This window comes from Artibeus jamaicensis, unplaced genomic scaffold (genome assembly GCF_021234435.1).
Source record: "Artibeus jamaicensis isolate MK-2021 breed Jamaican fruit bat unplaced genomic scaffold, CSHL_Jam_final scaffold_1964, whole genome shotgun sequence".
In the NCBI taxonomy this organism is placed as follows: Eukaryota; Metazoa; Chordata; class Mammalia; order Chiroptera; family Phyllostomidae; genus Artibeus; species Artibeus jamaicensis.
The window spans coordinates 28,055,640-28,199,818 of NW_026522030.1; the positions used below are offsets into that span (position 1 = coordinate 28,055,640).

General features: G+C 42.4%; 1 protein-coding gene across 3 annotated transcripts; it reads left to right on the forward strand.

The window, feature by feature from the left end:
* Positions 1 to 33,723: 33,723 nt before the first annotated feature.
* TLE1 (TLE family member 1, transcriptional corepressor) lies at positions 33,724 to 115,201 on the forward strand. 3 transcript variants are annotated; one of them, XM_037130698.2, is made up of 20 exons: positions 33,724 to 33,810; positions 34,562 to 34,662; positions 36,103 to 36,166; positions 36,253 to 36,297; positions 59,989 to 60,051; positions 61,570 to 61,674; positions 74,448 to 74,652; positions 75,387 to 75,403; positions 87,175 to 87,291; positions 89,956 to 90,009; positions 90,500 to 90,652; positions 92,082 to 92,226; positions 93,177 to 93,367; positions 94,856 to 94,932; positions 106,833 to 107,082; positions 108,774 to 109,021; positions 111,826 to 111,973; positions 113,349 to 113,499; positions 114,387 to 114,463; positions 114,605 to 115,200. In XM_037130698.2, exons 1-20 carry the CDS (start codon positions 33,787 to 33,789, stop codon positions 114,710 to 114,712), a joined length of 2,343 nt encoding a protein of 780 aa, XP_036986593.1. In that variant the 5' UTR covers positions 33,724 to 33,786; the 3' UTR covers positions 114,713 to 115,200. The 3 variants fall into 3 exon arrangements, with proteins under 3 accessions (XP_036986593.1, XP_036986594.1, XP_036986592.2); XM_037130699.2 differs by having other exon boundaries at positions 61,570 to 61,644; XM_037130697.2 differs by lacking the exons at positions 33,724 to 33,810; positions 34,562 to 34,662 and adding an exon at positions 35,128 to 35,876 and having other exon boundaries at positions 114,605 to 115,201.
* Positions 115,202 to 144,179: the final 28,978 nt, after the last annotated feature.

A 144,179-nucleotide genomic window follows, 5' to 3' on the forward strand; every position in this document is an offset into this window, starting at 1 on the left:
TTTTCAGACCCAACTTCTCTTCCCAGGAAAGGGAGTGACGATGTCCCTGAACCTCCATACTGGAATGGGTAGGAACAAACCCAGCTGTTTCCTCTTGGCCTTCTAATTTAAAGTCAATATTTTAATAACCTCTTTGACTCTCCAGTTGGTTGCTCTCTGCCACAAATAGACCACTACCAATATGTAATTAAAGAAGAATAACAGAGTTAGAATATAGATTACACAGGTGCTCGCTTACAAATGCAAATGTTGTAGGAGAAGATTAAGCTCTCGAGAGGCTGGAGGTGTGTGTCTCTGTTTATTGCCCTCATAATTCATTAGTGGTCAAAGTAAGGCTGAGATCAATATTCCTGCAGTCATAGGAACGAAAAAAAATGATCAGCACCAAAATAAGATACAAAGATAGTCGCAAAATGTTTCTCCCTACATAGTTAAAAAACCAGTCATTGTCATGAATTTTAAAGCTTAACGGATTTCCTTACCTGTTCTATGTTCAAGAGATGGCACAGCTTAAAGGATCTTAACAAGAACTGCTGTTCTCTAAAAAAGACCATATGCAAAAAAGAGACAGAAAGAGAGGTCACTGTTTTTTTCTCATCTTGGTGGTAAAGAAATGAAAGGAAAGATGCTGTGTGATATGGTAAACACCCCGGAAGGCAATACAGCATATGATGGTCTCACAATAAAGTCAGTCCTCACGTGGCCTTAAAAAGGATGTACAAAGACTTTATTGAGATTCATGCCTAGACCTGTGGTTCCAATGCAGATTCCTGGGCCCCAATAGATAGGATCAAATTGAACAGGACTGTATTTGGACCCAGAAGTTCTGCATTTTTAACAAGCATGGTATGATCCACTCTGAGAAATATCAGAGGGAACTGGTATTGTTTTTATGAATTTAATTACTGTATTATACTTGTATTAGAGTAGTAAATGCACTATATAATAAATTAAACTGTAGATTGGGGTGTCAAACTCATTTTCACCAGGGGCCACATCAGCCTCAAGGTTGCCTTCAAAGGGCTGAATGTAATTTTAGGACTGTATAAATGTTACTCCTTAACGGTTAAGTGAGAGCTCGGCACTGCCGCTGGATAAAAAAAAGGTGCCAAGCTGGATAAAATGAGGTGGAGGGCCAGATTCAGCCTGTGGGCCTTGTGTTTGCCACCTGTGGTGCAGATGGAATAGTACTTAGGAGCTTTTGATGACTGCTCCCCAACCGCAGTCCCATCTCTCCTGAATACTATTTAAAGCATTTCTGCTGTTAGTTCTTCTGGTTATAGACAGCTCCGCCCCCTCCATTCTCTTACTTTTCAGAAATAAATACTACTTTTACCATATGCTCACATTTTAGATACATTAGAATAATTAATATTTGAAATAGTGTAATTGGCCTATTAGGTAAGTAGCAATTTTGTGCAAAATTTGAAATAGTCTAACTCCTGCCAAGAGTAATCAAGAATTGCATTAGCAGGCACTGAGTACGGCAACTGTGTTTATCTGTGTGGCTATGTGGCATGCCACTTTAGCCAGCAATCAGAAGTACAGTGGAACTTGTAATTACACACTCCTTGATAAGGGGAATTAGGATATGACAAGTTCGGTGAGTGGCTCCTTTCCTCTTGCAGCTGGCTCACCTTGGTCATTTCATTAATTTGCACTAAGTTGGTTGTACAGGTTGATGCAATTGAATTTTGGGGGGCCTCACTTAGGAAGCTACAGCAGTTTTACCTGCACCTGCCATCAGTTAAGAGACGCTTGTGAACCATGCTGTTATTGAAATGCACAAGACATCTAGAAGTGATTCAAGTGACTTTTAATTTTTAGAACTATAATTTTAAAATAGCATTTATCCTATAACAAGGTCATCTAAGCTTTCATTCAGTAGGAGAAAAAACACAATTCTGAGAATACATTCTTGTGAAACACAAGTTAATTGTAATAAAACACTAAAGAGGCCACAGGGCCATGTACCATGCTATTAAGTTTGCAGAGAGTAATCTGTAAACTATGAGACATATTTCTGAGAAAATGTAGAAGAGCATTAAAGCAGATAGGACTTCAAGTTTGCAAATATAATTTTATAGCTGGGCATGGATAATGGAATGGGGAAAATGCCACTGACTGCAGGATCATCAGCAACACAGTATGTCCTTACACTACAGAGATTGTTGGTACTTGTGAGATTGTGCCCCACTATCTTACATCTACCTTACATATCTGCCTATGAAAAATCACTCATGAGCTCCACATTCTTTGACTACATGAGATGTTTTAAAAATCATTACTCTTTCTATGTCTTGATTATGAATGGCCTCCAGTTACCACAGATAAAAATTTAGCTCATTTATATTATCTTCTTCCTCCCAAATCCTCCCAGTTTTGGATAGTTATATTGTTCCTTTATTAGATCTCTCACCTTGTTCTTTCTTGAATAACCTCCTCATTCTGCTGGAGTATATATGAGGTGTGTTTGGAAAAAGTCCAACCATGGTTAATATTAACAAGAACAGTTTGTGCCACATCCATGTAACTTGGTAGCCAAAGAGAGTGGAATGGAATGCACATGTGTGAACAGCTTCACTGTACTAGTCAGTGGGGGCAGTAGACACTGTTGAGTGAGCATGTGTACTGTGTGGCTGTTACATGCATAATGACTGAGCAAGCAGAGCAACAAATCTGCAACAAATTTTGCATTAAGCTTGAACATTCCTTCTCAGAAACTATTCAGATGACTTGGAAGGCTGCAGCTATAGGCAACTGGTGATCTGCAGCTTCATTACGACAATGTACCTCCCCATGCATCATAACTAGTGAAGAGTTTTTTGGTGAAACATCAAATCACCCAGGTGACTCAGCCCCTCTACATCCCAGATTTGGCAGCCTGCAACTTCTGGCTTTTCCCAACACTAAAATCACATTTGAAAGAGAAGGGATTTCAGACCATTGATGAAATTCAGGAAAATACAATGGGGCAGCTGATGACGATGGGGAGAACTATGTGAGATCCCAAGGTGCCTACTTTGAAGGGGACTGAGGTGTCATTGTCCTATGTACAATGTTTCCTGTCTCCCCTTCAATAAATGGCTCTATTTTTCATATTACATGACTAGATACCTTCTGGACAGACCTCATATTCTGGTAACTTCTTAAGAATCCTGAGACATAAACTTTCTGACTACTGGTTTATGTAAAATGCCCATATTCTACTCTTACAGATTGATAGCTTGGCCAAATATGAAAATTAGTATCAGTTTCAATTCCCCCAGAATTAAAAAAAAATTATTATCTGCTAGCACTCAAAGATGTTAATGAGAATTTAACATCTCTCTATAGTCATTACTCTATATGGCCTAATTTTTCTCTCTGGAAGCTTTTAGAAAGTTTTATTTATTCTCAGAGTTCCAAATTTTTACCAAGCTGTGTCCAAGTGGGCTATTTTCCCTTTTTAGCAGTTGGCTTTTATGGGGCTCTTTTGGAAAGATGCATCTCCTTTTCTGGGAAATTTTGTTACATAATTTCTCCAGTGATTCCCCTTGTACCATTCCTGTTGTGGATCTCACATTACTTAGCTGTTGGATTTCTTAGGTTGGCTTTTGCATCTCTTCTTTTCTCTCATATCTGCCGTCAGTGGTGGAAAATGCTATTTGTACCTCAATATCTTCACTACTGTCTGTCATCTTCTTTGTCCACATCAGCTGATTAAAATAATAATTATTATTAATATCCATGTCAGCCTGTTTTTACCACTTTGAGTGCCTCATCCAGAGTCATGCCCACCCAACTTTCATTCTAGGTAACATCCTTTCGGAGAGCTGATGCTGAAAATGTCAGGGGATGGAATAAAAAGAAATAGAGAACAAAACTTACTGAAATCCAACTGTAGGTCTTGCTTTCCTCCTCTTCTGCCAGGCTCATCACTTTCTCACAGATAAAATTAAATTGGCATAATTTGTACTTCACAAAATCACGTTGATTACTACTCAGTACCCTGTGCTCTTCTAGGTGGTTGCAAATTGATTGTTTGATGATTTGTTCTTGTATCTTCCCAGGTATCCAAGATAAGCTGAATAGTCTATAATTACTGTGGTTGTGCTTTTCCCAGTTTAAAAAAAAAAAAACACAAAAAGCCCACACACAAGAACACACACTCCATCTGCAAACTCCACTTGTCAGGACCTTCTCCTGTCCAACCCTCCTTTTCTAAAATAAAGGCTGGTGGTCTTGCAATCACATTTGCTGATTCCGGTAAGTGCTCCAGGACACAAGTAATCAGGCCTCACTGATCTGAATGGACTGAGCTTTCCGAAGTGTTCTTCAATCACTTCTCTCACCTTGTTTGCTTTTGTACCCTGAATAAGATAGCATTTAATCTGGTTTAGTTTCCTTATCATTGATGATTAAAAGGAAAAAAAACCACTAAAAACTGTGAAAGCCTCTGCTATTACAGTTATTTGTTAATAACTATAATTAACTTTTGTTAATAACTTTTGTTTAGCAGTACTTGTTAATAGTTTTGTTTTGTTAACAGTTTGTGGTTGTGCTTTGTATTCTATAAATTTTTTCTAGTATCCTTCCTTCCTTCCTTCCTCTCTCCCTCTCTTTATTACACTTCTTATAGTGGAAAAGAGAGGAAAAACACAAGAGGGAAAGAACTACACACAACTTTATGACAGAGATATTGATTAGTCACCAAATACCCACCCCCCGCCGCAAAGTTCCCAGCCTGCTTAGAGTTGGGGCAAGAAACATGTGACCAGTTCTGGTCAGTAGGTACTTAAGAGCCTGTGTTCCCCTTGTCTTCTTTCCTCCTGCCTTGGTGAGCTGGAGGCAATGTTTCAGACGGTGTATCAACAGAATGCAAGTGGACCCCTGAGTCACACATGGAAGGCAGCCGCCCTGGAGAGCTATCAAACCACTCAGAGGACCATGTGTTAAGCCCCTAATATTTTGAGGTTTGTTTTTGCAGCACAATCTACCTTATCTTCACTAACACAGTACCAGTTTCTGGATTAGTTAGATTATGCTAGGTTTTGCCAAGGGAACAAATTAACCTGAAAGCTAAGTGGTTTAACATAACAAAGGTTTGTTTCTTATCTGTGGTATGTGATAGCTAATCTTTAAAGAAAACTGCCAATGACTCTTACCTCCTGGTAGTCTCACCCTTGTTTAGTCACCACCCACCGGGTCTCGGCACTGATTCCATGACTCCTGTACCCAGGAAAATGTCGCAGAGGTGACACTGTGATGGTTCCCAGCCTAAGTCAGGAAATCTTGAAAGCCTCTGCATTTGAAGTCCCTCATGACATAAATCCGGCCATCCTACTGCAAAACGAGGCCATGCACAGCTGCCTAGGGAATGAGACTCCACGTGGAAGAGTGTACTGGCCTGCCAGACCTGAGCAGAGACATCCTTAATTCAATCCCAGTCAAGCTTCCCAGCACCAGCTACCATATAACTACCACCTCATGAAAGCCTAGGTAAGAAGTCCAAGAGAACTGCCCCGTGGAGCCCAGCTGTTATAGAACTGTGAGGTGCAACAATAAATTACTTTAAGCCATTTGTATGGGATGGTTTGTTAGGCAACATCCAATCAGTATTGGTGTTCGGAACCTGGGCTGCACACAGGCATCCTGGAATCACATTGATTGATCCTGGGTCCACCGTCTTGTATCTGCACTACTGGGAGCTTGTGACTTCTTTTATTGTGGGGCCAAGGGCAGAGAGGCCTGAGGGCTGCATACCAACTTCTGAATACGTCTGCCTCTTCCCCCAGTCCACTGGCCAATGAGAAATGTCAGGAAGTGAGTGACGAGCCAGTGAGCATTAAATGTCTCTGCCACAGAGCCTGCAACCTAAAATCTGTCTCCTCCCCCCCCCCCACTAGTATCATAAGGAGGTTTATTCAAGAATCATCTGACTAGTTTCCCAACAGCTGTAAATAGTGCTGTGCAGGACTGGCATAGCTAGCTCACAGGAGCCCACTGAGCACCTCTCCTCCCAATTCTGTATTCTGTGACACCATGTTGGTAGTGTGAAATCAGCTATGGTAGAGATATTTACACCACATAAATTGGTGAGTTACAAGCTAGGGCTTTCCTTGTCCCTGCACCCCTTCCTGGAGTTGGTTGTTAAATATTCACCAGGACCCAATAACAATTATTGAGGCTGCCCCTAGATTCATGTATAATTATTCATTATTATAGGTAGAATTTTAAAAACTCCATCAATAGTCTTATCTTTCTCTCCTATGTTTCAAATAACAGGGTGAATCTATGAATTGAAGATGTTTACACAAACCCAGGTAAACTTTATTAATTTTAAAAAATGACAATTTGATGTTTTCTACATGGAATCAGAATGTCATATTTTCAGTTAACTTCATTTTAGTACAGTATTAGAAATGTTGCTCCAATCTATAGAACATGCCCTATTTTTAGCCAGCATTGGAAAGGCTTCATCCTTCTAGTACTTACCGAATCTAACAACACTACCTTAGCTACTGACTCATTTTGAAGGCTTCGCGGTATCTTTTAAGCTTGAAAGTTTATGCGAGTAAACCTTTTTTTAAAGCCTTCTTGAAAGAGTTAATTCAGCTTCCTGTTCCAGTTCACAATTCTTCCCCTCCTAGCCTTTCCCCTCCAAACACACACAATCAAGAGATAGGCCATCAATAAGGCCCATGCTTCTATTATGGGATATGAAGCAATGACATTTTAAATAGCACCTTGGAGGCCTGAAGGATTTAATATATCTTTCAGTAGTGCCTACTTTACAACTATGGAATATTTTGGACCCTGAAAATCTCGATCATTATTTATTAAAAGCATGAGAAGGGTCCAGTTGCTCATTCACCAAGCAAGAAAGGATATGCTTCCAAATGCCATTTGAAAATAAGATGGCCAGAAATCTTTCGCTATAAACAACATGGGACTTGAATTAATCTATTCCTAATTATATGGTAAAATAGAAATATAAGATGGTTCTGGAATCAAGGAAAAAAGTCATCTTTAAAATGCTGTTTCCTGGGTCGAACCCAGTGAGAGCGCCTATGAGTAAATTTAATGTTCATTAATTCAGAGCAGGAAGAAAAAGACTTCTCATTGTACCCACCAACCAGGGCATTTTTCATCACAATGTTAATAATTCTCTGGGAACTCTGATATCTTTCTGAATTTTAGAGATTAATCCATGTGCTACTCAGGGGCTTGTTTATAAGAGTGACCAATTCCATCTTCTAAAAGTGTCCACATTGACACACATTCCAGCCACGTGTTCTTCTCACATGTGGGGGCATTCCTTCACTGATAGGCAAGGTGCCCTTGAACATGGGTGGGTCTCTAACTGCTTCCACAAATAGGATGACGTGTAAATAAGACCATATGACATTGGAGGCTAGGTCACAAAAGGTGGATATGGCTTCCACCTGGTTCTCTCTACTTGGGACCTGTGCCTTTGGAGCCCTGAGTCATCAGGTGGAAGTCCATCTACCCACGAGGCCACAGTGACAAAGAGATTGCAAAGTGAGAAAGAGATTTCCACGTAGCTCCATCTCTGCCGGGCCCCAGACGAGGTGCTTGAACCTTCTGCAGCCAGATACCAGGCACCTGTGAGTAAGAGTTCAGGCAATTTCAGCCCCTGGCTGCAAACTGCCCCAGCTGGAACCAAGCTGGAGCAGAAATAAACCATCATGTTAAGCCCTGCTCAGTATGCAGATTTGTAAGCAAAATACATGTTTTTATTTTAAGCCACTAAATTTGGGGGTGATATGTCACATAGCCATTATAGCTAGAATAGTGAATATCAGAAGTCCTTCAAGCTAGCATTATCAAAAAAGTCAAGGTGAGAGTAGAGAAGTTGAAGAATATCTGAATATCTTCTGGCACCCCAGAAGAAGAGGCAAAGCTGGGTCTCATGATGGCTTGAACAAGAACAAAATTAGAAACCCAGCAGAAGCCAATTAGCTCATTTGCTACCGGGTCTTTTTTTCTCCTTCTGTCTTTTTCTCCAATCTCACTCCACAGCCCTCATCTCTGTCTCTCAGCACCTCTAATTCCTGTCTCTGCAATCAGAGATTTTATGTGCCCCTGATTTAAAAGACCACACTAGTAGCACCCTTTCATTCCAATGATAAATTCCTGGGTTCCTGGGAGAGAGGATCTTATTGGTTAGCCTTGAGTCAGATGTCTGCTTCTGGCCCAATCAGCCAGCACAGGGCAGGGCCACACGGCTATGGCTGTTACTCCCACCCCCAGCTTCCCGTGGGAATTCCTACAAGGTGGGCTCAGAGGCTTACAAATATGACAGTATGAAAACAATGATCTTTTAACATTTTTATTTATTGATTTGAGAGAGAGAGAGAGAGAAACATCAATCTGTTGTTCCACTTATTTATGCATTCATTGGTTGATTTTTGCATGTGCCCTGACGGAGCTCAAACCCACAACCTTGGAATATTGGGATGACACTCCATCCACCTGAGCTACCTGGCCACCTGGCCAGGAGCTAGGCCTAATACAATTCTTGAATTTTAGAATGCACTTTGGATGTTTTTATCTATATACTACCATGGACCGCCCCCTTTAATTTGCTTGTCATTTTGCTTACAAATATGTTTAGATAAGAGTATACTAACCTCATTTCCATTCCCATCCCATCCTTACCATTATCTGAAAGGGTGATTCTGGATTCTCTACAACAAAGGGATTGGAGCAGATTGATGTGCCCTCCAGTCACTGAACTAGATGATGAATCTTTTATATTTCACTGTTATTTTTTGAGGTCTAACTTCTAATGTGAACTTGACTCTTTGTTTTAATTACCTTTTTGCTGTTAGAGCTTCTGAGTACATGGGCTAACTAGAAATCACAGAGGCACTCAGAGAAACTGAGGATCTCGATGAAGTTCGAATTTTCCCACTATTAAAAAATTCCCCTTTGCTAACTAATCTATTTTGTTAGAAGTCAGGATAAAAGTTACCCCTGGGGGAGGAAGAGGCTGGATGGGGTATCTTAGGTCCTGGTAATGTGTCTCTTGTTCTGGAGGTGGATGCATGAGTTTCTAGTTCATGAAAGATCATGAGGCTGTACACATGCTAGGATGGTATATATAGTTTTCTGTGTGATGTTATCCTTAAAAACATTTCAAAATATTTCACTAATCATAAGACATTGTTCATTTGCCCTGGCTGGTGTGGCTCAGTGGATTGAGTGCCCGCCTGTGAACCAAGGTGTCTCCAGTTCGATTCCCAGTCAGGGCACATGTCTGGGTTGTGGGCTAGGTCCTCAGTACGAGGCACATGAGAGGCAATCATATGTTTAAAAGAAAAAAAGGAAAAAACATTGTTTGAACTAGCTTCACTATATGTTGATCAATCTGAGGAAATATATATATATATATATATATATATATATATATATATACAGAATAGGACAAAAAGGTTTGCAGTTGAAAGTATGCGAAAGTTTCTTTTTATATTTTTATGATTGTATTATTTTCCATATGAACAACTGCAAACATACTTCTACCCCACCCTATAAATATATATGATTTAATGATACAAATGCTATCATCTATAAATATACAGGTGTATGTTAGGGTGGGAAATCCACTGTAACATTTGTTTAGGATGCTACGTAGGTATCATAGCTATACAGCTAACCTCTCATAGAATGTTAGGTTCCTAAAATACTCAATTTGTGGCGCAGTGCAGTGGTAAATGGCTCAGTCAGATGGTCCAGGTTCCCACCCTGCCACGTGTACCTTTGTGACTTTGAGGAAGTTGCTGAAGTTCAGCTTCTTTCTCTGTAACATAGAAATATCAAAAACGCCTATGGGGAGGTGAAGACGGTGAACGGGCAGAGCACTGAGGATTTTTAGGGCAATGAAACTACTCTGTACGATACCATAATTGTGGACACATGCCACTCTCCATCTGTCCATACCCACAGAATTACACCACCAAGAAGGAACCGTAATGTAAACTGAGGATTGTGGGTGATTATGTCAGTGCAGGTTCACCAGTTGTAATCTATGCTCCCCTTTGTGGGGGGGTGTTCATAATGCCGGAGGCTACTGCATGCGTGGGGGGTTGGGTACACGGAAAATCCATGTACCTTCACCTCAATTTTCCTGTGCACCAAACAAGAACAAAACAAACAAACCCACCTCATAGGAATGTTGCAAGAATTAGAAAGAAATAACAAATGTAAAGTCCATGAAACAGGGCCTGGCCCATAATAAGCACTTACTATTACTTTTTCTTATGTTATTATCATGTTATTAATTGTTATTATGATGAAGTAAAAGGAGAAAGCGTCTCCATCCTACCTTTTATTACTCCATCCACTGTACTTCAACAGAACCCACAGCAACTCAGCACACAATAATTCAACATCTCTCTGCCAGGCCAGGAAGAACAGACACTTAAAGCAAATTTCTGGCTGTTCTGAGTCCCTCACAGCAGGGACCCTAGGAGAATTTCTATGCAGGCAGCTTCTCCAAAAGGCTCCGTGGTCCACTGCTCCCCCAGTTCATTTCTGGGTGCAGCTCTCAGTTTTACACGTTAACCCTGAGCCAGTGTGGCCAGGAGCAAACCCTCTGGTTGGGTTTTCCTAGAGGAACCTGGCAAGGTAGGAAGGAGAAGCAGGATGGATTTGCTGCCACCGTGGATTTTGCTGCAGTGGTTCTGTTGTGCTTTGTTTCACCACAGCGCCGCTGGACTTGAGGACACAGCAGCACCCTGTGTGGGCCTTTGTAACACCAGTATCGTGTTAAGTGAGCCCCAGGAAGCAGAACTAAGGAAAACGGCCTAATCAGAACTTCTGTCCTGCGCAGCACCCTTCACAATGAGGTGCCTTTAGGACCACCCAAGCTGAGCAGCTGTGTGGAGGTCATCGTGACCAAGAGATCTGTGGTGGACAGGAGCAAAAGTGACTAGTGACCTCCTTCAGAATTCCGTCACCACCCTCTCCAGTACCTCCCGTTTCACATTTGCTGCAGCAACAGATGAGCTGAGGACCCACGGAAATGGAACTGGTGATAAATGCAAGGGGAACATGGCTTCTCACTAGGCAAGCCCAATTCACTAACAATTGTCAAAAACAAAAATGAAAACAGAACAGAAGCCCAAATCCCTGAAGCAGCTTTTCCATTTATTTCCTGGAGCCCTTCCTGAATGGGCTGCTTCCTGAGACCACCATGATCTATGTTCCTCTTCCATTTCAGACACAGAACTGGGTGCTCACCACAGGGTTGCTCTCCCGCTCTCGGCCAGGCAGGCCTAGGCTAGTGAATGCGAGGAGAGCTGGGGGAAAGAAGGGCCACACCTCAGCAGTGAGCAGTGGTCACTAGCCCCCGTCCAGTGTAGGCAGCCCCACACCCTGCAACCTTGGTGTGTGAGGGAGCTTACCTGCTTGATTATTTTCAGGTGAGATCATCCAGCGCTTAAGGGCTTGGGCTCATTGCCAAATCGCTTGGGTTTGCATCCTGACTCATCCACTTACCTTGTCGTTTAACCCTCTGGTGCGTCAGCTTTCCTATCTGTAAAAAGGCGTGATAATAATATCTACCTTCTGGAGCTGTGGTGAGATTAAATGAATTAATATCTACACAACTCTTAAAAGAGGGCTAGCACATATTAACAATCTAATAAATGTGAGCTATTATGATTAGTTTTAGTCCTTACCTGACAATATGTTCATTGATTTTAGACAGAGAGGAAGGGAGAGAGACAGACAGACATCCATTTGTTGCCTCCTGTACCTGTCCTGAGCAGGGATTGAACCGGCAATTTAGGTATTCACTCTGATAGGGAATTGAACCCACAACATTTTGGTGCACAGAACAATGCTCCAACCAACTGAGTCACCTGGCGAGGGCAGCTACTATTATTATTATCACCTTGGAATATTACCAAATCGTAATTATGATGCGACACCATTAATTTATATTGTCCTCCAGTTGCTAACCGTGAAACAACGTATAGGCAAAGTTCAGTCAGTCCTTTTCTATTTTGTTATCATGTCCAAGATGAAACACCTTGGGCTGACGCAAGTCAGCGATGACAAAAGTGAGGTGCCAGGCTTCTGTTTTGCCTATAATCCTACTTCTAGAAATACCTTCTTCAGGAATTTTCAGACATGCAAGGACAAGGTACCAACACACTCACTGCAATATTATTTACATGGCAAAAAACTGAAGATTATTGCAGCCTACGGGTGCAATAATCTTCGAGTGATTAAATAAATTAGGGCAATCCTGCAAGTAGTATGCAGCCATTCAGGGAGTGCTTTGAAAATTTTTTAATGACTAGGAAATGCTGGTGAAATGAATGTAAGCAGAGAAGCAGGTTTGCAACTCTGTGTACACCAAGATCACATTTGGAAACTATGTACACACATTTGCAGAGAAAACAAAACTAGGGAAATACACCAAGATATTAACAGTGGGGTTGAAGGACTTCACCCATGGATTGTATTTATAGTTCTTAATATTTTTTTGGTGTCTTCATGTTTTTACACATGAGCACAACTTATCTTCATAATCAGGAGAAACATGAAGTCGTGAAACCAAATAGTTCATAAAGAATCTTTCAGAAGACACACAGTGGGCAGACAGGAAGTGAAACCATGTGTCCCTCCGTGCCTAGTTTCTTTTTCAGCCCCAAACAATGCCACATAACAGACACATGTGTTACTGCTCTTCCCTTTGTCTTTGCTTTGGAAGAAACAGCTATAAGAAATCTCTGGTCTGAAAAAGAGAGAGGGAGAGAGATAGAGATGGGGTAGGGGCATTGACTAATACAACCATTTGTTTTCACAACATTGGGTAGAAACATCCTCAGCCCACAGCAAAATGGAAGAGAGGTTTTTTTGGAAGGAGTTTAAAAACAGTCGGTGGTTAAAAGAGAATACTAATGCAAATGGGACGTCACACAAGTCCAAATAGAGAAGTAACAGAGTTCCCAAATTCCCAGACCTCTGCCACAGAACCTTGTTAATAAACCTCCCGCCTGTGTCCCACAGCTAAGGAAAGATTACTGCTAAGAAGAGCCCAGATCGAAAGGGCCTGGAAAGCATCAGAGATTGCTGGTGTAAATTGCAGGCTACCTAATGCCACTCAGGCGGAGGACCTTCCCCATTCAGCTGTGTGCTCACGAAGACAGGGGGCCTTGTGTTGGCCTAGAGGCAAGATTAATCAAATTAGGATTATTTATGATGCAGGAGTGATTTAATAATATTTTTCAAGAACCTGAAGGATTTATGTAGAGGAACTGCTGTTTTAGTAACTAGATCCTTTTGGATGGACTCCAAGATAAACCAGACTTGTCTGGCTTCTGCCCTGGCCCCTCCACCTCCTGCAGTTTCTCTTGGCAAATCTCTCTTCTACTTACTGGAGGGTGATGGCCAAGGAGATGACTTCCTGGCGGCCTTATCTACCCTCGTGCCCACCTCAAAATATTTCCTAGCTTCTCTCTTTGTTCAAATCTCAAAGAATCAAGAGGGGAGGGAAGTAACCTTTATTGAATGCCTTCTACAAGCCATGAGCGGGCAGGTACATTACCTCATTTAATCCCCACAAACACTTTGTGAGGCAGGCATAATTATTCCTATTTTCTTTGTTTAGGGGATAGAGAAAATGTGTTCTTTTAGCAGTTGGTAGGAGAAATCCTCCTGGGGACAGAACTGGGAAAATGCATTGATCAGCCCTTTGGGCTGTATGGGCGGGGGAATATGGGGAATCGTGTGGAGAATTTCTGGGTGGGGGTGTTGGCTTCCTCACTCAGAAAGAAGAGACACAGAAGCAAGAAGAGAGCAGGAGGTTCAGAAAAACACTGTGTGGGGCACAATATGCCCCAGTCTCAAAAGTGTAACTCTTCAAATGGCCTATAAATTTACTAAACTCATGAAATGCTTGCTGAAATAATTTTCTGAATGGGCTTGTTGGTGTAGGGTGAAACAGAAGCCCCACGAGTTTCACCTGAGATGGTAACAGGTGGCTTCCCACACTTGACGTCTGGGTTACATAAAGGATGGGGGATGGATGACTGAGGCTGGGAGAAGTTAATCAGCTTTGCATCCCTGCTGCAGGGATGCATACACCAATCAGGGACAGACTGAACCCAGGGCTGTTTACCTCCAATGTCCATTGTCTTTACTCCGCTCCACATGCTGGACAGCAAGAATGCTTTCTCCCCTCTCTCAGACCAACTTTTCCAGTGGTGTGCTCCATACGATTGTACAATAAACAGCAGTTAAATAGTAGTGACTATTTATTGAGCGCCTACTATATGCCAAGCATTATTGCATCCATCAGCTCAGCAGTCCTCCCCACGGCACTATATTTGAGAGTGTAATTATGTAGATTTCAGAATATGGGAACTGTGGCTTAGAGAAGTTAAGACACTAGCTCAAGATCCTACTACTGTAAGTGGTGAAACCAGCATCTGAACCAGACCACTGTATTTTCTTATCTGATCCCCTCCCACCTCATTCAAGAATGATTCTCCTAATTAATCCATTTAATGAACCCCTTCTCTCCCTGCAGCACCCTGGGCTGTACCCTGAGATGGGACCTGATATGGTTTGTGGAGGTCATGCAACACTGAACACAGAAGATGCTCTGGGGTGCTCAGGTCAAAGTCACTGTCACAGCTGAGACTAACAGTGTAACTGGGAGGGTTGGCCAACCTTTTCTCTAAGGGACCAGAAAGTAAATGTTTTTGGCTTTATGGGCTGTATGCTCTCCAATACCAACTCAACTCTGCTGTTGTAACAAGAAAGCAAACAGGCAAAAATGAATGAGCTCAGCTATGTTCCAATATGACTTTATTTATAGACCCTGAAATTTCAATTTCATATAATTTTTACATGTCACAAAATATTCTTCTTCTTTCAATTTCCCCCCAACTACTTAAGTGACAAAAGCCATTCTTAGTGTGAGAGAGACATAAAACCAGAGGCAGGCTGGATCTGGCCCCTGGCTTTATTGAACCCTCCCTCCTTTGGGGGTCTGCATCCAGCAGGGGCTGCAGCAGGCTGAACAGACTGGGCTGGGCTTTGATCCCTCTTTCCTCTTGCCTATGAAACCACATCGGCTCAGTTCCTGAGCTTCTGTTCTGTTTGCTGCTCTCTCATTAGGAGCTTTACTCCGGTCCTACAGCTTCTCCTACTGCACCACAGAAAAAACAGTTGTCTGCTATACCTGAAAGGAGCAACTGTAAAATAAGACAACACTGCTGTCATTTAGACGACCTGGTGAACTAGTTTGCTGAACTAATAGGAGAGACAAACATTAAGTAAATAATTACACAAAAAATCATGAAGTCCTATCAAATAAAGTTCCTGATACTACAAAGGCCTATAATAGGATGGAATTTACCTACTCAGGGAGATCAGAGATTTCCATAGATGGCTACTCCCTACTCCCAGAGGGAGTAGTCATGGATCTAAATTGCTGAAGAGGAGACTATTTCCTACAGAGAAGGCCCTGGAGCAGAAGGGAGCATGACAAACACAAGACTGAAAGCTTTAGGTAGCTGGAGTGGAGTAAGGATCAGAGGATGAAAGACGGGGCTGAAAAAGACAAATAGGGGCTACTCTACCTAGAGGACTGAGCCCCACTGGAGAAAGTCACATAATCCTGAAAATTGATCAAACCTAACTGTGAGTCTCTGGCTTCATGGAATCATCAGTGGTTCCTACTTGCACATTTATCAGCTAACAAGGATGGACACACTCCTTAGGGATCCAGCCCAGTAATTCATGGAGATGATCTGCTCCAGATAAGCAGGCAACGGTAGTATCTGTGCCCAGCAAAACAGGAGTGGTGGAGACTTCTGCTAAGTATCAGGTTGGTACCGTGTTGGCAAAACATAAGAACAATGGGGAACAGCCCACATGAAAAACACTAGCTGTCAGCCACCCCTCCAGCGAACAGATTCCATCCCTTTTTCACAATCAAAAGGGACAGATAGCTGTAAAAACATACTATGTCCACAGAGGGCTGACAGGGAAACACAAATAAAAATGAGCATATGGGAACTCACAATACATTCCAGGAAAAAAACCAAAACATAAAGTAGTAGGGATAATAAAGGAAACTTTAGAAAATTTATAAATGGAAGCCCTGGACAGGTAGCTTGGTTGGTGTACAGCTGGTTCAATCCTCAGTCAGGGCACATACTAGAACCAACCAATGAATGCATAAATAAAAGAACAACTTGATGTCTCTCTCCCTCCCTGACCCCCACCCTGGCCCCTCCTCTCTCTAAAAAAATCAATACATTACAAAAATGTATAAATGGAGACAATGAGGTCTCTCCACAGAGAGATTCAAGAAGAACCTCTTTTGATGGATTTTGTATCCATCAAAAACTCAAAAGAAGATGTACAACATTTAAATATTGATCATTAATTTAAAAATACTCTAGAGCTTGGATAAAGAATAAAATGAACAAAGCTAAAAGACAAATTAGTGAGCTGAAAGATCAAACTAAGGAATTTCTTCCTAAATGAATTCCAAAACGCAAAACACAAAAGGACAAGAGATACAACGTGACCATCCAGAGGTTCCAGAGGCAGCTGCAGAGGAAGACAGCACAGATAATAAATGGAGAGGATGGTGTGTCAAACAAATAAAAGAAGGTAAAAGAGGAAAATGCCCTAGCACTGAAAAAGCCTTGGTGTAAGACTGCAAGACCCTGCTTAAATGCTAAGCAGAGAAGATGAAAAGCAGTCACACATGAAGCTCCAACTTTAGTGCACATAAAAGTAAAACATCAAAGCATCAATAAAGTGTTCTAAAAAAATAGGAGAAAATAGAAAATATTCCTTATAAAATAATAAGTATTTTTTATATGCACTAAGAGGATGGTAGCTAATAAGAGATTCTCCTTATTCTTTAAAGAAGTTTGGTAAAGCCCTGGCTGGTGTAGCTCAGTGGATTGAGCGCGGGCCTGCGAACCAGACAATCGCGGTTCGATTCCCAGTCAGGGCACATGCCTGGGTTGCAGACCAGTTCCCTGCAGGCCAGTTCCCAGCAGGGGACGCACAAAAGGCAACCATACATTGATGTTTCTCTCCCTCTCTCTTTCCCCTCTAAAAATAAATAAATAAAATATTTTAAAAAAAAAAAAGAAGTTTGGTAAAATATTAGGGGTGAACAAAATAAGAAGGCAGGTAGGGGCCAGCCCATGCAAGATCATGTGACTCTTGTTAGGAAATAACTGTATTTTGCGGTGTATAATGCATGCTTTCTGCCCATATTTTTGAGGAAAAAATAAGGATGTACTTTATATGTGTGTAGTACCTGAAGCACCTTGTATCTGTTCTTGCGTTTTGTAATTATGTTACATAAAATTTCCTATACCATAATATCTTTTAAAAATGCTAAAATTCCTTCATAATACAAAAAAAACCCAAGTATCTAAATATAAATAAATAATTAATTAAATTTAAAAGTTCAAAGGGGCCCTGGCTGGTGCAGCTCAGTGGATTGAGCACAGGCCTGTGAAGCAAAGGGTTGCCGGTTTGATTCCCAGTCAGGGCACATGCCTGGGTTGCAGGCCAGTTCCCCAATAGGGGACACATGAGAGAGGCAACCACGCATTGATATTTCTCTACCACTATTTCTCCTTCCCGTCCCCTCTCTTTAAAAATAAATAAATAAATACTTAAAAAATAAATAAATAAAATAAAATAAAATAAAAGTTCAAAGGAAAGATTTTATTCCTGAAAGTTCAGGCCAAAAACGTGGGTGAGCATTATATACAGCAAAATAGGGCAGGCCTCTGTTTAACTACAGAAGCTGTAGCACAAGTAAATAAGTAGCCTGTTCAAGGCTGTCTAGCTAGTAAAAGATGGAGCTAAAACCTAGCCTGTTTACTTCCAGACAAAACTTCTGCATTCTTTGTTTACTTTGGTTTTATGTTTGCCTAGTGTCTTTATAAATTTCCCTGGAGGGAATTCCAAAATCTCTCAACGAAATTAAGAGGAAATTTTGTCTACGCCTAGGCCCTAAGGCTAGCAAGGCTGGACATCAGCTGAATGACCAGAGTAAACCCATTAGAGGAGCTGTGGTTACCAAGACGGAAGGACAAGCATAGCTGTACTCTATTCTCTTTTCATCTCCGATGTCCCCTTTTATGAGACCGTATTAAATTGTTCTTTATATAATAGAAAAGCTGAGAAATAAACTGTCCTCCCTTTAAGATGCCAAAAAAAAAAATTGTTCTTTACACTCCTTCACGTAATGATCTTCAGATTATTATTGCCAAACTCCTTACACCGATTCTAATGTTCCTTGCGGATCCAGCCCCTCCTTGCCGACCTCTCAGCTCTATCATCACCACTTTATTTGCCTGTCTCCCCTTTGGGAAAATTGGATGATTTGCTGTTCCATGAAAACTACACATCCCCTCTTTAATTCCGAACTATTCCTTCTGCTGGAAGAGCCCATGACTAACCCTGCCCCCTTGTCTGGGTAGCTTCCAGTTCTGCGGGAAGCTTTCCAGGCCTCTTCCCTGCCTAGCCTGAACACTGAGTTCCTCGTATGTACTCACACAGTTCCCTGTGTTAACAGGCTAATACCCTAACTTGCAGTTCATGCAGGTCATCCTCCCCCAGTGGCCTCTGAGCTGGTCAGCTTGGGACAGCTTAACTCCATTTTCCAAATAGAGGTTAACTTGTTTAATTTATTGTTAATCCTCTTGTTTCTGCCTCTTAATTATCCTCGTATTTCTCCTTTAGAGTTCCTAGATGGGCAGTTCTCAAAGTGGTGTCCCTGGTTCAATAGCATCCACATCAGATGGAAATTTGCTAGAAATGCAAATTCTCAAGCCTTCCTCCACCTCTGAAATCAGAAACCCTGGGCTTTGTGGTCCAGGAAAGTGTTTTTAATAAGCCCGCAGGTGATTCCGATATGTCCTGAAGTTGGAGGACCACGGCCGTACAGGAGGTTCCCACTCATAAAACTGGCGATTCCCTAAGGATGGTACTTGGTTATTTTCCATCTGGAGAAGAAAAAGAGTAACTGGGGAAATAACAAAGATTTTATTAGGCTGAACCTTTAGAAAAGGAATGTTCTGACACGACATTTCAAATACAGGACTTGTTCAGAGAGCTTTGAAAACAAGACTGATTTTCCTCTCTCTGGCTTGGGTGTGGTCTTGCCGAAGGGCAGAGATTTGGACAAGATAACCTCACCAGGTGACTTCCAGTGCTCAGGTTACCTGCTTCTAGGATACGTTAGGAAGAAATACAAGTTAGGGAGTAGGTACTGTTGCTAGGGGACTTTGGGCTTTCAACCCCCACCCCATAAAGTGAGTCTTTGCCAGACTACTCATAAAAGAATGACCAGGACCTTTTGAGAATGGTAATTGTGCGTTTTTAAGTCATAAACATGAATCCTTGCTTTGTTTTCAAAGGAACATGTTCTTCATGCAATCTATACAAACTGAATGACAAGTAGGTGAGGTCCAAGATTGGAAAGATAAAAACTTCATTTGTTGATTCTTGGCCTAGAGATGAAACAATGGAACAAAGGAGTAGCTTGTTGTTATAAGCTCTATAAAACACAATAATATTAGTCCTGTAAACAGAAGAAAATAGGAGAGGCTTAATGAGATAAATTACACCAAGTCACTACATTAGGGATTAAAATACTCTGATAAAGCAAACACTAAAAGGTCCAGCAAAAAAGATAAAGAGAAGAATGATAACCTCAGATTTAGAAAACAATGGGTCCTTCTATCTAGGGTGCTGTCTGACAAGAAGAGCTTTCAGAGGCTGCCTAAGCCAACTGTGAGCACCCATAAAAATCCCACTTTTCATCCAAAAAAAAAACCCCACCCTATACTCAAAGCATTATTCTTTTCTTCCCCTTTACATTTGTAAAGCAATTCACTTTGCAATATAAGTCTGGGGAAGGGAATAAAAGCTTTCACAGGTTTCTAACTCTATTTGCATTCTCTCTGGATTTGTTGGCCTGACTTCTAAGTGGAGATCCACAGCTGTTCCGAAGCTCAGGGGAAAACAGCCAACTTACTATTGATTAAGTCTGCCCCTATACCTGTGAGAACAGCAACTTCTTCATGACTGTTTTTGTAAGAACACCGAACAACTGAAGTATATATTCCACGGATTTGTGCTATTTAGACCAATAAAGCTACCAGGTCTTGAGCCAATATTATATATTTATATAGTTCTCTTCATTAAAGTGTACATCTATAACTATGAAGAAACAAAACTTTTTTCAAAACTTAGAATGGCTAAACTTTTACTGGCTCACACTTCCAAAAACTTCTTGGTAATGGGGAGGGGTGCAAGGTTGTCAAAAGCAAGGAAGCATTTAAAAAGCAATAGATAAATAAATAAATAAATAAAAAATAAATAAATAACCAGGCTACTAGGCCCAGCTCCAGGTCAAGAACTGACAGTACTGTGGCTAGAAAGGTCTTTCCCTCTCTGTTTTTCAGGAACACCCTGGGTATCAAAACTGAGCCCAGGTGTTTTCAAAGTGTGAATAACAGGGCTCACAGAAGGAACATTTTAGGCTCTTTTTGCACTGTTAATAAAAATTCCCAGCATTAACATCTTCCACACACAACCAACACCCCCTCCCTACCACCACCATCCCTCTCCCAAGCCATCTTGGCTTCCATACTCAACCTCCAAATATGACGGTAAGAAGAATACTTCATTCCTAAAAAAAAGAATCTCCTAGTTCTAGCCCAGCACAATGGAGAACTTTCCAGTCCACACTGGCTCTAATGCAAGGGTGTCAAACTCATTTTCACTGGGGGCCACACCAGCCCTGCGGTTGCCTTCAAAGGGCCACCACCTGTGTAATGTCTGCTAATGTATTACTACACGAACACAGTGAATGAAAAAGTGAGGTGTGTTTCTGAAGATTTGTTTGAAGACATTCCATAACAGCTGACAGACGGCAAATTCTAGAGATGCCTTCCCATCAGACATGGAAGAAATTCTCACTGAGTGAAATTTAAGAACAAAAAGTGCCATGCTGTCCTCTTCTCTCCTCCTCCAACCCTGGGAGCTCACTGCACTGTTCACTGCACAAACATAGGCTTTGTTCTAGCCTCCTATGTAGAACTTTTCCTTAAATAGTTGCAGTGGGGGAGGGAAGTAATCTTGATATAAAAGCTGGTAGAACTGATCTATGTATACAGAAGCTGAGCATACTTATCATGAATTTATAATCACGAGTTTTTGTTTTAAGCCTGATCTGAGTAGCCAAGACTGTTTACCTGATAGTCTCATTTCTCCTTACTAGAAAAAGCCAGCTCTAGAGAGACAAATATCTTTTTTTCTCATTCCCGCATAAAGATTTCAAATGAAGAAAGACACATGGAAGAGGTCCTAAAGAGTCTCTCAGTAGACAGAGAATTGTTGAATTTAAAGATAATTGAGTTTGACTTCTACCACATATTAGCAACCCACAGCCATTAGGATTCTTATTTAGCTAGGCCTCATCAATTCTCACTAAACCGTGGTCACAGATTTGAGACCTTAGCCATCGCTAATAAAATAGATGATGTGAAAGAAAAGTCTCTGAGAGGAGAGTGGAAGTTCCAGTTCAAAAATAATCCTAGACCAGATCACATTCCTCAAGAGTTCAGTTAATATCTAATTGACTTCCTAATTTCTATATGTGTTTCTCAAGGTCTTTCCAATGTACAACTTCATATTGAATGGGTGAGATGGCATGACATTCAAGAAGAGCATATTTGAGACCTAATTCCATTAACCTTTTGCTGTTTAGCCACCCTTTTTTTTTTCCCCTTATATTATCTAAATGGGCAATTCAGGGCAGTTAGCCACCAAAAATAACTGATGTTGTTCATGATTTCTTTTCATAGACTTCCCTCCCCAAATTGCATCTTTACTTCCAAAGACAAATGTGTACTTGTGTTTTTTCATTAGCATCAAACAGCCTATGAATGGACATGGGGCGGTAGGGCATTTACTAAAGGTCTCAAGGTCCGTGGCTTGGCCTTTCCCTGAGATCCATTTATCCTGCCACAGAGAAACAATCGTGGTGTAGTTTCTGGGCCTGAGTGGTAGGCCATGGCAGAACACACTTTTGGAATCCCACTGCAGTCTACTCTGATTTTCCAGGATGCACAGTAGCTGTGATGGCACTTTCCCAGCTCCTGGAAACCTGAGGCAAAGCTTTCCTCCAGCCCCAAGCAAAACACATAAAGAAAACAAGGTTGTCAGGGCCAACCATTGTGTTAAGTGCTATATTGTGTAATCTCAGCTAATCTCTTTCAGTTCAGGCAACCACCTTGAGGGGCTTGTACTATTACCAGGACTTTATAGGTGAGGAAACTGAGGCCCAGAGAGAAATGATTTGCACAAAGACAGAAATTCCATTCCAGGACCCTTGAGTGGGCCCTGGAGAAAGATGAATGAGGGATGCAATGGGATGTGGGGGATGGAACGGGGTTGCTTGAGAAGGGAGGGGGGGAGGCAGAACACGGACCTCAGAGGACGAAGTGACAAAATAATTATTCAGGAAATTCTCTGAACAGTTCTGAATCCTACTGATCTGGAACTTAGACTGAAACTTTGTTTAAGGCAGGCGTTATAACATTGCAAAAATTAAATGTAAAGGAAAGAACAATCTCTCCTTAACATTACTGAGTAGACTGCTGTTGACATTTTTTGTGAACACGGTTTTGGGGTTAATGACTTCGCATAAACTGGAGGTGTTAATACTCAAATAGAAAATCCCTATAATTGTAATGGTTCATTTTATGTGTCAACCTGACAGGGCTAAGGGATGCTCAGAGAGCTGGTAAAACCTTTTTGGGTGTTTCTGGAGATCAGCATTTGATTTAGAACACTGAGGAAAATCACCCTCACCAATGTGGGTGGGAGTCATCCAATACATTAGGCTCATGCCCCAAATAGAACAAAAAAGGGGAGAAGGGGAAACTCTTTTTGGGTGAACTCTCTTCTTTTCTTGACCTGGGGCATCTAGCTCCTGATTTTCCTGACTTCACACCACTCTGGGACTTATACAAGTGGCGACTTGGACTTGGACTGAATCACACCACTGGCTTTCCTGGTTCTCCAGCTTGTAAGTGGCAGATTGTGAGACTCTGTGGCCTCCATAACCATGTGAGCCAATTCATGTAATAAATGATAAGAAATCTCTCTCTATATGTATCTCCTGTTTATTCTATTTCTCTGGAGAATCCTAATACAACATATAATTTAAAGCAGTGCTTTTAAAGTATGTGTTGCAACCTGTGGATGTGACCTGTGCATGTATATGTAAAAGAGGGCAAGAACTAAACCAAGATCTTAAAAATGTGTTTTTTAGTATGCTTCACAAAGATATTTGAAAGCCATTGATTCTCAGAGGGCTTTGGAGGCTAGACACAAATCCATCCATTTACATTCAACAACTTGAATGTTTCCAAACATATTATCAGGACCCAGAGTATATGTCTACTATTCCCAAGGCATCCCAAACCATTAGTAATCACAGAACTATATATGGTCCCCCGGTTTTTATTTTTTATATTTTTAATGTTATCATCAGTAATGTTATCACCTGGTAAATAAGGACAGTTGCTTTGCTGTCCTAGATGAAATTAAGACTTGCAGTCAGTCTCCCTCAGTCTTCTGCTTTAGTGGGCTACTGAGCCCATCTTTTTTTTTTTCCTTTCTGCACTGCAATTTGGGATATGGATTGGGTACTGCCAGGAAGTATACAAGTGAAGGTGGCAGCATTTCTCTGAGGGCAGACACAATTCTAGAGTCCTGAGAGAGTTGTTAGCTCTGTTTATAGGCAGCAACCTCACCTCAAAAGTACCAAGAGAAATCCTACCAAACTTGTGGGCAAAACACGTATAGGAAAACACATGTTTTCCTATCAGAAGATCAGGGAGGGATGTGATCCAGTGACAGCGGAGTGAGAAATGGCACTGTGAAGGGTAACTTAGTAGTCAGCTCTGGCTCGTGGCTGCTAGGGGGTCTCTGGAGTGCCAGTATGTGCCCCTCTGGGAAAGTGCTGGGCCTCAGATTTCTCGTTGGTAAAACAGCGATGATAACAGTACTTGCCTAATAGAAGTGATGTGAGTCTCAAAGGAGGTACTACCGACAAGTAAAGCACTGAGAACCCTACCTGACACGACAAGTGCTCAATAAGCAAATAGGAATCATGTTTTGCTTGTTTACTCAAAAGGCAAATTCAGGAAACAACAAGGATGAGGATCCTCAGTAAAACTGGTGCAAGACAGAAAAAAATAAAAGATCCCTAATTAACTTAAAAATCTGGTTAACATGCATAATATACATTCAACATTGTAACCATTTTTAACTGTGCAGTTCACAGTTCAGCGTCCAGGACGTTCACATTGTTGTGGTACCACCATCACCACCCATCCACAGGACTCGTTCCGTCTTGCAGAACTGACACTCCGCACCTGCAGGGCAGTAACCACCATTCCTCCTCTCCCCACCCCCCACAACCACGATTCTTTCCCCTTCTATCTCTGAATTTGGCTACTCTAGCTGCCTCACTACAAATGGAATCACCGAGTATTTGCCCTTTTATTTCTTGTTTATTTCACTTAGCATAATGTCCTTGAGGTTTGTCCATGTTGTAATGGGCGAGGGTTTCCTTTCTTTTTAGGGCCCATTGGCTTTTCAACCTATCACCTTTTTTTAATTGTTTTTTTTCTTAATTTTCAGAAATCAAACATGCAGATATGATCATATACCCTCTCTCCGGCAAAGGCAAATAACTTCTATGGAGTTACCTGAAGATCCCTGTCTGTAAAAATGCTAACTTGGCCATGGCTGGTGTGGCACTGTGGACTGAGCACCAGCCTTCGAACTGAAAGGTCACCAAAAGGTCACCGGTTTGATTCCCAGTCAGGGCACTGAGGGCGCAGGCCTGGGTTGCAGACTAGGACCCCAGTTGGGGCTGTGTGAGAGTCACCCTATCTGTGTTTCTCTCACTCCTTTTTAACTTCCCTTCCCCTCTCTCTAAAACTAAATTAAATACAATATTTAAAAAAAAGAAATGCTAATTAGAAAACTAGTTCTCTTAAGAAAGGTATTATTCCTTGAGGCGGGCTGTTTACATTAATCAACATTTCTCTAATACTTGTCATGTTTTGTGTGACACTTTTTCAAGTGTCAATTGCAGTTTGCCAGTTCTGCTGAAGTGTGGAGGCTGCCAATAGGAGAAACCAGAACGGTGACTGTCCCCGCGGGGCTTTTTCTGTCATGGTGAAACATTCACTTTTAACATTTTCATTTTATATAAGCATTGCTTATGTGGGTGGTGGTTGCAAATATTGGGCCCACTGATTAGTCACTGTTTGAAAAGTCCTGGTTTCCCTGTATTTTCATATTTGTCTCTTTAGGGCAAGTTTTTCATTGGAAGTTGTGGATTTAAGCTGTTCACATGCAAACTAGAATCTGTTCATCATTGTCACAAGCAATTTTTCCTTTCAGTAAACAGAATGGTGATAAGAAAAGCAAAAAAAAAAAAAGGACAAATAGCTAACATTAAAGAAAAAAATCATGGATACCACATCCCAACTGTCACCTCTCAGATCATGCCTCGTCACTTTTCTGGACTTTTCTAGAAAACTATTAGCATGTCACAAACATGTGTCTTGGTGATTACAGGCGAGCATAACAGCATCATCCAAGATTCAGTGCTATTTTCATTTCTTTGCAAAATTAACATTTAAAGCTTAGTACATGGAAATAATCTGTTTCAGCCTTATATTTCAAAATATCAAGGAAATTTCCAGATCACACTTATAAATCTCACTCTAGGCTCAAATGATGACAAGGCCAGCAGAACCACTATTTATAATGAGAATTAAGAAATTAAAATAACACTTACTTGCTATTACCTTATTCTTAACATATAAACAGTCCATTTGATAGGATTTCTGGTGATTCTGAGCTCCATGGCCCACAAAATGATGCATTAAAGGATTGCTAATGTAATGCCCTAATTTGTTTAAAGATTTCCATTTTATATTAATTGATAACTAATGGATATTTGAAATTGCAGGAAAAAAGAAACAAAAATAAAACAGTATAAATAATAAAATAATTTAAAGATCTAGAGCAAAAACAGTAGGTAATACTTTGGTTATTAACATGACAGCTTTTTCACGATAAAAAAAATAATGATCAATTTTTTTTGGTACTTTTTAAAACTAGGAAGATTGTAAATCAATCTTTTAACTCTAAAGGGAATTTCCATTTACTATATGAAGAAAAAGATATAGAAAATGGAACTGAAATTATTTTCCCAAACTTCTTATCATGAAACAATTCAAGTATACAGAAAAGTTTAAAGAACAGTAAAATGAGTAGCTGCAGACTTTATCCCTAAATTCTATGACTGTAGTTTTTTTTGCTAAACTTGCTTTCTTTTACTGTACACACACTTCTTATTTGTAGTTGCTGGCATCATTTGAAGTGGTACGTCTTACCACGCATCTTCTCAGAATAACATCCTCCTACAGAAACACAGTATTCTCCTGTCAAAAACATGAGCAATAATTCTGTATTACCTGGGATCCAGTCTGCATTAAAATTGTCCAAGAATATCTTTCATAATTGCTGGGGGTTTTTTGGGACCAAGAGGCAATAAAAATTCACTTATTGCATTTTCATTATGTCTGTTTTTATGGAATTGACCTCCCACTTTTTGCTCCCTCTCCAGCTGACAGTGACTTTTTAAAGAGCCCAGGACAGTTGTCTTGTGGAATGCCCCAACATTCAGAATTTATGTCATTTGACTTGTTCGTCTAGGCCTCAACTTGCCATTCTAGAATCCATGGAGGTATCTGGAATATTTACTTGCCTTCTAGCCCTACCATTCTGTATTTATGTCACTGGACTTGTTTGTCCAGGCCTAGACTTGCTGCCATTCTAGAATCCATGGTGGTATCTGGAATATTTCCTTGACCTCTAGCCCCTTTTCCAACCCTGGAGCTCACCTGCCTTCAACCAAGAACACAAAGAGATCACAGATTAGCTGAACTCAAACTTTAACCCTTCAAAGAAATTGCTGCTTCAGGAAGAAAGCTATTTAAATGGGACTGCCAAATCAAAAGTTTTTAACATAAAAGGAAAGATGTCTCAGTTTAATGTTGATTTCCTAGCAAGTGCAGGGCCAGTAAGGTGGGTCAAGGCATAGAGCAGTAAGGGGCTAACGTCTGCTCTTGTTATGCGAATGTGTAGGCAGGAGCAATAAAGGTGCTTCCTTTAACTACTTTTGTCCTTTGTCTACCAATACCTTTTAGCCTCTTTTGAGGTAAATGCTAAACTGAAAGAATAAAGAAGTATATTATCATAACTTTTATTAGACTTAGAATGAGTTAAGGGGGACGGGCGCCTGGACAGTGGACAGCTAAATTCACTGAGACCCATTATTATGGCCTGAGCTCCAGGCAGTATCTGATTCTCAGCCCCAAATAACTGTCCTTGCTTTTCAAGGGCATCTCTCTAATGGACTTGGAAAATTCTGACAGAAAGGCCCCCTGCTTGACATATTTCAAGAAAAATTAATGAATCTATTCTACTGGTGCGAAAACCCCAAATTAATTAATCTACATTTAACAACAGAGGAGTGTATCATACATATGCAACAGCTGTAAACAGGCTTAGAAAGGGCACCTAAACGCAGAAGAACATGATACGATGGCATTTGTATCTGCGCTTCTATGATAGCTTATAAACACTGGCTATTTTGGCCTGATACCTCTCTAGAAATACAGGCTTAAATAAACAGAAGTTTGACCCAGTAGAGGTGGTGTTCTTCTGCAGGCCAAGTGTATTTAAAAAACGTGATTGGCCAGCCAAGATGTTTATCTGCCTGGTGCCTCAAATTCTCAAACAGTTTATTTGAATGCTGTGTGAATGGTTAATCTCCTACAAGTTTTGGGGCTTTAACAAGGTAAACAAATGGATGGGCTGTGAAAGTAAACACTGCATTTCCTCCCAGGCTCATCCTCCACTGCGAAATTCCACTCCCTCATTCCTTTCACTAGCCCCAGCCCTTTCCTTCTCAAGCTTAGTCTCTTGGACCCCGTTAAAGTACTGAAATTGCAAAGGAGACATTTTTAATTATAAGTACTACAGTAATGAATTCAAGTACACTCATTTATCATAAAGGGCTTTCCCATCTGTCTCTAAAGTATACTTAAAAATGCTGTGTATTTGATAACATTAGCACCAAGCACCTTCCACATGTTAATAATGTTCGGTGTTTCAGATGTTCGCTCCCTCCATCCCCAAAGACAGCATGGTGGCTGTTTCAGAAAGAGTGCATTTATCTCTGTGTTTGGGAGTGCCTGTGTGGTCCCTTCCTAATTTATTTGTACTCCAATCTTCATGGATAGCAACACAATCCCCGTAGGCAAAGGGGAGATTAGGGAACAAGATCGTCTGCTTCTCCCCACCCTGACAGAAAAGAGAAAACAACTTCCCGGAGTCCCACAAGTTCTTCTGGCCACTGTACAAATTGTTCTTGAGCATGGAGGGTTTCCAAAAGCCCTAATTAGCAACTCACAGCAAACATTTCTTTGCATTAGCTAATGATCCGGCTACACTTGTAAGCAAACAGAACCAACATATCTAATCAATGCAGAAAAACCAACTGAATGCCTATTAAACATCTGGATGTAATTTTCTAGTTAGAACAAAATGAAAACATATGCAGGTTCCTTTGATCTGCGTCTTAACGAAAAAATTGTTGATAAAAAAGCATACTGGTCAGTCAATGTGTCATTTTCATAAAGTCTGCTCATTTCTCTTCAAATGTTCCCAGTTTAATTTAGTTGGTTTCCTGCAATCTCTAATTTTACCATATTGTGTGAAACCACAAGAGATTCTTTGGATGTGATTTTATTTGAGGTTTTACTGCTGCATGGATCTGCTACTGATTTTTTTCATCTGTGCTTTCTCCCCTTCACCCCCCTGCCCATCCTGTTCTTTTCTTTGGTAAAGGGGTGGGAAGAAAGGTTATAAAGCAATTGTAGGAAAACTTTTTTCTGGACCCTACATTCTTAGGTTTAAGAAATTCCCAGTTAAAAAAAAAAGTCAAATAAAATGTATACACGATAACTCACAGTTAAAAGAGAAAAATGGTAAAACTGATGTTTTAAAAATTGACACAATTATTTATTTCAAATTTTAAAAATAGATTTAAAAGATGCATAATTTCTATGACTAGCAGCCATAGTTTTTCTTATTGCTACTATACACAGCATCTAGTTTTTATAATTACTTATGCTATCGGTGAGTTAACATTTGATAATCAGCAACAAATAAATGTAAATATACCCATATATGCATTAGTGATAAAATAAACTATATATATATATTTTTTGCAGAGGATAAAAAAGGAAGCTTTTTCGGAGACAAGTTTTTCCTATGAAAGCAGAATACTTAGCATTATTTCATGTAAAAAACATCATCAACATATGAATATGTTAAAGGTAAAGAAGACTGTGTTTAACAGACTTTAAATAGCAGATCAAAATTATAGATTTCATGAGGACTCAAACAGGCTGTAGGCAATCTGCACATATATTATTTATTTAAAACATAAGATTAAAGCTACTTGATTGTTTAAACACCATCATTTGTAATGCAGTTTGATGAGAGTTTTGTAGTATAATTATTACAGCATGACAATCACAGAGAAAGTATGACCTTGAAAGGGGGCCCAGCCTTCTCCCTCTCTCAAGGAGGATGCCTGAGAAAGAAGCCATAGAAAACCCACCATCTTTATGCACACAACTATAGGCCTTCCTTCCCATTTTAAAATAATTTCTCTTTTTTCCCCCCAGTTACTACATTATAAGGAAATCAGAAGGTCTGGTTTCAAACTCTACTAGTCAGAAAGCACTGGTTAAAAGAGAACTTCCAATTTTTACCTATGGTGAACTGGGAAATACAGTGAGCAGACATGTTTGGTTCTAGTAGCTGTACTAGAGAACATTTAAAGACACTGTGTCAGAAAAGATTTTGAAGGGAATGGAAAGTAGGGACTAGAAGTAGCAACACTTTTGCTCCTGTCTCAAAATACAGAGTTTTAATTTCTCTCTTTAAACTTAATTAACCAGACTATGCCAATAAAATCAAAGTCAGACTTAGGTAAGCCAGAGAGAAGTCTCACTGGCCCCAGTTGTTCCCGCACAGACGGGCCTATCTGTGACATCCAACCACTTTCTACAGTGTCCTGGAGCTGATCATGGAATGCACTGAGCACAGCCTGGCACATGTGGCCCAATCACTAGATGAAGATGACAATGCACACAGGTTGCCAAAGAACAAACTTAGTTGCCCATGGATCATATGATTTTAAGAAGTCCTGTATGTGAAACAAGCATGTTCTGGTCATCACCAAATTTAACCAAGAAAAGAAGGGCAGTGCTTCCTTCCTTTGTGTTCTCCACTTTATCAAAATGACTAATGTGACCCCATCCTAATCCTACGTAATAAATTAATAAGAACACCGCAAAGCCACGATGCCAAACTTATTTAAGAATATACCATGGTCTTGGAAAGACATGCTAAAATTGCTCCTTTAATTTTTTTATTTATAATTGATATTTGGGATTGATGCAATGATAGATTAATCAATATCATGCATATTTAAAAACAACTCCAACAGTAAAATGTATCATCTACAATGATGCTTTTAATATTTCAAGGAAAAAAGATCTCTGTAAAAGCAAATCTTGGAATAAAATGTATTTCTGTTTAAATAAATGTCTATCCATAAGTTTCTTGAAAGTAGAATAATTGGACCGCAGGGTTATTAGTACTAAAAACTTTGTAAGTACATTCCAATGTGAGATAAATGCTTGTCAAAGATGTGTCTTTCTCATGGAAGAATTCACCATCATTTGGCTAAAATAGCATTATTCACTTACTAATCATGTGGAAATAGCTCCACTGAACTGTTCTTTAAACAAAAGTACAAATGCAGCAATATTGAAGGTTTTCTGATATGTGGTATATTCAGGAAAACAGAAAAAAAAACCCCTGGAAATTTATACAGTACGCCCGTTTATTGAAAATCTCAAAACCCCTTTCAAGTTAAGTTCCACTTCTTAATAATTTTTGCCACGTCATTTACCCAGCGCTACCCACTTAGCTCCTTACTAGGCTCAGCCCTGGGGTACCACCCAAATTGTGAGCAGGACTGGTTATTCAGGTCTCAATGCTGGTTTATCCCATTGTCTCCCTTTGTTTCCAGGAATTGGAAACAGACTCGCGGTCGTGTTGCTGAAGCCCTCAAAACTCTCAGTAGCCCCTTAACCCCCAACACAGCGAAGTTGGGACTTTTAAGACAAGGACCCTAGATTTCGAGCCGCGGGGCAAAGCATCGTATTTGCGACTGGGATGCACGTGCCTTACCCTGGTAGCACTTTGGGTACACTTGTCGCCAAACGAAGGCAGACCAACTTTTCTGCAAAGTTGTTGGAAACCCTCCGACAAAAACCAAATCCTACCAGCTCGGGTACAAAGTGGGCGTAGGCATTAAAAGCCCAGTCTTAGGCGGCTGGTGTACGTGTGACAGTCAATGCTTTGCCCATCTATGCATTTTCCACCAAGTGCACAGTCCACTTCTTAATCGTTGCACCCGCGAAAAGGCAGCTTAAGGAGAAACAAACCTCAGGGAAATTTGTGAATGCGACCTCACTTTCAAAAGAGTAGCTTCAAACAAGGGGTCAGCACCCCAAAGATGCGTTTGGTTCCGACTAACAAAAAGCTTACACCCCTCCCCTCCCTACCCCGCCCAAGAAACTACGCTGTTAATCTCTGAGGTACTTTCACTGAGATGTCAGGATTTTAATTAAAAGGGAAAGTGAACAAGTGGCAGGATTTTTGCAAACTCGAGCCCCCAGCTTCTGCAGCTACACGCTTAAGGATCTGTCCCTCTCGCGCGCGCCCGCGCGCTCCCTCACAGGCCCCACGTTACTTTGATTGACAGCCAGACTCCGCCGCTCTCCTTCCCACCGACCTTCCCATCCACAGTGCCAATCTCCGCGTCTCGCCGCTTCCCATTGGCTGGCTTCGGCGTCCCGCGGTTCCTCCAGGAACTGTTCCTCAGCGAGCCCGGAGGACGCGGCTGGCTGAGAAGGCTTGGGAGGGATGGGAGGGGAGACAAGGGAGACGGTGGAGGTGGAAACCAGTGGGGTTGAAGAGGAGGGGAAACGAAGCGGGGGCGGCCCGTCCAGTTGTGCGCCGCCATAGGCTCCCGAGAGGCGTCGCGTCTGTGCCCCACGTTGGGCACGACGCACGCTATTGGCTGACGCTGGACTTTTGCTCCCCCTCCCAACCTTCTCGGCCGCGTAGCTGGCCGGCTGGGTGCTCGCGCCCCCCGCCCGCGAGGGGCTGGGCGGGGCTCGCGCGGGGCTGGGCGGAGCCCGCGCTGGTTAGCTCTGGAGTGTGAAACCGCGTGTTAATGTAACCGGCGCGAGAGACGCGGGCGGCGGCGGCAGGGGCAGGAGCGGCGGCTGCTGGAGCAGCAGCAGCAGGAGCAGCGTCGGCGGGTTCCCTGTGCCCCGCGTCCCACACGCAGCGGACTACACCACCCCCACCCTTTCACGGCCGGGCGGGACCCGTGCCACCAGCCCGGACGTCCGCCGGCCGGCGGCGGCGACTTAACTCCCGCCGGCAGCCGACTGTCGCTACTACTCCTCACTCGCTTGCGGAGTTTGCCGGCCGGGAGGGAGGCGGGGCGGCGGAACTCACTCCTGCTCTCCTCGCCACCATCTCGTGGATGTCATACCCCGGGTAGTGAGAGAACTTTGCAGCGGGCTGGAGCTCCTTTTACAGAAAGGCAGACGAAGGAAGGAGAGAGGACCGAGGAAGGGGCTCGGAGGAAGGGTCCGAGGCGTCCCGGTCGGTCGTGCGGAGCGAGTGTTCAGCGGGCACTGCGCCCGGATGCGCCTCGGCCTCGCGGAGCAGTGGGTGGCCGCGGGACCACTCTACGCAGAGTAGCCGCGTCGGGCCTGGGAGGTTTGTGCAATCTCGGAGAACGTCGAGTGCGGGTCGTACGGACCGATCGGAGCAGCCTCCCGACGCTTTCTCAGCACATTCCCCTCCTCGCTGTCATTCAGCGCTCCTCGGCCGGGATTGAGGCTGTGGAGCGCTGGGCGCGGAGTCTCCACCGCGGCCCCTATCACTCTCTGAATAAGTCTCTCGGGGCCCTGCGACCGTCCGGCCGAAGGCGCGGCCCGGACCCGCGGGGGTCGGCTCCGATCGTCACCAGGTTTGCGGTACCACCTGCACCTCGCCCGCCGCTAGCGCCCCGGGGAAAACCCGGGGAGGAGGCAGGCCAGGAGAAGAGCAAAGGAAACCTGACCGTCTGGATTTGTTTGTTCGGGACGGTTGCGGCGCACGCGAATCGCATACGGGAGCGGGCTGAAATCACCGCGCTCTCACCTCCCCGCCCCAGCGGCCGAGGCCTGCGAGTTGGAGAACGGCGCGTCGCCGCGGAGGTTTTTGGTGCAGCCGGGCCTGGGGTGCCTCGCGATGTGGCCCTGAACAGAGGATCCCGCACCGGCAGGAGCAGCCGGGCGCCGAGTGTCCAGTCTGTTCCTCTGAGCGCGTCTGCGTGCGTGGCCAGCGGGCCCCCAGCGCGTCCCGTTTTTGCCTGGCTTCCCAGCTTAATTTTACTCGGCGGGATTAAAGTTGGAAATTGAGCGGAGAATTGAGTTACCCGGGAACAGAGCCGCGGCCGCCGCCAGAGCGATGTTCCCGCAGAGCCGGCACCCGGTGAGGCGCGGCTGGCTGAGGGGGCAGGGTTGTGGTAGGAGAGGAGACTCTCTTCCTCGCCGTAGGGAGTGGGTGGCTGCTACATTTTGGCGGACCCCCCTCCTCTCTGGGAGTGCAAGGCTGGGAGGTCCGAGGCCCATGCCTTTTGGAGTGGGTTGTGGGTTTAGACTCCTAATTTCCCCCTTTTTCTCTGGGCCCCCTCCTACTTGACGTCTAGATTCGAGTAGGAGTAGGGCGGGGGCGCCCTCAGAGGCTGGAGTTTCGCTCCCGCAGCCACAACCTCCCCCTTACCCGGGGCGGGTAGGACGCCCCCCCTTTTGTTTCTTGTCTCGCCTATTTGCATGTCAATGAGGCCCCGATCGGGCGCGCTTGGAGGTGGCCCCGACGACTCTGGGAACGGCGAGCGTTTGGGAGTTGTTTTTCTTTCCTGGTCTCCTGGGTCATTATTGCCCCTCGTGGGGGAGGGGGCGGTGTTATCGTCAATCTGGCCGGGTTCTTTGCGGCTCCCGTGGAGCCCCTTTTCCTGGAGGCTGGAGGAGGCTCAGAGCCTCTCTAGTAGCCGGGGGTTGGAGGAGGGTCCAGTTTCTCCCTCCCCAAGGGAAAGCTCAAACTCGAGTTCAGGACTCCGTTTTTTGCCGTTTCTAACTTTATTTTTCGTTTGTGTCCAACCCATTTCTGTGTCCTCTGATTTACTGCTTTATCCATCCACCCGCATCCCCGACCCTCGGTCCCCCTTGCCGATCGCCCTCAGACGCCGCACCAGGCTGCAGGCCAGCCCTTCAAGTTCACTATTCCGGAGTCCCTGGACCGCATTAAAGAGGAATTCCAGTTTCTGCAGGCTCAGTATCACAGGTGCGTGTCCAGCCACGCCAGGCGAATGGTCACCCGGGTAGCCCGGTGCAAGTGGCAGCGACGTCTGTACTTAGTACAGGCGTCCAGGCGGTGGCGTGTGGAGTCACAGTAAAGACCTGTCATTCATGTTACCCCCTTTCCTGGCTCTTCCAGGGCAGCCCCTTCTTGTCTTCTCCTCCCATTGTTTCCCTTTTACCCGTTTGCTGCTGTTCCGGGGAGTCTATTTTGGAGTTGCATGAGAACCATCAATATTTGCACTTCATTTATTTATTTTGCAACAGTCTGAGCTAAAACCTTGGTTCAGTTGGTGACCCAGCCCTGGAGTGCGAGTTCGGGGAAGCAAAGCCAGTGTTGAAATCACTGTTTGCCATGCTAGAGAATTGGGTGGTCTGAGGCAAAGTCCATTATTGAAAGCTAGATGCTTTTTAGCTGTGCCCAGCATTGGTAGTGAAGGTGGGGGGAGGTGGATGTGTGTAAGGGAAAGCTCCCTTGCTTTGGTGTCCTTCTGGGTTGGTTTGGATAGGAGAGGGATTGGAGTCACATTTATACCCATCTCAGCTTTAGTTTTTTATCTAACGAGGCCAACTTCATAAAGTTCATAAGTGAAAACTGTTTGTAAAGCAACCCATTCATCATAGATTTCCAGAAATGTTAGTTTCTTCTCTTGTTTCTCTGAAGTCTTAACTCTTTAGAGCTAAGAAATAACTGTATAATGACAGTTTTTATTTTTGTCATGCTTGAGAAAAAGCATACAGATGCTTCAGTGTGAATTTTCTTATTTTGTCAGAGGCTTTCTGATTATTGACCTTTTGTCTACTTGACAATAATAATATCTACTTGAAGATAACAATCTCAAGCTTGAAGCATTCCTGCCTACAGTGTGTTTAACCAAGCAGGAGGGGACTTCAGCCCACTTTATTGCAGTACCTGCTTGACATATTTTGGCATGGATTTAAAAAACAGAGGTTTTTAAAGGGATCAACAATTGTAGAAGTAGCTTTACAGTTGTTTTCAAACCTAGGGACTGTTTGAGTTGGCAGAGATAGTACAGCCTATGCCTGAGACTGAAGATTGTGCAAAGGTCAGGTTTTGGTGGAGTCCAGAGAAGCAAACTTTGATGCAGGGAAGTGGGAGTGCACAGATGACCACCAGGAGGAATCAGTCTTCTGGGTAGACCAGTTTTGACAGGTTTTTCCTTCTTGTCATCTGACCAGGTATGCACCAAGAAGAAAAAGGGTAGTAGCTGAATGGACACCCTGTATAAATACTCAATTCCTTTTTTTCTGTTAAATGCAAGGACAAAGTTTTTGGGTGTTTATCTAGATAGTTTATGGCTTTTCCAAATTGGTCTGTGTTTTTACTTGAAGTGCAAATATGTGAGGCAGATGTTAAAACAAGTGACATAATGTTTACATTAAGGTGCCTGTTTTGTTTTCGTAGCCTTAAATTGGAATGTGAGAAACTGGCGAGTGAAAAGACAGAAATGCAGAGGCACTATGTGATGGTAGGTATCTTTTTCGTGTAATATGAGCAATTATGTGTTCTTGGCATTATAAAAGAGTTAATGAAATGCTTGATTTTTTTTTACAGTATTATGAAATGTCATATGGATTAAACATAGAAATGCATAAACAGGTAAGCTTTGGTTAAATCTCAACCTGAAATGACAAATGAGTCATGATTTTTTCATACTGGCTTGTTCTCCATGGGGGGTTTGTGTGCCATTTTTCTGCCTTGTTTCCCTTCCTACAAACTGGTAGTAGTATTCTGCAGCAAGGGTAGCTTCTCGACAGTTACAAAATGTTTAAATGAATGGGTGAGAGTTGCTTTGGAATTGTAAACTAGCTTGTGTACAGGCAGTTAGGAATTGAAGCTCTTGACTTTCCTTTCCACCTGGACAGATATACTCTCCTTGAAAGATATGGGCATTGTGTAGAGTTGTTGAAGTTGAGAAGAGCTAATGTCTTTGTTTAGGTTTGGAAAGAAGTGTGGACCTGTGAGAAACTCCCATCCTCAAATCAGGTTAAACAAGGTGTATGACTAACTGTGGAATTTTCTTTATGCTTTGAGGCTGCATAAAGTGATACTCAGGATTAGTGGCTAATAGCATACATGTTCTTGAAAAATTTCTCAGTTGGTGCAGGTTTGGAGGTAAAGAAAAAAGCCTTCTTTTATGGCCACAGCATATGTTGGGAGTTGCTTCAGTCATAGTGGTTTTAAAAGCATGAAAAGATTAGTGACTGGAAAGCTCTAGCTATGACTATGAGTTTGCAAGTTCCCATAAAATTCACACTTATGGCTACTATAATGGTGTATAAAAAGAGTATTGAGCTGGAACAAGGCACTAAGGACCTCATAAGAGAAGAAAAGCTAAATGATTGCTCAGCCCAAAGGACCCTCGATTGAGTAGTCATTGTCTGCCAAAGAAAGCATTAATGGCAGGGTGTAAGTATTCTGGAGATATGCTGACATTCACTTTTTCATCAAGATGCTGGTACAATAAGTCTTTTAGAAATCGATTGCCTCTTAAAAAATTATCATCAGATGAAGTTGCACAGTTGGACACATTTCAAAGTACAACAATACAATTCTTACTTGATGTATATGTGCTATTTCATCTCAAACCCTTGTTTCATTAAATTAAAGAGCATGGCTGACCGGCTGGGGCACAGTGGAGAAATTGATTAGTTCAGCCTTCAGATCTTCCTTATATTCAAAGACTTTGATTAAGCAAGTGTGTTTCAGAGTTGAATTCTGCTTTTGTAACTCTGTACTCTTTGATTTTTAATTCATCATAGGTTTCATAATGTTAAATTATCATCTTGTACATTAGATCTGTTCTCAAATATGTGTTTGGAAAGAGAGAGTGAAGTTCAGGGCCTTTCATTGATAATATAATTGGGCCTTTAAAAATGCTGATTTTATTCTGATTTGCAGAGTTGATAGCTTAGTTTATGTTGGGTTTGTGCCTTTGTTTTTGTGTGTTTAAGTGGCCAGTGCCTGATGGAGACACTTGTAACTTGTTGGTTGATCTTAATTGGCCTGGAAGATACATGGTCATTTAAGTACATTATGCAAACAAGCTTGGTCAAGAAGTTCTAACCTGCCCAACCCTAAGGCCTCCCCCACCCTTTTCTTTTGGTTAACAAATATTCTGCAAGAGTAAGAGGTGACTAAGCTTTTTCTTAAATTCCAAAACTCAAAGGATTTAATAACCTCAGTGACTCTTTTACAAGGGAATGCCAGTTGTGTGTAATATATGCTGGTGCTGGATTTATCGGGGGAGCTACAGAGGTGTGTCATTCTTTTGGGTTCTTGTAGGTTTTATGGTGGAGTGTTCTCTTCTTTATCATTCAGGAAGAAAGAAAAAGGGGAGAAAAGAGCCAGGAATCCCCATAGTGCAAGAATAGTTTTCTAATAAGTTTCTATACTTCATCAGGCATTGATGGTCGCTGTTGGCTCAGTAATTTGAAAAATGTGAATAGCTGAGAGATGCCATAGTTTTCATAGTGGAGTATTCGGCCCCCTGAAATTTAGTTTATATTGTAAATGCTGACAGACCCTTAACTAGAGTGGTATGCAAAGCAGTACTATAATTCAGTTTAAAGTGGCCGTACATTTGAAAAACATCCTTCTGAATGTCACACATTAATAATAAGTTCTGAGGAGACATTTGGTGCAGCTAGTAATCATAATTCTTATTAAAACTGGTGACGTTTGGCCCCCAGGGTGTAGCCAGGCTCAAATTGATGCTTTTTGCCGCCTGATCACCAGCATGGCCTAAGTGCTCATTATATTGTAGAGCGGGCCTTTGGAGCTCTCATTAGATTTGACAGGAATTCTCTCTAGGGGGAAACTGGGCATTAGCGAGACTCCTGACAGGCTGAAATTAGTCCTGCTTTATGGCTTATAACCAAATGCTAGCAAGGCATCATCAGGGGACACAAAAAAATTGTCATTTCTGACAACATCTTTGTTACTGAAAAAATGCAGTGATGGGGAAATTTCCTTGGTTAGAGCTTTAATGTTGTTAAGATTTATCTCCAGTGTGACTACTGCTCTCCCTTCCTACCTTTCAGCAAGTTTGTTGAAGAAGTGCATTTTAGAGATTTCAGTGTCAAGTCTCGCCAGACTTTTCTGTGTGGGGAAAAAAAAAAGTGGAAGTGCGTCCAAATCAAGAGTGGTATAATTGTGGTTTCCTTGCTTGGTTTGGTGCCCACAGTCTCTGTTTATGTTGTGTCAACACTTCCTGATAAGTCTTCCCCTTACTTGTTCTGCTCCCATTTGTGGCTGGTTACTGAGAAGTCAGTGGCATAGAGACGGTAATGGATACTTAAGTCTTTTATTATACCATCAAGACGATTTTTTTTTCTCTTGAAACTTTTATAAATCTCTGCCTGTCCATCTCTCTCTGGGTAGGTCTTAAAATTTTGGCTCTCTATATAAGAGAGGTAGAGACTTCTCATGAAAAATTGAAGCAATTCTGATACCACTAAAGTGTTAGGATACAATAAAAACCAGCAGGTTAATGTGAGTCTGGTTGTTTTGAGGTTTGTGCGTGTTGTGTTTAGCCATGTGAATTTTAAAGGGGTTTTCTCCCGTCATGTGGCATATTACCTTATTTGATATTTCTAGGAACAGTGTACACTGTAAATATATATATATAAACATTATTTATTCCACTTGTGTATCTTTTCAGCAGGCTGATGAAGCCATGCCATGCGTAGTCATTAGTGGCCTGAATTTTTATAGCACTCAACAGTTTTCAAAGGTGATTTGCCTCATTCTGTGGAGTAGATTGGGGTGGGTGTTTTGCTCTGCCTGCAGCTGCGGGTGCGTGTTCAGAGTCGGCCTTGTCAAGGCTGAGTACCTATTGAAGCTTCAGTTTGGGTCACCTGGTCCTCAATTCGTTGTTTCTTTCTTGAGGATGAGGCCAGTGGCAGAATCATCCTTTGGCCTCTGTGTAGTAACCCAAGTCTGCCTAGCTGCAGGTCTCGCCCACTCTTTGTGTGTGCTGACCAACTTCATGATTTACACGACACGTCGGGGCTAGAGATATGTTCTAAAAGTTAAGAAAATTAGCAGTATTGGTTAATCTGTGGGGGTACAGGTATGGGTGTATATAGAAAGTGGTAATCATCCTGGCAACACTGTCTGCAGGTTAAAATAATGTCTAAGGATAAAAGAATATTTGAAACTTGTGGCCAGGACTCTTGGTTGAGACCCAGTGATGCAGTGAATTCGGTCAGTCGCTTTGTCTCACTGGGCCTGTATTCTTCTGAAGAGTAGGCAGAAGGAGCACATGGGGCTCTCCAGGGCAGTAGTGAATTTGATGGAAGGAGCAGCTCTGGAAGGGAGGGAAGAGTGTTCTGTGGTCCTGGTCTTGGGGTGGAAAGAGGAGAAAGAGGGAAAACCAGATGAGAGCTTAACATTTCCAGCTCCATGCAGTATTTCAGCAAGTATAGTTTCTCAGACCATGTAAATTTTGGAGAAGAACAGCTTTCACAATTTCGATGTGTGCTTTAAAGTGTCTCAAAAAAATAAGTTGTTCTTTAGTAGTTTTTTAAGTGTTTAGGTGGAACTGTTAGGGGTTTACCTATAGGTTAATTCCATAGATGTATTTCTCTTAGTATTTGTCTGCAAGTTTTACCTTCCTTCCTGTTTTTTAACCCATTGTGTTCTCTGTCTGCAGTTTCTCACATTGAGATTTTTATTTTCCCTAAGTCGGTGTCGTCCAAATGGAAAATGACTTGCTGGAGTGCTGGCACTTAAGAGTTAAGCTTCACCAGGTGTTAATCTTGTAGTACAAAGAGGGTAGCTGTCATCAGGATTGGAGTGGTCCCCAACCTCATTTTCATTACCCAGGCCTGTCCTTTACAAGCATAAGTAAGAGAGATAAAGCTTCCCGTGTGTCGAGAGTACAGATTCTAAACTGCAAGATTCACCTTTGTTTTTATCGGCAAGCAGGGTACGTCCTTCTAAGTTACCCTGCACCTACCCATCCTCTTCTGCAGTTGGGCTACTTGCTGGTTTCTGTCCAGAGCTGACTAAGGTGAGGTGAGTGACGATGCATTTGTCTCAGGCACAGAATTTAAGGGAGGTATTAAAAAACTTTGTACTCAAGATAAAAAAATTACTATTTTTAAAATTCAAAATTGATGCCAAAATTCCAAGGGGAACAAAATATGTAAAGTCAGGACCCAACAGGGTTGGGAATTGGGTGAGGTGAGGGAGGGAAGTTCAGAGACAGCAGAGAAGAGGTAGAATGAAGGGCCCGTGGGGAGCTGCGGGGACCTACCGGATGTACTTTGGTGTAAAACACTTCAAGTGGCCTTAATCAGGGAATTTTGTTTAGTTACTGGGCAAGTCATGAACATGTTGGGCCTTGGTTTTCCTGTCTGAAAAAGGAGGGTTTAGACAAGGCAGGTTCTAAAGTTTGGTTCATTTCATGATGGGGAGTCACACCATTCTCCCATTGGAACTCAGCACTGGGAGTGTGTCTCTGGAGGAGAGTCTTTGGTCAGAGGATTTAAGGTGTTCCTCCAAATAGTGTTTAAGAAACACGGGGAAAAAAATCTGTCCCCTTAGCAAATATTTAAGTCATCTTGTGTGGTAATTAAACTGAAGATAGATGCATATTCAGTTATTGGCTCATGGAACCATTTAAAGTTTCCATAGATCTGAGTCTTTGTTCTTCAGTTATTAAACTGTCTTGGTCTCCAAAAGTGGATTAAATTGCAGGAAACTAAGAAACTGTCTGGGTTCTCTTTAGGAAGGCTTTAACTCGGTTACCCAATTCCCTGTAGTCCCTGTTGCTTACTGTTGCTTCAGATTATTTTAACATTTAAATTCTCAGGACTAGTACCTTTAATGTGAAATATTTGGTATATGGTTTACAATTAAATTTTAGATAACTGTTTTGGTTTGTCAGCTTATTTGACAAGATTAGCCATTTACACCTTCAACGTAGTCCTCACTGGACTGTATGTAGTAAGAAACAGGCCATAGGGCGTAGGCACTCAGGTGTGGGAGAGATTTTTCTAATTTTCTGAGGCATGATTTGACCTGAAAAGTGAAAAAAAATTTACACTGCAGTTTTGAAATAAATTAATATATTCATTTATTGCTATTCACTTGGTTAAAAAAAATGGTTTGCAAAACTGTTTTACAAATAGTTGGTAGACCACTTAGTCACCATAATGCTTTTTATGAAACTCCGAGAAATGTTGACACAAAATATTATCAGATAACCTGTGATTGCCCTTACTGGTGTGGCTCAGTGGATTGAGTGCTGGCCTGTGAACCCAAAGGTCGAAGGTTGGATTCCCAGTCAGGGCACATGCTTGGGTTACTGAACAGGTCCCAGGTTGGGGCATGAGAGAGGCAACCATTCGATGTTTTTCTCACACACTGATGTTTTGTTCTTTCTCCCTCCCTTCTCCTCTCTCTAAAAAATAAATAAAATCTTAAATTAAAAAACAAAAATGAAAAAGCAACCTGTGATTTTGTACAAATCTATATTTCATTTTATTTTAAAAGATTTTATTTACTTTAGAGGTGGGGAGGGAGGGAGAAGGAGGGAGGAACATCGATGTGCCAGGAGACTTGACCTGCAACCCAGGCACGTGCCTTGACAGGGAATGGAGATGGCAACCTTTCTGTTTGCAGGCCGGTGCTCAATCTGCTGAGCCACACCAGCCAGTGCTATAATTCAGTTTTTAAATTGTTTTTAAGTTTAATTTCATTTGCCTGCCTTTAAACAACATGAAGTCATAACCACAAGCACATTGTTTGCCTTCTTTTCACACATGTTCAGTACTAGTCTAGGTTTGATATTAGCACTATTACCAATCTAACCATATTATTAGTCTGGTATTTTGTGTAGCCTACCACTAAAAAGCTTGAAAACATACCACCAGATTTCTTACACATTTATAAGCTATATAAATATGCCTTTATCATGAATAGAGAAATTAAGTGGAGAGGTTAAAATAAATTTCTCATTCTCAGAGCGCCACATTAGCTTGTCCTGTGTGGCCCTAGGGTGTGCCCACTCTACAGACCACTAGCCATGCATTTCAAACACCGGAACTGTAGCCCTGAAAGGGAGCATCTTTAAGATAATGAATGCAAAACACCTTCAGGGGCTTGGGTCTTTTGACCTCCTTGGTGTGTCTGTTCTTTCTAATTTTGACTACCTACTCCAGTAATTGCCTCTGCCTGTCACTCACAGGCGCTGTGTCTGCCCCTGATTAGTGTCCCTGCCAGTCTCACAACGCCACCTCCGTCCCGTTCCCTCCAGGTCCCTTTAATCCAGCCAAATGGGTCTCTTCTTCATGCCTACAATGTGTTTTGTGTTTTCTGTTTTCCTCGCTATCCTCCAAGGTCCAGTTCCAGTAACAACACTGCCTGTTTGCTTCAAGGTGTTCCATGACTGCTCCAACAGGAAGATGTCACACTACCTATTTTTACTCTGTTGTCTGTAATATTACTTTTTTCATGTGCCTCTTTTGTTACTCCAGGTAGGTAGGTTGCAGTCTGCTCAAAGCTTGAGTTTGAGACTTACATCTGCCCTTCCCAATGAGTCAGGCACAGCAGGCACTTGTTCAGTAGCATTTAATATGCTCCTTCTGGAGGGTGGTATTTGGATCCTGAACCTGTATGGTGATCAGGTGAAAGCTACTTGGCAAAATCGTACACCATAGCGTAGCGTAACAGTTCTGGCTCTTTGTGAATATGTTAGGATTCTTCAGCAAGTCTATGGAACCCAGAGTAAAAATGAATCCAGAGTGTGGCCCTTATGCTAAAATTCAGAATGAACTCTGATTTCACTAGATGTTTTATAGGATTTTAGTTCTAATAATCTCATCTAACCATGTTTGCTCAGTTGTTTTCCTTTTGGAAAAGTGATTTATAGTCCAAATATCCACTGAGGCTTCCTAATGGGGAGTTTAATTATAGAATAGACTTTTGTGCTCAAGAAAGAGAGGAAAGAGAAGCAGCATGTTGCTGAGGCATGTGAATTGAGTGTTTGCCTCAGTGACTATCCCTGGACCACTGCTTATTTCCTAAGGGAGACCACAGTCCTGATAGCGTTGAGGATAAATTGAATGATAAGGTTTGCTCAAGGCATTAATGTTGACTTGTTTCTTAATAGTAATGATTATACTTATTGATTATTTACTCACGGTCTTTACATAGTCCTTTCACCCCCCCAAACATCTTATTAAGAATTTCAAATATACATAGAAGGAGAAAGAAATATACAGCAAATACTCATATTATACTCACTTATATGATACTGAAAGTAAACATTTTGTAGTATTTGCTTGTCAAGTATCTTACATAGAGCTTTTGCACCCCCACCCCCTTAATGTATGAAAGAATAATTCTGGAAAACTTGAAGGGATTGTTAGATGTCTGGGCCTTTCTTTAGCTACTAATACTGTTTTAAACAGATAACATGGAATTTTCTCCAAGTACATTTTAAGAGTTCCATCTTAACAGGTGTTTTTCCTCCTGGGCTTGTCCTTTGTGTTTTGGGGTGGTTGTGTTAAGTGATCCACAATTATATGGTGTGAGGGTACTTTGTTTTTCACCTGGCACCTGAAAGTGAGAATTAGCACTTACATGAGAAAGCCAATTTCTCTTGCCCAGACCTAATGCTTTTTGGCCCTGTGTATTGCACCTTTAAGATGAAATCAGTGTATTTGCTGTGGGAAATAGCTTTTGTGTTAATAAGTGGGAAACTGAGGAATAATTGTGCAAAAGGACCCTGACCTTTTGGGACTTTGTGTGGCTGGAAACTGCCCTAATGGAGAAGTTAGGTTGGCCTCAGAAGCCTCGGGGTGGTAAGAGAGGTGTGAAATACCAGAAAACAAAAGCTGTTTGAGTAGGCCTGTACGTGGAGGAGCTTCCGAGAGTGCAGCCTCTGTCCCCTCTTGATGCCTTGAGCAAACAGCGGATCAGAGCCTCTTATAAGTAAGGTGACCAGCCAGTGTATCGACACGCACAGACACAATGGAAGACTGCATTAGGAGGCGAGCCGTTGGGATTTGCAGTAAATATATTACAGAACACAAGTGACTTGCCGATACTGCTTGTTTAGCAGTTTGCAAGGGCAACGACAGTATGGATTTTTGAATTAGAAGGGAAGGGCTGTTCTTTCTCTGTGCGGGAACATCTACTTGATGGCTGGGGAGAAAATTGATTTAGGGAACAAAATGCAGCCGCCTTTATTTGTGCCATTTGAAAGGCTTCTATGGATTAGTGAGTGAAAATAAAAAGGTCGCTTTCCATTTAGGAAAGGGGGCCTAAACATTGATCTGCATGTTGGTCTGGTATAGAGAGAATAAAGGATGGGCCACCGGGGTGGAGGAAGGGCAGCTGGTCCCTGTGTAGCCTGCAGCTACAGGTGCCCTCTTGGTTCTTAGGGGTTGTCTTTTTCAGCTTTGGGTTTCAGAAATCAGCCTCGTAGGTTTAGTATTGTCCAGTAAGCTTATTTGGTGCATTAGAGTGAGTAGTCCTAGTCCCCATCCATTGAGCCCCCACATGCCCTAGGAATTGTGCTGTAGGAGCTCTCTCTAAATCCTTCTAGTTCCCTGTCCCCCTTTGTGTGGGGGCTAATTATTCCTCCTTACAGAAGAATTAACAGTCTAGTAGGGGATGAAGAGACAGGACCTACCCCAGAGGGTAGTTAACCAGGACCCAGTGTGTTTCTTTATACAGAAGCAGTTACAATGGTGCTTGTTATGTGGGCACTCTGAGGATAGCTGTTCTTAAAATCTGTTATTGATCCCTTTAAAGCTGTACCCTGTTGTCGGAATTTTAGGCCACACTCCCATCTTGTTTTTCCAAGACTAGTTTCCTTCCTCTCTCCATGTGAATTGTTCACTTTTCATTTTTTCTCCCTCAACGACTAAGTTTATTAATTGTTTCTCTCTTAAGATCAGAAGCATTTATCTTAAAGCTGAAGAAGAACTTATTTCTTTTTAAATGAAGGCCCTGTTGTCTAAGGAATCTAGAGGAATTAAAGTGCCTTATTTAGGCCAAACAGTAAAATGTGCCTTTGGAAGGCATCAGGCTTAAGTGGTTAGTACAGCTAACAGTGAAAGTAGAGTCGTGTTGAGTTTTTTTTCCAGAGGATAGATGAACAACAAAGAGGATTTGGTTCATTTTGCTAAGTGAGTTTTGGCAGAAAAAAGGATGGGAGGTGCATTTCAGATTTTTTTTTTCAGTGTAGAAAATCCAACTTTTAATTTGAAGAGACTTTGTTGGTGAGGAGGGCAGTAATGAATTACAAGACCAGCTTGTTACTCAGTTAGAGAAAGAAGTCTTCACCCTTGATGAGTGAGTACACCTTTTAGTGAGGTATGTCTTTTGGCTATGACAATATCTGAGGTGCTGTGCAGAAGTTTGGGCAGGTCATTGTGTAATGCTCTCCAGTGTGCATCAGGGGCTTGAGGTTTTAGGGGACTGTCAGTCACATTTACAGCTTCTGCTGTGTGCTGCTATTTGGAGAGAAGGAACAGAAACACATAAGGGAGGAAAGGGCCATTAGGATTGGACACACTGGAAGCTGTGGCTGTTGTCTCTTATTGCCCAGCAGGATGCAGTACAAACGTCTTAGGGCTCTTTGTAAGTACTGGGGATAAAGGAGGGCACAGCTGAGACAAACTCTCACAATACCTGTGCTCACAATTGCTTAAAAGTTTAGCTGCCTTCTGACATCTGTGTGCTGAGAAGCTGCATGTGTCTGTCTCTTTGTGTTTAGCCTGAGTACGTCCTGAAGTGCTGAGTATCTGTAGGCAAAGCGTGAGGTTCTTCATACCCACCTCAGCCTGCTGGTTGGCCTAGCTTCTGGAGCCTTTTTCATGTGTGAGCTGGCTGGGTCTTTCACAGTGCCTGATTGTGAGCTCCTGCACAGCCAATCTTCTTGCAGGGCTACCAGGAAGATTGGACTTGGGCCACCAAAATGGATCCAAGGTCTGTACTTTTTAGCTGACCAAAGACAAAAATCCTATCAGTCACTCACGGGAACTGCTAACTTTAGAATCTTACGGGAAATCTGTAGTCCATGATAGACTATATTGAATGCTGTGATATTTGTGAGTTAAGTGACGTATAAAGAGGTGTCATATTTTGACTGCTTGAATTTCTCTAAGGGGTACAGGGGTTTTCGAACTGGTTGTTAAATCTGTATCGTTCTTATTTCTTGACTAATGGATTAAATATGGCTTACCCATGTAAAGAGCCCCAGAAACATAAATGTCAGCATACACTCTGATCTTGGGCAGCCATTGTTTTGGTCATTATTTTATCACAAGTTCAAATATCCCCAGAAAGCTGTGGTCTCCTTTTTTAGTTTTTATTAGCTACTGGAATTATTCTTGTCTGTTTCCTTCAAAGTACTGAACTTGTTCAAGGTTTATGTGGAATGAGTGAGTAACCAAGTGTTGCTTCTCAAAACCGTATAAAAGGAAAGGGGCTTTTGAGTAGACTTTGCACTATGAGAATATTGGTATTGACACTGTTTATAATTTGGAGTATAGTTTGAAGACCAGATTCTGCTGTTTGTCGCCTACTGGTTAATGTGGCTGTACAGAGGAGATGAATGTGGCTACTTTTCCAAGTCTATTACTCAGGAGGACTGTAAATTTGATTGGCTGTTACAATTCTAGCAGAATCATTCGATTTGAGAGCAATAGAAAGATAAGATATCCAATTACCCAAATGATTTGCAGGGTTAGCCAACGTTGTCATGGAGACACGAGTTGGAACAAATTAAATTTTAAGCAATAAAATAATCTTAAAGCCCGTCTGGGAACAAGAAAATTTGGCAGTGGCACTTACCTGAATTGAATCTTAGCTTGACACGATGTTGTTTGACATTGATATACTGTGGGGGCCTAAACTTATATATGGCTCAACATTCCCTTAAAAAAAGTAGCTTGGCCAAACTAGTACAGGTGACTATTAGTAATAATCAGGATATTACATTGCTTCCATGGCTTAAATGATAATTAGGCTCTGGGTTCCTGGGAATATTTTGTATTTAAGGATTGAAACGCCTTAATAATGCTTAAGCATCATTAATTGGACACTTGAAAAAAGATTGACTTCTCAGCAGCCTGCAGTTTCTGGAATTGCTGCTCCCATTGTGTGTGTTAACAGACGTAAAAGAAATCGTGGGTGTCTTTTGGTGTGGGGGGTGGAGGTGTAAGTATGCATATATTTGCATGTACGAGTAAGGAGATTTTGGCACAGGCTCCTGCACTGCAGATGATTCTCTGTATTTGTTAAAATTTCGATTTAGCTGCAGGACTGCTTACAGATTGGAAAAATTGCCTTCCAAACTTTAGCCAATGACCCAAAACCTGAGTATGCGTCACCCGGGGGCTTAGAAGGTTATTTCCCCCTATTAACACATTTATTGTTTAACTGGTTCCTGGCTTGTGCCACGGATTTGAAAACAGCCAAGTGGCCCAGAAGGAGGGAGGGCTTTTATCCACATGTCTATTAGACAGATGGAGATGAAAATTGGTCTGAGGTCAAGCCATTTGCAGCGTTCTCGCAGCCTTCGATTTTCCTCTCATCCTCACCACAGATCATCTCAAATGATTCAGTAATGACCAAAAGTGCAACCTTGACCTTTATTCCCTGGTGGATTACTGTGTTTCACAGTCCAAATGGCAGGAAGTCTATGCTGTTCTTCCAGAAGGAGCTCAGCATTATTGAACCAGCCCAGCCCTGTGGGAACCCTGCGAGGGCAGACCAGTGTAACAGGATATGTGGGTTAAATTTGGTTTCTACTGCTCTGGGAAACAAGAATTGACATGTCCCGAACCCACATAATTAATGGAAGGATATCTGGGATGCTTTCTAAAAACGCACATGAGCACAGAAATTGATTTGTCTACTGGTAAAATAACTGGTGAATTATAGGAGTGGTAACTTCTGGTGGCCCCTCGTTTATAAGTCGTTCTCACTTTCATAATTTAGTTGTTCTCTCTTCTTATTTAACACTTCCCCTGTATATCTTAGACAATACATTGTAACACCGTATCGTATTAAAATTATAAATTGGCATGGCTGGGCATAAGGGGACCCAGGGCTTTTCTTTAGCATACTTTTAATTATATATATTTTTGGTCACTCCATATGACCCTGAATAAATTTTCTCTCATACAGTATACTTTTCCCCCTGAAAAGTGGTTTGAATATTATCTTGGAGAAATGATAATCATTTTTCTCTTGCTTAGATTTCTCTGTGTATTGTATTGTGATGTGATGACCAGCGTTTTTAAAAGAATAACTTAATTTGTATTTAAAATGATATTTCTGTTTGTCTCCACCTGCATAGCTGCATTGATATTCTGTGAATCTCGAATACACTAGTGAAGTCTGTCATCTAGGATCCTTGTACTTAGCATCCTCTTAAATAGTTAAAAGCTTTTCCAAAAGGTTATGCTTTGAAAAGTCATACCAGCATCCCAGATTTCATTTTAATGATGAGCTAAGATGCTTTTGAGAAAATAATTTTTTTAAATGTTGACTTTGCTATGCACAGTATTTCTCTACATCAGTAGCTCCCAACCTGAGATTCTCTGCACTTGCTGGGCCACGTGGAGGGTAAATTTAATTCTGGAGCTTTGCAGGTTTCTTGGTACATGATATTGATTGAAAAGAGAATCTCAGGTTCCAACTGGAAAGGTCCAGAACCTTGTCTTCCTTTCCACGGTACCACCTCTCCAGTAACAAAGCCTGTGGGGGGAGTAAGGCCCGGGAGTGGGGCTTCCAGGCTGAGACCGAGCTGGGGGCTCATTGGCTTTGCTCTGGGGCTTTTCCATCACATACATATGTAACCTTGTGGCCATTCTGCTGCTGGGTCACATGGCACTGGTGGTGTAGGCCTCCTGGAGGAATAGCTGCTTTCCCTAAGAAGTCCCTCTGGAAGAAGAATGGCAGTGTCATTCTTGTGTACCATGCTTTTAAAATTAAGGGGCACCATCCCATGGTCACCTGAGGCAGGAAATTCTTCTCCTTCTCTCTGAACACCAAACTGCTGATCCAGTGATCTCCAAACAAGATGTGGGGAGTGAGGATGGGGAATGCTCAAGTCAGGCATCAGTAGTGTTTGACTGTAGTGCTTTGTCATCATGGAAGGCATAGAGATAGTGATCAGGGACTGGGGGAAGTCACTGCTGACCACAGACAGGTAACACAGGCCTAAAAGGTAGCTACAATGGAGAGTGTTTTCAATTTTATTGCAAAGAAAGCAACGTTACATGTTTTGAAAAAAGAATCTTCTCTAAAACCTGCTTTTCAGAGGTAACTTGATTTTGCACATTCCCAGGCAGCCTTTGTCTTTACATAGGCCTATTTTATTTTCATAATTGTAATTTTACTCTTCCTGTGATGATGATGATGTAGGTGGTTTTTCCTCCCACTAATTCTGCTGTTGTATGATATTATCTAATTTCTTATGCACTCCTTCATGATTAAGACCTTTGAAGAGGGTGAAGGATGTGTATTTGCTGGGGTGTATTTCAGGGGAGGCTTATTCTCTTTCCCTTCTGAGAACAATAGGTGTTGACTTCACAGTAATGTTCTGTGATTCACCCTGCGGAGTTTGTGTTCAAAATCTGTGGTGCAATAGAGTGCATTTTCCTTTAAGACCACCAAAAGCTGTCGTTTTCCATCATGAGACAAGTCAGTGCTATTTCATGTGAACAGCACTTTCTGAACCCCGTAACAAGGCGCTTCCGAATAATGGAAATCTGCCGGTTAGGCACTGAAACAGCTGCTATGCTTTTGTCAAGGATGCATCTTTACCAAAATGACAAATTAAAGCCCAAATGCTCTGCTTGGCAACAGTTGGGTCAAAACATTTAAGTCATTAATTAGAAGGAACTGAAGGGGGGGAATTTACACAAATACAGTGTTGCAGACTCAACTTCATTTTGGAAATGCAACTGAATTCTTAAAAAAAAAACCAAAACAAAACAAAAATGAGGGCAACCCTCAAGTGGGACCTGCCAAGCTTGTCATTTGCAAATAAATCAAAAGACCATCATTGTAGGAAGGAGAACCAATGAATAGAGTTGCTTTGTCATTCTCTGATGGGCCCCATACTCAAGCCTGCTATTAAAAATGAATGCATTCAAGAGACTCTGCATTAAGAACATAAACAATTAAGGGCACTTGAGTTGCTCTGCTGAGAGCTGCCATGAAGAAGATAGGAGAGCAAGAGCTTTCTCCGGAGATGCAGGCCCCTGCAATCTGTCTCCGGAGGAGCCAGAGAATGGGAGCAATTAGTGTTGCTATCTCCGCCCCAGCAGCCTTCAGCAGGTTTTTCCCCTTTCTTTTAACCCCTCCTTGTTTCCAGAGAAGCTGCAGTGAACGATGAGCAGGAAAAGGATAGAGTCTGCGCCCAGTTGGAAAGGACTCAGATTGCGAATGTTGTAAGAGCTGCCAAGTGAGGGGGAGATGGAACACAAAAGTTATTATCTGCCAGTAATTGGTGACTTATGTTCTGATTAATTGAGCCACTAAAGGGTTTCTGTCGTCTGGTACTCTTTGTTTTGTTCTAATCATAGAGTTTAAGAACGGGTGAGATTACATTGCCATGGGTGGAATCATTTAAATGAATATTGTTTGAGGTTGTTTCCTACAGTAGGCAAATGCGTTCCGACACCCCCGGTTTGTATTCTTGTGTTGGCCTCGTTTTGTACAAATGTGTGCAGAAGGCTGTCATGGCATTGTGGCAAGGCTGTGGAGGGAGGCAGGCCTGACTTCCCTGCCCACTTGTTTTTGACACTCATTGCAGGGGATCTGCTCAGACTGAAGAGCGGAGAGTAGGAGGTGGGAGAGGACCTGCTGTGTGCTAAGCAGTAGACTGCCACTGTTGTGGTTACGGGTGGGATGACCTGCTTCTCAAGCTGTGGTTCTTAGTCCAGTAACTGCAGATCGCCTGGAGACTTGATAGAAACGCAGTGCTCGGGACACAGAAACTCTGGGAGTGGGACCCAGATGTCACATTTTAACAAGTCTTTCAGGTGATTCCAAAACACTCTTAAGTTTGAGAATCACTCATGACCTCATCACAGCCTCAAATTAATGATACCCCAAGTCCTTTTCATTTGGATTTCTCCAAAATGTGATTCGTCATTTTATTGACACGATTATATTTTAAACAGAAAGCTACTCTGATGTATTAGAACATAAGGAAAAATTAACCTTTTCATGAAGTGCTGTGGTGGGAGATAGTAAATCTGGTGAATATTGGATGTTCTGAAAGAAGTCTCTAGGCCAAGGACCCTCACCCCCCAAAGGAGAGCAGTGTGTTAGAAGGTTATTTGTAGTTTGCATATGTCACTTTGGGTATGTGTTTTTTATCCGAACATCTTGAATTTTCTCTAGGTATCTTCAGACACCATCTTCAGGAAATAGGGATGTATTCAAAGATGTGTTTTAGTGGATTTTACTCTCTGCCGGTGAGCCAGATTGGTGTTAGGGCTGATACACTGACACTGTCTGCCTGAGAAGAGGACTCAAGTGCAGTTTGGCTGCGACTTGCTTACCTGAGATTCACAGTTTATAACTGAGGTCACTTGTAAAATGCCTGCTCTGCTTTGCAGAGCACTTACGCCAGAGCTGCAGGGGTGTAGTGCCCCTGTCATTGACAGACAGGAGTTCCTTCTTATGGTTGACTGAGAGGTGACACGGCCTTGGCCTTATGCTCTTGCAGTCCTGTTTGGGCTGTAATATTTTGCAAAACAAGGCTGAGTTTATTAGCTTTATTTCTGATCTTGAGTATTTCCCAGTTTTCCACTTTCACTCCCTGAAGAAAGGACTAAACAGAGTATGGCTTCTAATCTTGCTTTATGATCCTGGGCAAATCATTTCCTTTAGACATTGGTTTCTCTGTGTGTGATTTGGGGATTGTAAGAGGGCCAGGCATCCAAATGGTTTTAGGGTTTGCCAGCATTGTTGTCACTCAGGGCCACTGTCTGTCACAGGTGTGGTGGGCCTGACCACGCTTTTCTCTCTCCAGTTTAATCATACATTTAGGCAGTAGATCAAGGGTGGTTTTCACAAGGTCACTGGCAAAAAAAGAAGTCACCAGTAACCCTACCCCCCGGCATAATCTCCATTTTTATTTTGGGTATCAACAGTACTTAGCTGTATGCATGTTGTGTTAAAAAAAAAAAAGTCATACTAATGGTACATCTTTGTTTGTTTCTGCTTTATCTGGTAAAACGTTGGTCATTTAAGCATCATTATCATAAATATGACCTTAATGGTTACTTGCTCTGCCTTTAGGTTGATGCAGTACATTTGACTGTTCTCCCAGTGTTAGGCAACTGATTAGACCACTGATTTCGAGGGAGGACAAGTGTTAAATTTTTTCAGAAACTCTGCAAATGGTTCTGATGTGTGGATCTGTTACATCTTTACCTGTTTTTATCTTTTTTGCTTTGAAACTAGTGCTGCAGCAAACAGCTTTATGAATAGAATGCTTTCCATTTGAACTATTTCCTTAGGATAAATTCATAGCTATGGGAAGCCTTACCAAAGAGTTTGAATAATTTTATGCTTTTAAAACACATTGGCCAGTTGCTTTCCAAGGCGACTACCAATGTATTCTGTCATCACTAATACTATGATTGTTTCAGTTTCCCAGAGGACTCATTATTTGTCATATTTTATTAGTTTTGAAAAATAAACAAACAGCTGGTGCAGAATGTCCCACCTTCACAACAAAATTTGTGCTTGTGTGGTTGCTGGTGAAGTTGAATATTTTTCTGTATTTAACTGTTGTCACTTCACAGATGTAGAAAATTCTGGTCAGAAGGGATTTAGACATTATCTGTTTTCTTTGGTGTGCTTTGTTTTCATGTTCTTGTCCATCTATCTGTTGCCGGATGCTTCTTATGAACACTCCACTGCGTTTTTCTCTGGGCTTCCTGCTTGGCTCTAGGAAACCCAAAATCAGTCTGCCAGCCCTTAGCATAAGCAGCACTTTTTATGATCCATCAATTTGCAATTTAATGGTGGTGGAGTTTCCCCTCCCTAATCTGACTTTGGGCAAGGTGCCATTGCATTGCTTTGAGACCATGGGCAATTACTCTTAAGCAGTCCTCACCCTGTTTTGAGCTTCAAACAGCATTCATTATACATTACTTTGTAGTGGAGAAGTGAGCAGACATGGGGAGTGGCCTCCTCTGTCTTGTAATTAGACCAGGTGTAAGCAGTATGAAAGGTGGAGAGTTGAGCTTTTAGGAATTATATATCCTAAAACTTAAATTCAGATGCCAGAACATGTCTTCAGTTTAAGAGCCCTGCAAAATATACCAGGGTTTGCTTCAAAACCTAGCCTTTGAGATATTTGTCCATATTTGATGTAGTTAAAAATAGGAGTCTTATACCTACTAAGTGTTAAAAAGAAACAACAGGCCCAAAATGGAGTTGCTTGTGTTAAGCCTCACATTGGCAAACCAAGACAAACTTTCTTGAAACAGTACATTCTTTGCTAATAATTGGCTTTTCCTTCTCCTTTGTGCCTTTAAACACCTTTCATTTTGTCAGGTCTTTGGAGGTCCTTTCTGTTTGCTAGATCACAGCTGTCTGATTCATGACTTGTTGAATAAAGCCAATTAGATCTTCAGATTTACTCAGTTGAATTTTGTTTTTTACCGTAAGATGTAATTTGTTATTGTAAACAGCCTTGTTCTCTAACACTGTTTGGTAGTAGTTTATCTTGTTACCTCTCGATCATTGGGTATATGGAGGTTTTAAGGAATGAATGGCTCATTGACTAATCCACGCATGGACCGTGTGCCCTGAGGACAGTGTTGGTGGCCGAGCGGTCAGTGAGGAGCTGCATCTCAGTGTTTAGTAGGAGTCTTGTTCTCACGCTTCCCAGCTCCTCCTGTGGGGAAGACGGCTGTGCTGGAAGCTGTTAAGAATCCTTATGGAAACTGTATGTAAGATGTGATTTCAAACCAGTAGACTTAGTGTACCCAAAGGCAGCACATGCTGTGGAGGATCTTAAAGGGCCAAGAGAAGATTATATTTTCTAGTTTTGGGGGAAGAAGGGCAGCTTCCAAGTGGACGTGAGGTAGGCCTTGAAGGGTTGGGGTAAGAGAATAGGTCGTTGTAATAGTTCAGCTGTAGTTTATATATGCTTATGAGATTTTGATGAAAATCAATTTTAATGAAACACTGAAATAGATTGGTAGTAAGAGGCCTGTGGCCAGCTGGTTGAAATGACTTAAGGGCACCTAGTACTGGTTTGCTGAGATGCAAACCCAAGTTTTTTGGTTGTGAGTGCTAACTCTATTATAAGGAAGTCACTGAGAGTCAATGAGAGTTGGTGTTGTTTAGGAGAATAAAAGATGGTTCTGAACAGGTAAGTTGACACCTGCTTCCTGTTGCCTCAGTGGGTGGAGGCTATCCATGATGGTAAGGCTTGTTGCTGGGGCCTTGACCCAGCTGGGTAAGTCTCTGGGCACAAAGGTTCCATGCAAATCTGGTTTGTGCATAGCTCTTGAACACCGACGAAATGTGTTGCCTTACATGGTGTCAGAAATACAGGCACAAGGAAGGTTTATTTATAAGCATTTATGACTATTAGTAGGTCCCAAGTACACCTTCACCTTTCATCAGGAGAATGATTTCCAGGTGGAGAGTACAGTCAGCCTGAAGTTCTGTTGTTGGCGTTTTGTGCTGTGTGGCCCGTTTCAGTGCCTGCAGCCCACAGGCACAGCCCAGGCAGTGGTTCCGGGCCAGGGTGCTCTGGTATGGGGCACTGTTGTTGTGTTTTTCAATAGATTTTAATTATTTACTGTTTAGAGAGAGGGGAAGAGAAGGAGGAGGAGAGGGAGAGAAACATCAGTGTGTGGTTGCCCTTCATGCACCCAAATGACCTGCAACCCAGGCGTGAGCCCTGACTGGGAATTGAACTAGTGACCCCTTGGTTCAGAAGCCAGTGCTCAATCCACTGAGCCACACCAGACAGGGCAGCCCGAAGTTTTTTTTCACTGGACTTGTTATCCTTTGGAAGAGGTAGAAGGCAGTCTGAAGAGCTTACAGAACTTTTTTAATACCTGCTTCAGCAGGGTCAAATATCCAGTTTAACCTGCTTGCAAACTCTGTTTGGAATAGAAGCATGGGTGGTGAACACTACTTGTTAATTTGTGTTCAGTTAAAGGTCTTGCATTGAAGCAAGAGATAATACTTAAGAATGAATGTTGGGCCCTGGCTGGTGTAGCTCAGTGGATTGAGCGCAGGCCTGCGAACCAGACAATCGCGGTTTGATTCCCACTCAGGGCATATGCCGGGGTTGCAGGCTGGTTCCCTGCAGGCCAGATCCCAGCAGGGGACCCATGCAAGGCAACCGTACATTGATGTTTCTCTCCCTCTCTCCTTCCCTCTCCTCTAAAGATAAATAAGTAAATAAAAATAAAAATCTTAAATAAAAAGAATAAATGTTGGTTTTCATGCTGCTTTTCAGAGTTTTTTTTAAGGGCTGGGAAAAACATTTATGAAACCCTCCTGGGTGGCAGTGATGCTTTAGAACTCATAAAGAAAACACGGTTGGGGAAATGAGTCACATCCTCACTCTTGCTGCCTCACGGAGGTCTCCTTGTAGAGAAGCCAGGGCAGCTCAGAGAATTTCTGGGCGAACTGGAGGTGAGACTCGAACTTAGGCTTCCTCGCTCCAAATCAGGCTCCCTTGTCAGACCTGGCAGAGGGGGAGACAGCTCGGGTAAAGGTCCTCTGTCGTTATTTCTGTTTCTTCTCCAGACCATTTATTTAGAATTCTCAGGACAGATGGTATGGCTTTTGATGTTTCATCAGTTTGAGCTTATAACCTTCCTCCTGTTTCCGTCTTACCTACCGTAACCCGATTTATATGAAGCTGTGCTTTAATATGTACTTTTTGTGTTTTTTCTTTAAATAAATAATATTATTAAAGGTTTACAAGTTCATTTCATTTAGATCAGGTCTTAAGGGTCTCCTGACTGAAAATCAGTTCTACGTTAAAGCCACATATTGTTATTAAATGAATAAAAAATCTTTTCTTGACCAGAATAACAGGCAAGTACTTAAGCATAGAAAGTAGAACCACAGAAGAAAATTAAGAATGGCATCTATATTTGGAGTGTTCTAATTCTGACCCAATGACCAGGAAACGTAGAAACATTATTCTTTAGTTTGGCCACATAAAAACTTAGTCATGCACAGCAAAAAAATTTATAGTAAGTAAAGTAGAAAGACAAATGTCAAGATGGATAAACTATGGAAGTCAATATTTGTCATATGTAAAGAACTACAAAAATACAGTGATGCGTAAATACTAAAGGAAAAACATAGGAAAAAATACAGTGGGCCAATAAGTATATGAAAAGGTTTAGTTTTCGGAAGAATCTGAGTGATGTAAATAACAGTGAGGTTATTTTTTTAAATCTATTAGATGGATAAAGATTTTTTAAAAGGTCAGCAAAACCCAATATTGACACTGTGAGAGAGCATACACCCTTATAGACTGGTGATAATATAAATTGGTAAGCTTTACTGCTGGCAGTTTATCAGCATGCATTTCAATTTAAAATATGCATACACTTTGACCTGGCAGTTTCTCTCCTAGGAGTTTCTTTTAGAGATCTGTGTGGAGGGTTATTTGACATAGAATTTGTAAGTGTGGAGAAGTAGATGAAACATAAATATCTGGGGTGCTTAAACACCAGTAGGCTTGTATTGTGGAATACATTGAGGATGTCCTCATTCATATCATTTATTGATTTTGAGGGTATCCATGAGACATATTTTAGTGGAAATAAAAAAATTATAGGAAGGCAGTGTGTGTCATGGGGCCTCTTGGTACAAAAGTATTCTCTCTACTCTCAGTTTGTGAGTGCTCAAATGATGCTTCTCAGAATCACCAAAATGTTGCTCAAGGTTATCCTTTGATGATAGATTTAGATGTCTGCTTAAAGTGAGCATTAATCATTTTTAAGATTGGGAACCATAAGTTTGAATTTTGGAAAAAGGGAAAGTGTAGAATGTTGTTGGGGCCCTGGCTGATATGGCTCAGTGGATTGAGTGCCGGCCTGTGAACCAAAGGGTCACCAGTTCAGTTCCTAGGCAGGGCCCATGCCTGGGTTGTGGGCCAGGTCCCCAGTGGGGGGCACTCGAGAGGCAACCACACGTGGAGGTTCCCTCCCTTTCTTCATCCCTTCCACTCTCTCTAAAAATAAATAAATAAAATCTTAACAACAACAAAAAAAAGAATGTAGTTGGGATGTATGGTAGGTAGAGTTGGAGGACAAGGGTCTAAGAGTTCACGAAGGGGATCCCTACTCCCTTACATAAGGGGCGATCAAATCCCCCCTCCCTAGAATTTATTTGTAAAATAATTGTCTGTGAGACTTTTTTTTCCCACTGCTCGAAACAGTTTTTGAACTTGTTCATTTTGAGCTTTTTAGTGCTTCTGATGTTTTTTTGTTTCACCTTTTCAACATCAGCAAAATGTTTCCCTTTGAAGCCCTTTATTCTGGGAAACAAAAGTCATTCGGGACAAGATCGGATGAATAGGCAGGGTGGGGCACAGAGGGTCACACTGTTTTTTGGTCAAAAATTGCTGAATACTCAGCATGGTGGGGGTAGGTGTGCTGGTAAATCATTCATCATGAAATGGGCAAGTGCCTTGAGAGCCTTCAAAAAAATCTGTGAATTCGAATGCAGCCTCTCATAGCACACCAGCTGGTACACTGACGCAGATGGATTCTTAGAACATTCACCTAGTGGGGGAAACCTGTTCTACAAGGAGCCCTCCTTCCAGAAGATAATTCTTTTGGGTTTGCCCTCTTGGAACCAAATATCTAGTGCCAAACCCTGTTGCAAAGGAAAAGGAAGCCTGCTGGTGCTTTAAAGGAGAGCTATGACCTTGAGTTAGGTTGAGTGAGTGGCTACAGTCAGTTGAATTGGGTGGGGCTGCCCAGTTCTGTTTTTGCACCTGGTACAGCTGCATCCTTTTCCATATATGTTTGCCCTGCTGGTTAAAGCAAGGTCATGAGTTGGCTCTCTATACCAGTCATTTCCCTTTCTAGTACTACATTTCTTCCAGGCTGGAACCCTATCTCTGGTGGTAGGGGAGAATTGAGTTGGGTTGGCCCAAATCCAATCCCATCAAACCAAAGGCCTTGTTGCTCAGTTAAATGCAATCATCTTAGAGGACCAAAGGCAGCTCTCTTTTTATATACTTAAATATATGGTTTCTGAGGATTCTGCTTTATTCTCTGTTTCTCACAGGCATGGCTGTGTGCTTCATAATTTTCTGTGGTTTGTGATCCTTTTCGTTACCAACTTCACTACCATTGACAGAAAACAATGAAATAAATTAGGTCAGTGCTGACACTCTTTTCAGATGAATTTTTTTTGTTTTGTTTTGTTTTGAGGGCTGAACTGGTTCTTCAGAGTTAGAGAAAGGCAGAGCTGTTTTGCCTTTTTGGAGGTTGTTGGAGAAGGGATCCTACCCTGTGCTGGAAGCAGGTACCTTTTTTTCTCTCCCTTGCCAGTTTGTTCCTTGTATCAGAAGGATCTTGTGGATTTGGAGCTGAGCAGAGACATTTCCTGCTTTCTTTAGAACAACCCAAGCTGCGGACACTCAGGACATGTTTTGTTATATGTTCAGCTGACACGTGGGCCCTGTCACTGAGGTCTTCACATTTGATGCTGAATTGTGGTGAAACTTTACAGATACTTAGAACATCTTGAGTTGACTGTCTCTGTTTGAGTTATGTTTTAGCGTTATTTTCTTGGCTTGTTTAGAGCAGGGACAGGTGGAAAGAGGTCCATGCTGTCTTTCTTATGGACTCCTTCTAGACTGTACCTTGAAGGCTATACTGCTTTGATGGGGCTCCTGCTCCCCTGGTTTCTGACACCCATTTGAATGAACTTGCTCTAACTACATAAATGTACCATGGAATGCCATAATTGAATAAGTCTTTGAAGGGGTTTGCAATCACCAGGTTAAATGATTATATAGCCTTAAACCACGTAGATTTTCCAATTCAATTAAACTGCTCATTATCTCTTATTTAAGTGACCACTAAAGCGTGCAGTTATGTCTTACTTTGCAAGTGGGATTAATATCTACTGTTTATCTCAAGATAAATATTAGTAAGGTAGCCTGGGAAAGCAATTTCATGCCCTCAAGTGTGAGGCAGTGGAAGGCTCAAGTGTTGGGTATGAAGTTTTATCTTTCTGAACTGATTATGGAGTGTATACTAAACATTTATATGGCTTTGTTCTTTATAGACTGAAATCGCCAAGAGATTGAATACGATTTGTGCACAAGTCATCCCATTTCTGTCTCAGGAAGTAAGTAAAACTGTTCAGCTGTTAAAGTGCAATTATGTTGCTTCTCTGTTTGCAAATTAGCTAGTTTTAAGATGTTAATTTTATCACAAGGAACAAGTGTGAAGAACATCTGTTACAGCTGTGGTGTGTAAACCCCCTGCTATTCCATCTAACAGATCAAAGGGCACACTGTAGAAATGGTGGCAGTAGCTCAACCTCAAAATGACTATATCAAACTTAAAGCTTTTTTTCCTTTGAGGAGGAGTATAAGCTTAATAGCTACTGATGATTCCAAGTGTCCTTTTCTCTAGAGAGCTTTTATTATAGTGAGTTTTAAAAATGGTTCCACCAGGGTTGACTTGACCATGGAAGCAGGTTTTTATTTATTCTCGTGTAATGTTGATCTAGTGCTGTCTGTGGAGGGAGAGGATGCTAACACTCTTACGGATGGACTAAGTGTTCATGTTATCTTAACGGAGTTATGTACATACATAATCAGTTTTATTAATTTACAAAGCCCCTGAAGTTTAACTTTAATATTTCAAGAGGGAAAAGTTTTATATATCAGTAATCTATGAGATTGACTCAAAACCCCAGTATATTTTAGTTCTGGCTTTAAATTTTACCTTGCTTTTGGATACAAGCTCATAAATGCTAAACTGTTTTTAAGTGTGTGTGTGTGTGTGTGTGTGTGTGTGTGTGTGTGTGTCTGTCTGTCTGTCTGTCTTGAGTCATCACAGTGAAAAACTTACTGTACTTGGAGCTGAAGTACTGAGTGTTATTGACATCTACTGCTCTGTGCTACGTAGCACCATCTTTGCTATTATAGCAGCCTCATTCAGCATAACTTTTACTTGATGTTACAGTTTAGATTTGTTGGCCTTTTGAATCGTGTTGTTTGTTAGACTTTAGTAATCCTGGTCTCTGCTGTAGTCTGTCTCATGCCTCCTTTCTTTTCTTTAACGGTGAAAGTTGGAGGTGTGCAGAGTGTTTCCAGCCTGTGGACTAAGAGTGGATGTCTTCCTTTCCTTTGTGTGGGGGTGAAATATCTAAAGGCTAACAGAGAGGATTTCCCAGAGTTTGCAAAAACTACTTGTGGGCTAAGATTTGTTTGCCCAGCGAAGGGATAGAAGATTTAACGTTTAAATTTTAAGTATCGAAATGGGCATTATAAAATGGTTGTAAAGTTTACCTGCCCAAACTTTCAGAACCCCTTCTGCAAACCAGGGTGATCTTCCACATTCCATACTGTTTATTTTCCGAAGCTTCAGGTTACCATTTTAGATGCCCTTTTTGACTTTCTACTGTTCCAAGTGTAATTTTTCCATCAGAAGTTTAGTAGTGACTGGTGTTAGTTAGAAACAAGGGAAGTACTGTTCTGTTTTTCTTTCCCTTTTCTACATGTGTGAAATGTGTGCTGGAGAAACTTTGCATATAAAATCTATATGCTACAATATGCATTGCATGTGGCGTTTGTCTTCTTGTTATCATTGGAAGGTACAGTGCCTTGCTAATACTTTCCTCTTATTGTTTTCAAAGCACCAACAACAGGTGGCGCAGGCTGTCGAACGTGCCAAACAGGTGACCATGGCAGAGTTGAATGCCATCATCGGGGTACGTGGCCTACCAGGTCTACCTCCTACAGTGTGTATAACCAGCTTTCATTTCTTACTAATTTGATGGCTTAATCTGTATATCTAAAATATTGTATAGCTTAACATTCACCCATTTGCTAAGGGTGGGTGGGAGTGAGAGGGGCTTCAGTTATGGCTGAGGTGTTAGGGGAAGAGAGATTAGCATAAGGGAGCCGATAGAAGAAACATTTATAGAAGGAGAAGAAAAGTCAATCTGCATTTTAATGGGAAAATAAATATCGTTTATTCTGTGACACTTAACCATCTTTGCTCCAATAGCCAGGTTTAAAAAAAACTTTTAATTAGATTTTTAAACTCTTCCTTATTTTGTTCTATAACTTGAGATCACAGTGAGGTCAAGGCATATCTCATAATGACCATTTCATTTTGCTATTTTTGCTTTTGCCTCCTGCTTTCCTAGGGTATTGGAACATATATAACTATTTGGTCTTTCTATCTTGTGCCTCTTTGATGAAGTTTTAAGTGGCACCCCAATGAAAAGAACTCTGTCCTGAAGTTGAAGAAGTGATAATTGTCTGCCCTAGTGCCCTCTAGCCTTTCACCAGGTTTCTGCTCTCCGATGTTGGTTCATTTAGCGTTCCTCTCGCTGTTGACTGGTTGTCAATCACAAGTCATTTGCGCAGCATTAATGAGCCTGGTGAACCCTGTGGTCCATCCCCTGCATGAGTTCACCTCCGCCCCCTCTCTTTAGTATCCAGGATGGTTCTCAGGTTTTCTGCCTTTCCAGACTAAGTGAAAGTAGCTGAAACAAGGGGCAGTCCTTTGTGATTTTATTCATATGTGAGTGCCTTGAGCAGATTCAAATCACTCATTTATCAATTTATGTTAATTGCTTGTGAGAAGATGCCCTGCTGGTCTTTATAGTTCTCTCAGACACTTTGTAATGATAATTAGACATGCTGCTGTACGGATTAAGAGTGCTATAGTCCAATGACGACCACAGACAATGGAACCAGTTAATCCATCAGGGTTTAAAATTACATCCCAACTGGAGATGGAGAAAAAACATAAGAGCCAAGGAGGATTAAAGAATGAGCCTCAGCTTGAAAACTCTCCTTTCATCGGTTTCTCGATTCCAGATCTGCAGTCGGGTTGCCCGTGGTAAGCTATTGGCAGTCAATTAGGTGAAATAAACTGGGAGGGTGACCTTCATTTCCTTTTAATAGCTTTTTCCTCCCTGAAATGGGGAGCTTCAGTGGATTTTCAGCTTAAATTTTATTCAAGCTGCTTTATTACACTTGACAGCTTAGCTCTGCATAAACAATTCTCCCCTTTCCCTACTCCCCCCCCAGGTCCAGGCTCTGCATTTCTCCCCCTTTAGTATCACATTTTTGACTGTTACTTAGTGGGCTGTCTAATCACATTCAACAAAAAACACAATTACATCTGCATTTGTCTGCTGCCTTCTGTACCCTTTTCTCGTGTAATGAATTGCTTTATTTCAGAGATCAAATCAAGTATTCACTGGTACTTCTGCATGTACCGTGTTTGATTAGCAAAGACTAATAGCAAATTGTACTTGTAGCTTGAGCACAGAATTTTTTAACCCTAATGAATGAGGTTGGAAAAGCCTGTTTTGATTAAAAGAAAACATATGCAAAGCAGTTCTCAAGTGCCCAGCTAAACTTTGTGGAACATGTTTGTTTTCCAATAGGTTCTAAATTTTTACATATTGTTTCTTGATGGCAAAAGGTTTATTTTTAATTCTCAGAGGCACTGCCCAGTCAGACACATTTTAGAAAGGAGGAAATTGTATTAACCAGATGTCGATAGGTAATATTCATTTTGAGCAGAATCAGAAAACAAAAATAGCAGGTAGTTTTAGAAGGGCAGATGAATTGCTAATTTTATGAATGGCTTTAGTCCAGGAAACATGTTGTGGAGATTAGAAAGGCAGATTAGCTCTGCTAGCTAGCAACAATAACCCAAATCAGTGAACTGGGCCCAGCACTAGACTCAATGCCAGTTGCACGTCTTCAGCGTACTGGCATGTGCCATTTTTATCATTGTAATTTTTGAATCAGTATATTAATTTGTGTCAGGCACTTTTAAAGTTCGTGGTGGTCAATAATTATCCCACACCACGAGTTTCACGCACTGGCATATGCTTGATTTTTGCTTGAAAGGAATTGCGTGCGTCCTGGAAAATCGAAGTAGCATAAAATTGGGTTGACAATTCAGTGGACCTTTGAACCCTTTCATTGAACATGCAGTGTGTCAACCTGTCTCCCCAGAGAGGAGGAGGTTCCAGGAGGCTGTCTGTTCCTACAAGCAGCAGCTGCGCGCAGAGTAAATGCAGCCCGGTTTGATAGCAGCTGTCAGTATTGTTCAGGGACCGATTTAGGGTGAAGAACAATGGGAGAGGCCACGCTCTTCATCTGCATCGACTTTCAGGCTAAGAAAAGAAATAGTAATTTAACGGTTTAGACATCTATTACAAGTGTGAAAGATCATGAAAGAGTACCCTTTAAAATGCAAATGAGCCGAAACATTCTCATTCCCTTTAAGGTACAATCAAGGAGCTCACTGCTTGCTTGACAGGGCTAAAGATATTTCTCTTTAGCAAACCTGGAGAAAGTTAAGTATTCCCAAGGACGCCAAGCTTCTAGGCAAATTTAGCTTGTGTCTTCCAACTATGGATGCTCTTTTAAGAGGAAGAGAGAGGATGTATTTTTTCCATTTTTGTTGAGTAAATTAATGGTGCCCATTTCTCACCAGCATAGAAAAGTTGTTCTTCCGACAGAAAAAGTGAATTTTAAATCTTTTTCACCATAGTACCTGCCTTAACTTTCTATTATTACTGGTATGTAAGAAAAATGAGTTCCTTAGATAGTTGATAACTTGGAGAAATTATTGAAATGTTTTTATTTAACATTTTAAAAAACAACTTATACTTAATAGCAAATTGATAATCAACAGAATAGTAAGTGCAGCCTTGATCTTTGAATTTTGCTTTTCATAAGCTCTTAGACTACTAAGCATGTTATGTACTTGTAACAATAGAGTTTTTAATAATGCAGAGATATTCATAGGCACAGGGTTTATTTATTTTGACGTAGCTCACATGTGCTTTAGAAACAAATTCATTGTGCAAAGGGAATGTACTCACTTGAGACCTTGAATTTTTTAGAGAGAGGAAGGGAGACAGAGAGAGAAAGGAACATTGATTCATTGTTGCACTTCTTTATGCATTCATTGGTTGCTTTTTGCATGTGCCCTGACTAGGGATTGAACCCACAACCTTGGTGTGTGAGGATGATGCTCTAGCCAACTGAGGTACTCAGCCAGGGCTGATGATACTGAGATATATATATATCAGGGTACTCTCCACAATTTAAGCAGCATCTCTCAAAGATTTTTAAAAAAATCTAGAATTGTTAAAAGTGCTTAAAATCGATAGCAAAATGATTTAACAGTTTATTTGTGGAATAGTTAATGGCTACGTGAAGGCAGAGAAAAATTGGCTGAAGGGCCCTTTGAGATCACTGCCCACTGTTTTGGGGAGTTTGGGACTAAGAGCTCTCTTCTTCCTGCTCTTATCCTAAGTAATTAATTCAAGCTGAATTTGGGATTCCACCTGTCTTTTTATCTGGTTTACATGACATAATTAGTTGATATCATATATAGATTTAGATGCGCATATATATGCATGCACACACAGATTTTCTTTCTGAATTGAGGGGTGATTTGTATGTAGTGAAATGCTCTCTGCAGGTGGTTGTGTGACCCCAGGAGGTCTCCTGGTCCTTCTTCTCAGCCAGGTTTCCCCGCCCCCTCAAGAAAAATGGTTAGGTTTTCATTAAAGAGTAAGTAGTAGAGTGCAGTTCTCTTTTTTAAAGATAGCAGTTGCATAGTTGTGTATCTGTTTCTAAACAAGTCTCTGCTGCCCAACTTTATGGTGTTCTTGTGCTCATCTTTCTAGGAACATTTATTTGTAATATGTAACCTGGAACAATGCTTGTTGGGCCCAGGATCAGAAGGATTTGAGTAGGACACTTGGTGCTTCAACTTTCTGGCTCTGTGACACCTTGCCTGGCCAGTTCACCTCTGTCAGTGTCCTGTCTTGAGAGAGATAGTATCCTGTAGCTTGCAAGATTTTTGTGGGGATAAGACTAGTGGGCAGCCTTCACCCAGCATGTGGTCCTAACATCCTGAACTACAGTTTTGTCTGCCTTGTTTCTCTAAGTGTCCGGAGCAGACCTGTGGGTCCAGTTGGCCAAGCGCCCTATGAGGAGCAACTGCTCCAAACAGCGGGTCACTTCCTCCTTTGTCTTCTCTAGTGGTTACATGGAAGCCAGTGTTTGAGGTTAGACCCAGCCAGATGCTGTGTTCCTGCCTTTATGTTGTCGTGCATGAACAACCCTTAATAAGGATACAGCAATGGAAAATCATCACCATTTACCTTTTGATGAACAAACTCAAAGTGCAAAACCAAATGGATAAAGTTAACTTTTGGAACAGATGTAGAGAGAATTGAGAAGCAAAAATGGGAGGAAAAGGTATCGTTGGCTTCACTGGGAGGTGGCAGGAGTCATCATGATAGAATTGGAAGGAGAGATGTCCAGGTGACCAGTGGGGGTTGTCTTTCCCGTACCGTGAAATGCCCAGTTTCTGATAGATGCTGCAGTGCTAACTGTGGATATAAGAATTTGAGCAGTGTCTTACAACAATTGCCTGTGAGCTTCAGGAATTCAAGAAATTTGGGGTTAATGTGGGTAACTTCGTTTTTAGAGTGACTTATTTTCCATGAATAAAACGTATGTCAAAGCCAATGGGGCTCAAGTTTGAGGCTCCATTTATTGGTCAGAGTTGTATTGGGTTGATCAAAAAGCTTTTGTTCAGTTTTCTGTAAGATGGTTGGGAACAATTTTGTTAGATTGTATCCTAAAAGTTATTTCAGTGTGCATTAAAAAAAAAAAACTTAACCAAATTGGTAAATTTTTGTATAGCCTCTTTAATATTGAAGATGGGAAAAATATGCAACATTTTCAGTATATTATGTTTTATTATTTCAAGAAACTTAAAAGCACACCTGAAATGCAAAAAAAAAAAAAAAAAGGATTTGTACCGTGTATGGGGAAGGTGCTGTGACTGATTGAATGTGTCAAAAGTGGTTTGTGAAGTTTCGTGCTGGAGATTTCTTGCTGGGCGTTGCTCCGTGGTAGGGTAGACCATTTGAAGCTGATACCAATCAAATTAAGACATTAGTTGAGAACAGTCATTGTTAAACCATGCAGGAGATAGCTGACATACCCAAAATATCCAAATCAGTAGTTACTGGTGAGAATGAAAAATGTATCTTATATTTTACAGAAAAAAAACTAAACACACTTTTTGGCCAACCAACCCAGTATATTTCTACTTAATAGGCAAATTTGTAACACTCTTCACTTTAAAATAACTTAGCATGAAATAAGTGTAGGGTATTTTGTGATGTCTGGCTATGTTTGTTTATGTGGAGGATGGTTATGAGTACAAATGCCTGATGTGTCTGTAGCAGGAGCCTTTCTCTCCTTAAGAGATTGAGTTGTAGACCTAAAGGGCTCCCATTGTTGCATGAGATGATTGGTTTAAGGATTAGCAAAACGTTGGATTATTTTTCTCCTCTGGCTGTAGCTGTCAGCTGTCTATAAGATTGTGGTGTGTGAAGTTTAAGAGGATGAGGTTAGCCTCTTATTCTTAGGAGTACTCCGTTAATCCCTGGAAAGCCCATCAATAACCCAGCTGTAAGTTTCTTTATAAAACAAATTCGCCCTAGGAGCATAATGCATAGCCTGCTACCAAGAAGAGAAAACGAAATGGCTACAACAAACAAGGATCTTCTAGCTCCACCAGCTTGTATTTAGTTACATGCCGTCCATTTAAATTCTAGTAGTCCAGCCTTTTTATTAATTTTCCAAAGGGTGTGAGAAGTACTGCAAAGAAATCTTTTATACACCTTACTTCTCCTTTGGTTTAAGTTAGATTTTACTGAGAGCACTGCTAGATGTCTGACAATGCAGGGTTTGGCTTGAGTGCCTAGGTTCTTCTGAGTAGTCAAAAGTGTTTTTTAGTTATTAAGGAACTTGTTGAAGTATTGTTTACTTTTAAATGTCCCCACACACTTTTTCATAGGATCTGTACTTGATTCCTCGGAAAAAGCATACTTTTTTCTCTCTTTAAGAAAGTATAGAGCATCCAATTTTATGAGTTATATCTGTGTATTTTTTTTAAAATTACTTACAATTTATATATAAAGTTCACCCTTGTAAGGCATATAGCTTAGTGGATTTTAGTATATTCTTGTACAGCCATCACCACTACCTAATTCGAAAACATCTGTTACACTGCAGAAAGGAATCCCGTGTCCCCATTAGTAGTCAGTCTTCTTGCCCTGCTTCCTCTCAGTCTCTGCAGTCACTTGGTCGTCCTGCCTCTCTCTGGATGTATCTGTTCTGAACATTTCATATAAATGCAATCTCACAACATATGGCCTTTTGTGTCTGGCTTCTTTCACATGGAATAATGTTTTCAGAGCTTATTCATGTCGTAGCATGTACTTCAATCCTTTTTATAGATGAATGATGTTTCATTGCATCAATATCTACTTTTTTATTATTATTTTTAACCTCACCTGAGGACACTTTTTCATTGCTTTTAGAGAGACAGGAAGGGAGAGAGTGAAACATTGATGCAAGAAAGAAGCATTGATTGGTTGCCTCCCATATGCACCTGGACCAGGATTGTAGGCTCTGGGTCCAGGGATCAGATCTGCAACCTAGATATGTGCCTTGACCGGGAATTGAACCCGCAACTCTGGTTACAGGATGACGCTCCAGCCAACTGAGCCACACTGGCTAGGGCAGTGTACCACTTTTTTGATTCACTCATCAGTTGGTGGACATTGAGGTTTTTTCTACCTTTTTGACCACTGCTCTGAGTGTTTGTGTACAAGTTTTTGTGTAGACATGATTTCTCTTGGGTCTCTACCTAGGAGTGGAATTGGGTCATATGGTTACTCCGTGTTTAACATTTTGAGCAATGGCCAGACTGTGTTCCAAAGTAGTAGATGAGAATTCCAGTTTCTCTGCACCTTCGTCAACACTTGTTATTGTCCATCTTTTTGATTCTAGTCATCCTGGTGGGCATATAGTGGTTTCCTGTTTGTGGTTTTGATTTGCATGTCCCTGGTGGCTAATAATGTTGAACATTTTTTTCCTGAAACATATGGTTTTGTAAGTGACTTTCCCTAAATAAACATGACTTTTTAAAACTTACTGTAATTCAGGCCTCTTAAGTCCCAGGGTTGTGTTCCCTGTCATACCTGTAACAGTCATTTGGGGCAGGTCAGATGAGCAAGTGATGAGGGCTGAGTTGGCCTGTGTGGATTAGCTGCAGTGCAGAAAGAATAAAGATGAGTGCCTTCCTTTTCAGAAGTTTAGGCCTTCATCCTGTTGCCTGCCTACATACAGGCCATCATTTTTTCTCTGTGTTATTCTCTCTGCACTACTGCTGTGTTGAGATGGGGCCTCTCAATGGATTGTCGCTGGGTTGGTTTTTTTTTTTAATTGTCTTCAAGTGTCTTGAGAATTCTTGGCCCCAGAAAGCACTTCCTGCTTGTTTGTCACCCTTGCCCCTCCTCACGCAAGAGGCCATTCACATAATGGGAGGCTTTCAGATCACTCCTGCAGCAGTGTCCTTGATTTTCCTGCTGCCACACGCTCTTCCCCACTCGCCCCGCCGGTTGCCGTAGCGAGCCAGTTTCCCTCTTCTGCATTCTCCCAAGATAAGAATTGAGTGTTGTAAAGAACAGGGAAATAGAAATCAAGTAAGTGATTTGGAGAGAACTGTCAACAAATACTACTTTTCACAATGTTTCCCCTTTGAAAGTGTTTACATACCAAGTGCTATAAATGCTACTTACTGTCACACTTTTAGCTTTAGAGATGTTATTTTGGGACATAGTTTTAGTTCAGATTGGGTTCAGTTTGTGATCTCTGTGATGTTGTTTTTCCTAATGTTATAAATGGGATTAAATTCAAGTTGATTCAGTGGTTGGACTTAGCCTCTGGTGAGGGTGAGGTTGGCATTGGCCTTCATTCGCATTGTGGTGTCTTTTCCAGTTGCATAGGCAACTCTGATGATGAAGCAAGCATGTGCTCCACCCGGCTGAGAACAAAAACATAGAAGCACTACGCTATTACATTAAAGCTCTGAGTGTAAACAGGAAAGTCAGTTTCATTATAGTAACGAAATTGACCCAGGCTGCTCTAGGTAGAAGGTGAATTAAAGTTCTAAATGTGTGGCTGATGTTTGACATGAATGAGGTTACTTTGTTCCTTGTGGTTTTCAGTATCATTAACTCAGGGTTTGGTGTTTGTTTTGTTTCACTCTCAGCCTGTTCAGATTGTTTGGGTGGGAGAAAGTACATTCATCACGTTACCACACCCCCAACCTAAACCTTTTGGGAACGCTCCAGAAACACTAATATGTAAAAGTTACCCGTGTAGATATTTCCTGAATAGTTTTTAAAATAGGAAGTTTTTTGTTTGTTTTGTTCTGAAATTGTCAGTGGTATTGGCTCTAGGAAGTAAATGCTTTTTTTTTTTTTTTTTGAGTCTTGACACTATTCAATGGTGATAAAAGGAAAGTGAACAATTGAATGTTGAAAAGTGTTTTTATATTTTAAGCAGCCATCTGGCATGTCCCTGGGTGTACGAGAACCTGTATTCTAATGTGATGGGACAGAATTCCAGCTTAGGTCTAGACCAAAATTTCTCAACCTCAGCATTATTAACGTTTTGGACTTGATTATTCTCTGCAGTGTGGGGCTGTCCTGTGTATTGTAGGATGTTTAACAGTATTCTTGATTGATTGCCAGTAGCATTCTATCCCCTTAAACCCCCAGTTGTGACAGCCATGAATATCTACAGACGTTGGCAGATGTCCCCGGGATGGGGAAAGAGTGGTGTCCAAATGGCTGTTTGAGAACCCACTTGTCTGGCTTGATAGCTTCAGTTACCAACTGTATCGCTAAAAACCACCATTGCTCATCAAAAATGCCTTTTCTGATAGACTTATGAACTGTTTTGCTTGTGTTCTGTGCTGTATAAATTTATAAGCATTAACTTAAGACAAAAATTTACTAATTAGTGTAAACTGTAATGTAGATGGTTGAATTTTCCTACCCTGGCTGTCATGTTGAGAAACATTTTATGGTTTCCCTGGTGATGAACTCAGGTTTGAGTCTGTAGAGGACTGATGCATGCAGATTCCCCTAATTGGCAGAGCCATTGTTTTTTGTTGGTTTGTTGAGTTGTTTTTCTTTTTTAGTCCCCCCCCCACCCCCGCCGTATAGCAATGTGGGTAGTTCTTTTGTTCTAAAACATACTCTTAAGTAGCATTCCTGGTTTGTCTTTGGTGTAAGTGACAGGCACTGGCTTGCCTGTCTCCATGAGCCTTATTGAGAAAAAACGTTTTTCCAAGGACACATGGGACAGGTGGGCTGCCCTTTTTTTCGGTCTTGTTTCACTCTCCAGGATGTGGGCCCTCTATTTCTTTTGGTAAATGTTTTATCTTAGAAACAGTTCTTACCTCCTAAGCATCTTATTCTGAGAGACTAGCCAGTGCTTTCTCTGTTTAGGCTTGGTTCCTCTTTATAAGCTTCCTTGGAAGAATGTTGGAGCAAAAGATACCTTTTTTCAGGTGTAGGGACAGGGTATTGGGAAGTGGGAGCTGGAGAGTTGGCACTCTTGAGTCAGGAACCTCAGAACAAATTACCATCTGCCACTGCTAAGTATGCACGGTGCAGGTGCGTTGATCTCCGAGTAATGTCCAGTGGTATGTACGTAGTGTTGCATACCCTTAGGTTCTCATTACCTGGGAAAGAGAAAAACGTGAGGTCTTTTGTGAATATGACTAGGCTGCTGTGGTCCCAGGAGAAATGCTTTTCTAGGGAACAAAAGCTTTGCATTCATCGTTCTGGCTATGAGCCCCAAGGCAGGCCACTCTCATCTGTGAAATGGCACCACCCTCCCTGCCTCCTGTGTGTTCTGAGCTGAGGCCAGATACTGAAGACAAAAATATCTGGGACCTTTATATGGCAGAATGAAGAAGTAAATGTGAGACACTGATGGGTCCGTGTTACCTGGGTTTACAGTATCTTCAACAGTGGGCTCATTTTTTTGCTACCTAGTACGCCTTCCATTTTGATAAGATTTTGCTTTAAAAAAAAGAAGAAACTTTCAAGATGGCCAAGTTAAGGGTGGAGGAATCCAACTACCTTTGATCATGGGCAGTGAGCTGTTTATCTTCAAGGAGAAAGCTTAGAGCAGAGGTGGGGTAGAGGTGGGGTTGCCCACAGCCAGTTAGTCTCTTGGATATCCCCACTGAGTTATCAGCCTCAGTGCAGGGTGTAACCACACAGGTTTACTTCTCAGCTGCAGGGGCAGAGCCCCCTAATTATGGAAGGTAACATACCAGAGAATACTTTCCAGTTCCTTTTTCTAAAAACTAACTTGGGTTTGGCAGGAAATGTGTTGTTTTCCTTGTACATCCAAATTTTACCTTTGCTCTGATATAAAATTCCACTTCTGAGTGGTCTTTTGGTGACTGGATTCTGGATTTTGGGGGTAGTAGGGCTGTGCAGGGAGGGGTGGTAGGGTGGTGTTCTCAACACTGTAGTTTCTTGCCTTCCTTTCTGCTTAGCCGTTCTCATCTTCTTTTAATCAGTGCTGTGCTTAATTACCCCGCTGCTCTTGCTTGTGTATGCATCACTGCGTTTCCCCCCCAGAAGCCGGACATAGCTCTTACTCTCCAAGTAATGATAGTAATTGCTGGTAGGGCAGACCTGGTCCTCATCCTTCTCCAAGCACATTTCTTATGGCAGGTGTCTAGTTCCTAATTAAGTGCTAATGAGCATGCCTAGTGGACCATGACGCTGCTGCCAGCTTCTTCAGTTTTATGTCTTGCTGTTGCCGAGCTCTTAAAAGGTGACAGAGCAAGAATTAGTGTCTTTTGGATGACAGGAAGGTGATTTTATGTATAAAGAAATTGTTATTATGATCTCAAATGGCGAATGAGTAGTTTATAAATACTTTCCCAGATTGCTATTAATGCTGTCTGGCTCAGACCTCACCCCCTTTTCCATTTCCCTCTAATTAGAAATATGCTCTCTTTGGAAGGAATAGAAATTTAGAACAGTGGCTCCTAAACATTTTTTAAAAGATGCTGGTAATAGTTGAAGATTTACTATAAAATGACTTTGGACACTGATTTCTGCTTTTAAGATGCTGCTTTCTCTTGCTCTTGAGGGCAGGGGGCTTGTTTGGGATTCAATTAAAGATCAGTACTCTAGGTGGAAGTTACTGAGGGTCTGGAGTGAAGATTTAATATATTCAGTACACGCAAGGGGGTAATAAATAAAACGGGCAATTGAGTCCCAGGGAAGTGAGCACAAATCAGAATCTTAAGAATTTCCTAACATTACACCTTAGAAATTGAGCTTTAATCGTTTTTACTGCCTCATCAAAAACAAGTTTTATGTTGGACAGCTGAAAAGTGGCCAGATTTATGGTACAAGGGCCATTTCTTGGACACTTTTCCATGTCTACAACATGCTCTTAAATATAGTAGATGAGAGCAATAATACTTTTTAATATGAAAAGATTTATAATCTCTGGAATGGGTTAAGCAGTAGAGGCAATGGCATTTAGGAATGGGGGGACTTGGGTCACCGTGCCTGGTGTCCCACAGGACTGGTGAGAGTGTTTTCCCATCAAAGTAGCCAGAGAAGCCAACTCTGGGTCTCATTGTTTTCCTTATGACATTGAAGGACTAGATTTGAAGGACTGAAGGACTGGGTTTGAGGCATGGAGCTTGGAAAAAGTAAGGGGTAACGAGGTTTCTCCTTAGCTAAGATTCTTCCATATGTTCCATGCATGGCACCCTGTGACCTCCCTTTGTATGCAGTAGCCCCGTGAGCATCGCAGCCATTAGGGTCACTCCCATATTGAGAGTTGACCTCCCCACTCTGCTCCCGCCTGCTGGGAGAACCTCTGCAGTTTCCACATTGCTTTGAGCCTTGGTTCCGTTTGTGAAATGGGAATGTCAGTACATACTCAACAGTGAGGGTTTAGTGAAATAAAGACATGCAGCCCTTGGAGGTGGGAAATGCTGGGTGTTCTTACTTTCTGGGTTCTGTTAATGAAAGGTAATATGTTGGTTTTGTTTCGTCATACCCTTGCAGTAAGTTCAAGCAGGAATGTTTGGGTAAAATGGAGTCACTCAGTAACTGATGGCTACTCAGTTACTGTATTGTAGGATGCATATCTGTGTTTCCCAATTTTAACCTTTTTTGAAATCAGGTTGAGTCTTGAATCTGTGGCATCTTAGATTCAATGACATACTGGATTTCATCCCTCGAGGCACATAGAGATAGAACTCTAATATGTGAGTTGCTTATAAACTATGGCTTGCTGATGATAATAAACAGCTACATTCCCAGGGGTTGGTTATGCCAGAAAGGACAGTATAGATCTAAGGATTGTATTTTGGGAAGATGACAACTCATCAGGTAAAAGCTTCTGATGAACTGAAAGCGCTAATCACATTTTTCCTTTTTTCCTCCCCGTCTCTCTCTTCACTCCCTTCCTGTGCGTGTCATCCTTCTGTTCCCTCCATCTTGTCATGTCATGTCTGCTTCTCCCTGGATGCTGCCAATGCCGTCACCGCCACCCCCACCATCACCTTCTCCTCCTCCTCCTTCACCACCACCACCAACAGCAGCAGCAGTTGCAAGCTCAGCATCTTTCTCATGGCCACGGACCCCCAGTCCCCTTAACGCCTCACCCTTCGGGACTTCAGCCTCCTGGAATCCCGCCCCTGGGCGGCAGTGCCGGCCTTCTGGCACTGTCTAGTGCTCTGAGTGGGCAGTCTCACTTGGCAATAAAAGATGACAAGAAGCACCACGATGCAGAGCACCACAGAGGTGAGAGGCCGGGCAAGCCAGATTAGGACTTTGTCCCCACACTCATACAGTGCTGCAAAGTTGTGTGCACCGCTAAAGAAAGCCCCAACCTATTCAGAAAGCAAACAATGAGCTAAGAGGAACTGTCGCAAAGCTTGGCCACTGAAATACAGCTCACCCTGGAAGTTCTCAGGGTTTAACATGGGCGTCTGTAGATTTCTCGATCTCGTTAGATTACAGGCATCTTGACATCTTGGCAACTGCCTAGTTAATGCCAGTGGCCTGTACCATATTATGGAAAACTGTTAACTGCTTAATTGGGTAATTTTCAAAGAAAGTAATGTTGTTAAATGGGGCGAAATAAGAAGTTAAATTTGAAAGTGAATGTGTCCAAATGAGAGGTTTGATAATTGCATCTGTTACTACTTAGTTTCATAGGCTTTAATTCTAGTATGCGTTAAATATTGGGCAAAATTGCACTTGACTAATTTTTTGAAGAAAAGTAATTTATTCTGTCAAGAAATAAAAAAAATAGGCTTTGTGTATGGTTAAACTGTAAATCTTATGTTTACAAAATACTGTAATTTTCAGGAAATCACTGTATTAGGAATGTGCAATGACTTATATAAATAAAAGCCATTTTTAAAACTGTTTGGGGCTTGTGTTCTAATTATTCCCCCCTTTTTTTTATTTCTGTTCTTGCCTCTGTGTCTGAACGGGCATGTCTGTGCGTTTCTTGGTAACCTCGGGAGCAGACAGAGAACCGGGCACAGTAAGTACTCTAATGCCTGCTGCACATGAACACACCCCCACCCCCTCCCTGCAATGCATCCCAAGCTGCCTTTCTTTAAACACAGGCACAGACACACAAATTCTTCCCTGTCTCTCTCAGTGCCAGGTTTTTTATTTTTTTTTAAATAAGACTATTCCTTTTCTCTCCCACCCCCCATCTTTCTCATAAAACTTTTGTTAGATGAGAGCAATGTGATTTGGGGGCAGAGCTGTTTGCTACGATCTGTGTGTGCCACAGACCCACTTAAAAAATGTTTCCTGTTGCTTTCGAGTCTAGGTTGCCTGTAGTTTAAAAGAGTATTCATTTTTATCTTAAATCAGTTTTACAGGCAAGAGGTCACAGTCTATATGTGAAATTAGTTAGTAATGTGTTATTTCTACCTGAACCATTTATTATCCTTTGCAAATGCATCTTAGTTGCTAGGTTTCCATATCTAGTTTTCTTTTCATAATTGTCCTTGGAAAGTGAACTTGAACTTAAATTTATTTTAGACTAAAGAACTGAGAGTCTAAGTTCTTACAAAAAAAACAAATCCAGCGGACGGGTGTTCTGTGCTTGGAGAGTTCATCCTTTCACCAGCCTAAATCTTTCCCATTTTGCATAATGCGTGTTTGATCTGTGCATATACCCACCAGTTAGCTGTGGGGAGATCTGTATCTAAAATGCATCTCTCAGATATGATCAACTGGTTGAGAAATTGGCCCATTTTCAGTTATAATGACCTATGGTTTTTGCCTTTCTTTTTGAATATGGCATTATTTTGACCATCTTAAATCTTAACCGTGGTCAGAAAAAAAATGAGATACTGAACTTTTAAGTCATTCTGAAAAAATTTTTTGTGGGTTTGTAGGGAAGATAATGTAATTCTTTTCATTCTGAAACGTTTGTTTCTTTCCTCTCTATTTTCTGTGTAGAATAATAGTGACTTCAAAGATTTTTTGGAACAAATCTTGAAATACTTGATGTATCAGGCTATGTTGGAGGAGAATGGATAATGGTGAAAGGAGAGGGTAGCTAGTTTAAAAATTTTGATATATAAGTTTTCTCTGAAAAATGTTGGGGAAAGAAAAAATATATAGCTAGGGAATAAAGTATCCTCCTCACAAAGTACACACCCAGGTAAACTGACTTTGATTTATGGAGGTGACCTTTACGTTTGATGTTTCAATGTCCCTGTGGATTATCATCTTTTCTGACATGTCCATTTAGTAGAGTATCAAATTGAAAACCGAATTCTGGACCAGAGAACAGACTCAGGTGTTGAGAGAGCCCCCCCGTGTCCTTTAGTCTGCTATAGGTTTAAATTTATTGAATTTTGATTTCACCACATATCACTGCATATGTATTTATTGAGCGTTTACGTAAGGGGAATGGGAAGTGTAGTTTGGGATTCGTAGGCACACTTAGCATAAAGCATTTCTCAAGGAACCAAGGAAAGGAGACTAAAATGCTATAAAAAGTAGACTGCAGAAAGTTTCAGTAACAGTTTAAGCAGTCCTGGAAGACGTACCTTGGCATATACCTCCCTGAAATGCCAGCGAGTGGCAGGAGTGAGTAGAGGTTTCCATGCTTAAGCTGGTAGAGGTATTTTGCAGACCTCGTTGTGTATTTGTGAATGTGTCTGATCTCCCGTTTGTATTTCTGACTGAAAAATGTAAGGAAGAACTTAATTTATTGTGGAAGTGAGGGTGGAATGGAGGAAGGATGATGAGTTATATCCGTAAAAAAAGATCAAATTAGTTCTTGAATTTCAGGCAGCTGTGGTTTGCTTTTTTTTTTTTTTTTAAGATTTTATTTATTTATTTTTAGAGAGGGAAGGGAGAAAGAGAGGGAAAGAAACATCAGTGTGTGGTTGCCTCTCGTGTACCCCCTCCTGGGGACCTGGCCTGCAACCCTGGCAGGCGCCCTCACTGGAAATTGAACCAGTGACCCTTTGATTCTCAGGCCAGCAATTGACCACTAAGCCACACCAGGCAGGGCTGTGGTTTGCTTTTAAGTCGCATGTTGAGTGGACACATGTTGAGTCAGTGAATGTTCAACTCAAAATGTGGGTATATTGCATAAAGCAATCTGTAAAATTATATAAAATAAATGGTTACTTAATGTGTTATTTGAATGTTGCCTTTTTTCATACCAAATTATGATAAGTAATGATAATTTCAGAATATTTTATAATATAATATTTAGAGTGTTTTCAGAATATGTAATGGGCTTCCTGCCTAATCATTACAGAAAACTCTAGGTGATGGTGATATAAAACGGAAAAACTACACTAATATGTAACATAAACACTTAATTAGGTCTGTAGAGAGGAATTAAATTGTTTGCTGTCCACATGAATGGCTTTTGCTGCAGTTACATAAATAAGTAGCTCTTCAAACTTTGTGTAAAATTGAATATGAGCAGCAGTGGGTAATAAGATGATGTGTACTATTAGGCTAAAAAATGTTATAGAACTTATCTAAAGTGGTTTGAATTATGAAGTCGAATTTTACTTGGCAGATAAAGTTAGTCAATTGCTCTTTAATGCATTTTTTTTTTCCCACTCATTGAGGGGTTAAGGTCATTTGTACAGGGTAGAGTTTTTCAAAGCTTATGGTCTCAGAATCTTTATACCCATAAAGTAAAATTATTGATGACCCCAAAGAAGATTGGTTTATGTGGGTTATATATTTTGTAATTTTGCTGGATTAGAAATAAAACACATTTAAAATCACTTAAGCAGATAAAGAGCTACTTAATTTGTGTTAACATTATTTAATAAAATAACTATTTTCCAAAATAAAACAATTATAGTGGAAAGAGTGGTTTTGTCTTACATGTTTGCAGATGTCTTTAGTCCCTGGTTTAAAAGAAGATAGCTGGATTCTCATCACCTTATTCATTCTTTCGGTTGTGAAACATTGTATTATAGGAAGAAAGTCTGCCCTCAAAAGAGATGTGTAAGGGTCTGGGAACATCAGGCCAGTTCTTGGACCAAACTCTGAAAACCTCTGCCATAAGGCTGAGGATCGTGTTCTGAAAAATTCCAGGCTAGTCTCTAGTCTTACATTTTTTTGTTCTTCTTTCTATAGTGAACAAATATTATCTATATTAAGTGCAAAAACCAGAAACTTACATAGATCCAGAAAGAATGTGGGTGTGTATGGATTTGTATCCGTAAGTCTGAAAGTGGTTTGTAGGACATGTTTATTTTTAGTGACAAAAGTATTCCATTTGCTAGTTCAAGGTTTATGGTAGGAAAACAGTGAGCCTTCACATAACCTGTTTTAACGTAACACCCAGGAAATGAAGACACTTAGAATGAAAACATGGAGAGTCAAAATTTTAAGTTTCTTGTTTCTGAAAGGATGAGTGATAAAGCCAGTAACAAAAGAGATTTCTTTTGCTGTTTGAGTTGTTTATAAATTAAGATTTGACTTGTGTTTTTCTAATTTGCAAAGCTTGGTAGTGGTAGTAGTTTTTAACATAAGCCTTCTGTCAGAATGCTATTTACTATTGAACAAAGAAATATGAAGTGACCTAGAAAGGTTATTTCAGTAGCTATGAACACATCAGATCTTTGCATTAGAGATGAGTTGTGTTAAATTTTGGCTGAAGGGAAATATTACTTAAGTCTGCTTAGAAGACCTAGAATTAGAGAGCTGACCAAAAGTTGTATGGCTATTAAGAAAATAGGATAGAATTTGTATTTAAACACTCATTCGTTTAAAAAAAAATTTTATGGAACACTTACTATGGGCCAAGCACCGTTCGAGTCACTTGTTGCCATTTTGCAGTGATATCTTTTAACGTTGCAGTCAAATATTTTTTGGCTGAACATACTGAAATTCCTGACCCATGTGATACTGTTTGGAACATTTAGAAAAGGGAGGAGACGTGGAGGTGATATTTGGGAGAGATTCCAGAGCACAGAGGGTCGGTGGACTTAGGCAGAGTTTATAGATGGATTTCAGAGGGTTCTTGAACCTGTAACAATTACAGGTAGTGTTCTGGGTCAGTGTTCTTGTTACCAAATTCTGGGGAGAGGTCATAACTTTCATTAAATTCTCAAAAGCGGTTCCTGGTTCAGAAAAGTCTTAAGTACTGCTCATCTACATTAGAAATCATAATGGTACAGTTACCATTTTATCAATAAGGCACCGAGTTCAAGGAGGTTGGGTGCCTCTTATCACATATTTCCTTAGTTAATGGCAGTTGAGAATTAGATCGTGTCTCTGAGGGACTGTGTTGTCACTCCTGTAACTGCCTTCGAAAGTTATTGGTCTCGTATTTAGAACTTACCTAAAGTAGTTATGCCAGCCATCACTCTGTTTAATGTAAGATGGTATCTTTATTTTGCTTTTCTTCTCTACTTGTTCTGTTTGCTTAGTTAATTGGCTGAGGTAGGGCAGGACCAGATCCTAGTTCAAGACCACCCATTACTTCACTTTTTTGCTCAGAAGGACACTCAGCATGTTGGAGAGCACAGGAGAAAATAAAGTGTGAGGCTTTCTTTGAGAAAACTTTATTGTTGGTGTTTTTCTGAAATTTCATTTCTGAATATCACATTATCTCCCTGTGGGCTCTTAGGAGCATGGCAGCAATGGGGTGGGGTGACAGAAACCTGCTTAGACAAAGGCACACGTCAGGGGAGTTCTGACCCAGCAGGCAGGCTTCCTCTGCAAAGGGGGGATGGCGGTTGCCTCCCAGGGCCAGGGGTTGAGGAGCCAGAAATACCAGGTCGTCATTCGTAACATAGCAAGCCTGTAGGAACGTCCTCCGTAGGAATATCCTACCCCTGAGTACTTGCTAGCAAGACAATAAATGCATTGTTAGTCATGCTCGATGCAGTTACTGGTTTCCTTGCCTTTTTCAAATGTCAAGGGCCCGTGTGACATGGTGGCAGTTACTGGTGTTTCTTAGTGTGATAGGACCATGAAACTGACCTCAGCTTCTTACAAACTTGATCAGTCTCATGATTATCATCCATCAAACCGTCTCATAACTAGGTCTAGGAGAAGGCAGTTTTATTTAAGTGTTTATGACTTTATCTTGACCTGGTGCATGTCAAGGAATTGCCTGGAAATAAAGGATGAAACTGAGATGAGTCACCTAAAATTTCAATATTTAGGCGCAGTAGAAAACACTGAAGTTTTCTTAAGCAGATTTCCCTTTTGATAGAATTTGAAACCATGTGCTGTAAAAAAATGGACCCTCTGGGAAAAATGGCTTCACTGTCATCAGGAGGGTGGCCCCCTGAAGAAAGGAAAGCCGTGGCTGTTTCTAGGTTGCTGGTGGTGGTTTGTTCCTGTAACAGGTGAGCTGTCTGTTTATTGTGGATGCCGTATCTCACCAGGTGGATATTGGAGCCTGTGTGTGACTAGACAATGTTTAGGGTTTATCTCCTTGTGATTATAGTGTAGATAGGGCATCTTTAGTCTAAAAAACAAAATAGAGCAGGTTGAGACTCTTTCTTCGGGACCTTTTTAGACTTGGTTTGTATTCTGTAATTAGATAACTTGATGCCCATCATTTGGAGTAGGTTTTCCTAAATTTTATTATCATTTTGGCCCATCACCTTTTCATTCCTTCTGGAATGCAGTAGACAACAGACTCTGGGTCTCCCATCTTTCAGGTAAGGAGAGCTGAGTGTAAGAGCCATTGCACGTCCAAATAACTCACAGTCAGGTCCTGACCCAGCGCTTTCTAGTTTTAGGGCCTGGTCTTGCAACCAGTGTACCTCATTAGAGGCTGCAGAAAGAACAGTGTAACCCCTAAGTAGCCCTTCAAAAACGTGCTTTTATAAAAGACTGAAATACGGATTTGGTTTCTCCTGTGACCAAGGTCCTGATTAGAGGAATGAAGGCATTCTGAGTTCATTTAAAAACTCTTTTAAAGCGATTGTTTATTGTCAGCTTCAAAGTTTTTATTTATTTTGCTTTCCCTGGAGAAATGGGGTGGAGAGCAAGCTGGGAACATAAAAGGTGATGCCTAGGGTGCATCGTGCTATGACTTTGACTTACTCTTCCAGTCCAAATACTGACTGGGTTTGTCTGTCTCCTGCTTGGCTCTGTCCGTTTCCAGGAGTCCTCCTGATGGTTCCCCTTCTGCATCTGACAGCACTGAGTTTCTAGATCAGGATCCAGGAGCACATTGGTTCTTTTTGTAGTTTGCATTTTAACTATGAAAAATAGATGTAGACCCTTCAGCAGACCGCTTCACCACCAGGGCTTCTGAGATGTGATGTGGTTGCCAAGTGGACACATTTCCACACCTCTCCACTTTTTTGCCATTGACAAGGGGGGATCTTGTTAGTTTTATGGGCAAATATATTTGTCGAAATGTCAGGCAGGATACGTGTATGACCAATTGGACGGCAACAAAAAGTACAGCGTGGGGTGATAACTTAATTGGTACCAGGTGTTGGTTGAGAAGGCACACAGATGTGACGGGGTGCGTCGTCACCTAATTGTTTTAATGTTCACCGAGAAGTTAATTGTCGATGTAGAGTGTGCTGGCAAATTAGGTTCCCACTGCCTCAGTGTAACTGAGGATAAATGAGGTGTCACGAGTTTCCAGTCTGTACCTCTGACACAAACACTTTCCCTGCAGGGAGGAGAAAGATCCCTGGGGGAATCAGCATGGCAGCTACAGAAATCCATTTGAATAACGTACATTATTTTCGAGTTACGGAAACCTGTCTAGCTTTGCTGTACCCATGAGTGGTTTTTCCTGTCGGATTTGCGGCTGGTGGTTCCAAGGCTGAGATTTGGTAGGCAGAAGAGTTGCTCTGCAGCCCCAGAGCAGATGAGGGATACATGAAGGCTTCGTAACAACTGTTCCGATAGCACTGACAGTGTAACATTTCACTAAATTTGATTTCTTTCATATTTTCTGTAGTCTGCCTTCCAAAATATCTCAGCTTACATGAACAACTATTACTGTTAAACTGCTAAAAGAAAAGTAAAGTTATTGGAATAAGACTCTAAAGACTGGTTTTATGCATATTGAAGTGGCTGGGTCCTATCTTAGTCTTGAGTGGGTAATTGGAGCATGAAATAAAAACAGTATCCTGAATGGTCCGAATAAAGGCACCAAACACAAGTCCAAATCTTGACATTTCTTTTGATTCACCTGCAAGCTCTCTGAGGTTTAACAGACTCTTCTGCTTACATGGTAAGTTCTTACATGAAGGTATGGTTTAATAATGTTTGCTTTTGCTTTATTTGAAGAGACTGCTTTGTCTACTTCTACTCACTAGGTTCAGACTCTCTACCAACTGTCTAGTTAATGGGATTTCATTGAACTGTGGCAGAGAGGGTTCCTGGTGTGTGTTTTTACAAAACACATTTAACCAATTAGGAAAATGTGCTCTGGATTTAAGGCGTGCACACTGTTTGTGATGTTGGAAGATCTGCTACTTTTTCTTTTCTCTCTGAGTTAGGAGAGACCTTCGCTCTCATTAGTGGACTCCACCATCATATCACTTGTAGTGCAAAATGTGACCCTCAGGAGGCACATATTAGTCATGGTGAACAATTTCCCTGTTGCCAGTGAAGAGGCCCACTGAGACTACGTTCCCAGAGAATCACAGATGATTCTTAAGAGGGAGAGGAAAACACGCTTTTTGTGGAGCATGTTTTCTCTGTCTGAGCACCACATGTATTCATTTCATGTATGGTTTCAGCAAAAAATAGAGAAAGTCATGCCCTTTGGGAGAGTAGGTCTTCTGAACCCTGTTTATGTCGCTGGTACTGAGTATTCCAGGGCGCTCGTTTTTCTTCAGCGATGGGTTGGATGTGTATCTCCCTTTATCGTTTTACTTGGCTCTATACCCATGCATGCAACACAAAAGGTGCAGAAAAGCATCATGGTTTTAGAATTTTTGTTTAGAAATCATAATGTGTTTCCTGATCTCGATTTGCTTAGATTTAAATATCCCCTGTTGGGCTGCATAAAACTTCTATTTTGAGTTCTTAAAGAAGATCTAAGGTAAATAAAACGATTTTTTGTTCTTAATGAAATTTTAAAAAAACGAAAAACATACATACAGTCTGGAAATCCCAGCCCTCAGGACATTTTTTTGTAGAAGTCTGCTTTATAATTATAGTGTTTGAAAAGTTCTGGCAGATATTTAAATTTTACCAGCTGTGAGGTGAAATAAAACATTGAGCTTCTTGGCTGGAATTAGAATATGTCAGTCAATGTGGTAACACTAGTTCTCATGCTGATAAAAAAAAACTGATTCATGATTAAATATTTATTTGGCAAATAACTCTTGGAAAAAGGAACCGTACTTGAAGAGTGCTGTTTGGGAAATTAAAATCTTTCAAAATATGGACTCTAGGAAGAGAGGTCTGTGGTGTAATTGGGTCTGTGGGATTACTACCAGCCATGGTCACTGCCACGTGAAACTGGCCCAGTGGGTACCCCTGGGCTGCTTTGTTGTCTGCTGAGTTCTTTGTGTGTGTAAATCTTGGGTTATAAATGGTAGGGCTCATGAAAGCAAATATAGAAATTTAGGTCATTTTCAGGGTCATTTTAAAGTAGACTGTGAAATGCTCATTTTTTATTTTATGTTCACATTCTTGGTATTGTGGACAAATGACTGAGTGAATCAGGGTGTGTGTTTTGTGTTTAGAAGAGGGGAACAGAGAAGGCGTGCAGTATATATTACACATTATTCTGCCCATTAGAATGTTAATTAAGCTTCATGGGCTAAAGAGCTAGTGTGACTTGTAAGTGATAAGTATTCGAGGCCAAGTATTTGGGTAGAAGTATTCAAGTACATAAATTGAGTTTAGAAATCACTCTTATCGGGGCGATGGCCCTTTGACTTAATGGGAAGAGCTTCTTGACTTTGGGCAGATCTGTGTTTACAATGCATGACTTTTTAAATAATGACAAAGTGAAGCAGCCTCAGTCTTATTCTATTGCCATAGCCTCTTGTTAGTTAATTGTTGATTAATTGTTAGTTAGTGTGAAATGTGATTTTACCTTTTTATCTTAGTCTGAATCTAACAAATCAAGATAGAGCCCTGAATTTTGAAGGATCCGGAGGATATTCATATTCAGTCAGTGCCCGTGTACTTAAAATATGTTAAAATGGCCCAGAATGACCATCAAAACGACTGTATTCCACCTCTGAGCCATTAGATGATGCATGGGGAAAAACACAGCATGAGAGAAACAGATTTACCGTAACGTGAGACATCTAGTAAGTAACACCCATGGAATCACTTTCGGTTGTGTTCCTGGGCTGCAAATGTAGGAACCATGAAGCTCAAGGTCACTTAGGCAGTAGTTAACCAAAAGGTTGTTGTTGCTGTCGTGAAGTTCATTAGACTGGAACTATTTGCTTAAATCAAGAACAAGGCAGCGTCAGAGCTGGGAGGTCGTCAGGGGCGATTACACACAGAAAACTGGGTTCATGGGGACCAGGGCAAAAGAAAGTGGTCCGTTTTCGGTGGGGCTGCAGTGTGAGCCAGGAACCCCCTGGCTCCTAACTGTGGCTCTCCAGCCTTTCCAGCCCATACTCTTCGCTGCCTTGTTTTGAATCAGTTTTACAGCACCAAGGATATGATGAGATGTTTTATTTCGTAACTTGTCTCAATCTGCCATTTGAGTGGGGCCAATTTTCATATAAGCAGGGGTGCTAATTGCTAGCCCTGTACAAATTGAGAGGAACTTTTCAGAGCTTCCTCAAGAATGCATTCAGGTTGTAAGTCTCACTGAAGCTGCTCAAGCAGGAATTACAGTAGTAACTTCTAACACATAACAGGGAGGCCTCAAAACTCGACATGCTTCTATTACAGGTCTAGCTATGGGAATGCTATTTTTTTCTAACAAAAATTCTGTGGTTCGTAAGAGGAGTGTCATTTATTTCTTTGTTCTTAATACCACTTGACATAGTTAAAAAAGTACGATGATTAAAATCTGTCTTTGAATGGCTTAGTGGTTTGGTTGCCCTGTGCTAGGTACAGAAGGGCAACGAAGGTGACACTCTGGACACTCTTATGAGAGATTTTGAAATTGCCAGTGGACTGCCGGGCTTCCGAGCATGTGGGCAGACGTACAGTCGATACACCCTGTCCTTAAATGTATCTGCTCAGAGTCTGGAGGAGACTTTGAGGCTATACATTCTGTAAGACAGGTGTATTTGTACACTTTTTATACTTAAGCACAAGCTGTTGCTCCCCTCCTTGGCTCAGCTTTTCTGAGTGCGTGTTAGCACTTTGCAAAACTTTTATTAAGCCTCTGCATCTTGTCAGGGGATGAGGGTCTGGCTTGGAAGAGTTTGTTTTTAGCAGACATCTGCCAAGTAATTAGTTCTGGGATCTAACTAGCTCACCTTTCAGCCCCCCCATTCAGTGCTAAAGACATTACTCTGAGCTTCTTTATATTGAATGGCATTGGTCCTTCCCCCTGTTTTTCTGTAAGCCTCCTGGCATTTGTGTAGCTTGAGCAGTCATAAATGAAAAGCTCAGCTCATGTCAGTCATTCCCTGAAGTGGCAAAGAGGTTTCAGATTGCCTTCTGGTTCCTCCAGGATGTGGTTGAGCTGTGTATGCCCCTGTGGTGGGGTCCACAGTTGTCACTGGGGAGTTTTGAGAGCCAGCCACCTGGCTGTTTACTGAAGCCTAGTTAGGAATGAATACTCATGGTTGTTAAAAATGTGAGCAAAAGATTTGCTTCTGGTACATACCAGTGGTGTTAGAGGTGGTCTAATGAAAAGGTTTTCCTCAGACCTTTCTCTTCTAAATTTCACTGGAAAAAAGGTAACAATTGTCTGTTGGCCCTAGACATTCTCCCCTTAGTTCTCCAACATCTTTCAGAAATGGGTTATCTGTGCTTTGTGAAAGGTTTTTGCACAGCTCGTTCAGCATTCAAGGCAGTAACACATCACTGAACAAATTGCCCCCTTGCATATGCTAATCCTGCACTTAAAATAACTCATTGTAACAAGTTCTGATGCTTTAGCTCCAGAGGAGATGGGAATTGACAGGCTGTCAGATCATGCCATGTGACCCCCAAATAACTAAATACCTCTTTTCTTTGGGTCAACAGTTCATACTCATGCACAAGCAAATGAAAGTATCCTGTGTGGTTTGTGGAAAAGATTAGTCCTTGTTGCTGCTTTTATGTGTGGGAACTGGCCTGGCTATTGATTCACTGGCTGAAATTCCCTCTGGGTCTTAAATTTCGGTGCTTTTGGCGAGGAACATCAACTCGTACTTTCAACAATAAATTAAAAGAATTCAAAGGAGTTTCTTCATTGTTGCTGTGGAAAGTGTTGATTTGTCTTTTAGGAAACCATGCTATTAACCCCACCTATTCTCTTTGCTTTTTTTTTTTTTTTTTTTTAAGAAACACACACTGACTCTTGCCATCCCAGAGTAAGTCTGATAGAATAACCTCAGGTTTTACTCACAGACCATTCATGTTCCTGAGCAGGAACTCACTGTGGGAAAGAATAAAAACACATCCTCGTATAAACAGCAAGCTCCCATTTCTCCAACAGTTAACACAACAGTACATTTTAAGTGAGTAGGGCCTGAAGAATGGTTTGATTGCGTAGCCAGGGTCTCCCTTCTAAGTGTTTCAAGTTCTCTAAGTGTTTGCCAGCCGAGTCTTCAGATGAGATGATTTAAATGGAATGTAAAGCCGTGTAGGTATCACCTTTCTAAAACAGCTATCACATTCAGGTTGGGTTTTCACGTGTGCAAAGAGACCTGGGAAGAAATCTTTGATTAATTTTTTGTCTTGCAGAGTAATTCCCTCTTGGTCCCAGACAGTCTAAGAGGTACAGATAAACGCAGAAATGGGCCTGAATTTTCCAATGACATCAAAAAAAGAAAGGTGGATGATAAGGACTCCAGCCACTATGTAAGTGAATAAAGGACTTGAAATAATAATAATTTGTTGCTTACTTTTTTCTAAGTGAGTATAGAAGCATACTGTATGATCTTAGGGATAATCCATATCCCTTAAAATAATACTATGAAGAGGATATATCCTTACATTGCAGGATTTTATTTTCCTCTAGAGCTGTAAATGATGCTTCTGCCAGGCTCAGTATTAAATTTTAGTCTTTCTGCCTTAGTTACTCAAGCCGGGATAGAAGGCAGGGCTGGCTTCACTGGCATGCAGTCTGTGCCGTTCCACAGGCCCTGGTTGTAAGAGGACCCTGTCTCTCCCTTGGTTTTAATGCTGTGCTCTAGCTATTTTCAAACTCTCATTTTTCGAACAGGGGCCTGCATTATCGTTTCGCCCTGGGCTTTGCAGATTTGGCAGTGTGTGCTGCTAACGTGATCAGGGGAAGCTTTGTGGTGACACAAAACACCCTTTTTGGATGCCATTCTGATAGTATATTCAGGTTTGCATTAGGTCTTGAGGCAGAGTTCGTTCTGTTCTACAGCAAACAGTTAAGTGGAAAAAATGGAAGAAACATTGGAGCATACAAGCCAAGTGGCTGTTGGCTGTGTTCTTGATGTCATGAATATTGCAGCTGACGGATAACTTGGAGTTTCCTTGTGTGTCCCTCAGTGTCTATTTCAGGATAAACACGTTCTCAGGAAGAGTATGGGAGTAGAAAGCAGAATTAGGCCACTTCCTGTTGCTCCTGGAGGAAGAAGGGTCTGCCTCTGGCTGGCTGGTGTGCAGGCTGTGCAGAGGTTTCCACGTGAGGCCTCTCTGTCTCTTTACAGCTGGCTCAAGCCTGTCACTAACAATGGGTAACATTTCTTAAGCAGTAGCTCAAGTTAGTGTCAGCTGCTGGGTGCTTTTATTGTACACAGATTGTTTCATCTAACTATTAAAACAACCCTGTGAGTTTAGTACCGTCACCTTCATTTTGTCAAGAAACTGATGCACAGACCTTGTAAGTGATTTGCCCAAGGTCAGAGTTAGTGGCTGAGCCTGGAGGCGGTCTGACTCAAGCACCCATCTCTTAATCATTATGCTAGGATTCCCCAACCAAGGGATCAAGATGGATATTTTGTCAGAGACCCTATAATAATATCCTAAGAACCTAGGGTTTTGGTCCTTACCAGCCCAGGCTTTTCAGCACATAATGTTTGTCCCTTGTCTTTTTCCCAGAGCCAGCACCCTGTACAGGTGCTTTACTATGTACAGTATTAACTGTTAATAAACTGGCACTATGGTCCATTACATGCAGAAGTTTGGTTACAATTCCAAGTTGTTCCACTCGTGTGTAAATTATGGACTAGTGAGTGAGCTACAATCCATATATATCTCTGCATGACTGTTTTGTAACATGCGTGTAGGTCTAGTTGTGGTTGAGAGTGATGTATTCAGGTGATGTGGAAGGAGCCGGGGCAGAGGCCTCAGACCTGTAACAGGCATGTGCACTGTGCTGTCAAGGTTTGTGTTTGCGGAAGTGTTCAATACAGAGCTAAGATTTACATTACAGAATACTGAAGGACTCTCTTCAGAGGTCTGTTGTAATAAATTAATTGTTTGTTCCTTTTTGCCAGTTTGGTTTATATAAAGGGAAGCAGAAGGTAAATGTGGGTAATATTTGCACTATACTAATATTTCTCTAATATTTGTATATTCTTAATTGATAAGTGACATCAGTAAAAGGACAGTTTAGATCATAAACTATGAGTCTATTTCTTGTTGAGAATTAGGACCTGTCGCGATAGCCTGCTTTTCCCATATGCTCAGCTGTGTTACTCTGCACTAAAGGTCCTCAGCCCTTTTGGCTAAGAAAGTAAGTAGCCTTTTTCAGCCTGCCTCAGACTTGTAGGAGTGATCACATCACTGCCTCACATCAAATTGACAGCTTCTCTGAAGCTTTGTCAAACTCAGTGCAACCTTGGAGTTCCCTCTGGTGACCAAAATGTATGGCTTTATGGAGAGACAGTGAGAGCCCTACTGCAGGGTGCTGGTGCCCCGTGATTACTGCCGTCCCGTCTTCCTTCCATCTCTCCAAAAATATCCCCAGCTGGTTGCTAAAGAGATTTAATCTTAACATGAGCTCAGATCTTGGTATGTTATTCAGGCCAGTAACTACCTTTGTTTTTTATTAGTTTTTTGCTTGCTTGATCTTATTTTTGCAATAATTAGTCAATCCTCAGGAATATGGTTTGTCTTTATAACTGTGAATTGTCTAAACATTAGATTTGTTGGTTATCCTCAAGGTAAAAAGCAGTGACGTGAAATGGTGTTTTTAATTTGACATCTAATGGGAAAAGACCTCTGATATAATGTGGATTTCAGATTATAAGGGAGATTCAGCTTGCAAACATTTATTTATTGAGCCCTTCTGATGTGCCAAGCTTCTTGTGCTGGCTGTGATTACAGTAAGTGGTGTTCTGTTGAGAAAGAATTCCTGCCTGGGGCTTTGTGTAGCCTCAGGTCAGATAAGAAGGGGAGAAGGAGATTAATTATTAGGGCTGGCAATCTGGGAGGGAGCCCTTAGGCATATCCCAGGCAGTGTTTTAGTCTGCCTGATACCAAGAACTAAAGAAATATAACTGAGCCTCAAACCTTAAATAAATGGCATTAAAACTTTTGTTTTTCCAGGACAGTGATGGTGACAAAAGTGATGACAATTTAGTTGTGGATGTGTCTAATGAGGTAACTGTTCTCTTTATCAAACTTTGTGTTCAGAGTGACTTGTGAGGAAGAGTGGAGCCACAGTGTGTGGTTTCTTGCTCCTTTATACACTAAGAACTTAACGGTTGTTCATGGATAGAGTGGTAACGCTCTGACCCGAACTTTTGTTTCCTTAAAAAAGGAAAGTTGGTTTCCCTAATCATTTTGATTCTTAAGTTGGGTGTCTGGTGCTCATTTTCTTCCCGTGCCCACTAGGCCAAATATTTGAGCACGAGCCAGGGATATGCTTATTCCTATAGTTTTTTTCTTTTTTATGGTGTGTAATTGGGTGTACTTGCAAACACCATTTTTAAAATTAGAGCAGTGTTACTGTGCGTACCTTCAAGTCTCCTAAATCTAAAGGAATATCAGCATTTCATTTACTTTAGAGAATTAATGTGGAGATAAGTATGTAAGGGAAAGAACTGTCCATTGTAAGCAAATCACGGAAACTTTGCTTGTGCTTGTTGAGGACCCTTCGTCTCCGAGAGCAAGCCCCGCCCACTCACCCAGGGAAAATGGGATCGACAAAAACCGCCTGCTGAAGAAGGATGCTTCGAGCAGCCCAGCGTCCACGGCCTCTTCTGGAAGTTCCACTTCTCTGAAATCCAAAGAAATGAGCTTGGTAGGTAATTAGAACTCTTACTTGCCTGCATTTGCTTGTTTAGCAGTTCAGTTATTGTTTGTTTTTTCATTTTCTTCTTCTTCTTTTTTTTTTTTTGTGGACCAGAGGACCCTAACATATTTGAAACGCGGGGTTTTCACTGATTGAGAGTTCTGTTTCTGAGCGTCTAAAATCGACACTCATTCTTCTACTCTTTGTTCCTAGACAACAGTGTTACTTCTCTCTCTCACTTGTCTCTTGGGCCATGACAAGGGAGAGATAAGCTTCCATACCCATGGACTTCTTACGTAGGGGATATTTTCCCAGCACAGGCTCTTTGAAATTTCCCAATTAGCATATATCTCAAACCGCTTATGTCCTGAGAAGTTCTTGTTTTCTTCAGGTGTCCATTTTTACCTGGTTTGAGACTTGAGTCATCCTGTCAGAGCAGGTTGTGATTGGCTGGCTGGTCAGTTTGGTGCTGTACACAAGGCATCCCCGAGGGAAGCCTGGAACTGGTGGCGGGGGCTGGAGCAGAGCCCGTCATGCTCACAGTCATTTAGCAAACACTGTGGAGTGTGCCACCTCCTAACTCACAATAACTGAGCCATGACAACAGCTCTGCAGTTAATCCTTACGCAGTGTCTGTCCTCATGCTATTTCACTGATGGGGAGGAAAGTCCGAGGAACTTGCCGGTTTGTACAGCCCGTTGGATCCAAAGCCAGGCAGAGCTGGGGTCTCTGTCTAGCCCACGTTCTTTGTTACTGCACCACAGCTCTTCTCAGACTGATTTAAAGGACGTGAGAGGTTGAGAGGCAAAAGAAGATGCTCTGTAGCCCTGTTACTGTCTTGACTCATGCACTAATGGTTCACACTGGTTTTATAGTGTGGTTTGATGCTTAATTCCAAAGGACTGCCCATTTTAGGCATATTTCTCAAACACCATGATGGGATTAGTCAAGGGCTTTTGCCTCTGGGATGTGGTTTGTGTCTTGCAGAATCAACAACCTGCTGTCCCCCACCATTACTCTCACTGCCACCACCACTGAAGGCAAGATTAGAAAAGGGGTCATCCCTCTGACATTCCCGGTGACCAGGCATTTGTTTCCTAGTGACCAGGAGCTTTCCTCTGGTGGCTGGTCACCTTTCTAACTTGGCCCAGATCCAAAGTCTACCAGCCTGATGGAAAAATACTTTTTAAAATAAAATCTGCGGAGGAAGAAGTGTGATTGTGTTCTGTGTCTCTAGCTAGAGTTTTGCCTCTGGCAGGAAGAGGAAAGGTCAGCATTTCTCGCTCACAAGTTAATGCTGTCAACATTGTGTGGATTTATGAAAATTGGCTGAGGGAGTAGCTAGAAGGTGCCCAGTGTCCCAGCTGCTGTTGTGATAAATTGTGTAATATGGCTTGGATTAAAAATAATACTCATTTAATTTGTTTAATGATACCAGCATGAAAAAGCCAGCACGCCTGTCCTGAAATCCAGCACACCGACACCTCGGAGCGACATGCCAACGCCGGGCACCAGCGCCACTCCAGGACTCCGTCCAGGCCTCGGCAAGCCTCCAGCCATGGACCCCCTCGTTAACCAAGCGGGTAGAGCATCGCCTCTTGTTGTGCTTTGTCTTGTTTTTCTTTTCCCAGCTTGATTCGTCATCTGTTCATGTTGTGACGCAGTTTCCCCTTGAACGTGGAATGTAGTCACTGCCTCCCTCCCTCTGTCCTATCGCTGAAAAGCCATGATAAGAAACAGATGTTCATCCTTGGGTTTCAGCAGCTGTACCCTGTGTCGATCTCCAACTGTGTACATTGGCTTTTCTTTTATTTCCAAATAATCCAAATCATAGGGACTTCAATAACATTTCTGATAATTATTCTGAATGTAAGCTCCTTCTCAAACTGTCATTGTGTGTTTCAAGTTTGCTAATATTGACTGAAACTGCCTGTCTCGCTTACTTTTGTTGGCTGGTTTTCTGCCAGTCCACCAGAAATCAAGGACCTCTCCTTCTGTAGAAATTGGGGTAGTTTCACTGAGACCCCAGCCTATGAATATACTCATAACTCTCAACTTGATCTTCCTCACTGGGAGAGGAGAAAACTAACACCCAGGGCCCAAAGGAAAAGAGGCACCAGCACATATTCCTTCTAAACTCATGCTTTGGTTTACCTAAATCCAGGATCGGGTTTTCATTTGGAATTGGTCCCAGGGAATGAAAGGATCGGACAGAAATCTTGAATTTTACCAAGAACACCTTTTGTCAGAGAAGTAGGTAGTATCTGTGCCTCAGTTTGCCTTGTGCGAATTGGGTGCAATAATACTGCTTAATTCCTCCTGATTTCCCAGTGCTACCAAGGAGGAAACACGTGGGCAGTGCTTTCCCGGGGTCTATTCCTTCTGGAGATGAATTCAGCTCTGGGGAAGAAGGGATGCTGTATAGAACTGAAGGGGATTGACCACCCCCACAGCACCCCCTCCTTTTCCTTCCCCCTGATGAATGGCACTGAAAGTGATCCTGCAGTCACGCGCGGCTTGTGCTTCTTTGCAGCGGCTGGCCTGAGGACGCCCCTGGCAGTGCCTGGCCCGTACCCCGCCCCGTTTGGGATGGTCCCCCACGCTGGCATGAACGGCGAGCTGACCAGCCCTGGTGCCGCCTACGCCAGCCTCCACAACATGTCCCCGCAGATGAGCGCAGCTGCTGCTGCTGCAGCCGTGGTGGCCTATGGGCGCTCCCCCATGGTAGGTGACTGTGGAACATAGCGGGCAGGGGACCATGGGGTGGCAGCCCCCACGCCTTGGAAACAAAGACCCAGTGTCTTCTCCTGCCACCTTCGTCTTGTTCGCCTTCATCCACATGCCGCTTCATTCCGTTTCGGCCAAACGCTTTTTGCTTTACTGTTTTTTGTGGATGAAAAAAGGCAGTGTTTAGGAGCTGCTTTAGCGGTTCAGGGGACATCTGGTTTTCTCCCACCAAAGTAGTTTTTTTTTTTTTTGGAAGGCGATGAAATGGCTCAAGTAGTGTACAGAAGCCTTTTCATTCGTTTTCTTGAAAGGTTTTTTTCCCCCTCTTTAATTCTTAGAAAAAAATATTTGAGAAGCTGTAACTTTCTCTTTCCATGCCTGTATTATCCTTTAAACCCAATAGCATGGCTTAGTTGTAAGAAGTGATCTCAGTGCAGCAGGCAGGAACAGAAAAAAAAGGAATGAAAATAAGGAGGAGGGGTTAGATTATAACCCATAGCAAAGAAAAGTCTATAAATATTTTCTCCTAGTTGTTTGAAATATATCATGTGCATTTCTCCTCTCTCTCTTCAAATAACTTGGACTGAGAGTCAAGTTCATTGGTTCTTCCCTTATGTTGCACTAGCAGGAAAGGCTGTGCATTACAGGACAGGATAGTTCAAAGCAAAGTGGGCAGCTGAGGGACTAGGTATTGTCATTAATGTGCACAACATCATGTATGAATTCTTAAGGATTAACTTAGACCAGCGGTGTGAAACGGGGGAGCGATTCTTGCCTCCTAGGGACATTTAGTGATGCCTGGAGATTGGCACTTAGAGGGTAGAGTCTGGGGATGCTGCTGAACTTCATCCCGCCTCCTCCAGGACGGCTCCCAACAAAAAACCATTGGGCCCTAAACATCGATAGTGTTGAGGCTGAGAAATACCGCTCGGTGTACTTGCTTGGACAAGGCAGACCACCCTGTGTCCGCAGCAAGTACAGCCAAACCTCGGTTCTCAAACATCTCCCATTTCAAGCACTTAAGTTCTTACCCAAGTTGTTCATGATAAAAATGTCTTGGTTGTCAAATAAAACTTGGGTTCTCAACTGACAACCCTTTCCTGCTGATACCTGTATGATCAGTCACATGTTTCTCAAGCAATAAAGGAGATTTGGTTTTTGAACAAATCGCTTTTTGAGTACTTCTCCAGAATGAATTAAGTTTGAAAACTGAGAGTCGACTCTGTCGGCCATGGGAGGCTGGTGCCCAGTACACGAGGCATCATCTTCCGTTCCACCTCAGCCAAAAGAAGTGTGTCTCGTAGTAGTTAGAGGTGATTCTATCACTTCTTGTGTTACAGTGTTTCCTTTGGAAAATGTCAGCACATGTTGCTGTTCCTGTTTATGTTGCTTTGGAGATCTATGAGTTTCCAGGCAAGCAGTGTTTGGAGATGTTCACAAAGTGCCTACCCTGTATAAACTCAGTCCGCCCTATTTTGTTTCTAGGTTGGATTTGATCCTCCCCCTCACATGCGAGTCCCTACGATCCCTCCCAACCTGGCAGGAATCCCTGGGGGGAAACCGTAAGTACCTCCAACTCCTCAGTTTTATTTTCAAGGCGGTTCCTTAGTCATGGTTATTAGCAGACTAGAATTCCAACGGGAGCACAGGCCTGGGCGTTTCCAAGGAGATTTCTAGTGTCTTTTCCTGAGGAGTGTTAACACTTTCTATAAATAGGCACCTTGTAGGTGTCATGCCTCTGTCTTCTCACTGTGGGTGAGCTCATGCATTTAGTTATTTCTGGAGAGAAACTGTTGGAGCCAGGGTGAGGAGGGGTGCACGAACCAGAGGCGGCTGGCCCGCCTCCCTTGACCCATCTTCAGAAAACTTCTCTGCTGGGCTGTGGGGTTAAAGGGCAGCCGCAGGGGTTTCCAGCAGGGCTGTGTCAGGGGCAGAAGCTGTCAGGTACTCTTGAAATCTCAGGAATTTGAAATGTGTTGTCTCTTTACCCAGCTCGATGCTCCCTTTTTCTTATTTTGGTGGAGATGAGAGTTGTGTTAAGGGTAGTTTGATCCCCAAGTAAGGATTAGCTGAGAGGCCCAGAATTACAAAGCGCAGTATGGCTGTGTAAGGAAGCAAGAAAGAGAGGTTAAGGGCAAGGAACATTCAGAATTGGAAAAACCCCCGTTGATTATTCTTCCAGGGTCACTTGAAATCACTTGCATTCCATCATGTTAGTCGTTAGAAATGTGATTTCAAAGAATTCCTAAAGTTTTCAGTTTTTGTGCAAAGCAAAATTGAAACACATCTTTCTTAGCAAGTACTTTGGGGTAGGAGTGTACTTCCCCTGGGGTGGGAGATGGCAGCAAGCCTGCTCCAACTTCGCTGCTTTTTCTAAATAGCGGTGCATGTCATAGGCCTTCAGTTTGTTTTTGTTGTACCCTTTCCCTTTGTGTGCTCGCAAGGGGACACACGAAGTTGAAAGCGCATGTTATTATTGCATTATTTTGAGTGGTCCATTCAACTACCTGGTCATCCTTGTGTGGTTTTGATTGAAGCCTCGTTTCAACTAAACTAGGAGCATGAAAAAAAAAATAGAATTCTTTATCCTCATCACCTACTTTTAGGCAAGCAGATTTCTGTCATTCCACTTTTCACGCATTATAATATCTATCTGATAGTGATTTGATTGATGATAATATGAGGCTTTCCTCTACACTAAGAACTAGTAGAGGTGTTAAGAATTTAGGCGACATCAAGGCCCAGGGAAGAGCGGGACTGGGGAGTGGGGCAGTGTCGCAAATTTACTTGGCTGGTAGCTTCCTTCCGACTAAATACCCACGAACTCCTCCTGCGTTGTCTGTTTTCTTGGGCATGCCCCCTTTTGTCCAGCCTGCGATGTCCCAGAACACCTAGGGTGCTTTTAAATACGTGTTTTTGACGGGGTAGCCGTTGTGTATCCTACTGGCTGTTGAGTGGGTAAATGACAAGTAATGCTGTGATAAAAGGCAATCATTAATAATCATTGATGAATCTTTGGGGAAATAATGAGCAAATAAAGCCAATTTAACCAACCATTAAGGAAAGCCAGTTTCAAGAGTCATCGGTATGGAGGTGTGCCCCACTGTCAGGACCCCACCTTGAACATGATATGTGAAGGGGAAGGTGGGCGGAGCTTCACTACCACCGTGCTCAAAGGCTAGAGACCTGGTTCTTTATAATGGGGTGTGTGTGTGCGTGTGTGTGTGTACACAACATCGCATGTGTCAATAGCATGGTTAGACACAAAGTTTAAACCTTCAGTGAATGACAGTACTGGTGTCATGCTTATTAGAGCCAAAATATTCATGCGCTTGGCTTGTGAGCACCTTGGATTTTGTTTGCGGTGTAAACAGGATATGAGATGCCCCAGACAAGGACATTGGGCACAGTGACAAAGTCGTGAGGTTCTCACATGTGAGGGTGCGCTTCTCCTCTGGGTCAGGTGGACATTGGCTGTTGGTTTCTGGATCAGGGGGGTTATTGCTGTCTAAAACAGTTAAAATGTATGTTTTATGTTTTGCACTTTATGTGAGCAAGATGGAGGCAATACCAGAAGGCAGAATGAACTTTTCCACTGTCGCCAGGATCAGCGCTCTACAGTCTTCCTCCCTTATCAGTCCACTAATTAGTAACTGTTCTTTCTGGTTAGTGAAGTAACACTGCCCCAGGCATTGCTGCTCACCTCGCTGTGGTGACAGACCAGTTTTCTCCTAGTACCGCAGATTGACACTCTCATTGCACACAGGATGAATGGGGCAGGGGGTTAACAACGTATTCCAACTTTTGAGTACAAGAGTCATGAACTGACTGTTACATAAAGGTTTCTTACTGAATTCACAATAGCAGCGGTCTGCAGACCATACTGTGAACAGCACTGGTCTAAGACACTTAAGAGAAAGGGTCACAAACCAGCATCTTCAGAGTTGGGTGCGCAAGGTAGTAAGGCTTTGAAAGTGTCATTCTTTGAGAAATAGCAGTTGAAATACATGGATGGCTATTCCTGGGTGTTTGAGCAAGAATTGTGTGTCAGGCTTTGTGCCGGATGCTGGACATGCCTCGGGCAAGAGAATGTTTAGCCTTTCCTGCCTGGGGGTGGGGTGGGTGGCTACTGATAAGATGGAGACCTTCTGGGAACAATGAATTCTTTAGTTTTGTTTGTGATTAATGATAAATGCTGTGAAGACAGAGCAGTGGGTTATGGGCAAACATGGAAAGGATGACCAAAATTTGGAAGGGTGGAGCTTCCTTGGAATGAGGCCGACACACTGAAAGCTGAAGCGTGTGCGGGAAGGAATAAACCCACGGGGCAAAGGGAGATAAGCTCCTCTAGCACAGGGAGCTTGAGGGATCGTGTGGATCCCAGATGGATCACTGCCTCTTAAAAGTGATACAGCCAGAAGAGTTCCGTGGGTGCTGGAGGGACCCTGAAATGCATCTACTATAGTAAATGCTCATCTGCCGTGTAGGTCTCCTACGGTAGCCTCACCAAGTGGCCAGTGCCTCTGACCAAGTGAGGCATATCTGTGACGGGACTCGCTGCTGCCTAGAGCAGTCCATTTTCTCCAGCTGTGTGAAATCTCCCAGGCCTTAAGCTGAGATCTGTCTCCCTGGAACTTCTACCCATCAATCCTGGTTCTTTCCTACCCCCTGAGACCACACAGCACGCCACTCATCCATCATCCTCTTGACAGCTCCTCAGATATCTGTGGAGACCACCATCTGCCACGAGGCGTCTCTTCCGGCTGAATATGTCCATGCTTCAGCCCTATCTCATAGGGTGGGATTTCGGGTTCCTACACCATCTGCTCACTAAAATCTAGATGGTCACCTGCCTCCTCTCTTCTTCCACAGACTTCACCAAGACTTGCTGCACATCACGCATGGGGTACCCTTTGGGAGCTCACAGCCTAGTGATGGAGAGACAGCATTAATCAAACAATCACAAAAAATAAACGCCTAATTACAATTGAGATGAGAGCTGTGACAGAGAGGAGCTCTTCTATGAAACCTGTAACAGGCTGATCCCATCTGGGGAAAGGGTCAAGGAAGAATTCTCAGAAGTGTTTTCCGAGCTGCATTAACCCCACAGGAGCAGGACAGAAACTGCTAGGTTTCTGCAACATATGCAAAAGGCCCTGTCCCTACATTCTTAGTACCAAAGTGGACTAGAGGACTCACGTTGCCACTATTCTGTATGTGTCTTTGGTGTTAAAGTCACCTAAGATCTCATCTAAGATTTTCAGTTGACTTGGTCATTTTCCTCTCCCACACCAGTCTCTCTGAATATCTTTTTGTTAAACATATCCCCCAGTGTCTCCCAAACTTTAGCTTTTGATTTTTCCTTCTTTTTTTTTTAAGATTTTATTTATTTATCTTTAGAGGGGAAGGGAAGAAGAGAGGGAGAGAAATATCAGTATATGGTTGCCTCTTGTGTATCCCTTTTTGGTAACTGGCCTGCAACCCAGGCATGTGCCCTGACTGGGAATTGAACCGTGATCCTCTGGTTCACAGACCCGAGCTCAATCCACTGAGCTATACCAGCCAGGGCTTGATTTTTCCTTCTTTAACTCCCATTTTACCCAGTCTTTTTATTTGTTAAAATCCTCACTTATTTTATACCCACTTTTGTCAATAGGATCCTAGATGAGTTTTATCCTTTCTCAAGTATTTATCTGATTGGATCTGTTTCGTGCTCAGAAGTCTTCAGAAGTTGCATGGAAGCTCCTGAGGTGGCATTCAAGGCCCCTCTGGTAGTACTGCCACTCCAGCCTCTTCTCCCAGCCTCACATCTGTGCTTGTGTCTTGTGCTCTGGCCAGATAAGACAGCCACTTACTCCCTAAAGGTTCCTCATTCTACGCCACGCAACTTCCCATCTTTCCATCCTTCTCCTCTTCCTGTGGAAATACTTTCTGTTCAAAGGCCACTTCAGTTGCTGCCTTCTCCACAAAGCCTTTGCTCATGACTTTCATATGTGATCTCTCGAGTAGCACCTTGTAACATTTTGTAACGCTTTCTCACACTTTGGCCTCAAGTAAATTTGTGTTGACATGTCATTTCTGTCTGCTTCTTCCCCACTAGAACTGAAGCTTCTGAGGTCCCCTTGTCCCCTGGACCATAAACAAATGTTTGTTGCATTGACTGGGTGGGAAATGAGCTTAGGACCATGGGAGACCCTGAGATTCATCCTTCCCAAAGGAGATTTGTAAGTGGTAACTGCAACTGTTTCTAGATCTTTGAGGTGAAATTTATTTGACACTGTTTGGGTGGCTCGTCTTGAACTCATTTTTAGTTGTAAGGGAATGTATTCCTCCGAGCTCCGTGGAGATCACTGGTGAAAGAAATTTGGAAGTTTAGTCAGATCGATGCCTCTTAGTTGTGCTTCGTGTGTACCCTCCACCCCACAAGACGTTTTTCCAGCCGTGGGGCGGTGCTTTCCTCCTGTGCTCTGCCTGCCTCCTGATGTAGCACCCAGAGGTCAGTAATAACTCAGACTAATAATAGTTCGGCTGAAGATTCCAGCTTAGTTCCAGGTTCCTTCACCCTGTGTTTTAATGCCAGACATGTAATTGAGAAATCTTCTACCCACTTGTTTAGTGTTTAAATAAATCTTTAAAGTACCTTTTGGAGTCAGAGCTAAAGGGAAAAGAAAATGTTAACTATGTTTGGGGTAAAATCACCTCTTAGGAAAACATGTTTTGCAGCAGTGAAGAGAGGCCACCCCCAGCTTCCAGCCCAGGAGACACTTCAGTGGCCCGCACTCCACCCGGCTCCCCACCCTTTTTTTCTCTGGAATTGCTTGTGATTCTTCTGTTGACTGTGTCTAGATTCCACAGCTGGTGTATTTAGTGGATTTGAAAATTAATTCAGCCCCTCCCCCCCTTTTAACCTGTTACGACATTTGGGTGTTTTCAGTCTATGAAATACTAAAAGTAACATGCCTCTTTTGTGCTTATTGTCACCGTGTGGGTTCATTTTAACTTCTGCTTTTTCTACCCTTTGACGATCTGGGAACGTGTAGCTAACTTCCGGAGATTATATTGACATCTGAGGCCCTTTTTTTGATGTTAGATGTGTTTTCCTGTTGGACAACTGTCTCTCTTTTTACTTCTCTACCTCTTCTTCAGAAATGGCTTTCAGCTCATTGGCTGTAAGTGTAGTCTGTATACTTCTTGTATAGATAGTGCTATTTGCCTACGGTGGTTGGAATCTTGGCTAGAATTTTGAATTGAGCTTTGAAATAGCTGTGTTTCAAACTTCTGTTTATCTCACTTGTCCAGGAACCTCTTGGCTTGTATCTTCGTCCTGCACTGGAGCCTCGTTGCTGCCTCAGCACATCAACAAATTTGGAAATATTTAACTAACGCAGGAAGAAGGGCCTAGAACTCAGAACCATAACGGCTCATCTGGGCCAGAGAGCCTCCCCGTTAATTGGCTCGGCCATCTCTTTTTGTTTTCTTTGTGTAGTAGTTTACTGTTTTCCACGTCCATTTACTTTTTCTGCATTTGCTTAAAAAAATGAGAGAAGCAGTATAGTCAACTACGTAAGGGAACAAAAAGTTTTCTATCTGAATGCTTTGAAGTCCTCAACTTGTAATTTAATTGTTACCAAAGCTCTCTGTCCTGTTGGGAGACACCAAACTGGAAAAATCCTGTGAAAGAAGTAAAGGATTTGACTGATGTTACAGGTTAGATATGCAGACCCTTAAGAAGTATTAAAGATAAAGCTTGTTATATTGTCAAAGAGGGGGATTTTGCCATAGTAGATGAATTAAATTTCTGAGGACCTATTTTCTTTTGCTGAAATCTTAGAACAACATGGCTCTTATTTTCTTATGACCCCCTCCTCACACCCTGTCAGCCCCAGCTACCACCCTCACTGTTCTAGTTCTTGAGGCTACGGGTGTCCTTCAGAGTCATAATTTACATTATTCTCATCTGCCTTAGGATGAGTCAGGTGCCCCAGCCCTCAAACCTTCCTGTGCCCAGAGCTCTGTACAAAAGGGCACTGACTTGTTGACTTGCCTGATGTCTTTTTCTGTGCAGGGTAGGTGTTTCTGTACTGCGGGGCTCACATTATCTATCCCTCTAGAGGCAGAAATGTCAAAGGCAGTGCTGATATGGAAGCTAAGGTAAAGGTTAGAGCTCCGCTTTTGTAACTGGCCTGCCCTGGACTTGAATCTTGGCTCTCCCGTTTACTAGCAGGGTGGGCCGTCACCGTCTCCTGTGCTGCTCCCCCTCCTCTCTGAGTGAGAAGGGAGAGTGAGCTGCCTCCTGGGGCATGGCAACCAAAGGTCGAATCTACATTGTACTTCATACCTGTTTTGGAAGTACTTCCCCACATAACTTCATTTACTCTGCACCTCAGCAGTCAGGATCATAGGGTAAGTTTTGTCACGGCACATTGTAAAAGTAGGGAAGTGATGCCCAAATAAGTTATATTCAATCCCCTCATCTCACTAGTGACTAAACGGAGCCTCTGTGTCTCCTCACTTGTAGTTCACTGCATGCTTTTCAGCGACCAGCTGCAGGATCGAGCTTGCTGTGCATGACCCATGCAGCTCCTGCCTCAGCTGGCTTTGGAAGGCTCCCATGTCCACTGGGTTCTGCTGGCTGGGATTCCACTCCTTTAGTTTAGTTGCTTTCATTGCCTTTTGGTTCAACTCAGCTCTCAGGGAGCTGCTTTTCACCCCCTTAGGAAAGTTGATACCATCTCTTAGTGATAGTAAGTGGAACTACTAGAAATTCCTTGGGAAAAGTTGGCTGGCGTAACCTGGGGGGGTCAGAGGACTCCCCACATTCTTGTCATAGCTGACTCTCCTTGCCAGAGCAACCTTTCAAGCCTCACTTTATAAGTGATTAGGTAGCAGTAGCAACTCAGGGTGTTTGGATTCATTTACTGAGTGCCAGCTACGTGCTAGCTGGTGAAGTCATCCACCTGTCCCTGACGAACTCCCGAATGAGAAAGACAGAAATGTAAACACGTGCAGTAAATAGTCCACAGTGTGAGCCGTGCCGAAGTCAGGATTGATAGCAAAAGAGTCATCCTGCTGGGAGGTTGTGGCAGGGGAGGGAAGGAGTGTACTTCAGGGGAAGGTGGTGCCATTCTAGCCAGGAGGGAACCGTCTGTGCACAATGTGGAGATGTGATAGCCTGTGATATTTGAGGGACTGGCCTGTTCCACACAGCTGGGAGTTTGGGATACAAGACAGCTGTATGAAATGAGGTTCAGTTGTGAAGGACTTGGTCTCTAAAGAGCTTGAAGAGTGGGTGAGGGTATTTGACACAGTCAGATTTTTGATGCCTGTTAACACAGCAAGAAATCGCACATCAAGCATGCCAAGTCCACAGGCAGCGGAGTCTTGGCCACAGCCATTACCTCTGGGGTCTGTGGTCCTTCATTACTGTTTACTAGATTCTGCTGCTGCTGCTGTTCCTGTCTATTTACAGCAAACCAATAACTCTGTAAACACCTGTTTTCCTTTGGCCATAGAACACAGCATAGTTTTATTAACAGGAGCCAGCCTGCCAGGAAAAAACAACCTGCTTCCCTGAATGCAGTCTTGTTTTCCAGTTTGCCACAGCCACTGCAAGGAACCCCTGTGGGGCGGGAACTCTGAGTTCTTTCTCCTCTGCCGTGTACCCAGCAAATGAAGAGTCTCCTGCTCTGAACATGTGGGATTTCATTCAGTTTTTAAGTCTGTGATGTCCATTGGGCTTTATTCTTTTCAGTTCTACAACCAGATTTCACATTAAGATCCGGATCTGCAGAAGCTGGGTTCAAAAAGCCGGGTGGGTCTGGGACTCTGTTCTCTCTCTTGGACACAGGAGGGTGGCCCTAGCAGAGTCGCCCTAATTAGGGCTCCAGGGACTGTTCTTTCTGCCCTGCAGTTTGACACAATCCTGTCCAACTGTTCTCCTCTTTGCCAGGTGCCACCCTCCCATGCCTTTGAATTTCCTGGCTTTTCGTGCCTGTTCATTGTCCTGTGCTTCCTGACCCTCACTTGTCCGCTGGTCCAGATAAGAACCCTTGTTTCAACATATCCTCTTTCCTCTTTTAAAGTCACTGGTGTTTAATGTCAGCACTGTCATCGCCTGAAGGCCCCTGCAGGTGTCAAGCACTGTGTCAGTGTTCTGCAGTTTTGCAGCTGTTACGCCTTTTAATCCTTACAACAACCCCTTCGACCCTTATGTTTTATTACTATTTGTATCTTATAGATTAGCAAAACAGACACATGACAGGCCTCAGTTAGTTGGGCTGACTAGGAAGACCCAGTTAGTGAGGCCAGTGAGCCAGGGCTTCATGTCTCAGGTCCGTTTAAACCAAAGTCTGGGATTCCACTTGGCTGTGGACCTGGTCTAACATGTTCATTCGTCGGGAGCCCTCCCCTCAACTTTTCTCGTGAATAAACAAGCGAACATAAGATTTTAACTATTGATATGGACATAGAGGAAAGTGCATGAACCATATGCCTGTAGCTCAGTGGCTTTCCCCCAAAAGCACCCCAGAAGCCTGCCGTGTGTCCCCTCTGGTTGCCCAGGGTACCCACCACTCAGACCTTGGGTTTTGCCGAGGGTTGAACTTCTGTGCAGGCAGTCACAGCATATGCACTCCTTTGTGACTGGCCTCATTTCGAATTCAGGTTTGAGAGATATTTATAAATATACTCTGTAAATGCCCCTTCCTGGCTGATTTGACCTTTTTTAGTTTTTCACTCTGTAGGGAAGGAAGCTTCCTTCCGGATCCCTGTAACGTTGTGGTGCACCATCCATGCAGCCTTTTCTCAGAGACGGTCTTGTTCTACCTGTGGGAGAATAACTAATTCCAGACCATCTCGTTTGCTCCCCTGGTTTTGCTTCCAGTTTACTCCTCTTTTGAGACCCCTCCACCCTACATAGTTCGGGGTTGTCCACTTGATTAGGCTCCCAGCACAGTGGGCAGTGCCAGCTCCCTCCGAGGCCCCGTAGGACTTACGTATTCACATCCATACGAGTCTCCCCTGGGGCAGACGAGTGTTCACAGCTTCTGGCAGCAGTTCAGCGCACCGTGAATCAGTTTTAAATTGCCTCAGAATGATGATCACAGACCTCCTGCAGCCGTTTAAAAGAAGAGGACACCTGGGAGACAGGTGGCGTCTTCCAGAGACGACAGTACAACTCTCCGTCTGCACCGTGTGCATCTATTTTGATCTGGAACATTGAACTCTAAAATAAGCAGGAGTCCAGTGGAAGCAAGGAAAAGTTTTCTTCCCTTTTGAAAACCCAGAATTGCTACAAGGGCTCCTGGTGGACATTTCACTTGTGTGGAAGTTGACTTATGGCAAACAGAAACTAACCTTCACACCTGCCGTTACTCTCCCGGCACAGAGAGCTTGCAGGGGCAGGTTCTCTCGGTATCGACCACTCTTCTCCCAAAATACATTCAATTTCAATTTTTTTAAAAAAATCACAGCTTATATGCAATGTTATTTTGTATTCGTTTGAGGTCAGACAGTCATATACTTAACAAAGTACTTCCCTCCAGTATTTCCAATACTCGCCTGGCACCATATATAGTTATTACAATGTTATTAATTCGATTGGTCATTTCTCCAGCTTCATCTGGTTATTTGTTGTTTTCAGACCCAGGTCTGGGTGCCTAACGTCTGAGTTCCATAACTTGATACTGGACCGTGAATAATTCTCCCAGGACATGACTCGACTTAAACCCCAGTTCTTGTCTCATCTTCAAGGGCAAGAAAGTGCTATTTGGTTCAAGTATAGTAAATGGCATAGGTTCAATTAACTATGTAATGTGCATGTATTGAAATATCGTGTGGACTTGATATATTAATACCCGTGGTCTTTAGATCTGTAAAGGGACTGCAAGGTGCCAATGACAAGTTTCCAAGAGTGCCCAGATTTGTCACAGAGGGTATGGGAGAGAGGAAACTGCATACTTCATTTATCGTTTATGCATGCACACGAATAGAAAAGGTTTAATGTGGAACTTCTGGACCACCTAGGGATGCTACTGACAAGAAGAAAGTGAAAGTGGTCTTCAGTGCCACGTGCATAAGTCCATCAGTGTGGGTGTAGGTAGGGCAAAGATAAAGTTTAGTTCTCTCTCCCATAGTGTCACCAAGGCCTCTGCATCCATCTCTCTGCTTTGCCTCCTCAGTAATTGGTTTCCATCTTCAGAGTTACATTTTGGTCCCAAAAGGCTGCTGGAGCTCCAGTCATTTTGCTTATATTTCAGGTTAGCAAGAAGGAGGAAGAGAAGGGGGCAGGCACATTCCCCTCCCCCTTTTAAAATTCTTTCTCTTTCTTTTGTGTCTTTAATTAATAAACTTATTTCTTAGTGCAGTTTTAGGTTCACAGCAAAATTGAGAGGAACGTACAGATAATTCTCGTGTCTTCCACAAGGTCTCCTTTATTTTAGGTTAAGAAGTTCCTCTAAGTACCAGCTGCTTCTGCTGGGTCTCTTTGGTCAGAGCAGAGCCTCACCTGGCTAGAAAGTTGGGAGCTTTGCTGGAGTTTGTGGTCAAGGTAGATAGGGAGAGTGTTGAGGAAGACACTTGAAATTTCTGTCACAAAGCCATTTGACCGAACGGAATGTCTTTTATTTTCTTTTATTTTCTTTATTTTCTTTTATTTTCTTTATTTTCTTGTCTTTTGGTTATGCAAAACGGAGCTTAAATTCAAGTCTTAAACTGGAACTTTTAGAAAGCTGTTTCTGTTAGTGTTGCGATATACTGTTGCTGTTTGTAATTATTATGAGTTCTTAAGCTCTAGTCATAGTCATCAGTAATAATTATTTTGCCCTGACCGATGTGCTTCTGTTGGTTGAGTGTCATCGTGCAAACCAAAAGTTCGCCGGTTCAATTCCCAGTCGGGCACATGCCTGGGTTGTTGGTCCGGTCTCCCATTGGGACACATGTAGGTGTGGCAGGCAGCTGATGATAGTTGTCTCTTGATTCAATGTTTTGCCCTCTGTTTTGTCTCTTGATTCAATGTCTTTTTTCCCCCCTTCCCCTCTCTCTAGAAATAAATAAATAAAATGTTTTTTAAAAAGTAATCATTTTAAGTCATACAAAGAAATGATATAGTTATATAAGGTACTTGGAAGGAGGTATTTGATGTTAATTTGGAGGCACATTTAGTTTTTCATCGTGGGATTTGAAGGAAGTCTTTATGGAATGGATAAACACAATTTAAAAGGTTTTAAATGCAATCCAGTATATGTGTCTTTTGGTACACCTTAGGTTTCTATTACTCTTTTAAATTTGTTTCATCAGTAAATACTTCAACTTATGTGTGATTTTAAAAGGAAATCCTAACAAGCAAATCTTTCCTTTTGTCTTTCTCATAGAAGCGTGCTGAGGTTGCGACTAATTGCTTTATGATGAATGATTTTCCTGTTTCATGTCATTCTCTTCTCTCCAATCATTCCCTGTCCAAAAGTGCATACTCCTTCCACGTGACGGCCGATGGCCAGATGCAGCCGGTCCCTTTCCCCCCCGACGCCCTCATTGGGCCCGGCATCCCCCGACACGCTCGCCAGATCAACACCCTGAACCACGGGGAGGTGGTGTGCGCGGTGACCATCAGCAACCCCACGAGACACGTGTACACGGGTGGGAAGGGCTGCGTCAAGGTCTGGGACATCAGCCACCCCGGCAATAAGAGCCCCGTCTCTCAGCTCGACTGTCTGGTGAGTGAACAGGAACTGGTGCACAAGGGTAATTTCTCCCTGGAGACTCAATAAGGAAATAGCTGTCCGGGCCTGGGTTTTATTCCCATTATGAGGAAATGGAAGCCCGTTCTGTTTCCTGTGTTAGCTGTTTAGCTCCCCCACCCTCTCTCTTAAATGTGAAGGTTGCATTTGTTGCTCTTTCTGTGGTTAAATCCCCTGATGGATTTCTTTTAAAAAAGTATTTTAGAGTCATTTACAGAAGCTGTCGTTGTTTGAATGTGTATTCAAAAGGGGGTTTCCCATTTAATGGATGAAAGCTCAGCCAGCCCTGGACTCTGAGCCTTGCAATCCACTCAACTTTTAATTTCCCTGCAGCCTTCGGATAAATATTGAATAGTAAACATTTGATAACATGGCATTAAAACCATTCTGAACAGGGTCTGTGTTTTCAGAGGGGCCTAGGGGAGCTAGCTATGTTTTATTACCTTAACTTCAGGAAAGGGTTAATGGATCCCACTGCAAGAAATCAGGCAGCCGTCAGCAAAACAGGGCTGGTGAGAATGCTTTCCCGAGGTACCCAGTCCACCTCGCAGAGTACGAGAATACCACCGTGCATTTTTGAGGATCATGGAACACACTGGGACATGTTTTCGTCCCAAAATTCAACCCCAGGATTTACAGACCACACGCCATTGTTCTGAGGCAGACGAAAGGCCCCCCCTAGCTGGGGCGTGGTGTCCACCGTCGCAGATGGTGCGGTTCACCCACTGCCTACCTGGATTCTGAAGAGAGTGCTTCTAAAAAGAATGGCACTATTTTTGAGACTTTTGGGGGTGTAGTCATTGGCTTAATTTTTAATGAAAAAACTTAAAATTAGTTCCATTAATAAAACTTCAACATACTTACAGCCCAGAATTCTGTAGTAATAGAAGTGTTTTGTAACATTTATCACCTTTGTAAAAAAATTACATGCTTCAATTTTCTCTGACCATTGAGTGATGGGATGTGGTTAAAGCGTAGTAAAAAATTTCAGCTATCTCTGTTTGGGTTGAAGCATAGCAGTTACTTCTCTTGGTGGCGGGGGTCACTTTAGGTCCCACCTCCTTCTTTAAGATGTGTTGATTTTGATGGAGAAATGCCCTCTGTTATCAGTTTATTTGACCTTTGGATTGAGAAGTGTAAATAATGACAGAAGCCATGTTACAGAGAAAGCAGCTCTGTGAAATTCTTAGACAAGGATCCATCTGGCTAATGAAGAAAGACCCTGTGCCAGCATATTAGGTACAGTTAAGAGTATTGAAAACCAAGACAACATAGGCAGGGGTTCTACAGTTCCATAAAGTAAGTAGTAGAGAATGATGAGATCAAAGATTTATGAACTAGCTTTGAAAAGTGGTTTCTTCAAAGAGAGGTACATGTATATACCTAACTTACACATGCCAGTACTTTCGTTCTGTCTACTCAGTGGAGAACTGGACAGGAGGTACAGTTGTATCTAAGCATGTGATCCTAGGAGTTTGTCTTGTTTACTATTTCAGAAGAGACAGTGGCAATCGGATCCTGATTTTTACTACAGAACTCTTGCTTGTTAGTATCTGTGAAGTACCACTTTTTCAAGTCAAAAACCGAGATAGCAGCAGTTAGAAAACATGGCATTGTTACTGCTTGGTGTAATGCATTACAGCAATTGAATTATGTTCATTTCACAGAATAGAGATAACTACATCCGTTCCTGCAAATTGCTCCCTGATGGCTGCACTCTGATAGTGGGAGGGGAAGCCAGCACTCTCTCCATTTGGGACCTGGCCGCTCCGACCCCGCGCATCAAGGCAGAGCTGACGTCCTCGGCCCCCGCCTGCTACGCCCTGGCCATCAGCCCCGACTCCAAGGTTTGCTTCTCCTGCTGCAGCGACGGCAACATCGCCGTGTGGGACCTGCACAACCAGACGCTGGTGAGGTGAGCACAGGTGGTTTTCTGTGGTGGGGGGTCAGAAGGTCTCCTCTCACCCCTGCTTCTCCAGCTGCCCCAGTCACTCAGCCCACACATGAAGACCCTACTGTGTGCCAGGCTTGGAGCTGGGTATTGGGAGTACAAAGAGTTGTGTCACTTCCCTTGAGGGGCTCACCATGTTGACTGAGTGCTCAGTGTCCCCTAGACTTTATATTTAACTCTCTTGTGTTCCAGTTATCATTCTTCAGGCACAGATAGATGCCAGACCTGTTTCAAAAATGTTCCTGGTTTTTGCCAAGTGGCAGATCATATCATATAGTGGTATGAAGGGTCCCCAGTGCTAGATAATTTTGGCTTTGGCTAGATCCTTGTTTGTACAAACAGGAGTCAGCTAATAAAGGATTACAACATCAAGAAAACAAATTTCACGCACACTGGTTTTCCTGTATCCGTGTTTCTCAGTAACTAACTAAGGGGTCATTCGCCCAGGAGTGAGCCCGGCTTCCTGGGACCTGCCCCACTAACCGTAGGGAGAGCTGCATTCTGCCGCCTTGGTGTCTCTCCTTGGTTCCGGCAGTTGGCTCCCTGTACACAATTCTGTGATGTTACAGAAGAGTTTTTGAAAATGTAGGCACTAAGGAAACATCCAAGGCGGAGTCAGAATGTCTTTCGCCCTTTGGTTTCACAGTTCATCATTCACAGTGTCACTCGGAAACACTGTGTACGGTGTGACTTCAGTCTCACGGGTTGTTTAGCAGGCCTCCTCCTAAGGCTTTTGGGCCCGTGTGCCAGGGGCAGGGGCGGACAGACTGGATGCCGTCACAGCATCCCACTGCCCCTTCAGTAAGTGTCTCCGAGCCCGTTCCTGTGTGTGCATGACAGGGTGGCAGTTGTTTTTCTCTCACCACTCACTGGGCAGCTCAGATTGAGCAAAGTGGACACCTAATGAAGCTGGAGCTGACACCTACTGCAGACTTTTAACCTAGCAAGTATTCATGATTTTTTTTTTCATTTTTTTAACTTTGGAAATAGCACTTTCAATATACCAGTTCTCAGTGCTTTTCAATTTTTAATCCTCATAGTGTCTGCCCTATTGTTACTCTGATTTTTATAGATGAGGAGCCTGAGGTTCAGAGAGGTTCAGTTTACCTGCCGGGGGTCACACAGCTGGGTGTGATGGAGCTGGGATCGGGGTCCAGGTATTTTGTAGCTGTGTTCTGACCTCCTGCTCTGGGCCATCCCCCTGTAAGTGCATCCCTGTCGGATATAATGTGGGGTGTTTTATAAATTTCTTCCTCAGTTTGGACTGGCCACACGGGGATAGCAGCTACTCTGTGTGGCAGGGCAGTAGAGAGTCTGTCCGGTATCTTTGTATCTGCTGTGACCCAGCACATTCCGAACCATCCTAGGCTCTGGGCAGAGATGTGTGCGCAGAGGGATGGAGGAATACCCATGGATCTGCTGTGACCCAGCACGTTCCGAACCATCCTAGGCTCTGGGCAGAGATGTGTGCGCAGAGGGATGGAGGAATACCCATGGATCTGCTGTGACCCAGCACGTTCCGAACCATCCTAGGCTCTGGGCAGAGATGTGTGCGCAGAGGGATGGAGGAATACCCATGGATCGCTGGAAGTCAGCACAGACATTTATTTATAGTCAAGGAGTGAAAGTACTTCACGTTCTAGAAGTAACAAGAGGTCAGAAGGTAAAAATGAAGAGGTGGTTGCTGGGTTTCAAGAATGTTTGGAGGGAAGGAAAGCAGCCCTTGCAACAGCTGAAGCAGGGGCTGCTCTTGGCCTGTGTGACCCACGGGGAGGACTTGGAGGCACACAGGTCATTGGGGTGTGAGTGCATGGTGACAGTTTGGAAGAACTGGGGTGTGGGGGAAGAGGACTAAGACAGAAGTTCAGAATCGCTTGCAAAGGAGAGGTTTTTGAAGAGAGGACAACAGTGGTGCTTTTTTCTTCTCTTATACACTCACTGAATTTGAAGCTCAGCTTAAAAGTGTGGAGATCTGTGGGAATAACAAGGTGACGGGAAGGACAGGCATTAAAACTTGCCTCTTGGTGTTGAAATTCCCGAGCAGCTCTCTAATGGGCCCTGCCTGTTACCGTGGTGATTGGGTCTCTCACCTGTTCTGGTCACTGTCCTGCCAGCTCCCTCTTGGCAAGCAGAACCAGGTCCAAGACCTCAGCAGTTAGCTTTGTCTGTACTCAGCACCTCTGAGTCAGAGGTGGGCATGACCTGTTGTCTCTGGGGGTCCAGATTTTCGAATGCAAGGCTCCTTCTACCACAGAAAGCAAGGTTGAGCAGCTGCGTGAGCTCTTGCTGTCGGCATGAAGGCCACCATTGTGCTGATGCACTCGTGGAAACCTGAGTGCTTCTGGACCCCGAGTTTGTAATGTAGTGATACAGGCCCGTAGGATTAAAGGCTGTGCCTCCATTTCCCTTTGAGGAATACGGTTAGGATTCTGTGTGTTTATTTCTTTTGTTTTCCCCCTAACTTAAACAGTTTTCCAGATCTGGGAGAAATTTTACCTTCCAGACAGGCTTGTAAGGCCAGCTATAGGAGCGTATTTAACTCCTGTGTAGTGACCTGAAATGGCACTCCATTTCTTTAGCACTTGGATGGTGAAAAAAGAAAGAGAGAAAATGCAGGTGTGCTCTCTTCCTCCTCAGGGGAAGGTTAGTTTGATCTTGCACATCAGCAGACACTGACACACACACCCCGAGTCCAAAACTAACAACACATCAGTGTTTACCTTGAGCTCTGGCAGGAAATCATTATTCAATCCGGTTTGTTTTATCAGGCAATTCCAGGGCCACACAGACGGGGCCAGCTGTATTGACATTTCTAATGATGGCACCAAGCTCTGGACGGGCGGCTTGGACAACACGGTCCGGTCCTGGGACCTGCGCGAAGGGCGGCAGCTGCAGCAGCACGACTTCACGTCACAGGTGCCTGGCTTCCTCCTACCCAGAGTCTGTGTGGTGTGTGCATGCGCATGTGTGTGCATGCGCATGTGTGCGGCGTCCTTTCCCTCCCGTCACACCCCGACAGTAGTGGCAGCTACACAAACAAGCCGGGTTTAAATCTGAGATACTGTTTTTTTTAACCCCAAACAGACAAACAGAAAATCCCTGAAACCCTTCGAGTAGTGTCTCAACTCCTGTAGGTTAAGCCATGTTAAGCTCATATTCGTGTATGAGTTCGTTGAAGGAATCGCCGCAGTCAGGAACACGCCGTTTTCCCTCCGCAGTGTGGGGTCTTTTTTTGTGTGTTCTCCCCATCTGATGTGGGGGTGAGGAGGGATTATTGGACTCACGTATAAACAGAGCTTGAAAAACATGCAGGCGTCACCCAGGGAGCAGAGAAAAATCATAGCAGCCCTGAAAGTTAATTCCTTTTTCTTGCATCAGGGAGCATAAAAAAATGCAGCGGCATCTCGGTGGATGCCCGTTTTATTACTCATCCTTTAGAAAATGGACTCATGGCTGACTACATTTATGGAGTTTTGAAATGATATAAAAATCTCAACTTTGTGGATTGTGAAGATCATTTAGATGACGAGTCTAGACCTGTTTTGGGAAAGACTGCCATTTTAAATGCTTTCTGGTGACAGAATTATTCTTTTCATCATTACTCGTTTACTTACTTGTTTGTAATGGAAATAATTCTACTCAGAAAAAATGGAAAAACGACTATATATACTTCTAAATTTTGTGTTCCTGTTAAAATGTTGAGTTTCTTACAGTTTTCTCTGTTTTAACCCTTTTCCCAGTATGAGTAGAATACTATTTTTGGTCTGCTTTTTTTAAAAAATAAAACTTCTTCTGTAAACTCACAAGTGCATACCAGGAGTGCAGAGGATGCTCAGACACATACGAAAGTCCAGGGGGTCGTATAGTAAACTGCACCTGCCCGTCTTCCAGCTTCAGTGGTGACACATGACCGGTCTTGTCTGTCATTCTGCCCCCATACATGGGATTATTCTATAGCACGCCCCAGACATTCTGTCATTTCAGCCATAAGTCTCTCAGTCTCTGCAAAAGACAAGGATCCCTTTGAAACAAAGCACACGAATACCATTATATTAAGAATAACTTCTTAATGTCATCATGTGCATGCGTTCCAGTTTTTCTGGTTGTCTCATAACGATTTTTAGTACTTGGATCATCTGGGTTGGGTCGCTTATCCTGCGGACTTGACCAGTCTGAAGTTTGCTGGTTCTATACTCCTCTTCTTGCTGGTCCCCTCCCCCCTTTCTTGTTGCCATTTTCCTTCCTCAGTTTACCAGGCAAAATCATTAGTGAGCCTCTCTGCTTCTCGTAGATATTCTCCCTCGGGTACTGCCCGACCGGGGAGTGGCTCGCTGTGGGCATGGAGAGCAGCAACGTGGAAGTTCTGCATGTGAACAAGCCCGACAAGTACCAGCTGCATCTGCACGAGAGCTGCGTATTGTCCCTCAAATTTGCTTACTGTGGTGAGTTCAGCTGAAAGGAAACCCGAGGACACTGATGACCTAAATGGGAAAGACGTCTAAAAAAATACAGTAGAAATTGTATCTGGAAAAAATGTTGTTCTCCGAGCAGCTGCATGCAGTAATTCTCTTGTCTTAATATGTCCCTCAGAGCACAGTGATGTCTGTTTTGGTCTGTTTTCCTAATTTGAGAAAAGTCAGCAGGTGGTGAAATTGCCTCATACAAAGTTTTGACACATTTGTTTTTATTGGGGAGAGTCTGGGGTGGGGGTGGGGCACGATTAGTTGAAGAGGGGGGTGGGGCTTTGCTGAAGACTGGGGCAGGAGCAGAGGGAGTCTTTAGGGACTGGCCGGCCCGAGGAGCCCACAGCCAGAGAATGGACTCTCTCTGTATCCGGCTGTCATGTGCAGTGAGGCTAAAGAGGGAAGAAATTCACATGCAATCACATGTTCACGGGGCTGGTGCTGGCCGGATGGGTGGCCATGACTTACTGACCACACTCTGTGTGCCACATTATCGTGTCTGGCATTTCGCTCACTTTTGTCACTTAATCCTTCCTAGTCCCATTTTGTCATGGGGAGGCTAGCAAGGAGAACAATTTCATGATGCACTGTTTGAAGACCCACTGTGTGCTCGGGTGTGATGCTACCTGCCATGGCTAAGGGGGCTGACACGGTCCCTGTTGCTGCTTTCATTAAACCCAGGGTCACAGGTGGTTCACAGCAGAACCTGGATGTAAAACCTGCTTTCTCTCCTTGTGTCACAGCCGAGCCCTTGGACAAGATACTTCATGATTGAAAATGGCTTTAAGTTTGATTAGGTCCATGTAGCTAAAAGTATGGTAGGGGTTTTAATCTTGTTAAACTTCCTCTCCCTTGGATAATTCTAGGTAAATGGTTCGTGAGCACTGGAAAAGACAACCTCCTCAACGCTTGGCGGACCCCCTACGGAGCTAGCATATTCCAGGTAAGTCAGCGTTCCCTGCTGAGAGCGACATTTTGACCGTGGTGTTCGGGTGACGCCAGAGCGAAGGTACCTTGGAGGGAGCGGGGCCGCTGAGTATCTCTGTCCCACGTTAAATACACCCCCAACTCTTTTCTCTTCCAGTCCAAAGAGTCCTCATCTGTGCTCAGCTGTGACATCTCTGTGGATGATAAGTATATAGTCACTGGCTCAGGGGACAAGAAGGCTACAGTCTACGAAGTCATCTACTGAAAACATTATGTGTTTTAATGTTTATAGTTGAATTGGGCCAAAATGTTTTGCATTTGTAGAAATAGAAAAGTTGTAACTTTAAAAACAAGAAAACCTGTTTTTAAACCTTGACACGAAACTACTTTGAGTCTCTGAAGAGGAGGCTCTGAGTCCATCAGCAGAAGGTCACCGACCTGCCTAGACCAAATGGAGCACCGAGGCAAGGTGGACAGAGGGCCAGGGGCGTAGGCTCGGGGAGCGGAGCCTGCGGCCCGGGCAGCGCCGGCCTGTTTCTTCCGTGTGACCTGCCCACAGCACCTTCCCGTTCCTCGCGGTTCCCCTCAGTTCCGTCCTTGGTAGCGCAGTGGTGTCTCCAATGAACTCGTTTCCTGGTTTTGCATCTTGTGAAATGTTTTTTTGTATTTTTGTTGAAGGTTAAACATTTGTATAAATTGTAAATATATTTGGTTTATTACAGTAAAGGCTTTAGTACCAATAAGTGGCTTTCCTTTTCATTCTTTTTTGTTTTTCTCAACCCTTTGGGATCGTTGATGTGGGTTTTGTAAGTAAAGCCCAAACATTTGTAGAGGGTTTTAAAGTGCACTTTTGATTTTGTAAGTATGTTTGGTCACGGGCTTCTGCTGCACTAGAACCTAATCAACACTTGTGAGTTACTGGATGCTCAAGACTAGGAATTGTGGCTGAATCAAAGGTATATTAATAACAGTTTTATTTGGAAAGCTAAAATGACTTGGTCCACATGCCTTCTTTTGTCAGGGTTCTCTTGTAGTTCCAGGTCTCAGAGTTAAGCTCTGCTTGCTCTCGGTGATTCACTGGGAAACAGAAAAGGCTCGGCCTTCTCAGATCCACACTGCCCTTCACCAGCTTCACGTCTCAAGAAATGGAGGTGACTTGGGTTTACTGTTCACAAAGCTGTAGAGTTTATTAACTTGTAAAAAGAAAGATGGTCTGTCGGCTGGTTTTGTCTTCATTAGTACTTATTTGATCTATTATATTAATTTACTGTACTTCGGCCAGCCACACCCAGCACTTGGCCTCATTCTCCTCGTTAAGGCTTCCCCTGAAGCTCCAGCCATCACGCTCTGCCATTAGTCTGGCCTGGCCTTTGTGGACAAGCTTTTACAATTCGATTAGTTGAAATCTAACCCTGGGCTTTTAATAAGTTGCCATGCATGTTTCCTCCTGAAGACTACAAGGCTCATCCTTTATATACCTATTGTTTACTATTATGTTTTAGAAGATAATGAGTAATAATCTTAAGCCAAGTCTCCTGGCTGTTTAAAAATAGCATCTGAGGGTTTTTTAATTTTCTTATGATCCTGAGCTGTTGGCAGTATGTCTTAATATTTTTTTCATTGGTTATCCAGACCTTATTTTTACACATTTTACAACATTATTTTGTTTTGCTTTTTGCCAAAATCATGCTCATTTGTGTACAGAGTTTGTTAAATATTTTCTCTTCTCATTAAGCGAATGGCAAGACCCTCATTACTATAGTTGATTTCTCTCTCTCTCTCATCCTTTCCTTGTGTAACAAAGCAGGTTTCTATACTACAGACCCTGATGGCTTATTAACATAATGTTTACCTTTTCTGTTCTCTCCTTCCCTGGCTTCCCTTTTTTTCTGTAATAACAGGGTAGAGGTTAAGTTACTAGAACAGAGACCCAACTGTGCAGCAGCTCAGAGACCATGAAGGCCTGTGTCTCTCCCAGGGAAAACCCAGAGACCCAGGCCAGCAGCACAGTTCTGTGCTTCCACGGTGGCTTCATTGTCCCCAGTCCCATCCAGCCAGTGTTGGGGAAAGAGAGAAAGTTGGGAAGGGATGTGCTTTCAATCAGGCAACTGGGAAATGGTTAATCTTTCTCCTTCACAGTGCATAGCAGGGACTAAGTTTATTCCCAGGCGGGAAAATGTGGATTCTAGCTGGACGGCCATGTGTCAATCTTCATAGACACATGAAGGGTGGACACACATAGGGTGGACACATTTTAAAGAATTCTGAATTAAAGAAATAGTCCCATTTTTTGTTGTGAATTTTCTACCTTCATGCTTTATAGGTTCTCAAGCCTCTGATACTCTTTCTGTAATGGGATTTTCTGAGGGTCTAGGGCTAGACCTTCCTAATAAATTGAAGGATTATCTTTAAGTGTGATGCAATCACTTCCATTTGCTTTTGGATGAGACACTAGTTTGGTCCTGGAAGAGGCATTCCAGAACTAGTCCCTCTGCTCAGGGCGGGGTGGGGGGGGGGGTTGGAATCTTGGAGAATCGCCACTCATAAAATGAGAATGATGAAATCACTGTGCCTGCCTTTCGGGGTCTTGAGGATCAGAAGTGGGTATGTGAAGCAGGGTTGTGAATGGAGGGGTATGAATGGAGATTGCTTTTTAAGCTGTGAATTTAGGAAGTAACTGAATTTGTACTCTCCTGAGAGGTGGGAATCATGATCGTTGAAGCCCAGGTAAGCTAAATGTTTGTATACCTCTTGCCTAGAATGTGGATTACAAATTAGGGTTCGATAAATTCGGGTGCAACTAGACATCACCAGTGTTGGCCAGGAACCATGCTAGGCAGTTTTGCATCTGGAAATGTGAGGTGATTGTCAGTATCCCTAACTAAGTAACCAGGGCTCTGGGGAATTGTCCCCATGGCCTCATAGGAGGTAGAACCAAGTTCAGGTTTACCACGAGTCCCGCCAGTGTTCTTCCAGATCTCAGAGTGGGTTGTGACTTTTCCTAGCTAGCCAAAGTTCCTCTCCACTTCACGCGAAACGTTTATAACTTGCACGCTTCCTAGTCTGGTGCAATATTATAAGTGTAGATAGGTTGTGACCGCTAATTTATAATTTAATTGATGCAAATAATTGTTTTCCCCGTTCCTCATAGTAGATTTATATCTATTTAATTTTTTTGATTTCTTAGTCTTTACTTACACCTTGAATGTAGGTTCTTCCATGGAATTGAAGTTCATTGGGTAAAAATTGAAGTTTTCTTCTAGTATGATGTGCTTCTGCAATGCCTTTTTCATAACTAAATGTTTCTACCTCTTATGAAAATGACAAAATATTTCATCAGTGTGACCATTAACATTTATTAAGTTCCTATTATTTATCAGAGGTGATAGGGAAGTGTTTGTCAAATTACAATAATCCTCACAATGGCTGAGAGATGGGACTTCTGATGGGTTAATTATTTTAAGCTTTTGCGACTGGTAGGTAGCAGCTGGTTCCAAAGCTGTGGAGTGTTAATGACAGGGATTTTAAAAATTGCATTTTTGCTAATGGTGCACTGAGGTTGTGACTTTCCCAGAATTTTTCCAACAAATCAGACCTAGGGATCAGATTCTTAATTTCAGCACACTGTTTAACTCCCTCCAGAGACTGCTGCCTCTGTCGTCAGCCGGATCTTGCATGATGACATTTCAGACCCTCCCTCTGCTGCAGGTTCACGGGTGGTTTGCTCCTCAAGGACGTCTTCTCTTCACTTTTCACTCTGCAGTGAAATCGACAGATCACCAGTTTCGGGCTTCCCTGAGCACCACGAAGCGCAGATTGAAGGGTCATTTTCTGCCCAGGGGAACTTACTCCCCAGACTTCTAACACTTAAACAGTTCAGTGATTTTAATTGGGTTCGTGTTTCTAGAGGAGTGTTTCTCAAACTTTTCATCTGCGTCCAAATCACCAGGAAGACTAGTTAAAAGTCAGAATTCTAGGCCCCAGTCTCGGTTTTGATTCAGTAGGGCATGGTGGAAGCCAGCAATTTGCACTTCTCAACCCAGTTGCCAGGTGATCCTGAGGCTCCTGGTCAGGGGGCCAGTGTGAACTGCTAACCTGGGGCAGTGAACTTGACAGTAGAGCTCTGGATGTCATCAGAAGGTATTTGAGTATATCCGTATTCTCTCAAGACTGGAACCCTACCATGGTTTACACTTTTGGGGCTGATGATTAAAAGTAAAGTGACAATACAACACAAGGCATACTGTTTTGAAGTTGCTGTTCTTGCATTAGTCTGTCTCCAGAACCTCTTTTAAATTAAATTTTGGGGGGTAACATTGGTTAATGTTATGTACATTTCAGGTGTACAGTTGTATCATACGTCATCTGTTTATTGCCTTGTTTGCTTATCGCCCCAAGTCTAGTCTCCTGGCACCTTGCACTTGACCCCTTTACCCTCTTCATCCTGCTGCACCCCTGCCCCCTCCAGTAACCGCCATTCTGTCGTCTGTGTGTGAGTTTGTTTTGTCTGTTTGTTGCTTTTTGTTTTATATCCTGCATGTGAGTGAAACCATATGGTTCTTATACCCAAAACCTTTTTGAAGCTGAATATTATATTAGATCTAAAACAAAACTTGAGTTTTTAAAAAAATGTTGCTTTTTAACTTTGCCATCATTTGGAGTGAGTTATGTGTCTTCTGCAGCTTGGGACACCTATAGTGATGACCTCACATGGAAGCCTTGAGAATAAACAGTGTTTAATGGGAGTGATGGTGCATAATGAAAAGTTAGAAATTATTCTTTGAAAAGGTGGGATACTTACTGTATATAGAACAATAAGCTGCTGACTTTTATGGAATGTTTTGGTATTGAGATTGTCATATAACATTCTGTCAGCCAGCATTTATGCAGGATGTAATCTCACTCAGCACGTGCCCAGGTGACTCACTGGCAGTGACTAAGGTGGAATTATTCCCGTGCGGGGGACTGGGGCAGAATCTGCTCACAGTCTTGAAAGGATGAGGGCGAGGCACTGCCCCGAGGAAGCCGTCAGTGAGGGCAGGCAGCTCTCAGCGGTCTTGGGCGTGAGTCACTGATTCGACATCAGCTGGATAGGACAACCAGCGATGCCATTCCAACAAGTGGCTGGAAGAGCTGTTGTGTGCCAGGCACTCCGCCAAGGGCTTCCAGATGTTCTCTGTTGATTTTTTTGTATTCCATTAAATTATTGTTTTATTCCATAAAAGTCTCATATACCTCTTAATTCCCAGTTAGGAAAATATGGCAAGGTACGAGGAAGAAAATAAAAACCCACAATTGTACCATCTAGGAAAAATATGTAGTTTACGCCAATTACGTCAAGTATAACACAGATGATTAATAATAGCATTTGTTGAGTGTTACCATGTGTCGAGGACAGTTGAACTCTTTTATCTCACTGAATCTTTACAGGAGCCCAGTGAGGCCATTACTGGTTTCATACTCATTTCACAGATGAGAAAGTGAAGCACACAGAGACTCAGTAACCAGCCTGAGATGAGACAGCTACTTGTTGGTAGAGTCTGATTTAACCTGGTGGTCATGCTCCAAAGCTCGTTGTCTTAATTCTACTCTTGTACCTCATCTTCATGGGTTTAGAACCTGCTTCTCACTTTCGTTTTCTTTTTCTTTTTTTTTTTTTGTAAATTAGCTTGAGTTATAGTTGACACACAAAATCCTAAACCATTTAAAGTGAATATAGCCCTGACTGGTGTAGCTCAGTGGATTGAGTGCTGGCCTGCAAACCAAAGGGTCGCTGGTTCAATTCCCAGTCAGTGCACATGCCGGGGTTGCAGGCCAGGTTTCCAGTAGGGGCATGAAAGGCAATACACATTGGTTTCCCTCCCTCCCTTCCCCTCTAAAAATAAATTAAAAAATTTAAAAGTACATACAACATGATGATTGGATATGTCAATACATATACCTTATGAAAGGATTTCCTCCACAGAAATAACATCCATCACCTCATATCTGTACCTTTTTGGTGACAACACAAGTTCCACTTTTAGCAGATTTCAGTTAAACAACTGAGATTTGCAAGTGTTAGACTCAGATCTTGCTCAGCTACGGTTACGCCTTTTTCCAATGTCTCCCCTTCTTCCCTACCCCCAGCCCTGGCAGTCCCCACTCTACTCTGTTTCTGAATTCAACTTTTTCTTTTAATCCACGTATAAGTGACACCCTGTGCTAGTCTTCCCCTGCCTGTCTTTATCACGTAGCATAATGCCCTCCAAGTTTCCCCTGTGGTCCCAAAAGGCAGGATTTCCTGTTTTAAAGGCTGGATGATATTCCTGCATGCGTACGTGAGACATAGTCTTTACCTATGCATCTGTTCGGGGACACAGGTTGTTTCCATACCTTGACTATTGTGAATCATGCTAAAATGAATGTGGAAGTGCGGAAATTTCTTTGGGAGAATGATTTTGTTTCCTTTGGATGTAAGCCCATAAGTGGTATTGCTGGACCCTATGGTAGTTCTCCTTTTAATTCCTTGAGAAGCCTTCATGGTGTTTCCACCGTGGCTGCAGCGATTGACATCCCCACTAGCAGTGGATGGGGGTTTCTTGTTCTTCACATCCTCACCAGTATTTATCTCTTGTCTTCATGGCAATGGATATTGTAACAGGTATTGAGGTGATATCTCCTTGAGGTTTTGATTAGTGATGTTGAGCGCCTTTACATGTACCCATTTGCCATTTATATGTCTTCTTTGGAAAAACATGTATTTAGGTCCCTTGCCAATTTTTAAATTGGATTATTTAACTTTTTTTTGCTATTGACTTGACTTTCTTTTTCTTTTTTTTTTTTTTTAATTTATCTTTAGAGGGGAAGGGAAGGAGAGAGGGAGAGAAACATCAATGTATGGTTGCCTTTCGTGCGTCCCCTGCTGGGAACTGGCCTGCAACCCAGGCATGTGCCCTGACTGGGAATCGAACCGCGATTGTCTGGTTCGCAGGCCTGCGCTCAATCCACTAAGCTATACTAGCCAGGGCTCTTTCTTTTTTTTTTTTTTAAGATTCTGTTTATTTATTTTTAGAGAGAGAAGGGAAGGGGGGTATCAATGTGTGCTTGCCACATAATCCCTACTGGGGACCTGGCCCACAACCCAGCCATGCATCCTGACTGGGAATCAGACCTTTTGCTTCACAGTCCAGTGCTCAGTCCACTGACCCACACCACCCAGGGCTATTTTTATTATTAAAATATATTCACAAATAATTTACAGTGTTGGGTTTACTATACTTTTCCCATTTCTCATTTGTTAGAAGTATAGGCTATTTCAAACATTGAGATATTATAATCCTTTTAAGAAAATACTCATATATCCTCTCCTTATTTCTGCTCCTTTTTTTAGAATTAATCCCAAGAAATGGAATGACTGCATCAAAAGACAGAATGTTATTCCAGACCTTTGCTTATTAGGCTTTGCCAAATCGCTTTCCGGAGAGGCTAGGTCCCCTGATGCTACCCCAGACAAGCACAGCAGCAGTAGCTCACCCCGGACTGATCACATTGCTTTTACTCTAAAAACCATCTGCCAATGACAGGCAATAAATGATACCTTCCCATTTAGTTTTACTCAAACTTACGCCCATTCTTTGAAAGGATCCTGGAGAAGTCAGCTCACTGATCATCTTCTCTCCACATTCAAGGTGTCTTCCCCTGTTAACAATTCCTAGAAAACCTTTCACAGACCCTTGGTACCTTCTTTTAGACACTTAAATGGTGTGTCTCATTTTTTCAAGAGGAGTTTTTGTTGTATCAGCTTGCGTTTTATTTTTAATATTGAGGATTTATAGTTCTCAGGGATCGTGGCATTTTCCATCATTACCCTTTGTTTGCCTCAACAAGTCATTTAGAAACCCTGACAATGGTAAACCTTAGTGATGAGTTACAAGTAAGGAACTGTATAGCCCAGACCCACACCAGTTTTGTGTTTAAAATAAGAGGTTCTTCTGTATTTGCATGAGCAGTATCCCACGTGTAATGAGACTGCCACTGGCACTGCGGTGTGTCACGAGAATGCTGCGTTGGGAACCAACCCCGTGGGGTACAGCCCCCAGGGGCGAGAGTTAGCATTTGTTCATGCCCTTGGGCAAGCTCCTTCGCCCCTCAGCATCTCTCTTCAAGGGGAAATTTGGAATAAAAATGCCTACCTCACAGGGTTGTTAAAGGGATTAAATGAGATAACATTCTTTTTTTTGAGAATTCAACAATTAAATCTGACAAGTTTTAAACATTTCAAGGACATATATCAATTTTTTTGAAATGTCAACAGTTTTCAAAATTTTTTTTATTAAATTTATTTTTTTAAATTGATTATGCTGTTACAGTTGTTCTATTCCCCCCTTCATTCCCCTCCACCCTGCCCCCCCATCCCCACCATTACCCCCCCTTTAGTTTATGTCCATGTGTCTCAAGTCCTTTAGGTTCTATATTTCCCATGCTATTCTTGCCCCCCCCCCATCTATTTTCTATCTACTGTCTATGCTACTTATTTTCTGTACCTTCTCCCCCCATCTCCTCCTCCCACTCCCCTGTTGCTAACCCTCCTTGAGATCTTCATTTCTATGTTTCCACTCCTGATCTAGCTGTTCTTTTAGTTTGCTTTCGTTTTAGGTGTGGTTGTTAATAACTGTGAGCTTGTTGTTCTTTCACTGTTCATGTTTCTTTAACTTCTTTTTCTTAGATAAGTCCCTTTAACATTTCATATAATAAGGGCTTGGTGATGATGAACTCCTTGAATTTGATCTTATCTGAGAAGCACCTTATCTGTCCTTCCATTCTAAATGAAAGTTTTGCTGGATAGAGCAATCTTGGTTGTAGGTCTTTAGATTTCATGACTTGGAATATTTCTTTCCAGCCCCTTCTTGCCTGTAAGGTCTCTTTTGAGAAATCTGCTGACAGTCTGATGGGGACTCCTTTGTAGGTGATTGTCCCCTTAGCTCTTGCTGCTTCTAGGATTCTCTCCTTCATTTTAATTTTGGCTAATGTAATTATGATATGCCTTGGTGTGTTTCTTCTTGAGTCCAACTTTTTTGGTACTCTCTGAGCTTCTTGGATTTCTTGGAAGTCTATTTCCTTTGCCAGCTTGGGGAAATTTTCATTTATTATTTGTTCAAATAATTTTTCCACTGGTGGTTGTGTCTTTCCCCCTTCTGGTACCCCTATAATTCGGATATTGGAGCGTTTAAAGATGTCCTGGAGGTTCCTAAGACTCTCCTCATTTCTTTGAATTCTTGCTCCTTGACTCTTTTCTGTTTGGCCATTATTCGCTTTCTTCTGGTCCACTCCATTGATTTGAGTCCCAGTTTCCTTTTCATCTCTATGGGTTTCCTGTGGAATTCCATTAATTTCCCTTAGTTTAGCCTTCATATGTTTCTCTAATTTGTGGCTATAGTCAACCAGATCTGTTAGGATCCTGATGACCAGTGTTTTAAACTGTGCGTCTGAGAGTTTTGCTATTTCTTCATCGCTTAGATTTATCTCTGGGGCTTTGAGGTCTTCCTGCGACATTTTTGGTCTGTTCTGGCCCTTTAAATGTGAGAAGCGGCGCCTTGGACTCCCAGGTCGCTGGGTTGTGACGCTGTATGTGGGGGCGTGGTCAGAGCGGGAAATGGCGGCGCCCTTTACCCGCTGCGGCTGGTCCAACCGCCCACTCCCTCGCCCGTCCGCTTGCCTGCAGACAGTCAACACGCAGCACCGCCTCCCCACCGTCTCCTCAGCAGTCGCTCACCCGGTGGGTCGCTCGGTCGCTCACTAGGTCCAACCCTGGGCCTAGAACCCGTGCGTCTGGATTCGCGCGTCTCTGGACTCCGCGCCTGGGTCCGTCCGACCTGAGCCCTCCCGTGCAACTCCTCACGAGACGCCGGTTTCGCCCCTTACCGGTCGGGCTGAAGAATTTGTTGTTAACGGACTTCCGAAAAGTTCAATTTTCCGTGTTCTGGTTGTGTTCTCTGGTGCTAATATTTAGTTGTCCCTAAACTTGGTTGTGTGAGAAGGCACGGCACATCCACCTATACCTCCATCTTGGCGGAAGTCCCAGTTTTCAAAATTTAACATGGTTCTGGTCAGCCTTTTCTTTGAGAAGTTGCCCCTTTAGGGCCAGTGTGGCTGACCACTGGGGTCAGCCGGTGACTGCCTGGGGCAGTGAGGAGATGGTCCCAGGGTGGTGTTGAAGCAGAACTTGCACATTGGGAACTGGCATAGTCAGCAACTCCAGCTTAGCCTGTACATGCGCATCTGTGGATTGTGAAGGGTCAGGCTTCTGTGTCCAGGACCCTCCAAATTGGCATCTTTACGTAGAAATAGCCCAACCGAAATGTCACCATTTAAAAAGGCAATTTCTAAAAAAAACCTGGACTCTCTTTGCAGCCTGCCCAGATTGCAGGGGTGCTACGGACGTGTTTCAGTCCTGACACCATCCACTGACGACTGGGCTTTGCCTACTCTGTGCTGAGCATCTCTCGGCTCCGGAAGAGGATACTAGTGGTGTCGGTAAGTGGATTTTAACTTAATAGGTTATGTTGGGAAGGGTGCCCTTCATTTCTTAGAGCACTGCTCATTCAGACTCTTCTCTCTAGGAGGAAAATGTATGTTTCAATACCCCTTACAGTTTGGATGGCATATATCTCTTGCTATTTTAAAGACAATACTATGCATTTTACTCAAAAGCAGTAAGCTGTGAGGTTTGCACAATTTCCACCTGTTCCATTGTCAGTTGGCAACATTTTTTGCTGCATGTGGCCATTGCCCTTGCTGAGAGCAGGGCAGGCTACTGTTTCTTTATTTTCTCCATTCTACGTCTAGTTAGAGAAGTAACTGGTGTAATGACCCAGATTTACACTACGAAACGGATGCAGTTAAGTGACAGTCAAGCAAAGCCACTGGCACAAATGAGGCAGGAAGGGTCCAAAAGTGAAATTATATATCACCGAAGGAAGATGTTACGAAGTGTAAAGAAACAAAAACAAAAAAGCACCAAATTTCTTCATCTTAATATTTCTGTTTGACGTATTTCTTATTTTTTGATATATTTTCCTTTTTCTACATGCATTCATGTGTAAGCGTAGCACTCATTTCATTTTGTATTCAGCTCTTCACTAAGCTACCACAAGTCCTTTCCCCCATATTTCTGCACCGTTTTCAGTTCTTCTTATTGGCTCCATCAGACGATGCACCGCCATTTGTCAGACTGCTTCTGCTCTGTCCTGTGGTTAAAATGACCACATCTTAATTCCGATAACCAAAACTGCATTAAGAATCTTCAAATTCAGAACTGTTTTCTTCTTCTGAACTATTTCCTTGGAATAATCTCAAAAAGGGGATTGCTAGAGCATAGGGTGTGAATGCATCATCCGCCTGTTTTTCATTTCTGCGGTTGGCTTTCTTGTTTGCAGAAAAGTGAAATCTCTTCCCTCCACCCAAACACCAGCATCTCAGTCAAGAGTTTTGTTTTTATCAAGCATTTTGGGTGTTTTATTTCTCGGGAATATTTACATGGCAAAATGAAAAAAAGGAATACACTGTTTCCCTTTCTGTAACACAAAGCATCAGGCCTCAAGTGAGGTCTGTGGGGCCGAAACCCGTGCCCTTCTGGTTTTCTTTCTGATATTGTATGAAGTGACCCATATCATACTTCTGCATAAAGGACAGTTGATGAGAGAGACAAAGCTCTTGTTCTTTGGGTGAGTGATTCATTGGTTGATTGCCTAGCGTTTTCCACTTGGGAGCAAATTCCTTCTGTGATTTCCAGAGCTTGAAGAGACATTAGTTTGCTTTTCAATTTACATGGCCATTCTGCTGAATCCAGCACACAGCGCTCTGAAACCGTAATAGCCCCGATACATAACTTCACGTTTGGAATGGAAAGCACAGCCATTCTTAATAGTTCCGTTTAATGGCCACTGTTCTTTTTCCCCCTGTGGTTTCTTGTATATTATTATTTTTTTAAGCAGACAGCCATGTTAGTAATACCACATTCTCCATTCACTACATTTTCTCTGCAGTGAAAATCCTTTTAAAAACAACTAGAGTTCCTTGGAAAGCAAATCACTCGGGATGTGAGAACATTGATCTCTGGGGGGAAAAAAATGACCCAGCAAACCCTTGTCTGGAATGTTCCTTTCTGTCTTAACCCTCTAAGAAAAGTATGTGATGTATAAGAAAATGCTTGAGTAGGTGGTCTGAGCCTCAGGCAGAGCAGCTGTGTGGACCAGTGATGTTAGGTGGTTGAAGGATGGCAGTGACTAAGGCCTCTGGCAGACTCTCACTGCCTGCATTACTCCTTTGTTTTACCTGACTGACTAGATACTGAATTAAAAACTTGCATTTTGTAAAAAACCTTAGGAAGTTTTAGGTCACTTCCAATTTCTTTTCCTCCTTGCATGCTTTTAGCTCAACCCAGGACTCGCTGACTCTCGCCTTCAGTTCTGTCTTCTGAGATCAGCAGAGGAAGAGTTCCTGCTGTCAGCAATTGGGGGGTGACATCCCTGATTCCGTTACCAGGGAAACCAGGTTCAGATGGGTGCACAGAAGGTAAAAGGTTCAAACTTCTTATTTGGAGTGATGAAATAAGAACGCAACCCATAACTTCCCTCTCCCCTCACCTAGCTAATGTCAATTTCCATGGAAACGGAATCAGAAAGGCCAATGACAGCCAGCAACTGACAGTAAACTCCACTATCTCTCTAGGTGGCAGGCATCCTTTTGATATCTGCAAATGCCAATTTGTACAATCCTGTGACATAGCATTGGGCTGGAAGACTCTTTTACATGAAGAATGAATGAAATAGAATCTACCCAGCCAAGAATCTCTCCTTTTATGTTTTATCAAACAGATAATCATTCAGGAATGTGGTCCAGTTTATTATGATTACTTTTCATAATAGATACTTTGTCGATATGCAAACCTCCTTGATTTTCACATTTGTCTTTCTAATTTCAGGGCTGATACTTAGCAGCACAATAACCGTCTCTTCTGGGCTGCAATTTATTATACCAGATATTTTGACATTCAGAATTTTTGTATCTTAGTATGTAGAAGTATCAGTGTAAGTGTTGTTTTTAATTTCTGCAGGAGTGCCTAAATAGATGGTCACACTGTCTGCTAGTTTTTAGCCATTTTATGTGGCTAAACATTTAGATGTTTTGCCTTTTAGAAGACATGGACCCTCAGGATGAAATAGTTGGAAATCTTTTCCTTTTTATTGAACTTATCAGAGTGACATTGGTTAACAACATTATACAGGTTTCAGGTGCACAATTCCACAACACATCACCCGTACACTGTATGTGTGTTCACCACCCCAAGTCAAGTCTCCTCCCATCACCATTTATCCCCCCATACCCTCCTCCACACCTCTCCCCTCAGCAATCCCCACACTGTTGTCTGTATTCATGAGGTTTTCTCTCTCTTTTTTTTCCTCTTGTTTTCTCAGTCCCTGCACCCTTCTCTTCTCCCCAGTAGCTGTCAGCCTGCATGGACTCTCAGGATGCAATAGTTGGAAATCTTAACATTCACATTTAAATAATTGAAAAGCTCTAGGCAGCCCCTAGCATCTGCGGAGCGAATCCCCCACAGGTAAGCATGATACTGTTAAAACGTGTCCTGTCACAGCTGTAATTCAATCGAACATTTCAACATGGGATGAACGTAGAAAACTTAGTAGCAGAAGGGACTGCAGAAAGGAGCAGACCGCTTTCAAGTGACTTCAGTCCTCGCCATTGCTAGCGATGCTACATCACTCATTTTATGAGTGTTTGCATTTGTAGTCAGCTTTTGTTAAAATCGAAGTATCATTCAGCATGCCAACTACTCTGAGCGCCTCTTTTAATGTTAGACTTAAATTATTTGTATTAAATAGAGTAGACATTTACTATTTAAGTTTTAAACCTCAATTATTTACACATAGTAAACACCAATTGCTACCTATTAATGGTAGTATGAAATATATAAGCTCTTAATTTTTTTAGCACAGACCTAGTCTCTGATAAAACACATCTGCAGGACAACACCCTGTAGGATGAGCTCAGCGCCGAGTCCGCACCGCTCTTTTTTTCATTGGCCGTGTTCCTCTGAGCATCCGCAGACAGGAGACGCCTTCGCATTAGCCACAACTTACCGCATTTTCTAAGGATGAGGTGATGAAGAGTTGGTTGAATGACTCAATAAGAAAAATGCTGAAATGGATTTTGCTGCTGGCCTTTACCCCTCTCATGGGGGCAGAGAAACATTAAGATAAGTCACCAGTTAGATAATATTATCATGTGCTAAAAAACATTAAACCTACCACTTTCTCTTAAGCTATTTCCTCATATTGACTGTGAAATGGGCAGGGCCTACATTCCACCTGGGCTGCAGTAGCATCATGCCCAAGTGATTTCTTTGACTTCAGTTGGGAGATACAGAGAGGTGCGTAAACTAGACCTTGATTTGATCTGAGCAGAAACTTCATCATAGGCAGTGTGTAGTTTCTTATGCTGGCAATCGACAGGTGTTCAAACATAGACGATTAAATGGCTTGCCTTGCATACTCGTGAGAACTTTTGGAATAGCTTCCAAGCACAGTCACAAAAGTACCCGTGACTCTCCCCTTAGGATGGGCAATGTTTCCTCCCAGCATTTCCATAGGCTGTTTCACAAGATTCTCTTGTTGTCATTGTCTGTATTCTGAGTTAGTCTGTCTTGTAGCTATTTCAATTTTAGGGATTACAATTCTGTGATTTGCCGGCAATTGGACTGTTCTAAGTCATTTGCATCAACATTTCAGTGATTCTAGAATGTGAAGAAAACCGCAGAAGAAATAAATGCCAATCAAAATGAGTTGATAAAAGCATGAGCAAACTCTAAAGTCAGTACTAAATCACACCTAAGTTTTTGAACTTTTAAATAGAAAATAACCTCATTGACATGCAGTCCTGTGTAAGCAATACTGCCTGGCGCACTTCTCATTGAACCGTAAGGTAATCGTGCCCATCAGGAGAATCCCAGAGCCGATGCATATCTTCACCGCACTCCATAGACGAGGCAAAGGGAACCCACTTTTTTCCAGTGCAAAGAGATAGTCTTTTTTTCTATCCAGGACTCAGTGGAAACATTTGCTACCTGAAAACATTTAACTTGACTTTTTCAAATGCAACCTTTGAAATGTTAGAGATGAACATAAAGATAAGGGCAGGCCCCAAATACCAGATTTGTTCAGTCTGACAAAGCAGGCAATTATGTGCTTCTGAAATAGGTGAAAGGTAAGAGGATACGTCAGTTGTATAACAAGCTATTACTTTATTTAACAAACTTTTACCTTGAGCAGGTAACTCTGGTAGGAGCTCTTTGAAAGATATGATGGTAATTACTATGGTTAACATTTATATTTAGCACTTCCTGTGTGTCAGGCACCTTACTAAGTACTCTACTTGCCACTTTTCATTTAAAAAAAAAATTGACCTGCCTTTTGACCCAGCAATTCCACTGCTAGGATTATACCCCAAGAATCCTAAAACATCAATTTCAAAGAACCTATGCACCACAATGTTCATAGCAGCACAATTTACAATAGCCAAGAGTTGGAAGCAACCTAGGTGCCCATCAGTAAATGAATGGATCCAAAAATTGTGGTACATATACACCATGGAATTTTATGCAGCAGAGAGAAAGAAGGAACTACTACCTTTTGCAACAACATGGATGGAACTGGAAAGCATTATGCTGAGTGAAATAGGCCAGGCATTGAAGGACAAATACCATATGATCTCACCTTTGACAGGAAGCTAAAAAATAAAACAAACAAGCAAACAGAATAAAAACAAAGACGCTGAAATAGAGAACAAGTGGGCAGCGACCAGAGGGGGAGAGGGAAGGGAACTTAAGGGGAAAAAGGGGGAGGGATTTTGAGGAACAAGTATGAATGACACAGAGATGAGGACTGGAGGGGGGGATGGGAGGGAGGGGGGAGACTGGGCGGGGGGGGGAAGAGAAAAAAAAATGTACTTGAAAAGTAACTAAATAAAATTTAAAAAAAAAAAAGAAAAAAAATGATAATAAGACCTAGTTTCCGCACTAGAGGACCTGGGACCAGGGCCAGGACTAGGGTAAGCTGTGGAAGGCACTCCTCTTTGGCTGAGTTCAAGATGATGACAGAAAACTCAGTAATCAAAATAAATAATGCTTTACTGTAATATTTAAAACATTGAAATGATGCAAAAATCTGTGACGATGTAGCGCAACAAAAAGTCATCCGTTGCTGGTAGAACTGCAGAATGGTACAGCCACTTTGGAAGGCAGTTTGGCAGCTTCTTACAGAACTGAATACACCATCCAGCAAACCTGTTCCTTGGTGTCCACATAGGAAGTCAGGACCTGAGGTTACATGAAAGCCTGCACAAGGTTGTTTGTGGCTGCTGTGTTCGTAATTGTTCATGTGGGAGCAACCACGGTGTCCCGCAGTAGGTGAGTGGATGTGATGGTTAATTTTATGCGTCTACTTGACTAGAGTTCAGGGTGCCCAGAACTTAGATTAAACTTGATTCTAGGTGGGTCTAGGAGAGTGTTTCTGGATAAGATTAACATTTGAGTAGGTAGACTGAGTAAAGCAGATCTCCCTTTTCTGCTGAGGGTGGACCTTGTTGAATCATTGAGGCCTAAATAGAACAAAAAGACTGAGTAAGACTGAGTAAAAGACTCAGATATAGATATAGATATAGATATAGATATAGTAATATATTTTATAATACTATATAATATATAAGGGTAGGCAAAAGTAGGTTTATAGTTGTATGGAAACATAAATGAATAATAATATAAGACTAAACTCTGTGTTTTGCATACTGACAGTTGTAAGCTTACTTTTGCTAGCCATGTGTATATATTACATTATCTATCCATCTATCTATTCTAGTCTATTGGTTCTTTTTCCCTGAAAAGCCCACATTAATACCGTGGATAAATAAGCTGTGATACATCTAGACAAAGAAATATTACTCAACACTAAAAATAAATGAACTTTCAAGTCATGAAAGGACATGGAAGAAATTTAAATGCATACTACTAAGTAAAAGAAGCAAATCTGAAAAAGCTACATACTCTATGATTTCAACCCTGAAAACATAAGAATCAGGGAGGGGTTATATCATTAAAACTGCTTTTAAATATTAGTAAGCCTTATTATTTTAGGTTATAAATACATGTGTATACATACATATATATAAATTAGAATATTAATGTATTTATCCCCACATATCCGGTGGAACATCGTTCACACATGGGCCACATGTCCCATTTGGTCCCCGAGGTGGCTCAAGGGATGGCAGGGGCAGTGGAGGGGGGTCGACAGCGGTGTCCTCATAGCCAATGGTGATCTTACAGATTCTGTGTGCAGGTGATGTAGATTTCTGTATTAAAACCTTCCGGTGGTGGAGCCGGAGGTTGAAAATATTAATGATGCTTATGTTCATCACTGACATAAGCAACCCAAATGTCAGTACTGACACTTTCTACCTGGAATATTGCGAACTCTTCATCGGCCAAATTATTAGATTAAAAACATAGGCTTTTCTTTAGATCTATCGAGAAGTTTGTCCAGAAGAAAACAATTCAAAATTTTCAAGAAGACTGTTTGAAAAAAAGGGGTTAGGGGTGCACTTCAACCTCATGTGTTGGATTCTTTTGTTAAATGATTAGACGTAGGTGAGAGTTCTGTCTCCTCCTCAGCCACCTCACTACCAGACAGGGGAGTAGTAGAGCATTATTATAATGGCCACGGGATTATTAATGGCCCAAAGAGGTGGCCACACCTCTTTGCTCTGTGATGTTACTGCTGGTCCCATCAAGAGTGAGTGTTTCCCAGCCCCCTTGAAGCTGAGCTGGCCTTGGGACTCCCTTTGACCAATATCACAGGGGGGAAGTGACTACAGCTCATCTGTCTAGAGGTCTTTGAGCCTGCACAAGCTCAGCAAGAGCAATGACCAGACTTCCAGCAAACAGAACTGTAGAAATTAATAAATCATTGCTTCAAGCCACTGAGTTTGGGGGTGGTTGGTCACACAGCAACAGGTGACTGACACAGGTGGTCTATTGAAAGTGGAAGCTGTTCTCAGAATATATCAACTTTTGTAAAAAAAAAAAATAAACATTATCCAACCTTTCCTGCAGGCTTGGTGCAACCCCTGTTCTCTTTCCTCATGAGCTTTCTGACCAGCACCCTGCAGGGGGGGATCAGCAAGTCTTCTAGTTGGATCAGGCAACAGGTCTGCTCAGGACCACATGGAGTTTGGAACAGGGAATGCTCTGGAGTTGCTGGGCTGCAGGTTCCCAGGGTGCTTATTACACTGCTCCTGTGGGCTGATGGCAAATGCGTAATCGTTCTAGCTAACAATATAATTTGAAAACATTTATTTTCCCAATGAAAAATGTAAATGCGACATTCCTATGCTAATTAAGGAACCCTCAATGCTAATTTAGGTAACAACATTTGCAGCATTTGTACAATCTGCAATATGAAGTCTGGATTAGGGTTCTTTACTTCCTAATTAACTGCCCCCAGAGCCGGGATGCCTGACTAGAGATGTGCTAACTCCAGTCACTAGGAACACTGACATTAACCTACACATCCTGTGGATCCCTGATTTTATTGAGTGTTTTTCCTCTTTCCTTTCGCCAGGCAGAAACCTGGACAAGTAAACAATTCATAAGTTTTAAATGGCGTGCCCTTCTAAGTAGCATGGTGAAATTTCATGCTTTTCTGCCCGTTCAGTCCAGGATGGAAACATCCTTGCCCGGTGTATCCACTGGTGTCCCACCTGTGGCCTGTGGGCTGCACGTGGCCCAGGGTGGCTACGAGTGTGGCCCAACACAAAATCGTAAATTTACTTAAAATGTTATGAGGGTTTTTATGTGATTATGTGTATTTAATCTGCGGCCAAAGGCAATTCTTCTTCTTCCAGTGTGCCCCAGAGATGCCAAAATGTGTACACCCCTGCTGGGACAGTCCTTGCCCATAAAACTAAGTAGTGGCCTGCCCAGTGACCAGGTCAGCCGATGGGGTATCACAGAATCTATGCTCAAGTCACCCTTATCTTCCTTGGTAGTGGCCCCAAAGATCAAGGGTAGTGGCTATTCGAATATGTCAAAGAGAAGCTGTAAAGTGCTCCCTTTAAGTGACAATTGAAAGTTTTTAACTTAATAAAGAAAAAAATTGCACATCGAGGTTGCTAAGATACATGATAAGAACAAATCTTCCATCTGTAAAATTGTGAAAGATGAAAAATAAACTTGTGCCAGCTTCGGTCTTCCTTCTGACAATGCCTGAATCCTTCCGCTCACTTCATCCCTCGGGCGGGCATTAGATCTTCTCCCATCGTCACGAGGAGGGCGAGGACAGCACTCTAAGACATTTTGAGAGAGACCACATTCACGTAACTTTCAGTATATCGTAGTTCTATATTATTACTAGTTATTGTCAATCTCTTATTGAGCCTAATGTGTAAATTAAACTATCATAGGTGTGTATGTATAGGAAAAAGAAACAGTACTTACAGAGTTTGTTACCATCTGCACTTTCAGGCATCCCCTGGAATCTTGGAATATATCCCCTGTGGATAAGGGAGCAGGGTGGGGCAAAAGTAGGTTTATAATTGTTCGTATGGAAAATAATACAATAACTAGTGAATAATAATACAAGAATAAACTCTGCATTTCGCATACTCACAACTGAAAACCTACTTTTGCCCCTTCCCGTACGCATACCACGCCCTGTACGAGGCTGCCGAGGGGAACAGCGAGAGGAACTCCTCCAAGGAGCAGCGCAGGGCTGAGAGCAGAGCTTGAGAAGATGCTCAGGGGCCCCATCCAGGGGGAACTGGGGGAAAAACAAGAAGCCTTGGTCTGACTTTTGACTCCCACTCAGTGTCTTTAGGTCAGAGTTTCTCCACCTTCTTCAAGTCAGGGCACACGGAAAAGGAAAATATCCCTAAGATATGATGTGGGAACATGGAGGCTGCTGGTCGGTGCTGACTTTCCCAAACCCTCGGGGCTACCGTGGGAAGTTCTTCCATTTAAAAAACACACAAAAGCCTTCCATGATGTCACATGTATGTAATTAAAGTAGATAAAAGTTGACCATTTCAATATCGGTAGGAAAATGTTCACTACCCCTTGATGTCACTGGAGGCACCCCAGGCAGAACACAGCTGGGGCCATGAGTCTTTGAACCCACCCACTCTCAGTCACAAAACTCGGTAGACAAGTCTAAATCAATGGGAGGTTAAAATTGTATATTGTAGAAAAAAGCGTCACTTTATTACTTTCATAAACTCTACAAACCAGACACTAAAGTCTAAATATCTACTCATGGGTTAAATGAGAGGAGCTAGTAAAAGAACTACAATTCCCAATTAAATCAAAACCAAAAATGTCCCAGCCTGCCAAATTAGCTATCTTGAATTAGCTGGGTCTAAATAAAACTCGGTCACAAGTGATGGCTGTCTGTATCCCAGACTCAGCCCCTGCAGGCTGTCCAATCTCCCATCTTAGAACCAAAAACCAAAGCCAAACATCAAAACAGAAGAGTTTCCTTAACTCCACGCCCGAGGTACTATTCCATTTTCCGACTTACCACGTTAGTTCTTCTCAGAATAATTCCATTCCATAGCCTTCATTTCTTCACCTCCTGCCTCCGTCCAACACACTCATAGGCTTTTAATCCCATCTACCCCAGGAAACTGCTCTTGACAAGGTTTCTGGTGCTCTCCTTGCCAAGTCCACTGGACAATTCCTTATGTTTGTCTTCTTTGAACTCTCAGCATCTTTAAAAACAATTGAATACTCTGTTCTTCCAGAAACACCCTCTCTGCTTTGGAGACACTAAACTCTACCAGATTTCCTCCTGCCTCACTGGAGGCTCACCTTTCCTCGAGGTACTCCCTATTTCTGTAGAACCCCCCACCACTGTCGCTTGCTTACTATCTCTGAGATACGCCGGGCTTGTTCAGCTTGGTCCGGTACCTGTGCACAGTCAGTACCTTCTGCCTGGGTCTGACATGGAGGTCCCTTGTCATCATTCAGCTCTAAGGTCATTACCTCGGAGAGTCCCTGAGCTCATTATCTAAAGGCACCTTCCCATCTCGTCCCCTTGTTATTGTTTTACTTTTTTCAAGCATGTATTTCTATTGTAAATCCATGTTTGTGAATGTGTTCGCTATTTCACTTCCTCTCCAAGACTGTGAAAGAAAACTGCATCTCTGTGGCAACCTGAAATGTGCATTATGACGGCCAGGCACCAACATGGCCTGCGGTTACCCTTGCCTGCTGGTATTCAGGCCCTGTTTAGTCCTTTCCTACTAAACCAGGGCTAACCTGTGTGACCAATAGAACACTAAAAACATGACAGCTTGGGACTTTTGCCCTGTTTGCTTAGATTGCTACCTTTGGGAGAAGCTAGCTGCCGAGTTGTGAGGCCACTCAGGTAGCCCTGTAGAGAGGAACTGACGTCTTTTCTAACAACCAGCACCAGTTTGCCAGCCATGCAAGTGAGCCAGCAGATCCTTCAGACCCAGCGAAGCTATTGGTTGACTTTAGCCTGCCAGTACCTGACTGCAGCCTCATCAGAGGGCCCCTAGGCTAGCCAGGACTGCCCAGCCAAGCTGGACTCGCATTTCTGACCCACAGAAACCATAAGTGATCATAAATAAGCATCGTTGATTTAAACCACTAAGGTTTTTTTTTTTTGTGGTTCGTTATTCAGCATTGGATAATTAATACAAGTACCTATATTTTTATTCACTTGGAAAGGATAACTGGCAGCTGAATTCCTGCCCTTCACTTAGCTGTACTTGGCTTCACTGTGAATCCACACATCATCAGCTCATGGACAAGTGTCTGTTGATGACATGCTATATGGCAAACAGTGCTAAGCCAGAGATACACAGATGAACAAGGTATGGCCTAAGCTCTCAAGTAGCTCCTGATGGAGTTTAAAAGCCAAGACAATCACTCTTGATGGAGTTTAGGACACAAATAAGAGCATGTGGAAAGTTAACACAAACTAGAAATTTAAGAATGGTGCTTTTAGAGGGAAGCAAGAGATCTTAAAGTTTGGTTACCATTAGAAGTTTTCATGGTAGAGATGATTATGGACCTACATGAGAAAATGTGGTCTAGATCTAGAATATTTATGGTTCTCAAACTTTAGAGTGCATCAGAATCATTTGGAGAGCTTGTTAAAACTCAGATTTGTAGGCCTGAACTCCAGAGTTTCTGCTTCCAAGTCAGTCTGGGGTGGGGGTCCCAGAATTTGCATTTCCAACAAGTTCCCAAATTGATGCTGATGTTTCTGGTCCAGGGAAAACACACTTTGCTGCCTGCCAATCAAAGTGTGGTCCACATACCATCAGCAGCATCAGTATCTCCTGAAAGCTTGTTCGAAATGTAGATTCTTGAGCCCCGCCCCATACCTACTGGATCAGAATCTTCATGTTAACAAGATCCCTAGGTAACTCATGCACGCATTAAAGTTTGAGAAGCTCTGCTGCAGGGGAAAGACAGATGATGCTCTCCTCAACAAGCTGGTGAGTGCTGGACTGGCGGAGCACATCCGAGGTCAGGCATGGCCTGCATATATGAGAGAATTCCTCTCTATGGTCAGCCCATTTGGATTCATTGATTTTTCTTGGGCAGATCATTTTTTTCACTCATTGATTTTTGCCGCAGCTTGAGTCTTCCTCATCAGTTCTCTGCAGGTTAATTTCAATTCATTTTGATTCATTTCCTCACCAACTTGGCAGTTCTCCCCTGGCACCAGACAGTGCAACTAATTGTGCTTGCCTGCAAGTGACTAGATACAGCACAATCGTGGAAAACTACAAAAGGTCAAAGAGATCCTGTCCTATGCAAAACCAGAGAGGCCTGGATGCCTTCTGGAAAGCCAAGGAATTGGAACCGGGGCCAGGTGTGCGGACTGCGTGATATCTGTGCTATTGGCTGAGAAGCAGGTGACCAAATGAGCATGTCTGTGGCAGTGCTTTGAACACAATGAAAAATTCTGTGCTAACTCCAGGAGGAATGGGCGGTTTTCCACTGGTGGTTGTGAGATAGGCGTGGTGACATCCGCCGCGTGATGCTCAGCCCCATGCCTTTCATCTTGCGCCCTTCGTCGCCCTCCAAAAGGCCAGGCCGTTCCCAGAACAGAGGGGGCCGTTGTGTCTGTGTTGTCACTTTAAAACTCAGGAAAATAAAACCTTGGTCCTCCAATATACTGATCCCAAATTTTCCTTCCTTCCTTCTCTTTTTTTTGTGGGTTTTCATATTTTATTCCATCGACTGAAATCACATTTTGCTATGTTCTTCTAGGAGCCCCAAGCTCCCATTTTTTCCCCAAAAAGATTTTATTTACTTATTTTTAGAGAGAAGGAAAAAGAAGGAGAAAGAGAAGGAGAAAAATATTGATGTGAGAGAGAAACATGAATCCATTGTCTTTCTCAGGCCCCTAAGCAGGAACCTGTCCTGCAATCCAGGCATGTGCCCTGGCAGGGAACTGAACCCCACACCTTTTGGTCCATAGGCCTGTGCTCAATCCACAGAGCCACACCAGCCAGGGCCAAGCCCCCTTTTTAAAAAGTTTTCTTTTTCTTTCTTTTTTTTTTCGTGGTGGTGATATTTTCACAGGTATTTATCTCTAAATTCATCAAGTTGTGTACATTAAAAATGTACAGCTTTTTTGTATGACAATAACATCTTAATAATAAGTGACTTTAAAAAGAAGTAAATAGATACAGATATAAATAAATAAATAAAAGGTATTTTTCACCCTTCATTTAAAAATCATGTAGAAAACATTCCTTGTCTTTGGACAAACACACTAATTTCAAAAATTGCAAAATAGTGTGATGTGGACCCTATAAATATTGCTGAACTCACACAGCCATTCTGTTCTCTTAAGCCAAGTTTCCCAAACTTTCTCTGCTCATGGCACCTGGGTTAAAAAAACAATACCGAACATTTGTGCTTATTAAACAGTTAGGTCCAAATAATTTGATAATTTAACTTATGTCCTATAAATTTAGCAGCCTTTGAAACAAATACATATAAATTAAAAGAAAAAAACACTTTAAAAAAATGACCACACTTACTTGTGGATGTGTTACCAGTTGGGAAATTCATAGTTTCTCAGAACTTGGAAACACATCGAACATCATCACCCCTCATTTCCTGCTCTGTGCTGATTTTTATGAGCCAATGTTAAAACTGTAAACTAGCTCAAGCTAGTAGTTTGTACCACGTCTGGCAGTTCTTTCCTTGAAAATATGAACTATCTCATTGTGTTCCTGGGAGGCCCTAGGGAACCATGGCCATAAAGTCTCATGTAAATGTGGAAGGAATAAGCAACTCAAAAATTCCTGGAGCTCCATATTGCCCACTCTTGTCATGGACTCAAATTTTGGGAAGCACATTCTAACGACCAAGAATAGATCAAGATGGAGCTCATTTTTTTTCTTATGGTTTTGTTGACAGGCATCATCCAATTTAATTCAAATATTTACATATTTCCAAGTGCCTAATGTTGCAGAGTAGATCATTTTGCTGGTTCTGAATTTACTGTGATATTCATAGAACACAAAGAACATATGAAGGGTTAGCTGCTGAATACTTATATAGATGAACCCTTGACATTTGGGCTGGACAATTCTTTGCCGTGGGAGCTGAGCTGTGCAATGCAGGACGGTGAGCAGGGTCCCTGGCCTCTAGTCTCCATGCCAGTGGCATGCCCATCCAAGTGACGATGACCAAAAATGTCTCCTCTAACACTGCCCAATTCAAAGCACTGGCCTGTACCCCCGTGTATCCTTATACAGGGATGGGTTTGTACATGGATTGCCAGATTTAATTAAATTTGAATTTCAGATAAACAACAAATACATTTTTTGGTATTAGTTTTTTGCTGTTTTTTATCTGGCAAGCCTATACCACCCATATCAAAATAGGTCTATGGAGTGTATCCTGGATGCATTATCACAACACAATGTTATGTTATGATGCATAATTACATTTTGGCCAAGGAGGGACCACTTATACCGTGGTAGCCCCATAAGTTTATTATGGAGCTGAAAAACACCTATCACTTAGTAACATTGTAATCATCCTAATGTCGTAGCTCAACCCATTACTCCTGTGTTCGTAAACAAAATGGTATAAACAAACCTACTGTGCTTCCAGTTGTATAAAAGTATAGCGCATACAATTATATATAGTACATAACACTGGATAGTGATAATAAATGACTATATTACTAATTTGTGTATGCTTTTTATTATTATTTTAGAGTGTACTGTCTACTTATTTAAAAAGTTTGCTCTAAAACAGTATGCCATGTTATCCTATAGAAGTCTCATTTACCTTGCATTTGCTACAGCTCTTGACTGCGTCATTTTCTATTGTGCTTGATTTAATCTCGTGCTGTTTTGTACAGTAACAGACTGTATGGGCTTGTGGTCTGTATAGGCTATACCACATAGCCTAGGTACATGTAGGCCACATCATTTCATTTGTGTAAGTGCACTCTATGATGTTTGCCCAAGGTCAAAATCATCTAAAGACTACTTCTCACAATGTTTCCTGCCAGTAAGTGGTGCAGGACTGACTCACACACCAAAGCAAGCACCACTGAAGTTAATCTTTAGGTTGTCTCAAGATCCACAGCAAGGCAGCTCCACAAAGCCCTCTCTGTGGTGGAATTTCTCTCCAGATGGTCTCAAAGTCTCCCACTTGTCTCACTTCAAGGATCTCCTAGACACAACCCATGTTCCTTTTCAGTTTCCCTCCTCCTCCTCTCTCTCGGGCAACTTCTGGCTCCTTGTGAACTCTCTTTCCGGCCTGCTCTCCCCTCCATGCCAGGCCAGGAGAGGAAACGAGACATTGAGAACTGGTCCAGATCCACAAGCAGGTGGCTTCCCCCTTCTTGCTGCCTCGCCAGTGCTGTGCCCGCTACCTGGCTGGATTCTGCAGCCCCACGAAACCAAAATCTAGGCGGACAAAGAGAGACTTCTCAGTAGCAAAGAAGGCTTTGGAGGGCATGTTTGAGAGATGAGGAAGACAGGTGGTCCTCACCAGCTCATCAGTGGCTATGGGCTGCATTGTTGGAAACTTGGCAGCTTCCACCGACCTCAGGCCCATATGGGCCCTTTTCTTGTATCCAACTTGGTGTCCCTCTTCTGGAGACAAGGACAGGCTGCAAGCCTCTTCCTTGTGTTGGCTACTTCCTACCACACACTCAATTTTTATGATATTTATTTACACACTGGATTATTTTGCTTTTCTGTGCTTAATACAAAAGTGTCACATTGGTCATGTTTTGTAGCTGATTGATGGACAAATTTGGATACATTTGAACTTTCAGAAGTCAAGTAAACATTGCTGAGTTGCCATCATGAACTAGGTAAGATTTTGACACCAAGAAGGGAGACGAGACCTTCTCTGGGTGGTTATGAGTCAGGAGAGTTTGCAGAGAAAGTGGTGCTTGAGCTAAGATTTTTGAACACAGATTTTACCAAAAAACTTGTGACAGAGGAAGTGTGTTCTAAGTGACTTAAGAGAGTTCAGAAGAAAGGTATACATTTCAGTGTCATTCTGTGACAGGAAGAGAGAGGAGCAGTGTTTAATCCTGGGCAGTAATGGTGGACATTTGGGTAGGGTGGGGATGCAGGTGGAGTAAGGAGGGGGGCTTCCTTGTTTTCTGTGGGTCACAGGGAATCATCACAACCTGGTCGGCTCTTCGTTTTTGACAGATCACTCTAGATGCTCTGTGAAGGGAGACTAGAAGGAAAGGTCAGTTAGGGGACTTATAATTTATGTCAAAGGGGCCAGTCATTCACCTCTTAGTATGAATTTATATAGACCCATTATTTCCCTCCAAAGCTCTAGTTAACATCGGCAGTCAAGAAGATGGGAGTTTTACTGAAGTAGTGAGGAGACAGTAGGATATTTTGAGGTGGTGGGTACAGCCAGGGAGTTCAGGTTGGTGGAGGGGTGTGCCTCAGTGCTTGAGACCACCTCTGACAGCTTTCAGCATTGGAAAACCCAGGAAGTTGGGGCAGGGAGGCAGGGGTGGGATTAAAAAAACTGTGGAAGGGACAAAGATGATCCATGTCATGAGTCAGCCTGGGCTGGCGTCAGCCACATGGATGGGTATGCCAACACAGGACTGTGGAATACTCTCAGAATCCCGGGTTTCAAAGGTGTGGCGTCTCCCAAACATTTGTTTCTGTATTTATGAGTGTCTAGGAATGAGTCTGAGATTAAAAGAGCAAATAGTTTGGAGATTAACTAATCAAGCACTCTGTTGTGTCAGCCTCTGTGGTGTCTCGTTTGACCAGTTTAGCAGCAGCAAGAGACGGTAGTTTCTAATCACGAAGCAAGAGCTGCTCCCCCAGAAAGGCCTGTGTTCCTGGTGGGGAAACATGAGCTAGCAGGCTGGAAAGGTCGCTAAGGGAAGCTCACCCACAGCATGGAAAACTGAAAAATGACTTGTTATATCCCTTGTCATGGGTCTAATTTGTTTAAAATCAAATCCATCTGTTCATTTCACACTCTTTGTTCCACTTCCTTGCTGCAATCCACAGTGGATTACTCCACGACTTGAAAAACTGGCTGCACTTGCAATAAGCTAATCGCTTATTTTGTGGTTAACTGCGTCAAGATATTCTGGAACACAACCAGCATTTATTCTCTATCTGTCCTGTGTCGCTCTCTCTCTCTCTCAAGAACAGACTTTTTAGTGTTGCACGTTGACCAGGAAAATCCTGTAAGTTTCCTTCACAAAACACACTGTTCACGGGCTCTGAAGTGACAGAGCTTGGGGAAACGGTACCCGTCACTTCACAAGGCCTTCCTCTCCCTCCCCAAGTCATCTGCAAATGCTTGTTTGCCTCCTGTGCACCGTACACCACAAAAGACTTCTTGGCTCAGTTGATTTTGTTTATGATTTTCACATCTTAATTTCAAATGAAGCTTGCTCCTTTTCAGGAAAGAATTATCTTCTATGCAATAAACCAAAGTCCCCTGAGGCATTCATTCGAGATGCATCGATTCCCTTAAGGCCTCCTAACCCATTAAAATATGTACAGTATTTCTGGTTAACTAATGGATCATTGGAAAAATGGGATTGCACACAAGATATAATTCAAAGAAATGTGCTTGAGGTTGCTGGCCAATCCATTCATAGAAACATTTGCTGATTGGGAAAATATTTTATTTTTTTGGGCTTAATCTTTTGCCAGACCACACAAACTAGTGAAGGTCATTATTTTTGATTTCTTGGACCTAATTCCGAAGACAGAGCAGCAATGAAATTGGTGATTTTTGTCACTGCTCCTGATTAAGAAATAACTGGCTGGCATTTAAACTCAGTTGGATCTGTACATCTGTGAATATTACCATTTTTTTCCTTGTTGAGTGCTAGATGTTATCTTGCATTCATTCCTGTCTTCTAAAGGGCCAGTCATTTTGGAAATATAATATTTATGAAATTGGATATTAAAATAGCAAGTGGTTTAAAGCTGAGGAATAGATGTTGAAAGATCCCAGCACATGTACTCACAGTAATTTTACATTTTTCATTACTTAGGTAATTAAAAAATTCCTTAGGGCTGAATTATAGTAAAATTTTATGTATCCTTCTACTAAGCATAAACTAATTTTCTTTCCCACTGGACAGTGTTAATTTAAGTAGGAAACATATTTAATTCTATCTCATTTATTCATATTATGAAAAATTACAAGCTTTACTAAGTTTATTCAGCATCATTTATTTCTAAATATTCTTAGGTACAGTAACTGATATGCATTTAGTATTGAAGGTTAAGGGGAAATGAAAGACAGAATTTTTTTGTCTTACCAATGACCTTTCCTCATCCATCCCTAATTCTTGGGTGCCCCCAGGAAAGTTATAGGGTCTGAACCATTTGTATCTAAGCCCATGAAGGTCATAAAGATTTGTCTATAGATTTATGTTTTGAGTTTTGAAATTGAAGAATATATGAAATGCCATGTGATCTTGGACAAAGAATATTAATGAGCTGCATTCTCTCCCGTATCTAATTATTGAAGTAGCAAATGAAATGCTCAGTGAAGCCCTTTGACTCTTTCGGACCACAGGATGCCATTTTGTGTCACATGGTTGTGGCAGCATCAACTTTAGGGTTCCCTTTTCCGACACCCATGGAAAGACAGGCGTGAATGTAGCACACGGGAAGTGGCACAGATCTGATTAAAAACCATGTTGTCTAGAAATGACAAGAAGGAACTGAGGGCGCCCAGTCGTGGAGCAATAATGGGCTACGAGGGCTCACCCATTTGGAAGTGATGCCCAGGAGAAATGCAAAGACAGAAAAAGGCAAGAGGGAGGACAAAGAGAGAACACTGCACCCGGTGCTCGTGCTGAATCCACGTGGAACCTTGAAGTCTCGGAGAGGCTTTGCGCTTCATGAGTTAGGGATGGCTTGGGCAGCGGGGGAGACCCATTGCTAACCTGGGAGAAGAAGGAGGGGGAGGAGAGGGGAAAGAAGGAGGAACAGCTGACATTTCTTACAAGCCTCCTCTGGGCAAGGTGCTCTGCCAGTGCTGACCGTAACGGAATGAGGTTCGCAAGCACTACCTCCTGTGACCCTCACACACCACCTGCACCGCAGCAGATAAGGAAATTAAAACATTCTAATTGGGTCACTTGGCT

Bases quoted from the DNA above. Each gene is read 5' to 3' on its own strand.
- TLE1 (XM_037130698.2), top strand. From the start codon at position 33,787: ATGTTCCCGCAGAGCCGGCACCCG. The intron at 34,663-36,102 runs GTGCGTGTCCAG...TTGTTTTCGTAG, and splicing joins CTGCAGGCTCAGTATCACAG to CCTTAAATTGGAATGTGAGA. The intron at 61,675-74,447 runs GTGTGTATAACC...CACCACCAACAG, and splicing joins TACCAGGTCTACCTCCTACA to CAGCAGCAGTTGCAAGCTCA.